Source organism: Amia ocellicauda, chromosome 4 (genome assembly GCF_036373705.1).
Source record: "Amia ocellicauda isolate fAmiCal2 chromosome 4, fAmiCal2.hap1, whole genome shotgun sequence".
NCBI lineage: Eukaryota > Metazoa > Chordata > Actinopteri > Amiiformes > Amiidae > Amia > Amia ocellicauda.
The window spans coordinates 23,777,055-23,921,233 of NC_089853.1; the positions used below are offsets into that span (position 1 = coordinate 23,777,055).

The window sequence follows — 144,179 nt, forward strand, 5'->3', positions numbered from 1 at the left end:
ATCCCTGTCTGAAACTAAGTTCATAAACTTTCACCTGTCTGCAAGTCTGCACTACCCTCTGCTGCCATGAAGGCATTACTGCAGTCATTACTACAGAAAAGTCCTGTGTGTGTGCATAAGAAAATTGTCAAGTTGTGTTACAATTAAAATGTAATCCAAAATAACAATCTATGATTCACAGTAGTTCAGTACACATAGACACAAAGGGAGATTAATTGATACTTTTCCTTACCAAGCCAATTCACACATTGAAAACAACAGTTGCTGCCATAGTGGGAAGGCTCTGTAGGCAGACTATATCTTCAGTGTGGTGCGCACCTAAACCGGCAGCATTTCAATGTGAACTATTCTTGCTGTGCTCCCTGTCTGAGTAGGGTGGCTGGAAAGTGAGGGATGTGCTCTGTGTGTGGAGGAGCCTTGACCTGTTACACGATGCAGAAAGGTGAAGGTGACTGTGCTCCACTGGTGTGTTGCCACTGTGAGCATGCTCAGATGAAGCAGGATGCTGGGTAGACTGCTGCTTCGTTCTGTCTGTTAAGGAAATGAGCCACACCTCTGCGAAAATAGGCAAAACATCCTCAGTAAACAGGCAACGGGGCAGAGCTGTTCAGCACCACTGCCCTGTGAAGGACCTGGTTCTAGGCAGTGCTCAAATGCATCTGGGCCCTCCCACTTTCACTGCTGTTTACAAGCTGGTATTATTTTTAAACAATAACACGCTCCCGTCTAATTCCCACCCATACCAGAGAGCACGCCTAGTCGAGCAATCTGTTCTCAGTCCCTCTCACCACTGCAGACAGCTTTTTCCTTTACGCAGTCCAGTGGGGTGAAGCTCAGTGCTCCAGAAGTGGTATATGATTGTCTTCTGTTTCATGGTTGTTCATTGTTTGTGTTTGTTAATATGAAATGGACTGACATTCTGAAGTTGTGCCAGTGGCATTGTGTCTGAAAATATAATTCTTTCTTGTACATTCAGTGCTATTCATTGTCCATTCAGAAGTCAATTGCTTTGGAGACGAAAGGAAGTCCACCAAACTAATTTTTTCCATTAGATGTCTTACTTCCAAAGAACACCTTGACCTTCTCTGAACTTAGTGAAAATATAGAAATAATATACACGGGATTTCATTTACTGCTAAGAGTCAAGGATAAGACTGCTACTTCACTGGGGCATTTAGTATGTTTTTACGTTTTTAATAATCATCCAGAGGGAAATCCAGGAGACCTGTAGAACAATGTGTTGTTCCTAATGACTAAAGAGTCTTACACTCAATCATGTAAATAGTTTCACACTAATAAAGAGATTGATCTGCCTTGGCCAATCTGTATTATTAATTATATGTGGCATCAGAGATCTTAGGCCTAAATTGTTTTTTTATTTTTTTATTTTATTTAATCAACTCAGCACGCACTGTTTAAAACTGAACAGAGCCTCACAGAGACATGGTTTCTAAACAATGACCATGTAACTATGAAATCTCACATTGTAAACAGCATGTCCTGGAATTCTAAACCCATAATGCCTGTTCTGGGCACAGCACAGGAGAAGTGACTATACTTAACACACATAATGTGTTATTGTTTGGCTTCATAAGGGTATGCTTTGTCTCAGTGTATTGTTTTGGTTAGAATTCCTAACAAGGCTTCATTATGTGTTACATAGTGTATGTGTATATGTATATACATATATACATACATATATATATATATATATAAAAGAGGCCTCCAACATAACTGAAGAAGATGACATCACAGAAAGAGAATGTTCCCAGAGAAGAATAAGTAACTGCTGTTTCATATTATTCTTCAAAGGGACGGTACAGTATATGGAATGTACACAACACATTTGGTGCCAAAATTTCAGGCTGATTTAAGACTAAGTGTTCCTGAGATTAGGCAGAGGGTTCAAGCTTTTCTGTCATTTTTCAACACTAAACTCAGAATCAGATTTGTACTTGTCACTTCCATAAAGGTGTCAGTACTTCTACAAAGCTGAATAAGAAAATGATAAGTGAAAATTATTTTGCAGTCTACATCAATTGGTCTGAATTTTCTAAAACTATTTCTTGGCACATATGTTTCAGACTGTTGATTCTTAATTAATATAACTTTATAGTCGGGGTGATTTGTTATTGTTATTTATTTACTTTAATTTATTTTATAATCAGTAGGGTATCATTAAAATGGTATGATTAATCATGTAAACAGTACCAAATCCTTTAATGTTATGCTACAGAAAGGGTATATTATTATACATTTTTAGAGTAGCAGGTTTCATCCCATAATTAATATTGTTTCAGGTGAATATATTTCTTTAGATACAAAAATATCACATGCACAGAAACATTTGGATACTAGGCATTTGGAGTTAGTAAAATGGTTGGAGTGAAAGGTGAATTAGTCAATTAGTGAGCTATCAAAGTGGCAGAACAACATGTGTTAAAATGTAGTCCTGGTAGGCAACTTATAAAATGGTCTCTGTGATGTAAGAAACTTTTTGTTGATTATTGAAATTGTCATTTATGTATGTAGTTAGGTCCATAAATATTTGGCCAAGGACACGACACAATTGTTATCATTTTGGCGCTGTACATCACCACAATGGATTTGAAAGGAAACAATGTGTTTCATCTTAACTTGAGTGTAGTTACATCCAAATTGGGTGAACGGTGTAGGAATTACACCCATTTTTAGATGTGGTTCCCCCAAATTTAGGGGCTCAAAAGTATTTAGACAAACTAACATAATCATGAATTAAATTGTGAGTTTCAATACTTGGTTGCAAATCCTTTGCAGTCAATTACTGCCTGAAGTCTGGAACCCATAGACATCACCAGATGCTGGGTTTCTTCCCTGGTGATGCTCTGCCAGGCCTGCACTGCAGCTGACTTTAGTTCCTGCTTGTTCCTGGGGCGTTTTGCCTTCAGTTTTGCCTTAGAAATCAAAACAAACCAAGGGGAGAGATAGCAATAACATAAGGTGTGGCCAAATCAACTTTGGTTCATTTTTAAAAAGAAAGAACGCACTTGTGAGCTCAGGAACACCAAAAGGCGCGGAAGACCATGGAAAACAACTGTGGTGAATGACAGAAGAATTCTTTCTCTGGTGAAGAAAAACCCCTTCACAACAGCTGGCAAGATCAAGAACACCCTCCAGGAGGTAGGCGTATCTGTGTCAAAGTCAACAATCAAGAGAAGACTTCACCAGAGTAAATACAGAGGGTTTACCATAAGATGGAAACAGGAAACAGGAAGACCAGATTAGAGTTTGCCAAAAACATCTAAAGAACCCTGTACAGTTCTACATCCTATGGACAGATGAGCGAAAGATCAACTTGTACCAGAATGATGGGCAGAGAAGCGTATGGAGAAGGGAAGGACCTGCTCATGATCTGAATCATACCACCTCATCTGTGAAGCATGTTATGGCATGGGCATGTAGGGCTGCCAAGGGAACTGTTTCCCTTGTATTTATTGATGATGTAACTGCTGACAAAAGCAGCAGGATAAATTCTGAAGTGTTTAGGGCGATATTATCTGCTCAGATTCAGCTAAATGCTTCACAGTGCAGATGGACAATGACCCGAAGCATACTGTGAAAGCATCCTAAGACTTTTTTAAGGCGAAGAACTGGAATGTTCTGCAATGTCCAAGTCAACCTGAACTGAATCCAATTGAGCAGCATTTCACTTGCTGAAGACAAAACTGAAGGCAAAATGCCCCAAGAACAAGCAGGAACTAAAGACAGCTGCAGTACAGACCTGGCAGAGCATCACCAGGGAAGAAACCCAGCATCTGGTGATGTCTATGGGTTCCAGACTTCAGGTAGTCATTGTCTACAAAGGATTAGCAACCAAGTATTGAAACTCACAATTCATGATTATGTAAGTTTGTCCAAATACTTTTGAACGCCTAAAATTGGGAGGACCACATAAAAATGGGTGTAATTCCTACACTATTCAGCCAATTTGGATGTAACTACCCTCAAATCACCCGATCCTCACAATTCTACATGCATCGAAGCACCTAGTAGAAGAACATTTTATGCAATCGAGGCAAGTGGGGATGCCCCTGTAGCTCCCGGAGACAAAGGCATATGCATTGATCCTTCACGATATAGTCCCCCATTGTAGTCTATGGAACAACTACCGCAGTTCCCCACCAGTGGCATAAAAACGCTGCTTTATCCTATAGCTTTCCCGGCCCCCCAGAAGCTGGCATTCACTTGCTTCAGCCTTAAATCTTGCAGCTTACAGGTGCTGCACACGGCATGCTTTAGCCCACCGGCTCTGCACCCACAGAAGCCGCTCTTCACTTGCTTTATCCTTATTCTCTCAGTTCCGTATACAGCGCTGCATTTGTCGCCTTTCATTTGATGCCATGCAGACGCAAAATGATAGGCTACCTTTTAAACGTGATGTCTTGAAGGATTTATACATGTGTGTATTTATTTCTGTATGTATATGTAGTGTATTTAAGACATTGTAATAGAATGAGGACAGGTTCATGTGCTCTGTATGGAAACTAGGTACCGCCTCCAGAAGCCGCAATACACCTGCATCAGCCTTATTCCTCTCAGCTCCCAGGGGCCACACACTGCATGTTTTAACCCTGCAGCTCGGCGCCTCCAGAAGCCCATATTGCTTTAGCCTCACTGGTCTCAGTTTTGTCTCTTACAGACCCCATTTTATGTGATCCTATTGAAGGGAAACATTGATAGTCTACATTTTAAACGTGTTGTGTTTTGAAGGTGCCTTTATGTATCATATATGTGTATATATTTATTTTAATAACCAAGACCACGCTGTGCAGAGACTCAAACAGGGGGGGTTAGACTACAGGGCTGTGGATGAATTGTCGGGCGGATCAGCAGCGGCTAGTAACGGCCCTGCCCTCCCCTCTGTACGTCCCTGTTTTCCATCCAAATTCTACCATCGATGCCCTATTGTGTCTTTTGAGAGGATGTCAGTAATACTGTAATCATGCCAGACCAATATTCTCACTGACTGACGCGACAGGCATTGTTTCCATGACAGCAGCCTGGGTTTTGGGTCGGAACCAGAACAGCCTTGCGCTTTGATTGGGCTGCATCTGTCTTCTTAGCTTCAGTCTTCAAAAAAAGAATATATATATGTGTGTGTGTGTCTGTGTGTATATATATATATATATATAAAACCAACTTCATTGTGATTGTTCTGCAAAATCCAAGACAATACTAAAATCATACAATATTACCTGTAATTGGATTTGCCTATGAAATAAACTTACTACCTGAAAGCAGTAAGTAATTACCTTCATTTTAATATAGAGTGGTGAAACAACACATGTTCAGTCATACAGACACTTTTGTGAAGTTACATTGTACTTTCTTTTCATAAAGCCATATATATGGTGGCAATGTGCCCCCCTCAGGATTAGGAGAGTTTGTAAGATGAAATGACTTACTGTAGGTTGTATTACCTTACAAATGTGTTTGATCTTATATGTCATATAAAAAGAGGCATACAATTAGTGAGCTTTATTTAATTCACATAGCAAGACTGCATCTGAAAGACTACAGCCCCCACAATGCCTTGCTTTCTCTCCTCTATAAGTTTTGCTGAGCTGTGTTGCTCCAATTATGTATGGGAGCTGTAGTTCTTGAACCAAATTCAGACAGAAACATACACACACAGTACAACGATTAACATCACCATCATCAGAGGGGAGGGGGCGAATTGTCCATGACAGTGGTGTTGGGGGGGTGGACGAATCAGCAGCAGCTTTACAACGGACTCTGGAAGGGGCACAATCGCAACAAGGGCGTATATATATATATATATATATATATATATATATATATATATATATATATACACTCACCTAAAGGATTATTAGGAACACCTGTTCAATTTCTCATTAATGCAATTATCTAACCAACCAATCACATGGCAGTTGCTTCAATGCATTTAGGGGTGTGGTCCTGGTCAAGACAATCTCCTGAACTCCAAACTGAATGGGAAAGAAAGGTGATTTAAGCAATTTTGAGCGTGGCATGGTTGTTGGTGCCAGACGGGCCGGTCTGAGTATTTCACAATCTGCTCAGTTACTGGGATTTTCATGCACAACCATTTCTAGGGTTTACAAAGAATGGTGTGAAAAGGGAAAAACATCCAGTATGCGGCAGTCCTGTGGGCGAAAATGCCTTGTTGATGCTAGAGGTCAGAGGAGAATGGGCCGACTGATTCAAGCTGATAGAAGAGCAACTTTGACTGAAATAACCACTCGTTACAACCGAGGTATGCAGCAAAGCATTTGTGAAGCCACAACACGTACAACCTTGAGGCGGATGGGCTACAACAGCAGAAGACCCCACCGGGTACCACTCATCTCCACTACACATAGGAAAAAGAGGCTACAATTTGCACAAGCTCACCAAAATTGGACAGTTGAAGACTGGAAAAATGTTGCCTGGTCTGATGAGTCTCGATTTCTGTTGAGACATTCAGATGGTAGAGTCAGAATTTGGCGTAAACAGAATGAGAACATGGATCCATCATGCCTTGTTACCACTGTGCAGGCTGGTGGTGGTGGTGTAATGGTGTGGGGGATGTTTTCTTGGCACACTTTAGGCCCCTTAGTGCCAATTGGGCATCGTTTAAATGCCACGGCCTACCTGAGCATTGTTTCTGACCATGTCCATCCCTTTATGACCACCATGTACCCATCCTCTGATGGCTACTTCCAGCAGGATAATGCACCATGTCACAAAGGTCGAATCATTTCAAATTGGTTTCTTGAACATGACAATGAGTTCACTGTACTAAACTGGCCCCCACAGTCACCAGATCTCAACCCAATAGAGCATCTTTGGGATGTGGTGGAACGGGAGCTTCATGCCCTGGATGTGCATCCCACAAATCTCCATCAACTGCAAGATGCTATCCTATCAATATGGGCCAACATTTCTAAAGAATGCTTTCAGCACCTTGTTGAATCAATGCCACGTAGAATTAAGGCAGAGCACATGAACCTGTCCTCATTATATTACAATGTCTTAAACACACTACATATACATACAGAAATAAATACACACATGTATAAATCCTTCAAGACATCACGTTTGAAAGGTAGCCTATCATTTTGCGTCTGCATGGCATCAAATGAAAGGTGACAAATGCAGCACTGTATACGGAACTGAGAGAATAAGGATAAAGCAAGTGAAGAGCGGCTTCTGTGGGTGCAGAGCCGGTGGGCTAAAGCATGCCGTGTGCAGCACCTGGGAGCTGCGAGATGTGCTGAACATTTGCTTTTTCCCTTGTAACACTGTCTGGCATTTTTAACCAGAAACAAATGACCTCCACAGAATATTCACATTGTTGTGCTCAATGAAGCCATATACAGTTGGCATGAGCTGTGTTCCCTAGAGAGTACAGTGTGCGCAGGCAAGGGAACACGACACCCTTACTGTCGAGGGCCTGATAGCAGAAGTCATTCACGTGTGCTGCGGTTAAGTGAATGAACCTGTTAGACATATGCAGCACATTAGACAGTGCTGTCTGAGATACCGGTGTTGCTGGGAATCACTTTGTTCCCACAGTTAATTAGATGATGGTATTAAACGAAGTGCAATCCTGGGAATTTCTTTATTGTCAGGCTGCAGATGGTGGGCTTTTTTAATGCTGTTTATTTAAAACAGTAGGTCCAAAGGTGGAGAGAAATATAGCAATGATCCATCTTGTCCAAGCCCTAATTAGTCTTAGATACAATAAAGGCTAGGTGGGGTTGCTCTGAGCGCAGTTTGTCCTGAGACCGGGGCAATGGGAAGGGTGGGAACACGCTCTGCTCTGCAATTCCTCTGAGGGTCCTGTCAAAACACCCTGACCCCGGTGATTGTGGCTCGCAGGCTCGTGCAGGCGGCGGGTGGAGCTGAACTGACACAAAGAAGCTACTGTCCGGCAAGTGCAAGTGTGTTCTTGTAAAATGAACTGTCCCTTGATACGTACAGATCTGGGTCATAGAAGCTAAAGGGTCAAATGTGTTAAGGTTCCACACCCCCACCCCACACACACACACTGTGAAAATGTGCCAAAAGGAAAAGGCAAAAATGTACAAATGTACTTGGGTAAATTCCATATTTCCATGAATATCTGCTGTGGAGTTCTAATACAGGTTGCTGTAAACACTGAAAGCAGATGTTGGGACTTATAACAACAGCAGCAAGGGACAAAAGCACCTGCAAACACTGCAGACAGCCACTGCACATAATTTATCAGGGTTTTGTCCCTAAAGAGAGTTTAAATGAGATGGGACTGAAGCATAGGCCAAAAGTGTGCAGCATGTCCTTGTTTTGTTTAGTCAGTCATTTATTTCAGTCAAAAGTAAAATGAATTATCTCTAGGCCTCTGTTGTTAAAAAAACATATTTATTTTGTGCATATCTATGAGTATCTGCATTAATCCCAGTGCTGCTGCTATGCTGTCGTTATTACTGACTCCTCCCCAGGGCAACGTACAGTTATAGTTTCCTCAAGACAGCAAGAATCGTGTTGATATTTTGAAGATCAGCTATGCTTTACTGCCCAACTTCAGAACATGATTAATCAATCAGAAGCATTGAGATGTACATATTCATTTTTTCAGTGCCGTACTATTATAATAAAGAATGCTTTTTCAGTGTTACAATGGCACCATCATGTAGCTAGCTATTAGCTCTGTGCCTTTATCAACCTTTGTCCTAAGCTCCCACATTTGTGTGTCTAGATTGTCATTCGGTGAAACGACCCTTAAGAATGTAACACAGGCCTCACGTTCAGTTATTTACGAGGGTCTATTATTAGCACAGAGACATATGTAACATATTTAACAGCTATGGAAGTATCGTGTCTCACAAGACATACATTCATCTTGGGAGAATGGATATCAAGACAGTTTGGTGTTTTGCTGTGAAGAGAACAGCTGCTATATTACCATATTGATCATGTTTTTTTAATGAGCAGCTTTCCAAGATACACCAAAAATGAATCACAGAAAGACTATTCTGTTGCAAAGGAAAGCCTTTAGGAGCAGTGCAAATGTTCAGCTTGTCAAATTAAACCTTCTGTGTGAGGCAGTGTACCAAATGCAGTGGGCAGCTCTTTCTATATTTAAACTGTCTGCTGTTTTTATACTGTTTGTCAAGGATCAGCCCCTTTTCCAATTGATAGATATAAATAGAGTGCAGCAAGCTGCCCTCACTGGATGACTCTTCGAAATGCACAGGTGATCATGACTTGAGTCTTTTTTAATGTAGTTGCAAAAGTATCTAATATTGAAAACATTTTGGAGCATATATCCCTATATACTTATTTTCTGAGCATTGAGAGCTGAATACAAGGGATATCAGTTGATTATTTTTTCTGTGTTGAGTATAATAGGAAACTACACCGCCGTAATTAGTGTATATACAATGTCACATATCTGATACAGAGTTATTAGAAATACAACCTCTCCCAAATTAATTATCAGGATGAATTACCCTCCTGGAAATCCTAGTCATCCGATCAGCCATGTTTATAAATAATGAATAAGGGATGTAATTTGCATGGTTGTTATTACAGTGTCCTTTTACATTCAGCAAAATAAAAATATATATACTTTTTTGGAGCTGACTGCAGCTTTTAAATATTGTATGTTATGCAACTTTATAAATAGTAAGACTATTTACATCACAGTTGCACTTTAAACCAAACTAAGCTCTGATGTGATATAATGTGTTTTTTTTTTAATGTCCCCAAGGAGCAATCCACCAGCCTTATCTTCACTGACTGAACGGTGAAACGTCATCGTCATCGTCAAGAACTCTTCCCACAATAAAAAAATAAGTAAATGGCTTGGCCAACGTTTGTTATCTATGTTATATTTTGTATCAGTTTAACATGTTTCCAGTAAAAGGAGACCAAATTATTTTTCTACTGAAGTTTAAAATTTTCCAGTGGGAAAATTGATATCTCAGTCACCTCAAATCCCTGCCTCTGATTAAGTCCTAACTTTGACCAACCTGCTGATCACAAATTACACACAGAGTATCAGTACTTGCATCAGATACATCAAACCTATTGAAATTAAAATAATGGATTTGTAATTTGTGATGTGGGGAATCTGTGATTTAATTTGTCTAACATTTGCATTCTCTTCCGCTACCTTGATGCTTGTGGTGACCACTGTGTGATTCACAGACTGCATTTCTGCCCTGGTCTCAAACTGCGATTGACTGGTGTTCTTTCACTTGTGGAAGAGACACGTGTTTACAGTAACAACACAACTCTGAAAAAGGATATTGGATAAGGGCTGTTTGGGGAAACTAGGCCTTTCTCCCTAAAGGAGAAAACATTACATCACAGAAGGGATGGGAACTAGAAGCTCCGAGGGATTGGGATAGGCAAATTTTCCTCCTTTAGCAGGAAATGGGCGAAACCTTGCTTGAAATTATTACTCAGACATTTTGTGCTCTGAAGGAAATGTCTCTTGATAGCACAAGCTATTAGTTTCCTGTTGTGAACTAACAGTTTGGGCATTACCAGGAATGGGCAGGAAGGGCAGATGATCCAGGGTAACTAAAAGATCCATGTTTAAACTAAAGGTTCAGTTGAAGCTTTGTGAAGTTATACTTTGTATACATTAGGTGAGTGGGTTGTTTGTTTGTGTTTGGTTTATTTTTCTGTTTCTGTTTTGGTTCTCCAAAAAATAAATGTAATTGTTTTTCAGTGATCAACAACTTGATTATTCACAAACTCTAATTAAAATCTGTAGGTTGGGTTTATATGATAGAGGGAGGGAACAAAATAGGACTTTCCTGTCAATCATTACTTATATCTTATGGCTAGATTTTGCATGCAGGGACAAAAACACGTTCTATTGATTTACACCAGTGAATATCAATTAAAATAAACCCCTGAGCGTCTTTGTCATTAATTGAGTTTTCATCCTAAATTTGCAAGTCTTATTAGGCATCAAATCCTCTGAAAGTAATTTATGCACAGAAAATCCCAGCTTGCTTTACCATATAATAGTCAGTGTTTGAAAATGGCAGACAACTCATTTAAAAAATGAAAGGAGCAGAACCTAATCAAAGAGAGGAATAAAGCTAAATAGGTAAAATTAAATAACTGATAGATTGATATGTTCAGAACAAGGAGCCATAGCATTTATAACAAAATCTGATGTATTTCAAAGCAGCTGAAATGGTATCAGCTCAGCTTTAAGCCATAGACATTATTAAGCTGACACAGATTGCTCTACAAAATCCTGTGGCAAACCACATAAAGAAGATTATGGATTTATCCATGTTATGATGTTGTTTTGAAGTTAGCTTTATTAGAAAAGGCAATCCTGTGACAGCATAAACAAAGTATTTAGAAGTGTGAAATTCCAACCGTACAAACTGTTAATTGCCCCTTTAGGCCATGAGTTACAGGTGAATGCCTTCTGGAAAGTCCAGGCCTTTCCTTTTCACTTAAGTTTGGTAATGAGATCATTTCAATGCTAACTCATGTAATGTCTTCCCAAGATAGTAATTTCAAAAAACAAAATGACTTAATTACAAAATGTATTTCAATTTTCTACACCAAGGTTAATACATGTACTGCAGGTGTTCAAATTATTATGTATGAATTTATTGCATATTCATATATGTAGGAGGAGGTCTTGCACTTTTCTGAGGATGACCTTGTGCAAATATTGCCATGACATGTGTGCAACATTACTATGGTTCCCCAAATGATTACTCCATGGTTTGTAGTACCCATTGTAGTTATTTGGGCTTTAATCTTCAGTCAGCAAATAATCTAAGCAAAGAACAACAATAGAAAATCCCTAAAACCTCATAACAGGAAACGAGACAAGAAACAAAAAACCACCAGGAAAGCAAATGACACAAGTTATTCTTTAAAATTGTTGACATTGTTCCTTAATCTATAAATACAGAACATCCCACAAGTTCCCAACACTATAATTGGAAGTTATAGTCAGAATAACAACATTTACATTAGTGACATCTAATGTATTGCTTTTTAGGTATGCCACTCATAAGATGATTTAAAAAAAGGCAATCATGCCATCCCTTGCAAATCTATTGATAGAGCAATTAAATCACACAAACCTCAAAAATGGCCAGTCCTTAAAACATTTGAGTCTTTAAGCTAAACTGATTTTGGAGACATTTAAGACACCATTAAACAAAGGGGTAACTATGATGGCAGAGAAACCTGAAATGGCATGACATGTGCAGCTTTACCCACCACAAAGCTTCACATTTACAGTAACAAAGACCAGGATACAGGCCCATCATACAATTTAGAACCTGGAAACATCAAAACATGACTACATCATCTAATTTAATTTAAGAAAGAACTAGACATGTTTTGATTTGACCAGTAACCTAGAAACAGTGGCATTGTTTTTAAAGGATCTGTCAGATGGGCTGTTGGCCTTTATAATATTGAGAAGATCCATTGTAACAGTGAGATAGGGACTGTAGACATCAAAGGGGAACAGGGGTGGACGCGGAAGCTGTGTAGGGTTTATCGGAGCCCAAGATAACAAATGGAACACATCAGTGTCTAAGGTTGGGTAGCAGCTTTGAGCCTTCTTCAAAGGCAGTATGTTAAGCATAATAAAATTGGCTTAACCTAGGTATTCTAGAAGCATGTCACAAAGCTGAGATTAAGGTACTACTATGTGAAAAAAGTTCCCTTTCCAAGAATGAGTGAGATACTGGAATTTAAGATTTACTTTTAAAGTTTGGAAAGTTGCTTGTGTTGCTAATTCAGATGATTATCTTGAACAGTTTTTTAACACTGCATGTTGCATTGCAGTATTGTATCTGAACATTTTCAGTGAACATAGAAAAATTAAAATGAATTGTAGCCCACTACTATCTTCAATGGTTAATACCAACAGAACTGATATGTAAATATGACATGAAGATTTAGTGTGTGGGTTTTTATTATTCAAATTAGACTATTGTACAGTTTCTATTGTGAGGTAAGAATATAATCACTAATCTATATATAGATATACTAAACAAGCATGAACAAACCTGACCTTTTTCATTCTGAAAAAGCTTAGCTACTCCCTATCCTCTCTTACAATACTGCAATTCATGTTTTCCTCTGCTGTGTTTATACAATAAAATAGCACAAAGTGCTATATATAAACTACAATAGCTAGTTGGTACAGTGCCTTTAAAAGCTGAAGTTTAGGGTGTGGGTTTGCTGTAATATTTCACTCAACCATCATGACATTAGTTTAGCTCTTGTTTTACTTATGTACAAGTTCATTTTCATAGTGTGATCCCCCCTAGAAACATTTGATCAAAGATGGCTACAAAAACACATTGGAGAACATCTCATGTAATTCCTTTTGTAGCTTATTCCTTTTTGTAATCAGTAATCAAGTCAGGTAGAAAACATTTAATATTCAGATTTGGGCTGAAGTATTTTTTAGTATTTATACAAACACTTGCAAAGATGACGCATCATTTTGTTCCATTGTATTATATTTGTAAAACAGATAGGAGATCAAAGTGAACTAGCTAGCAATCTAAACCCATAAATCAGGTTCATGTGGCCGACCTTCAAAGGATTTCATTTCACATGGAAGCAATACAGTAAAACACTTAATTATCCTCACCCTTTCACCAGTTTAAAGCAAATTACATGCTATACAGTAGTGCACTACTTAGTATGTGCCTAGGAACAGTTATCAGCCATAAAAGATGCTCTAATTAAATAAACCTAGTTATATATGCAATACAAAATGCTCTGTGACTATTAACGTCTGACATTGGACAGATACCTTCTTTTTCATAATTGTTCTTTATTCCTGTACTGGGCTGAGTTCCTGAGTCACAAAGACTCTCACACCTTGCTCTCATCTTTGGGAGTGCAATATCCCTGAATATATACAGATATACTACAGAGCAGAATACATCAAAAACACATTTATAAGTCAATATGTTATACATAATTTTTTTGTAATTTGCCAAATTATTGTTAAATTATGTAGGATTATAATTTTTGTACAATACACTACTGTATCACATTTGAAATATTAATTATGGTGTACTATGGAGCAGTGCTATAAATTATACAAAATGCATCACATAACTTGTACATTGATAACTTAAAATTGAACTACTGCGAATACCTGGAAGTTAGTAAGAATTTACCATATTTTGGTTCTTTCTGTCCAATTATAGTTATTGTCTTTTGACTACTTTGCCACGTACTACTAGCGTGAAATCTTTTACACACATCCTAAAGAGAACAGTCAACATAGCTTTGAAATGATGCAGTTGTGATTCATAACATCTGCAAGGGGCTAACATTCTTTTGAGAAAAAAAAAGAAAGTTAGCACAGCAAAACCCCAGTCCCGTGAAGCTGTTCTATCTCATTCATAAATACAGAATAAACAGCTTTTTGTCACTTCTAATATTAATCCAGAGTACTGGGAGATTAAACAATATATCCCATTGTCGTAAGATGACTTTTTGATCAAATACAGTTTGAAAATTCAAATCCGTTTTTTATTCCAGAAAAAGACACTTCAACTTCTGGTGAATACAACATTAAAAGCACACAGTCTGAATACAAAAAAAAAAAAAAATGTTTTTGTTCCTCTGCCCACTGTCACATGAGGACACGCATTCATCCCAGGGAAGACACATTCCCATATTTAGAGATCATTTAAAAGTGAGCTCCACGCCGTGAAAAGGCATGCAGTCAAAACAGGTAGAAACTGACACATAAGAATCATTTTGTTTTATTTCTTATGTGTCCATGAAAACCTTCGATGAGGCTTACACGATGTCATGGTTCAATGCATTAAAGATGTGTTTATCACAAAGCATGTATTATTGAATGTTTCTGTCAAGAGGATTTAAGCAATTAATATATTTGACAACATAAAAAGGTCTTATCCTTGTTTTCCCAACAGCTGAGACTCCTAAGTTTAAATTCATACTTAATTCCAATTTCACATTAACATTACAAAGACTGGTTTAAATTTAACTTGCATAGTCTCTGCTGTACTTTGATAAAAGCAGCCTTCTGACTTGTCCCTACCTATTCCATATGACAATGTGTTACATCCAAATGTTAGTTTGTTTAGAAGTGATATGTACAATACCACCACCTATACTTGCTGTTCATTTCACTGTTCATGTCCAACAACATAAAGACTGTATTAAACCTTCAGCTTTAAACCATTTAATATCCTATTCGTCTGTTGTATAATACAAACTGTAGTAGTATTCTCTATCTCTCGGCTGTAATTCCAAAAAGGGAAAAGGTACTCCATATCATCATCTGGGTATTTTGTGAAATGTGCTGTATGCATTAAACAAATAAATAAGTTATCCTCTGCAGACTAATAAGCACAGACTAAACTGACAGCAAAAAGTATGAGAAACAACATTTTAATAGTTGAAATAAATACTCCAGTACATGCATGATCAAAACACAATAAAAATACTAGTAAGTCTGGTAAATAGTGTAAAATCTCTAGTACACACTCACAGCAGCTTTTACCCTTTCACACATGGAAAACAAACATAACTGCCACTCTTCCCACTTTTACACAGCTGATTTTCTTCTATAGAACAAGATTTCATAGGTCAAAACAAGTGAAGCTACATCCATCATTTCATATGTTGTTTTCAAATGTCTGAAAACTGAGGTAAACTTTATAAAATTCATTATTTACTTACAAAGATGGGGCTAATGGTGAAAGTTAAAAGCAATTTAGTTTTTCATTTTCTTTTCTTTTTTGTGGAAGTAAAGAGGCTTCAATCACATCCAGCGCGACAAAAAGCACTCATCTTATCATTTCAAATTATGTAGTAAACTCAGACCAGCTCCCATCACCAATAGCCTTCCACATTGCTTTTGCATTCTCTTATATGGTTAAAAAGGGTAAATCCAATAAAACTCTTTGGTATATAAAATTGTGATTAGGTGGTTACGTTTAATTATTGTAAAAGGTTTTAATTCACAGAATGGGAGTTAACTGGCGGTAAAGTCCTGGGTGAAGATCTTTCCCTCAGTGCCTGAGACAGCAAGTTGCATCCATCAGAGACAGCACAGGCCGAGTTCCGTAATCGCTCCCTGTAGTCAGGCATCTTGGTGCTATTTTCTGGATGTTGGGCTATATCCCTGAGGCCTTGAGTCAGGAGAACACAAGCTGAAACGACACTCATTGCCCCACCAAGAACAGCAGTTTGCACTGCCTTCCCGTCAGGATTGATGGTGGCAGCTTTGCCCAAAAACTGAGGCTCAGTAGCAAAGCCCACCAAGGCATGTACAGACTGCACTAGAGGTCCGCTGAATAGCACACACCTGTTCCTTGTCAGTTCACTAGGAGAGGTTTTCACCTCCTTCACACAGGCCAAGAGGGCAGTTGCACTAGTACTCATGCACTTCACGCTAAGTTTGAACTGCTCCTTGCCAAACTTGTCCTTGGATTTATCACTGGCCAGTATGCATGCATCCGTCAGGGTCTTCAGGTTTTTGGAGATGTTCTGGGACACCTCGAGAAGGAGCTGGGGGGTCAGGTCTGCTAAAGGGGTGATTCTCAGAATGCTGCAGCTCTGCTCCACCTCGTGCCGGCACCGGGTCACTTTGTATCGATCCACTAGGCCAGGCAGAGCAGGCTGGGATCCCGGGGTCTCGACAGCAGCCAGGTAAGCAGCATGTGCTGAACACTCAGTCAGAGAGACCACCAGGTCCCCCATTTCTAGCAGCCTGTCCCCCACTTCTGTGAACTTGCCCATGTTGAGCTGGCTCTGGATATCATGAGTCAGGATGGACAGTTCCTTGGTCCTGGCAATGACAGTGTCCCTGCATTTCTCAAATGTCTCAGCTGCCGAAAGGCCTTCAGTACTGACGACTGGTCTCGTCTCACTGGACAACAGAAGCAAATCTGCAACCAGCTGCATCTTACTCTTGCAAGTGTCACAAATGGAGGAGAGTTTTTTCCTCTGCTGCGAGCTGCTGCTCAGAATGCTGGAAGAACCCTCGATAGTCGATTTGCCCGAGCCACTACTAGCCATAGTAGGGTGGTCAAGCTGATTCGCAGGGCTGTACAGAACAGTTTAAATAACACACTCCATCATTTTGGATTTTTAACTTAAGACATTTTTCACACACAAAAAAAGTCTTGACTTAGTTTAGAAACGCAGTTGTAACATTAAAGTGGCAAAGCAGTCTTCCTTATTTTCCTTCAGATATTTATTATATGTATTATAAAGCTAGTAAATATTCATTTTAATTATTTATAATTTTTATTTTTAAAAATGCAAAGTTTTGAAAAAATAGAGGGCACTGAGTTTTAAAGGTATATATAGTCATTTAAAATGTAGACTTGTTAGATTTTAGCTAAACTGAGTAAATATATCCAGTCCCACTATAATATTTTAGCTTCCTCACACTTTTTTGTGGAAAGGTGAGAATAGGGTATCAGCCTATTTTTGCTGCACGTCTAAATTAGTGAAATAATTTTAATTTAAATCGTAGGGCATGACACAGCCTATCTTTCTGGATAAACAAAACGATAAATGTTTACAAAATGCCAATAGGAAACAATAGTACAGAATCTTTCATTTAAAGATAGATACTGTTTTTCTTTTCAAGAAAATAAGTGTTGTAATTTGCAGATTGGCTCCAACTAAATTTCCCTTCTGTTGAGATTATCAGAAGAACACACTGTTTATCAAAACTCAGCTCAAAAACAAAAAACAAATTGTCAAATGTTATGCTGGTTAATGCCCTTTACCAAAATGTGCAACCCATGACCTTACCGCAGATGTCAACCCTAAATATTTGGATCACTATAATAGTCACAGGTTGTATTTTGTTGTATTAATCCATGAATTAACAAACCACGTCAATTTTCAGTACATTATGATGATCCAACAAAATAAAACAAAAGGACATAACAATTAAAAAGAAAAGAACAAATGAAGACTGCAGTGCCACTGGGAAGCCTTCTGTATAGGCAAAGTGCAGACTGTAGGTACTCTAAAATAAAGGTTACAAATTAGATATATGTATACACACACAGTAATTAAATATAAATATGTAAGAAAATACCAATATAAGTAGCTAAAGTCTATTGAATGGCTGTATTGACGCCAATAACAACGTGTCCTTTCGTCTACTTTGAATCTAGCAGATTGTCATTTAAGAGACCTGCTTGCACAAGAGCAGCAGGGTGTCTTTGCACCGTGCAGAAGGATCTGATCGAGCCCAGTCTGGCCGCCCTACAGTGCCTGGGAGGCGCCTGCATGCCTCGGACAATGCGACCACCACCAGAGCAGTTCCGACTGACCTCACCGGGATCGCCGGGCTTGTCCTGCACCATCATGCCATTAATCTGCCAAAATAAAAGCCTCCAATAAGAGAGCCAGCGAGCCCACTGCGGCGGTCCCTTTCTCGGCTTTTAATCTTTTCTTTTTCATACAAAACCCAGTGATGTAAACTAGTTCTGTCTGCAGGTCCAGTCCCCTATGCATGTCTATTGTCCAAACGCCCTCCTTAGGAAAAAGCGGAGCATGATTTACTCCTCGTCCGGCGTTGGCTTTCGGTTTTGATGTCCATTTCAGAGGCGTCTTCCACTCGAAACATGGCCTGTTCTGGACTCCACCCCGCAACTTTTCCCACTCGTGTTTGACTTGCAAACTCCCTCTCGGAGAACTGGTCGTGATTGGGAATTGGAAGTGGGTTTCCAGGCTCCCGCTACATCTCCTGCACTATCAGGAAGCACAGGAGGGTGTGGCCGCACTTGGGGCTGCTGCTAGATTGTAACCCAGCCAGGCAACTGTAACTCACCCAAATACGGCAACTTTCAGATGGCTTGCAATCCCACTGATCGCGGTGAAATGAACGAATAGCACCATAAACGTGTATTTTGTTTACGTGTGGGCGCAGTTCGCAGTTTGTTGGCCTTGGTGTTTATATTGTCCGCATTTCAAGGCACAGTGATCTCTCTGCCACAAGCCATCCCTTTCCGAGGCCCCGACGTGGGTGCATCCGACTACCGGCGTGGGGACAAAGTTACAGTCTTCCTCCTAATGAAGTCGCCTTCCCCAGCAGGACCGATCGCCCCGCTTCCATCCTCTTTACTGGCTCTTCTGATCCCTTTTGGCTTTTTTTTAAATCGACAAGTTACCTATGAATCATGCCGCTGACGTTTAAAAAAAGCACTTTCTGCACATACTGTCACTGAAACACAGCTTTGCGATCTTAGTAAGCAGTGCCTTTGCTGTAACCCCAGTTAAACCAAAAAAAAAGATGTTGTTGTGCGTTGACGCCTTAGTCCAAAAAAAAAAAAAAATGCTACTGTACTGTGATTATGCTTCATATACTAATAGTATTATGTTTCTGTTCTTCTTTAAAAATGCAGATACTAAGACACTAAAGGTATTAATAGCATTCTTATCTTATTTAGATAATTGTTCATTCATTCATTTGTATTAGTTTCTTTGTAGGCAATTGTATCTTCATATTTTATGTTATTACTTTGAAGATTATATTTCGAAACCATTGTATACAATCAACATTTTAAAGTGTATGGAAGGAAAACTGAAACACTGAAAACTATAGTAATAGTAATATAGTAATACAGCAGCAACAAAAACAATATAATTATTATTAATAATAATAATAATAATAATAATACAAATAAATGCGTATTGCACATTTTATTGCGACAGAACTATGTACATTTGCTATGGGGGTTAATGTAGGGAAAGTACAAAATAATTACTCCCTACCACACGTACTTTTTTCATGACTAATCTATAAAACGCATGAAAGCACTGGGCGGTGTAATTCGACTCTCTGCTGTCCTTGATATTATGACGTCGCTGGTCGAGTTCGCTCTAACACAGCCTTAAAAGAACGCTGGGGATGTGAACTGACCAATCCCGGGGCCGGGGGAGGGCTTTTCCTTTATCGATACGCCTTCTGTGGGCGTGTGTGAGAAGTGTGAGAGTTTTCTGTTAAACTGGGATGGTTGAATGGGGTTCGTCATTCTTTCAGTGGTTGAAAAGTGAAAGAAAAAAAAACAGTACGTTAGACCATTACCATGTGTGAACTTTGGACCACGTAATGTTATGCCATTACGTTTTTCTTGTTATCATTTAAATCCTGTGCATAACTAAAAGAACCAACCAGTTCGAATTATCAATTTGATTTATACTTTTGTACATTTGTATACAAATCATCTGCCTTTTTATCAATCTACTGCTGGATGAAGGCCTCCCCAACATGTTTCCATTTCGTTCAATATACATACAGTACTGTGCAAAAGTTTTAGGGAGGTGTGAAAAAATGCTGTAAAGTAAGAATGCTTTCAAAAATAGACATGTTAATAGATTATATTTATCAATTAACTAAATGCAAAGTGAGTGAACAGAAGAAAAATCTAAATCAAATCCATATTTGGTGTGTCCACCCTTTGCCTTCAAAACAGCATCAATTCTTCTAGGTACACTTGCACATAATTATAGTCAGGTGTATCATTAAACAGTTATATCAAACAGGTGCTAATGATATCAATTCAATATGTAGGTTGAAACTGAAACAGAATCAGCTGTGTAGGAGGAATGAAACTGGGTGAGGAACAGCCAAACTCAGCTAACAAGGTGAGGTTGAGGAAGACAGTTTACTGTCAAAAGTCATACACCATGGCAAGACTGAGCACAGCAACAAGACACGAGTTAGTTAAGTGTACCTAGACTAATTGATGCTGTTTTGAAGGCAAAGGGTGGTCACACCAAATATTGATTTGATGTAGATTTTTCTTCTGTTCACTCACTTTGCATTTTGTTAATTGATAAATATAATCTATTAACATGTCTATTTTTGAAAGCATTCTTACTTTACAGCATTTTTTTCCACACCTGCCTAAAACATTTGCACAGTACTGTGTGTGTGTGTGTATAATTTTTCAGCAGTCTGTTTTTTATGCTAAACTTCATACATTTGTAAGATGTGAAGCAGTGTTAGTATAATAATGGGATACAGGTTAAAACTGTTCTGTATATTTATAAATTAAGTGTCACTGTATTTAAACCACTGTAGGTCAGACAATTTTCACTAGTTCTCACTCAGCAGTCTGATACAATTTCCTCCCAAATAACACCAGTCTAACTTGTATGCAAATAAACAACTCCTAGGCCCATCTACTTTTGTAACATACAGTTAGTCTAAAGAGTTGCAGCTCAAATAATTTTTAGTTGCATTAATTTCCAAAACCTTTCATAACTACCAAGTACCATATATATTTCCACCTACACCCCATATCTCTGGATGTATTCATCAATCTCTTATCCAATTGATTTCCATAATAAATGGCTTGCTAATGCATTTGTTTTTGAGTTGCATAAACATTTTGTTAAAGCATAATGTACTTGTTGACCTTGAACTTTATCTTGTTAAATAGATGAGCAGCCCATATAGAATAACTATTGTCAATTAATGTAATGATTAGAAGTGGAATTGTAAACACCTATGAAGGTTAGTTTCGTAGCTGCTTTACACATGTAACCCATAAACTTAAAAGTGTGTCAAGTCTTTAGCCTCAGACATTACTTCTTTGAAAATGCTGTCTGAATGTTACAAAGACGGAGATCATATACAATACCGGTACTTAAACAGCAGTTTACAAACCAATGAACCTGTATGACACATTAACAGCTAACATGATTTTAAAGTCCACTTTAACACTGTGAAAGATTGGGAGTCTGCAGCCACTGCTCTGGCCACAACAGTTCTGCATTGTCAGTGCTGCAGCTGTACAGGGCACCGTGCCATTGGGTGGAGTGTCCTGAGAGGAAACTGCTCTGTTTCTGTTGACTGAGTGGCTCACTATATTGCACTCTGTGTGTATCTGTACATTAATGGCTTTAAGTTTTCCCATAAAAGAGAATTTGGGTGAAAAACCAAAGAAGACAAGTTTCAAAAATATTTCACCCTGTTATGTCTGTCATATTTTCACTTACTTATTGTGGAATTAACTAAATAGAAAACTGTTGACAAATAAGTTCTGTTGAATTTACTGTTTTGTTGTTGTTTGTTTTGTTTGCTAAAGTCACTTAAAAGCAAATCTAAAATTGGGTGTACGAGCATTTACCATACTTTAAAGATTTTGTGAAAAAAAAAAAAAAATATATATATATATATATATATATATATATATATATATATATATATATATAATCATAAGGATTTAATCACAAATACATTCACAACTCTGTTATGAAATGGAGATTTCCTCAATAGCTTAGCCGTACGTTACATGGCATGTGAAGGCAGTCATGCACCTGGCTTCGTTGAACAGAATCTGGATCATAGTTTATGCAGAGAGACTCCTTGGATGTATTCCCATTGGCTAGAAAAATAATCCAGGAGTTAAATTGTCTCCTTACTCTGCCAATGACCCCAACTGAATTGGTGTCTGCTGAGGCCAGTCAGAATCTAGTTCATATTTTTACTGTGTAGAAAAAGAATCATTCTTGTTGATAAGATTGAAGGAAACTCACTCTCACTGATATTGTGCCCTTCACAATGCCTTGTGGCAGCTGCAGCAGAGGAGTGATAAGATATTTCTTAGCTGTCCAAAAAAGGGAGCATTAAATGAATAATGTGCATTGAAAAGTTTTTAATTATATACTTCCTAATTGTGGTGTCCTTTCTCTTATTTTTGTGATGAAATTAAAAAGTACCAGTATGCATTTCAATTCAAATTTGGTGTACTTTTATTACTGTGGGGCAGAATAATTTTTTAAAAAGTATGTAAAACTGCCATGTTTCCAGGTTGCATTTCTGGGAATAATAATAATAATAATAATATTAATAAAAAAAAAATACAATGCTAAACAAATGTTTTTCTTCACAGGCTCAAACACAATCACATCACCGTCTTCTTTTTATTATCCAGAATTAGAAATGTCGGCATCTAGTTTTGGAAAGCAACACAATGGAAGGGAAGTCTTATTCCCTTTGACACCCAATGAGGACACAAGTTCATGTCTCTTTCTGGACTGGATATCGTCCAGAACACAAGAGTTCAGCCCACTGACGATTGTACAATGTCCCCTGACGGAATACTGCAATCCCACCCACACCAAGAGGTCTTGCATTTTAAAAGTTTGCAAACTGTGACTTTCACACTGACTCACTAAAATTAATCAAAATTACTGTGTCAGCTTAAACTGCAATTCTATATTGATATGGAAATAATGAATTCAATAAAGACATTTACACACAAACAAAATTGTGAATACATATATATGTGTTTGTTTGTATCAATCTTGGGGAAGCTTTCATCCAACAGTGGATCAATATAGACTGCTGATGCTGATGATATACACTCACCTAAAGGATTATTAGGAACACCTGTTCAATTTCTCATTAATGCAATTATCTAACCAACCAATCACATGGCAGTTGCTTCAATGCATTTAGGGGTGTGGTCCTGGTCAAGACAATCTCCTGAACTCCAAACTGAATGTCTGAATGGGAAAGAAAGGTGATTTAAGCAATTTTGAGCGTGGCATGGTTGTTGGTGCCAGACGGGCCGGTCTGAGTATTTCACAATCTGCTCAGTTACTGGGATTTTCACGCACAACCATTTCTAGGGTTTACAAAGAATGGTGTGAAAAGGGAAAAACATCCAGTATGCGGCAGTCCTGTGGGCGAAAATGCCTGGTTGATGCTAGAGGTCAGAGGAGAATGGGCCGACTGATTCAAGCTGATAGAAGAGCAACTTTGACTGAAATAACCACTCGTTACAACTGAGGTATGCAGCAAAGCATTTGTGAAGCCACAACACGTACAACCTTGAGGCGGATGGGCTACAACAGCAGAAGACCCCACCGGGTACCACTCATCTCCACTACAAATAGGAAAAAGAGGCTACAATTTGCACAAGCTCACCAAAATTGGACAGTTGAAGACTGGAAAAATGTTGCCTGGTCTGATGAGTCTCGATTTCTGTTGAGACATTCAGATGGTAGAGTCAGAATTTGGCGTAAACAGAATGAGAACATGGATCCATCATGCCTTGTTACCACTGTGCAGGCTGGTGGTGGTGGTGTAATGGTGTGGGGGATGTTTTCTTGGCACACTTTAGGCCCCTTAGTGCCAATTGGGCATCGTTTAAATGCCACGGCCTACCTGAGCATTGTTTCTGACCATGTCCATCCCTTTATGACCACCATGTACCCATCCTCTGATGGCTACTTCCAGCAGGATAATGCACCATGTCACAAAGGTCGAATCATTTCAAATTGGTTTCTTGAACATGACAATGAGTTCACTGTACTAAACTGGCCCCCACAGTCACCAGATCTCAACCCAATAGAGCATCTTTGGGATGTGGTGGAACGGGAGCTTCGTGCCCTGGATGTGCATCCCACAAATCTCCATCAACTGCAAGATGCTATCCTATCAATATGGGCCAACATTTCTAAAGAATGCTTTCAGCACCTTGTTGAATCAATGCCACGTAGAATTAAGGCAGTTCTGAAGGCGAAAGGGGGTCAAACACAGTATTAGTATGGTGTTCCTAATAATCCTTTAGGTGAGTGTATATATAATAGAGAATTTAGGAAACTGAAAATATTTGTTATTCCTTCTATTTTTCACAAATTAACTACATGTTTTGTGTTCTTTAAGGGTGAAACAGCTTCTGCTGGGATATGTTCACAATACAGACACTTTTATTGGTAACAGATTCACCCTTGTTATCTGTGCAGAGTTTTTTTAACAGACCACAGAATCAATTGATGGGAAATGGGAAACTGTTTCTCTTGTTGTTTTTAAGAGGATATGTTTAGAAAATGATTATCCAGCAAAGCAAAAGAGAAACATTATATTCACATACAGGAATTATTATGATAGTACAACATTTACATGTATTCTTGTTGTATTATTTAAATACATTTTGAGAAAAGCTTTAGATCAGCATAACCGCATACATGATCTTCAGCAACCAAACGTGGGCGCTTTTATTTAGCCACGCCCTTCGACAGGCTGACGTAGAAGAAGCTGCTCAGCCAATCAGATTGCAACAGCTGTAAAAGATGGCGTCCCCCAGCAAGCGGAGCTGTGTGCTGCTGGTACTGTGTTTGGCTTTAATATGCATTGTGGCTGCCGATGATATTAAAAACAAAAAACCCAAAAAGAAAAAAGACATCCGTGATTACAATGACGCAGATATGGCCAGGCTGTTGGAGGAATGGGAGGTACGAGTTGTTTTTGATTGATACGAATGTACTGACTCATAGGATGATTACACTGTCGACATTTACACATTTCCTAACATTTATTTGAACTTTTGGGATGCATGATACAATTCCAGTAAGTATATATAAGAAAAACGAATAGTGCTGTTCTATCAAAAAGCCAACAAACTACTGCGTAATTCCTCAGTTAGGTTAGTTATTGATACTAGATTGATTGGGATTCATAATTATGAATGTTTGATCAGATCGGACGTTTAATTCCGCATTTGCATCAGGAAGGAAACCTCAGCTTAACTCAATATACATTGTTCTCATCTGACCTCTGGGAAATTTGAACTAATGAGACTTAAGAGAGCCATCACGTTTTTTCGCCACCTGTCCCCTTGATATTCCTAATCGATAAACTCCTGAAGGAAAAAACATGACACTGGAACATTATTACTAGACATTATTAGACACACGTGGTGGCTGCATTACAAAAATGTCTGCCTGAAATGAAAGTTAACGTGTTTCTTCACCCTTACACTAGTTGAAGAGGAGGAAACAAAAAGCTTGTGGAGGCAAAAATGTGAACGTTGACCTCTTCGAAATTACACATCAACCAAAAACCATTAACATCCTGTAAAAAGTTACTGATTGTTCTAACTATCTGTATAATAGAAATGGACGCAGAGGTTTATTGTCCACAGATTGGGGATTCTAGACTGCTAAACTTTACAATTGTTTGGAGAGTGAGAGAGGAAAATAAGATGGTAGTGCCAGTCTTTAACTAACCCAAAGCCCTCTTTGCTTTTTGGCCTCCTGCAGAAGGATGATGAGATTGAAGAGGGTGACCTACCAGAGCACAAAAGAACCCCCCCACAGGTCGATTTCTCTAAAATAGATCCATCAAAGCCGGAAGAGCTCCTCAAATTGACCAAGAAAGGGAAGACACTCATGGTGTTTGCAACTGTGTCAGGAGAGCCGACTGAGAAGGAGACAGAGGAGATCACCAGCCTGTGGCAGGGCAGCCTGTTCAATGCCAATTACGACATTCAGAGGTAGGACACGTCAGCCTCACCTGTACATATGTTTGTAACCAGTAACCTTAAAGCAAACCTACAGGATTCTGGTTGAATAACAATTTATTGTATTATAGATTTTTTTTTTAGAGAAGAGGAATGTAAGCTAAGACTTACATTTGGTGCAGAGCAACATGAAATACTAGAATATGTTTTGACATCCTGAACATCTTTAGGTGTCTCCTGGTTTCTCTGTAAATGAGCTCAGAGTTCCTTATTTGACACCTTATGCTTAACCAGACCTTTTGGTAAATGTATTTCCATCTGAAAATTATGCAGGTCTGATTGAGTACATGATTACTTCAATTAAAGTGTCAATTGGGCAATAGTGTGTGTGGTGGGAATTAAATACTGAAAGCTACAATGAAGTCCAATGCTGTTGGCTGTTCAAATAATGGGATCTGTTTTACTTTTACAATCTATTCAGAGTAAAGTTAAACATATTGTCCTGTTATATTTAGTTGTTTGGAGTGACTCACATACAGTTAAATCATCAAGGCAACTGTTGTTAATGTGAGATGCAGTTGTATTGTTTTAAAGGCAATGGTCTTTGCACAGGAAGGTGTGAAGCATGCACTGCCTTAGGAAGTGGATAGGTCCTGGTGTCATGAATCACTATTTTTTTAAATAATTGTGTAAATCTTGAGTGTGATTTTTGTATTTTGTATTTATAACATGCAAGTGACCTAGGTTTAAATGTTATTTTCAAAGTATACTTTTAATTTAGATCATCAGTCCAGCTGTATTTAATTTTATGACTCCTTTGCTGAAATGGCATGCACATTTTCCAGAAATAATCAGTGAAAGTTATATCACAAAACTACTGTCAAAGGCAGCGGTTAATGTACATTAATTGAATTGCTTTAAAGTGAACCTTCTCAGGCATTTTTGCAATTTAGTAAATCTTTCCATACTGTTTTGTTTAATCATGAAGATAATATATCAAAATGTAATATTTACATATGAATAAATAAATCTCAATCCTAACATCTGCTTAGAACCTAGTATTTTTTTCCAGGCAGAACACATGGCCCCCTGGAGGCAAGGCTGAGGTATAGCAGGGTGAGGGCCAGATGTTACTTACAGGAGATCAGTGTGTTTATTGAAAAGTGATTTAAAATGCATAACAATGGACTTCTTGGCTCCTTGTAGGTTTGTCGTCGGCTCTAACCGTGCCATCTTTATGCTACGTGACGGGAGCTTTGCTTGGGAGGTCAAAGACTTCCTTGTGAACCAGGAACGCTGTGCAGATGTGACAGTGGAGGGGCAAGTGTACCCTGGGAAAGCAGCAAAGAAGGATGGGAAAGGGAAAGAAAAGGACCTTAATGACATAAACCCAGAGAAAAAGAAGAAAAAAGAAGACAAGAAACCTGCTAAAGAAAACAACAAGTCCAATAAAAACAAGATAGAGCTGTGATCCTTCCTCCTGTTGGATTGTTGGAGGCATGTCTTTTCTGGGTTTATTGCATTGCCATACAGAAATAACAGGCAGGACAGAGCACGTCTCTTTGAACACAGTTGGCTTTAATCATTGTTGGTGTATAGAGTGATGGTTTACTTTTGAGGAGGACACTTAAAGTCGATTTAAGGTAAATGAACATGGATTAGTTAGCCCTTTTGAAGATTCGCAGAGATCACATCAGTCCTGATTTTGTAAATACTAGAACTTTGTCATGGGATGAGAAAATGGTACAAGTAATCTGAAGTTTACAGCTGGTGTTAAGTGTTATGTATGTTACAGTGTTCATCGATGTTCAGTTATTCCTCACAATTTTCTTAAAATTGTTCCAGATTTTACAATTTTGTCTGGTTGTAAGTCTGTCAGTGCTTGATAGGCTCTTGTTTTTCATCTGTTGGAAAATAGTGTTTATACTTAGTGAAAAATTGGCAAATGAAAACAAATTGTAGTTACTAAATTATGTGGGGAATTTTATTATTGGGAAATATCAGCACATGATTCTGTGGATAGCTTGTCAAATGAGGCCATATCTCCTATACCCCACCCCTTTTTCTTTTTTTATTGTATTAATTACTTTTGTTTGCCACAAAATGTATTTTTGTATAAAAATTACTGCTATTAATCTATATCACAAAAAAGCAACAGCAATGCATAGTTGCAGGTATAAAAATGTTGTTTTTGTACTTCTGTGAATTGCACAGCAGCTTTCAAAAAAGGCACCCGGTTCCCATAGCAATGGCAATTTTGAAGATAATGCAGTGCTGATGCATTATATCGTTCAATTATTCAAGTGCATTTAATGACTAAATTGTTTTGATTTTTTTATAATGCATTGCATCTACTTATTAGGTTCATAATGTTTTTAATCATTGGGTCTGTGGTCCTGCAATGCCCATTTTGTGTATTCTCTTATATGAGATTGTACAATAAAGATTTTTCTCCTATATGTATGTTCCTGTGTTTTTCTAAGTCAAGACAGAGCATGTACACAAAACTGAAATCTACAACTGCTTTTCAGTTACACATTTCACTGAAAGCTACTATGTCTGCAGCAAGTTATTTTTTGCGTTATAAGGTTTTGTAATTTGTCAATGGTTCTGATTTCATCCAAGCTGTAGGCTTTTTCAAGTGTTTCAGTAAAACGGGAAGAATATTTTTGAAAAGTTAAGTAGGTATCATTCAGTTGGACAGGATATTCAGGATATGCCTACTTTTTGTCACAGGGTCATCTTTCACAGTGGCCTTCCTTTTCTGTGTTAGGTTGGAGGAAAAAAACAAAAAACAAAAAAACTTCCCTGTAAACTGTTTGTCCCCTAACATATACATTTACACAATATATCCTATTGACATTGATCATGTTAAGTTTAGTATTTACACGCTGGGTATTGATATTGTTTCTTTCTGTTAATGGCAAAAGGAAGCCTGTCATGGATTTAAACATTTCAGCATGGATCCCTGCCATAGGAGGTGTCAGAGCAAGTGTTAATTGTGAGTATATATGTATATATTATATTAAGTAAGGATATATGGTTCTACAATATCTGCATATGACATTTTGCAACCAGATGTTACAGGCTGTATTTGTGAAGGTAATGGTCAAAAAACTTGATCTATAATTTTTGAACAATTGGTGCAGAATTATATAAATGATCTCTCCAGTGACCTGGGATCTCATTGTTATAAATTAGTCTCTCCAGAGAGTCTCACGGATGGGAGAACATTGGAACATTTTCAAAAAAACACTTGTGGATAGGAAAGACATGACCCCCTGAAAAAAAGCATTAATGATGTAAACCCCATATGGCTGAATGAACCGTACTGCCTGGCTCTTTTACCTTATAAGACAATGTAAAGGGTCTGTCTTCCTAATAAACTGTGTACATGCATATAGTTTTTATTTCTCAGATATGGAAGGTTTCATCAAGCATGTTCCCAGCAGATATTTAAATTAAATAGTGCATATACAGTACTGTGCAAAAAAAATGTTAAAGTAAGAATGCTCTCAAAAATAGACGTTAATAGATTATATTTATCAATTAACTAAATGCAAAGTGAGTGAACAGAAGATAAATCTACATCAAATCAATATTTGGTGTGACCACCCTTTGCCTTCAAAACAGCATCAGTTCTTCTAGGTACACTTGCACACAGTTTTTGAAGGACCTCGGCAGGTAGGTCGGCCCAAACATCTTGGAGAACTAACCACAGTTCTTCTGTGGATTTAGGCAGCCTCAGTTGCTTCTCTCTCTTCATGTAATCCCAGACAGACTCGATGATGTTGAGATCAGGGTTCTGTGGGGGCCATACCATCACTTCCAGGACTCCTTGTTCTTCTGAAGATATTTATTTATGACTTTCGCTGTATGTTTGGGGTCGTAGTTATGCTGCAGAATAAATTTGGGGCCAATCAGATGCCTCCCTGATGGTATTGCATGATGGATAAGTATCTGCCTGTACTTCTCAGCATTGAGGAGACCATTCATTCTGACCAAATCTCCAACTCCATTAGCAGAAATGCAGCCCCAAACTTGCAAGGAACCTCCACCATGCTTCACTGTTGCCTGCAGACACTCATTCGTGTACCGCTCTCCAGCCCTTCGGTGAACAAACTGCCTTCTGCAAATTTTGACTCATCAGTCCAGAGCACCTGCTGCCATTTTTCTGCACCCCAGTTCCTGTGTTTTCGTGCATAGTTGAGTCGCTTGGCCTTGTTGCCACGTTGGAGGTATGGCTTTTTGGCCACAAGTCTTCCATAAGGCCACTTCTGACCAGACTTTTCCGGACAGTAGATGGGTGTACCAGGGTCCCACTGTTTTCTGCCAATTCTGAGCTGATGGCACTGCTGGACATCTTCTGATTGCGAAGGGAAGTAAGCATGATGTGTCTTTCATCTGCTGCAGTAAGTTTCCTTGGCCGACCACTGCATCTATGGTCCTCAACGTTGCTCGTTTCTTTGTGTTTCTTCAAAAGAGCTTGGACAGCACATCTGGAAACCCCTGTCTGCCTTGAAATGTCTGCCTGGGAGAGACCTTGCTGATGCAGTATAACTACCTTGTGTCTTGTTGCTGTGCTCAGTCTTGCCATGGTGTATGACTTTTGACAGTAAACTGTCTTCCGCAACCTCACCTTGTTAGCTAAGTCTGGCTGTTCCTCACCCAGTTTTATTCCTCCTACACAGCTGATTCTGTTTCAGTTAATGATTGTGTTTCAACCTACATATTGAATTGATGATCATTAGCACCTGTTTAGTGTAATTGTTTAATCATACACCTGACTATATGCCTAAAAAATCCCTGACTTCTTGCAAGTGTACCTGGAAGAATTGATGCTGTTTTGAAGGCAAAGGGTGGTCACATCAAATATGGATTTGATTTAGAGTTTTCTTCAGTTCACTCACTTTGCATTTAGTTAATTGATAAATATAATCTATTAACATGTCTATTGTTGAAAACATTCTTATTTTACAGCATTTGTTCACACCTGCCTAAAACGTTTGCACAGTACTGTATATAATCATTTATACACACACACACACACACACACACACATATGTATGTAGATTATTTATATATATATATATATATATATATATATATATATATATATATATATATATATAGAGAGAGAGAGAGAGAGAGAGAGAGAGAGAGAGAGAGAGAGAGAGAGAGATGGATAGATATAGTGAGTGGTCACTTAAAAGTGCATATGTAACCAAATTTAACATGTTTACAAATTTTACATTAACTCTGTTGAATTGCCTGATATTTTGTATTCACTTTATCATACTATGAAATATTCATGAGCCATTCAAAGTTATTCATGATTCACTGTCTTTTTCAGGGGATGGTCATTTCAACATTTATTAAAATTCTTGAACAGTTCTTGAACATTTTAAAAGATGAACTATGGAATCCTATTTTAGATTTTCCCATTCTACATGCACTCTTGCTTCATGAATTATTAATGACCGGGCATTACATTTTTTTAATCGAAATTCACAGGAGCACCATTAAACTGCAGAATAGTGCGATATATCGTTATTTCTGACTTGCAAAATCAGTTTTGAAAGATTTAATGAAATTTCTAGCCCAAAACTCAAAGGAGCACTGAGAAGAAATTTGACTGCTGGAGTCTTCACATTTCATCACCCTCTGGAGAAGAACCAACACATTTGTCATGTTCAATCTCACCTTCACCTTAAAATCATCAATCAAAAATAGATTTGCACCAAGCAAAGAAACGCATTTGGAGCTGTTTGTCTGAGCTGTCTGTAGCACAGTGAGGAATCATTACAAAATGTCTCCCTAAAATATTCTAGTTGTATTTCTCAAGCATTCTCCTTCAGAGGGATTTTTCCCTTTTTTTCTGGAATGATCCCTGGTGTAACTGGTTTATTGTGGTGTAACATAATGCTAGGTTTACAACAGAACTTTTCCAAGTAGAATTAGCTATAAAACCCATTGAATTGACTATAATGGTCTTGCTAATGAATGTAAACAAATACTTGAACAGACAGGAGCATGAGCATGATTCACTTGTTTCTAAGCAACATCGTGCTGAAAGAAGTGAACATTAGCCCTGTGTAATTGTTCTTTAAAAACAGGCATTTGAATAAGTTACTAATTTACCAAGAAGCTTTTCTTCTGCTTATTAAGAACATGTTTTTGCAATTAGATTTTCCATCATTCATTTAAGTTCTGATTTCATTAGTGATGTACTTAGTTACTGTACCTTTCCAGGGCTATATCTTATTGACCTGGAAAAAAACAACCTTTATGAATTCTTAGAATTTTTAAGTCACCCTTTTTTTATTTTCTCAGCATGTGTGTTTGAACAAAAAACATTCCACGATGATTTATAATAAATGAAAACACCCACAGCAGCCCTGTGAAGCTCAGGACCAACTGGATTTGTGTTTGTGTGATATGTTACAAAGAGTAAAAGTATATATGAATCCTAATAATTTTTTCCCCCTCTCAGGCATAAGCATTCAAATACAAGTCATGAGTTCATTTTATGATTCTGGTGAAGCTGGCCATAATAAAATATATTTATAAACTATAAATATTTTTTTAATTATAGCTTAATAAAATAAAGGAAACCATGAAAATACAGCAATACAATCAAGGACAGCTGAAACACTTTATTTAGAGCACTGTACATACATAGTATTACCAAAAAAAGGAAAAGCTACATCTTTTTTTATATATATATACAAAAGTTGATTTGGTAGACCTTCTAACTAGAATGTCCATGTCCACTTTACATTTATTACATATCCATCCAAGGTTCTGAATTAAACAACAATAATTATGCATATTCATTATACACTAGTCTGACTAGAAGTACTTCCTAATATGTAAGCTTTTTTTTTTTCAGCTAGGACAGTAATACAGCAAATACATTACAACTCAAAGATGTCCCTTCTAAATTTGTTCAATTCTGCCTGTACAATAAATAAGTATAAAATATATATCTGTAGTCAATCTGAAGTATTTTAGAAACACATTTAACATACAAAACACTAACAACTACAATCTCCGAAAAAAGACCAGCTATTTCGGCAATAGGAAAATGAGTCGCCTGTTTGATATCTAATTAAGAAATTGGCCCGTGCCATATTGATTAAAATCTGAATAGCATTACTCAGTTCAATATGAATTAGGTTTATTGAACAGAAGCAGTGTAGCATAGTAGCCAATAGACTAGTTTCATGGCTTTAAAAAAACTGAAGGAATTTAGTTAATTGCTGTTTCAATTTCTTGCTGGTACATTTAAAACAATTAGAAATGGACCAAAAAAATCTTATCAAATAAGTGTGTGAAAAACGTGACGGTTCACCATTGAAAAATAGAGAAAAACCTACTGGATAAAAGGTATATTTATACTGGAATGCAACTGAGGTTAACGCCACTCAGTTTGACAAAGGAGGAATGATTTTTTTGTTTTTTATGTTTTCTTTAAGTCAAGTATATTCAACACACACTACAATCGAATCACTTACGGAAACATTGTCACATACGACAAGACCAGCTGGTTAGATGGCGAGGCAGTATTAACGCATGCTCTCAGAAGTCAGTAGTCCTCTCTGTGTATCCTTCAGGCTCTCACCGTTTTTTGGGGCAGTGCGAACAGCAGAATCTCAATCTCGCTTCCCACCCCATCCTCATAGTTTCATTTTTTTCACCACAGGTATTGGCAGGACTTGGTGAATTTTAGCTGCTTCATCATCTGTGACTAACTTCACCCAGTCCGGCCTGAAGGATCCTTTGAAGCCAACAAACACCATCTTGTCTAAAACAAACACAAAACAATAACTCCACGGATCACCATTCACCGGAACTCTGGCTTTTATAACATTCTTTACGAATAATATGCGCACATCAATACATTCAAGCTCACAGATTCATTCATAGGGCTTTTAACTAAGCCAGTGGAACGTAACTAAAGAACTGTGGAATTAAAAGATTTAAGTATAAATGCAGCACAATTCTGGTGTGGAACAGAATTGTAATCTAGTCACACAACTACTATGATATGGAATCTGGAGATTGTTCCCCTAAGAAGAAATATATTTTTGACCCTTTCCTTGGCCATAATAGGGTTTAACAAAGGTTAGCCAGATCTTTGTGCATCTTACTTCATTTTTTGTATTATCAATAATTCTGTTATCTAATTATAGATAATTAACTATATGTGTTGCATTGCCTTTGCTGCATGGATAGATGTACATATATATTTCTATTATCAAAATATAGGATGCAACAGTGCCACCTGGTGTTAAATTAAATATTAAAGTGCAATATACTCCTATTATTGATAAACATACAGTATACATTTTAGCCAAATATCCATTAAGTGTGCTACATATAGGTCAAGCAGGAAACCAATTTAAATCCTGCAGGGCAAACATTTAAAACTACAGCACAGTGGCTACCAATCAGCAGCAGAACTCTTGACATTTGACCTCGACATTTCTTCAGTGAGAAATCCACAGCTGTAGTGGAAAAGAAAGTGATATGGCAGGATTCAGTGAAAAATTACCTTTCAATTTCACATTTCTGTCTGCTCCAAGCCTTTCAAGTATTTTAGTCCAAGGTCCCCTGGAAACAAGATGTCCTTTGGAGGTCATCATCACGATGGAGCTAAAAACATGAGATGTAAATGATGAGCTGAGTTGGTAGAGAGTCCAAGGTATCTAGAATTAAGTGATAGCCTGAAAATATGTTCTCTGACTAAAAGGCATGCGGTTTCTTCTAGGTTCATTTCAAGCCACGGATCTAAAAACTATCAGTGCTATTTCATATTAAAATAAACAAATACATACAAAAATGTTATACAAATTGGGATGGTATAGTGTTTAAAACTTGTAATCTGTTTTTGTTAATTATTCAAGATGCAATCCTCACAATAAATTAATGACATTAAAGGATTCTTAACTAAAAGGAAGATTAAATAAATTGAATTAAACTACTTATCATCATTAACGGGAGGATTTACTGTATGTGTGTATATATGAATGTATGTTTGAATGGATTCTTCCTTAGAGATACTAAATATTATGCACATTTTGTGAGAAAAGTATAGAAGCAATCTTGGATACCACACCACATAAAGCAAATCAGCTTTGTATGTAGTAGAAAGGAGAACATTGAAGCAATATGGTTTTCAGACACTTACTCGTCTTTGAGGTTTGCTACATAATTCTCAATTTGGGCTGGGATTCCCAGAAGAATAGAGTTTCTAAACCCTTTACTGTCCACCACCTTCCCATAGTGGCCATCGATCACTGTCAGCTGGATGCCATCGTCAGGCTGGTAAATCTTCTTGCCGTTAATCTGTTGACAGATGTCATGTGCCAATGAATAGGATGCTGCTTAGTTATCTCATAAGAATATGCCAAAATACAGAATGTCGATATTTGTAAGAAAAAGTGAGCAGGGGTAATTGTCAATACAAAGTATCTTAAAAGCAGGTTAAATTAAAACTTTTTTTTTGTTTTGTTTTTTTTAGAGAATTTGCTTTCTGTGACTCTCACTGATGATTAAATACATCATATTTGAATACAAAAATACTTCAGTGTGAATGGTGTGTTGAATCAATAAGAGAGGTCTGTACCAGCTGAACATGTCTTAGACATGAAGACATTACCCTTCAGAAAATTGTATTCTCTATGTGCATTCGATAACATAAAGCCTTATGCCTACTTGCGAAAGAATTTAATAGCACAATCTTATGCATGCACAATCTCTGTACAGAACCAGAGAGCCGGGGCTGCCAGAATCACAGGAGCTTACTTATCAGAAATGGTTTCTCAAATAATGAATCAGGAGAAAATGCGAAGCCTACCTCTGCATAAGCAAAATCATCCTTGATGTGGAAGAAACGGGTATTGTACGATTGCAGCTTCGCTTCCAGGAAGTGTTCTTTGGTGCGCTGTTAAAAACAGAGAAGGGGCACTTTTCATCTAGAGCAACAGGCATGGTCATGAGTTAACCTTGGTCATGTACAGAAAAAAATACAGTATTTCACAGAGAAAGAGTTCAATGTAGCAGTAACCCTGCCTATTCTATGAGGTTTTGCTTCATCAGGGGATTCACATAAAATGGCTGCAAAACAAGTTAGTGCCTACCAGCTTGCTGACAGGTAGCTTTTTTGGCATCGGGACATCTACGATGGGCATCTCTGAGTATTTGGGGTAAGCCTTGGCAGTACAGTCACTTGGGCCACTTCCTTTTGGGATCTCAGCTTTGATTTTGATTCTCTCACAACCCTTCATTGAACAGAAAGCCAGATTTTCCTTTTCATTCTGTGCTTTGACCTTCAAGAAGAGAAGCCTTGAGGAAGAAAGAAAACAGAAGTCGTGCTTTAAAACAGAAGACATAGAGGACAGCTTGTGAAGACAAAATACATATGCTGTGCCTAGGTGCAATTGGAAATACTTAGTTACTAACTAATGCTTTCAGTGTCTTTCATGTTTGCTGATGTTTACAGTGCTATTCATCAATAAAAAAAGGTAAATTTCACACCTGTCGGAAAGACATATATGTCACAGCCTGATGTTGATATAAATAATAATTAAATACTCATTCCTATTCACTCAGTGAACAGATTCTTACAGTTCAGATTGGAATAAATCTTGGATATGTGATTTACAGCTGTATCAGCATACATAGCTCATTACATCCAAATATTAAACTGCTAGTCATTTTTAATGTTCAGACTTTCACAGATTGATAGAGAGGTTAGTGTTTTTACCCAGTGTCCTCTTCCCAGTAATAGTAGCCTCTCCCTGGGTGGATGTGCTCTATCTTATCTCTCTGGAAGGTTTTCAGGAACACACCGGTCTTGTGAGTTTGTTTGGTGAGACGGTTGTGAATGTCTGAGATGACTGTGAAGGTAGTGCCTTTAGGATAGCAAAATCCCACCTTGATCCAGTCATTCCTGTATATGAACCAAAAACAAATCAAATCAATAAATTGCATTTCCATTGAGAATGATTTTTAGGTTGACTTTAAATGAAGTCCAAGGTAATTCAACAGCACAAACACTAGATGGCACCATGTTACAGGTAGAATATCACAAAGGAATGCCTGGTACAATTGCTGAAAGAGGATGTATTTCTGGATGAACAAACCAATAACATGTTTGATAAACGGCTCTCGTATTTTTTATTACTGCACATAAATTAAGCAACATATTTCCATTACAAAGTTGGCAACCACTGAAATAAAGAAAGAACAGCTGAAAGTTCATGTCACTATTTTGTCCTTGATCTAATGAAATTACATCAGGTGTATGCAGCATCTATTTAAAGGGAGCTTATTGCTTCTGGGGACCTAAATAATGTCAAGTCACATTTGTGCATTCCATGTTATTAGCCCTTCTGCATACTTATAAGAGGTGACATCTCAGGTCCCCAGAATAGAGATGTCAGGAAAAAAAAAAAGGAAAAAGGGGAGAGTTCAGACAAAGGTGCCGCTTTCAATTTACACACTCTTCATTCACACTCTTCTTTTCTGGTCAGGCAAACACTTTAAAAGGCCAGTGTCTATGGTAAATGTAAGTAAAGTTATAAACATCTAAGACTTTTAGATGTTTTTAAATATATTTTCTATCAATTTAATACATGCATTTTACACTATCATATAGGAACAACTACAGGTAAAAAAAATTGCATGTTTTATATTGCTTTTTAATGAGTGTGGTCAATTCAGGATTATGTGATTTAGAGAAGCACAAATAAATGAGGCAAAAACAAATCTCACAGACATGAAGTCACTGAAATTCCACATGAAATTAACAGCAGGATACCAAATAGCTAGCAAGTATGAATTCAAGATAAAGCAAGCAGTGGAAGGAGGGAGAGACTCACGAACATGTACCACACAGTGGCTGGCTGTATCGACTAATGAAAGTGTGTAAATTGTTCAAAAACAAAAATCTGGACATAAAATGTAACCCATTTCCTGAATGTGTAAAAATACCCAGAATGTGAAATAAGAGTCAGCGGCCCCTGACCTGTTGAAGTTGATGAGCCACACAATGATTTCTGCGGGGGCGGCTTTGTCCCAGTGGACAGTGTAGGTCTTGGATAGAGTCACGACCGGTTGGTATTGCTGGTAGTGGTTCTTCTTGCCCAGGGCGCCGACCAAAGACAGAGGCTGGTCAGGATATTCATCTTTCACAATCTTCATATCCAGGTTCGCAGGGTTACGAGCCTGAATGTATATCTGTTTTTAAACACATAAAATAAACGGAGTAAGCAATAAATGCATAGCTACATTGAATTGCATGTCACACGTGTGTGGTAGAACCTGTAGTGGAAAAGCACAATCGCACAATGCATGACCCACAGTGCCATGTCTCCTTATCATCCTTGTGTGTTCTCTCTATGCAAAGCAGCCAAGGGGTGCGTCTTTAGGATCCCCTTACCTGACCGTAATGGCCGCTGCAGATGGCTGCCCTCCAATCTGGGACATCAATGCAGTCTGGGTGCCTCAGGAGCCAGTTATCCTCCTTCACCAGGTAGGCCCCCGGGTACTCGCTCACTGTGCCGTCGATATCATGGAACACGGTCGTCTTGTCCCCGTCCATCTGCATCTTGTTGAACCAGGGGCCTGGTTCTCCGAAAAACACCCGAGATGTGATCTGATTCGTTGGAACAAAAGAAGAAACGGAAGAAATGAAAAACGTCGTAACAAGCACGCTGCATTGTAGTGGCAATGTCTTACCTCGATCAGACACTTCCTTGCAGGAGATACGGAGAATTATGTCTTACGCTAATAACATAACATAACATATTTGTCAAATAAGGCTCAATCAAATGTTTTGCACACACACTGAAATAAAAATGTGAAAGGTCATGTGCAGTAGCTATTTGAGAGAAAATCTGTATATTTTGTTTTATTATAATTATATTTATCTATATAATAAAAATTAACCCAGATCTAAAAATGCAGTACTGTATAAAAATGTAGTTCTGTATAAGACTTACAGGGACATCCTCGAATGTAATGTCAGTGACGTTGTTATTGGGGCAGCTCTGCCAGGAGTTGTTAAGCCTGAAGCCGAAAGCGCTGGTGTGACGTCCATCGAGAGCGATGAATTTGCGGAAAGTGCAGTTTTGGACGTTGATTGGTCCATCATATATCTGCATTCCCCGTATGGGAAAATTCCTGAAAAACAGAAAAATAAAATAAAGTTCACTTCACAAAAGTCTGGTTATTGTTATCATTCTCACTATACAGGTAAAATAAAAACCCATTGATGTAACTGTCTTAAATCAATTCATGAAATATTATTATTAACTAAAATGATTTCAGAGGTTCTAGAAATATTTTTTTCTGTCTCTTGTATCTTGACTTTGATGGCTGTTAACTTACACTCCTCTGGGTAGTGTTCGCCCATTGAGGTCCGGGCCCCCGGGTCCCCAGATGCGATTGTCAGGCATTGACATCCCCCTGTTCTCACTCTCCCCCACAAACAGGGAGTTCTTCACCTCCTGCTTGGAGCCGTCATCGTCAGGGAAAGTCCCTCCGCTGCAGAGGGTTCAGAGATCAGGAACAGCATTAAACGCCTCTGTCAGCTCTTCCAGCAGTAATTACTGTAGAGCTCCCAGTTTTACGGAATTAGGTTGCTTTCAGACATCTAATGATGTTATTTCTACACTTCGTTCCCCTAGGCAGTTAAGAGACAACATAGTCACAGCAGATTTAGTGTTTTTAATTTTATCCATGGCAGCATGATGTTTTCATTACATTGAACAATAAATTGGAACATTATATTCTTTAGGGATATTTATGAAAAATACAGAAAACCTCAGAAGAGCTCACTTACCTCGCCAGAGTGAGGCCAATTCCATTATCTGCAAATCTAAAAGAGATAAAAAAAAATTTATAGATTTAAATTAGAGGAGAATACTATAATTTAAATGTCAGCTGTGGTGGTAATTAAGGTATAAAAACAGTATCTAGATAAAAAGCAGGACTTGCTCTTTGTGAACAAAGCAAAAGGACAACACTGAGATAGAAATATTAAACAATAATCACATCAGCCCGATAACATCACCTCTCTGTTTAGCATAGTAACCTTCATTGTGTTCAATGTAATAATTGACACTTAGTTAATTCTATTAATTTCTATCATGAAAATATCACATCTAATCTGTTTTTTGTTTGTTTTCCTGCACTATACATGGCCTCAAATAAAAAAAAAGCATAATTTCCTTTTCATGGCAACCTGGTATCGCAGGAAGTCTGAGCCAGTGAATTACACGGAGTACGGTTGAGGAAGTCTCACAATGCTCCCATGCCTGTATACAAAAAAGCTTTGCCTTGATCTGAGCATCTGTGTCAGGTCCTGCAGGAAGGAGGCCAAGTTAGCCGATAACGTCTATGTTTGTGTCTGCGGCATTCTGTGCTTGGTGCTCTGTCACAAACATTATCTGTATGCCAAGGCTGCCCAGTGCACTATGGCAGGTGTCTGTTTATGGCATCACTGTAATTGTATACCATTCTACATACCCTGCTAAATGCTTGTTTACTCTCAGACTGAGGTGGCAGAACACAGACTTACTGGCAGTCGTCCAGCCACACGTCTCCTCCTCGCAGCCAAGCTCCGTGGTCCTGGTTCTTGTAGGCGATGAAGTGATGGATCAGAGCTGGCACTCTGGGCTTGAAGGGGTCTGCATCCTTATGTGGGCTGTACCTATTGACCCAAGAGAGAAAGGGGAGCCTGGTCACTGTCCTGCACTGACTTTGTTTTGGAAATGGGCCATGCACTGTGCATTTTCACTCTGACAAGATGGTTGTGTGGAAAATAGGAAGACCTCACCTGGCACCAATGAGGGACAAGAAGGGTCTTTTGTCCTTTGCGTTGGCTCCTGTGGTCTTCACACCATTGTCCAGAATCATGCCCGCCTGAAACATTGCATAATCACAACTCAGGCAACATGTAACTGAGTAGACTAAAGCAGCAAACAGAGTCAAATGAAATGTGTAAACACTGATAATGTGAGATTAATATTCAGGTTAGTTATAAGATTTTGATATTAGTCTTTCTTTTTGTGTAACTATAATTACCTCCACATCATTCATAAAAGAAACCAATCGATAAACTATGCTCCTTCTTCTTATGTATATTAGCTGTAAGCTGCTCTGTTGTATGCTGTTGCTGCCCTAAGCAGCAGTACAACTATCTGTATTAAAATCCAAGGCCTTCACAGTATTTAGTCCTTTTCATACAGAAAAACATTGTTATGCTCTGTTTTTTTTATATTTAGTTCATGTCATGGAAATGGCAAGAAACACGTCAATATACAACGCTCATCTTTTACATTTTATTTTAGTATAATGACTTAAAAAACAAAAAAGGAAATAGGCCAAAAAACAACATAAAAACACATTTATTCATTAACCTTGTCAATTACTAATATAAATATAATTCCATGCGGCTAAAATATGTTCTACAAGAGAAAGTAAGGTCTATTATCCCTGTGGATTATTTTACCATGAGAGGAGCTAATGTGAACTCTACTTTCTGCCACCTGATCCCCTGTGCTGACTCACCCTGTAGTTGGAGTGAGCACGGTTGTTGATGAACTGTCCCATTGGAGTGTGTTCAGTGTGTCCCGGGGAATACATTCCCTCAGATGGGCCGGTGGCCACATGGTGGAAAATGAACCAAAACCCTGTCTCCTATAGAGGCAAAACAAATGAGATACTGAGATATTTATATTTATAAGCTTTTTTTTTTTTTTTCTTTAAAGCACGAGTGATGCATGTATTTGTTAAGGAGCCTATCACTCATTTAAAAATAAGAAATTATTACTTCTTATGTTGTAACTGAGAGTGGAGAGGTACTGTCAGCACTTCAGTTTAGAAGAAAAAGAAACTGCATACTCGGCAAACATTCCTGTCTGTTTCAATTTGTCTTAATAAACAAGCTTTGAATCTGGAAGTCTCTGCGGGTATGTCTATTTGTTTTCGTTTTTTGCGGGGGGGCTGTACATTTGTAATTGTATTATTTTGTATGCACCTTTGGAACACTTTGCTTTTGATTTTCATTGCTCTTTGTTTTGAACTTGGGCCAAAAGAATTTCTAATCTCCACAGTTTAAAGACTTCCTTCCTGGACTCTGAATGAATCTGTTTAACCGAGCTTTGAACGGTAGTCAGTATATTTAACTAATTTTTTTTTTTTTTTTATTATAAACCCCTTGCGAAATAAAACCGAAAAGCATTTGGACATTGTTGAAAGGGGGTGCTATATTTGGAAACAAACTGACAAACCATAAAATGAAATATTATACTCTATTCTTAAATATATATAAAAATTTAACTGGACATTTTATGCATGAACCAATACACTTATGATAGTGCAAGTTACAGAAATATATATTAAAACATGCACATAAAGAACGAAAAATTACAGTGCAAATAACTGAATGTATATGGAAACCTTTCTATAATTATGTCTGCATGTAGAGACTTTTTTCTGGAAAAATAACAGTACAAATTGACATTTTCGAGCCTTTAGCCTCATGCCTGAATCAAATTAATCATGTTCAGTTTGGTAACGAGCCTCGGAAGACGCAGACTATCTCCTGGACGTAAACAGATGGAGAACGATTTTACTCACTTCAGAGCCTGCAGCTGCACAGTTGATGAGGTTGTTATTGGGGTTAGCCATCCAGAAAGTGGATGTAGCACTGCAAAGAGAAACAAAGCCACTGATTTGATTCAATTCTCTTTCTTTCTATCCCCCCCGTTAAAATTCTGATAAATCTCATGCCTCGTAACGAATACGTCTGATAACCGGGGTGAATTCAATCACCTAATAACCCACTGTTCAAATGACCTATTAGAAAATGAAGTGTTGAGCCCTTCTAATGTCCCTTATCTCCATCCACAAATAACAGATACAGGTGTAGAGCAAGCAACAGTGTGTACTTATACACCATTGCCAAAGGTAGTGCGATAGGCTATTTACTTTGGAAAAAAAACAATGATATGGTGTCTCATTCATTCGATACCATGGCTACAGGTTGTGATAGAAGCGTAGGGTGTTCAATCTCTTTGTCCAATCATGCTAGTATAGTGTTGAGGCTATAATGAAATGTCTCTGCAACACAGAAAGCTGGAAACTGAAAATCTGCAGTGGGTTTGCGATCCCAAGAATGCCTCCAGAGAGGGATACTGGCCTCTCAGGGCATCTGCAATCTGCACCACTGCAGGTGTTTAGTAAAAGCATGCAAGAAGGTCTGCTGACCAAGAGCATTACCAGGAACATACTTTTTACACTAAAAGTAATCCTGTTTGCTTTTCCAATTATCCAGTACAAATGCATATACATTTTACAAAGAAGAAATTATGAATGTTGTCTCTTCTTGGAAAATACCACAGGTGGGAGTCATGGCCCTTAAATGGGAGAGAGAACAGCTGCACAAAGCACTGATGTTACAATGACAGCAGTTAGTTCACAATCAGAATCAGAATGGAAATCCTTGAATGGTAATGGTGTTATAGTGGCATTTAGCTTCTGTAATAAAGAGTTGTAATATGTAGCCACCAGCAAAACAGACTTCCACCTTAACTCCCAAAAACATAATATCAAATTAAAAGGTACAGGGGGAAAACATCCAATTGTTAATTGCTTTTAGCTTCTCTAACGAGTTGTAATAAAACATTAAAATGACTAAGGAACTTTTACTGCCTCACTCCAATTCTAGAATGCCAATTATTCAAGGCCTCACTGTGAACTAAACTAGAAAGTAAGAAAAAAGAAAAAAGGAATTGGAAAGTAGAATGTGGCGTCTTCTGACATTCTGGTGCAGTGAAAGAATATAAATGATTTTCTAAGGAACAGGAGCAGAGTTCAGCGAAATCCTATAATGGGAATGGTACCTTACACAGAAACTGAAAAGTAATTTTCATTCAGCTAATGGCTTCGCTTTCAGGTTTAACATTGTGTTCAAATATACATTAATAATAATTTTGTGAGGAGAAATTGTCCTCAATTCCATACTAATATCCGATACCAATGGAAAGGCTGTCAATATCTTCAGGCAATTTATGGTGATGAGGAAATTCTGTGGTACCTGAACTTCATTTCATTACATTACTGTCTAATTGGCATAGTTGTCTGTTAACTCAATCTAGGCTTCCATACTGCATTCACTGCAATATAACTATAATGTGCAAAAGGACATTTGAAAAGGAAGGTCATACAATTAATGTTTACATAATTAAAAAGGTAACACTGGTAATTCAATGGCACTATAACCAAGCTATCTACACTGAAAACCTTTACAAACACTGTATACAAAATATTTTACATTTTTGTATATGTTTGGATTAGACATTCACCTTTCCTAAACTGCCACAGGTTTACATTAAAAACACGCCTGATGTCTATTTGTTTAATATCTGCTTGACACATTACACAGCTTAATAAAAAAAGGTGTTAAGTGACACCCTTCTTGAACTGTAGCCAATGGGTCAATACATTAATTGTTATGGGAAGTCCAGATGGACAATAAATTGAACGCCATTAAACTTCAACCTTAGCTTTCACAAGAACTGCGGCCATTGAAGTACTTCACTTCCATGTGTTTTTAGATTTAAAACCACAGCATGAAAGGGACTGAAACACCCAAACATGTTTCTACCTATTCTTTTAAATAAAAATAAAAAATCAAAGGTAAATCTTCCACTAGAGTGTAAATGTTATTCAGGTGGATGCAAATCATCCTCTTGCACTTTGTGAAAATGTCACCAACGTGTGAAAGTAATTTCAGATCTTCTGCTGATAGTACACCACAGTAATTATGGAACTGCAGGTTTGACAGACAGCATGTTCCATCACGGCAGCTAACTGCTCTAAAGGCTGCTGGCGGTCAAAGAGAGATGTTCTAATAATTTTATATTGAAAGTCTGCACGCATATTTCTGCAGTTAGCTGCTGAAAAGAATCCCCATCGTCTGACACTATTTTTTTTGTAAAACATGCATATAAATGCAGGTCAAAGCAAATGAGTTAACAATATCAGTATGAGTCCTGTGATTTAAGTTTCATTAGTGCATACATGCAGTATGTGGTAAGAGTAGCCAGACCATCAGCATTACTTAGAGGCAATTATAAATGTAAGTATCTGGCATGCGGAAACATTTTCTATTTAAAAATTAACAAACGTTTACTAGGAATCATTAATTATGTAATTTTAGACACTGTATCCCCTGCATTCATTTCTGGATTAATAGTATATACATATAAAGTAATCTTAATACCTTTCAATTTCAGTTATTTTGTTGGTTGGCTAAATATGAAAATGAAACGTATCTGTTGCCAGCAATAAAAGTCAAATGCTGAGGGAACTATTGCCAATCCTAACCAGGGCTGGTTTATTACGTGATGACATTTTTACTGGGTAACATTATACAGAAAAGATTTCAAAAAAGTAATTTGAAAGCTATGCCAATATAATAAAATGTGTCTGTCACTAGAAGAACATGCTGTGCAGTAACACTATTATTACAAGACAGTTCTTAACACTACACAACTGATTAAATTTACAAAAATATATCATTTTATATTTACACATACTGTAAATTAACTGAACAAACTGTGGGTTGTTTTCACAGACCTAGTAACACTAGTCTTGGAATAGTCATTGTTATTTTTATTTAAGATAGGGTAATCGAATACTAGTACTCATCAAGGTCTGTTTACCAGCTGTAGATACATTTAAGTGCATCAAGAATTTGTTGTGCATGTGAAGTCTCAATGGCCAAACATTCAAATTTTGTAACAAAGGCAAAACTAATTCTCTTTTCTATTGTGCTGTGTCATCAAACTCACAAAGCAACACTATTTCCTCAAGCAAGCAGATAAATAAAATAAGCTTAATTTTCAAGACTATAAGCTCAAACCCGATAATAATATGTAATCCTTTTATACTGTGATTGACCAAATGCCCACTTGAGAAATCCTGCAGGATTCACTGAAAGATACGTGATCCAATTTTTATGTAAACTTCATGACTTTTCAGATTAGATACAATTGAGTGATAAGTCAGGGTTTGAAAGTGGTGTGCCAGGCCTATATGCTGGGAGGTATCCAAATTTTAATCTTACCTGCAGTCCTGCCTTGGATTGGCCACATAGCCAGGGAAGGCCCCGTCAGTAATGTCACGGCACATTTTACTGTCTCTGTCAGAGGGTAAAAGAGTCCCTGCCTTCACAAGCAGTCCCAGGCAGTGGTCAAATGTGTTTCTTTCTTCAGGACCATCCTCCGTGAAGAAGCAATGCCCCAGAGCGTCGTAGCCAACAACATCCTTAACCTGCATGGCAACAAAGTCCATTATTTCCCTTCATATTCCCGACCAGGGGTTGCACTATTCAAACATCTGTTAAGGCTGCTGGATTGTTAAAATATTTTATTGTTTGTTGTGTTATTGGACCACAAGTAGGTGAGCGTGAAAATACATCTAACAAAGATAATACATTACAGGGCAAGCAGTTACACTTTATTAATCACATTATAGGAATAGCTAATCAGAAAGTCATAGATGTCAGAACAAAACCTCTTCCACTTGAGAGTTTCAAATCGCTTTTGAAGAACCAACATTAAGCCTAATGGATAATTTAAGGTGATCATTGATGTGACATTTGAAACAAAGACGTCTCTATTCTCCGCTTAGCCCATTTGAAGAACTCAAAACTGAATAAAATAACTACTGATGTTATCTCCTGTCCCTTTAGGATACTTTCACTAGATCACAAATTACTGAGCCGACTTCATTAACTACACAGAAGCAACAGATGGCTGCAGTTGTATAATCACGGTAAGTATAACAACACAAAATGCATACCCAGAATGCTCATTTACGAACACAAAGAAAAGCATTGTCTGAGAATGGCAAAGACAGAGAATCTTAAACTTTATTAACTCTGCAACTTTTGAGGTGTCTCCTGTGCTGCTTGTCTCTAGGAGAATACCTCGGCTGTCAGGCAATATAAGTGATAAGTGATGGAAGAGATGTCATGAGTCATAAAATAAGCAGATGTGCATCTTTTTCTTAATTTACACTGTCCTGGAGCTTCCTACACATTTATAAATCATGCCATATTCAGATATCGAATTTAGATTTTTAATCATGTCGATTAGACTTATCATTAGCTGCGATAAGCATTTGCTGGAATTCAAAAAGCTTCGATCTCCATTTTTGTGGCTTGTCACCTTAAGGAAATGGAATACATCACTACAGATATCATTTACCGATCTATCTGTTCGAGAAGAATAGCTGGTGCCTTCATATGGAGTGGTTAATGCCTTTATTACAGGCCATTCCTCAATCATTAATCACTGTCTCGACTTACCAGCAGGCCATTGGATCCGTGTATGGTGACACAGCGGGAGAACGTGTGATGAATTGAGACTCCTTGGACGTAGGTGGGAGGGCTGTATCCTCCTCTCTCATCCACATCCCCGTTCATATGAAAGTGAATGGGGTAGTGGCCCATCGACTGCTGCCCCATGTGTTTCAGCTCTACTCCTTCGATGTGTGCTGCCTTGAACCCATGTTCTACCTAGGGGGCGATAAGGAAAACTTGTTTTAGAATAGCAGTGTGGAGATATGAATGATAATGATTTCTGAAATGCCATATCCAAAGTTATTTATACACCATGTTCCTCTGAATTGAATACTCATTGAAACAAATGCTTTAGAATCTGTGTGTGCTTAGATTAGCGCTGTTTCGAGGTCAGTGAACCCATAATGTACGGCGACAAATGTATGTGAGTTTAAGTAACGCATTTCAATAAAATATACTTAATATATATATTTAAACCCTTAAATCTCTAAACTACTGTACTCCTGGGGATGTTGCTCTTCCAGAAAGTAAGACCTCAAAAGTAGCCTATTATAATTAGCAACCCCCTTCACAGTGATATCTGACTTTGACACGAATGTTATGTTGGCATGGATGTTGAGATGTCTGCAGCTGCTGAAGGAGGATGCTCACCTTTACATGACCGCCAAAAGTGTCAAAATCAAAGAACTTGCAGGCCTCATTGCCATAACACTTGGCTTCCATATCCCCCATTAAGAGGATGTTCCTTGTCAGCATTCCCACCTCAGCACGCATGTCGACTCCGTCCACCTCCTCCCCGATGTGGAGGAACGCCGCTTTCCCTGTGAGGAATAAACTTTTGTGTTCAAGGGTTTCTGAGAAGTGTAACTTGTCAAGCATTAATGTGAGTCTATTGACTTCCCAGGGCTGGGGTTCACACAATATTCTAAACATTCAGCGAGATTGCCTTTACTGCACTGCTGTGCATGGCAAAGGAGTTAAGAAAAACTGCAATCAATGGGAGTTTTCATAGAGGCATGCCTTACAGACTGAGGGATGGTAACTATCATCCAGCACTGCTACACAGTCATGCTTCCAGTCACCAAATCTGAGTAATGGCTGGTAGGAGTTCAAAGTGCCAGGCTGAATGACCTAAATACTGAAACTTGATGAAGTAGTGTAGTAGTGTAGTGCAGCATTCGCTTTTTCCATTGCATCTAGCATAGAAATATTTCTGTTCAGTCAAACAACAGAGTTAAAGGCTTACATGATATGAAATTATGTTTTTTTGTTTTTTGTTTTTTTGCCAAACAACTATAAGTAATTCCTAACTATGATACAAGCTTTGGCCAACTTAATGAAATACATAACGTTTAACCGACAGCATCTGCTATAGGTCTGCAATTTATTCTGAAAAACGCAGTAATATAATAAATAATAATTGTTTTCCAAACATCGCTTCCAAATACACTTGGGAAAGCTGTATTATTTTAGTTGTTTCCTCTACATTTTTGTGAAAGATATCCCTAAGTCTGGTTTGCATCTGTAGTGTGTTAGCTGGCACTTTCTGTTGATATGTGCTACACTTAGAGTTTATACAAAAGGTTGAGAAGAACATTGATGCTCAGGTCGATTGTGTTTTAAATTGGTACCGTTATTGATTTTATTCACATTCACATTCACATTATATTTTCTCCATAAGGCAGGTGATTATGCAGGTCATTATTGGCTGAAGGCATCAAGCAACAACTGCGCAAATTTTGTTATCCATGTTTGAGCATATGTGTTCACTAGAGATCGCACACCAGACAGATGGACCCTATTAAATTCAATACGACTTCATAAGCAACATTGATCACACAGAGCAGGACTGAGGCAAAATAAGATGCATGTAATTAAAGGCCGCTCTTTCAGGATCGATAATTCAAAAACAGTGTTATTCATTTCACTTTTTGTGAGATTTTGTCAGTTCAGGTCAGTACATTCAAGGAAAAAGTGCATGAGGCATAATATCAGTATGTAAATAATCATACTCAAAAAGCAGAATCAAGTACGCTTCAAACTAAATTCATGCATTAATGGAAAGTTATCAGTACTGGCCCAGCTTCAATGAGATCATGGAAATAAAGGGATTCTCTAAATGCCCGTGTGTTCTGTCCCCCAAACACGTGCTTCTTGCATTTGTTTCCACTGTCATATAGAAAAGAACTTGCAAGACATCAAAACAAAAAAATGTCACAGTGCGATTGCTCTTGACCCACCTCCATCCATTTCTTTTTAGCTATATAAATGACAAAACATTTCCCATCTTGCAGAAGCAAACACTTCTGCTCAGATGCCACTAGCTACCGTGACATCACTCTAGATGACGGCTATATTTAGACATGGCTGGGCTGTCTCCAGAGAAAGTCTGTTACCTGCTTAACGTGTGAAATACAGCATGCTCCTTCACCACTACCTTACAGCTTTACATCATTCCTTATAAATCACAGAGATTATATCTGCAGCAGTAACCTCTGAGGATGTCTTCTGTGATGAAGAGGAATCCTATTTTAGTGTATTCTTTTGGAGACTCTGCACACATGTATCTCTATTACCCCACTTTTCAACTCATGAAATCCCTTCCAAGAAGAAATCCATGGCAAATGAATAGCCTGTGCAAAAATAGCAACACATTTCTAAATTTCTTACAGTACGTCCTCTGATAGGTGTTTCTTTTGTGGAGGTTTGGTGTGGTGTTTGCCCCCGAGAGAGAAATAAATGAATCAAAATAAAATCTATATTATTCTTTGGAAGCAAGCAGGATGTTTTGAAAAGTTTATTTCTGACAGATATTCAGATGAGAAAATAAAATCTTGCGCGGGTTCCAGACAAGATTATTGTGCTGTACAAGTGGTGCTTTGTAACGTACATGCAAAACACTGTTCTTCATGAAGCTGGCTAATCCCCATTATTCTGATTGATAACAGGTTTGGGTTCTAAGTTTTGAACTGCAATAAACACGCAAATCTGTGAAACATCAGGGCTGCAGGAATGTTCCAGTAAGTGTCAGTGCTGCAGGCACTCAGTTCACAATTTCAGAACTGAGCATCACATTTATTACACAGTTTTATGATTAACTTAAAATTTCTGTAAATTCTCCTCTAACTGTGATTTAAATCCACACACAACTGAGGGGTTAACAACAAGCAAGCTCTGTTGTTCTGCATACACACATCTCAGCTGATGTCAGTAGCGGTTTCATGGCTCATTAATAAGCCTCAGCATAGGTAGAGCATAAGTAGCCCTTAAGAAACACAAATAACCACAGGCGGTTTAATATCTTCAATGACGCTCTCTAAACAGGCAAGGCCAACAAGTGTTCCTAATTGTATATCACTGCAGGCCAGACTTGAACGTTATTGCATGCTAATCAGAATAATAATAATAATAATACAAATTCAGAGCAGGAATTGGCGATTAATTAAATGTGATGAAATATGTTCAGAAGAATTAAAAGAAGACAGAGCTCAACCATGTAGAAACATGTCACATGAAATTAAAAGCATATTTGACATGGAAAAAATGTGCTGTATTTTGGAGTTGGAAACCAACAACAAAAAGTTTCCAACCTGGGTCACAGAGGGCAAAATATTGTACTTTACCACTGTAAACTTTTCCATAGCAGTATATGTGTTTGAGCTGTGTTAGAATAGAACTGTAAAATCAGTAATTAATTGCCTATTGGGTTATTGCTTTTCAAATTATTTTGAAAAAAGATAGGTTAAAGAAAACAGAATTCTGAATCAACAACTAGTAGCAAATAACAATCAGATTAAAATTAGGTCTGTGACTGAACCAAGCTACCCTTTCTGCTGTATGCTGAATGAAAGGAAAACAAATGATAACCATTTCTGGGCTCAGTGGCGATTGAGTGACAGGCTGAATTGCATTCTCGTTTCTAACTGAAGAACGTCCAGCCCTTCCCACTTCCTCTGGGTCCTAATCTCTGACAGGCCCTGACTCGAATTTTCCAATAGCTAAAGTGCCTTTCCAGTGGCCAACACAAATGTTTTAAAGTATAAATACTGCTGCCATGTTTAATTTCATTAACTAATTATTGAAAACTCCAGTGTTTTTTACTTTTTTATTAATTTTGGCTAAAGTAATGTCTGTCTCAAATTTGCCTAGAAATACATTTATAAAAAAAATTGTATCCCGTTCCCAGATGTCACATGCTTGTGTTTTGTACGGTATTTTATTTTTTCTGACACAATGTCAATGTAAGAACTGTAATGGAGGTAAATACATTTGGAGACAGGAAGTATTGCTGTTTTTCTTCAGAGTTAGGTATGCATCAAAAGCAAAAAGTCAATCATATCCATAGACATTCATCTTTCAAGTAAATTACTAGGATTGTAGGGACAAAGACCCTAATACTATGCTGAGCCACTGTCTTTTTTCCTTTTTGTATGTAAACCACCGTGAATGGCACGCTACTGGTAACAAACAAAACCGTGTATATGACCAGGCCAAACCTTTCTGTAGCTTCACTACATCAGCCTAAATAATCTGGACTTAAAAGAATCTGAAAATATCCCTCCAAAGTGTTCTTGATTGAAAGCACAGAACACGAAGGTCGAAGATTTCTATGTAGGTCAATATTTTAATATGAACTCTTTAAATATTAGCACAGTCTACTCTTATATGAGAGTGATGCTGACAAAATGGCCTTATTTAACATCATAGCTTGTTCCCCCTTCTCAATATGAATAATATCCATTTTGTAAGAGAGTGGGGGAAAAAAACGAATTAAGCAAAAAGTAACTAATTGCAACTGTCAGGAACTGTTAGGTTTCATATTTTAGGTTCCATTTCGTACTGTCAGTAACTCACAGGCAGGATCCATCCTAGTTGGTATGTATAAACCTATATTAGTATTTATTTATTTATTTTCACATCCCCTAATATGTGTTACCAGTGGTTTAAAATTAATTGTAAGATAAGTCATCAAGTCATGCTATGTGTCAACACTTCCGACTGAAGGAAAACATGGCTCAGGCAATTAAAATACGAAAGTCTAGATGAAAGCGATGCACATTCATCTGTTATAATTTGCAGCTTGCTTAAGTGTAAAGGGAAACAGAAGCTCTACCTTTTGAAGATGATTATTTGAATGTATGGCAGGTAAAATGAGGGTCATATTTAATTGATTAATTACCTGCATTACTTAAACTCCCAATTTCATAAACGGTTTTGGCATGAATGAGAAATGCTTTGAAAATGATGGAATAGTCATGTTTATTTGAAAGATTATTTAACCTTTACTTATTTTAAGAATTCAATTTTAATTTGAAAGCTTAGAGCTGAGCAGATGGGCAGCTTTTTCAGTAAAGCAGATGTAGCATTCATATATATGAAGAGATACATTCCTGTTCTGCTATGTAAAGTTATGCCAAAAATAATGCCAACTTAGGTTTCTCCCTTTTTGATATTTTGTTATCCTTCTTAAAGGAGCATATTCTGCTTCACTGCAAATATGCTGTAGAACAATTTCAGGTATTTGTTCAACACTTGACTTCTCCCTAACCCCTACACCCCCATACAGTGTCTGTCATTTTCCTCACATGATATTATCAACAAAACTGAACGGTGACCCTTCAGACAGACACTAATTCCCTATAAACAATATGTTTTACTCATTGAAGTTCAAAAACATGTAATTCCTATGGGCCAGCAAAGCTACAAGCCACTTTCCCCTATGAGGCAGAAGTGGGAAACCTAGACAACCCAAGATCTATCTTTTGTCCTTTGCTAACACAACAACTGTATTCTCAGGCTTGGTCTAGGCCCTGGAGACAACAGGCCACCCTTAGGTCATCATTTTCCACTGAAAGATCCAGGAAGAGCAATCAATGCAATGGATATGGCTATAGAAGACTGTTTAAATAATAATAATTATTATAACATACACACATATAATGGTATAAATATGCTGATATCTAACTAAATTGCTGGTTGATATAATTATGGCTTTTTTCACATTACCAACCTATGTGGAATGTCTGTAATGCGATGTTGTCTAAAAGAGCAGTAACACCAGGAAACACGTGGCCAAATGGAAACATAGGCTAAGATAATTATATACAATATGACACTTTGATTTAACTACTTCACTAAACAATCACTAAAAGCCTGGATATTGGTTTACCTTTTTATTCTTGTAATCAACAAGGAATCAATTGTATGTCTATTTAAGCCACTCCTCCAGGAATGCAAAACCAAGGGCAAAATGAAAAAAAAAAATCAGTTCAGCTTTACAATTATGGTGCTAAAGACTTTTTCCACATCCACTTTTATGCGGGCTTGCGGTATTTTTCTAATTATGCACTGTTGTGAGTCTTCATTATTCCCGAATAGCAGCACTAAAAATAAACGAGTATATATGATATTCCCCTTGAAAATTACAGATTTCAAAAGACTCGTCTCACAGTACATTTGTGTGCCCTAAACATAAGTGTTAGCTTTACTTATTCTACTAGTGTAACTAACACCATTGCTGCTAGGAATAAGAAAGCACAGTGCCTTACCTTCCACTTTAATCTGATTTGATGCACAGGCTGGGCAGGGGATTAATTTGAACTCCTCAGCCTGGTACATGGAGTAGTCAGTGCTGGCGACCACAATGGTGTCTCCTGCCATCCAGGACCCGCTGTCATCTGCCAGCTCCATGATGGTAGTGTTGGAATGGGTGTCAATTGTAATGGATGCCTGGGGCCTCACTGAAATTTCAATTCAGTAATATGAATTCATACATATACCAAAATAAAATAAAAATAAAAGCCTGTTTGTGTGTCTGTTTTAAATTATTTTTTTCATGCATTTAACTCAATGATAAGAGAAAAAAATAATAAGAAGAAAGGTAATGGTGTAAATGTATCCTTGGTGTTTAGAGCCATAATCGCATGAAATTATAATTAATATCTGGAAGACACAAATTGACCAGTACATCCTTTGTGTTGCTAGAAAATACATATTTTTTTCCAATAAGTCATTCATCTTGGGAGGTGAGTTTAATCATCTGCAACATGTAAGAACATACTATACATAGGCCAGTGTAAGTACAAACCGTATCATGGAATATTCAATTTTGTAGTTCAACAAAATAATGGCACTGCTTTCCTAAAATAATGTTAGGAACTGTTAGAGATCCTCTCCTTTCAGTGGACCAACCTTGGTCCTGTAATGCTCAAAACCGGTTTAAACTGCTTTTATATGTGTATACATTCGGTGGCTAAAGAACGTATAATTGTGGTTAACTAGGGCAACAACAAACAGACCTATTCTATTTAGCTCTGATCTATGAAGGACACCATTTAATTTATTCAGTCTGAACTTTTGACTACCTGCACCACTGTCCCTGGAGCACAGAATGTATTTTTACTCAAGAGAGCCAAGTAGTGATACATACTGTGCTGTATGACATGCAATTCCGCAAGCAGAGACGGTACCCCATGCCAAGTCTCTAAGTCCCCACTCTACGCTTCTCTGTTGACATGCAGTGTCTGATTGCATTTAGCACATTAAGTCACTATGCTGGCTGCGAGTTCCCTATTACGTGACAAGTCTACATCTTGGGAGCTAACATTCCATACATACCAAGTTTTCCACAGAGAAAGCGCACTTTATAGTTGTGGCACATGCCATCTGGCTGATCTTTATTGAGACACACAAAGCCGTAGCTCTTGTCGTTTTGATAGAAAATCTCATTTGTTAAATTGGAAGGGACCCCATCATCAGTGACTGCCTGAAGAGGAGAAAACATCAACAATCTGCATTGAGGGGCTGTTTGCCAAGCAGTTTCCAATGCCCTGGGCGAATAAAGTCCTCTAGAAATATATTTCATGGAATGTTATAGCATGCTGATTTGAATTCTTGTTAATTAATCATAGTCCATATTGCAGGTATGGTGCCACAAATATTGTTTTTTAAATATACCCATTAAGAAAATGTTCTTCAGGAGTATTAAAAAAATATATACTTCCACAGTCTCCCTAATGTCAGATGGATTTAAGTCAGATTGAGTCAGATCTCTGCTCTTTTGAAATACTGCCTTTTCAGTTGAAATGGCATAGGCACTTTCTCTTCTAGTATTATAGTGTAAAGCAGGTTTCTTTGTTTTTAACACAGAGGCCCCTGTTTATCTTGGCTGCCAAAATAAAAGCTCAAGCTACCTGAATGTCAAGTGGATTGGTACAAAGTTTGTCTGGAAAAGCGGTTCGGAGGTCAGACAGCTTTTCCCAATCTCCTGACCCTCTCTCATCGTCTCGATCAAACCACTCGGTCCATTCAGCCTCTGGAAAACAGGCAACATTTAAAGAGATTTAATGTGGAGAGAGCACCCATGATGTTGAAGACCCAGATGAAACACAAATATCAATACACAAGGTGCAGGACTTGCTTTTTACATCCTCAATCCTAACTTCACAAGTGTTGATTCCATTGATTGTGTAGATAGATATGATTTTTACTTATACATAGGTGAAACAATTTCATCTGCTTTTTAAAATTCTATTATCATTTTCCAAAGGACTTTAGTAGAACTTAACAGTGTGCTGTATGTATCACACTATGTTCTGTATTATACAAAATAATAACTTCACCTACAGGGGACTTTTTTCCATAGTAAATGTTAATTAATTACTTATTTAAGTCATTACCTAATGCAGAAATTACTGCTTCACATGTAACACAAAAATACAATTTCTGTTATTAATTATAATATATATATATATATAATAAAACTGCCATGACAAGACTATCACCAAGGACGTTATATAGAAATTTAAATTAATAGTTTTTTCTGACAACTATAGATGAAAACTCGAGTCATCCTAAAAGCGACAGAGTTAAAGAATTAAATGACTAACAAACTACAGCCCTTGTCTCAAATTCCATGAAGTGTACAGGCATATATGAGTGTCCCTAATATTATTCCTGTGAAAACCTTTCTGAATATGCAGAGAATAACCGATGATTAGCTTGCTTGACATTTCCCATAACCCACTGAAATTGTATGCATTACCTTGAACCCACTGGCTGGTTGTGGTGACTGTGAAGTGCTCTCCATACCCTGACTGGAAAACTTTGGAAGACTTTGCTTCAGATGAGGCTTTGGTACCTGTGTTGGAAAAAAAGGCAGAATGCTATGTTAGAAATGCACCAACTAACCTGTTCACATTCTGAACTGGGTGAGGTAAGAAAACAATCACCTTGGTAGGTTGCATGATCCTCCACAGACGAGGAAACATCTCCCTTCACTGTGATAAAACTCCAAGGGTGTCTGCAGGACCAAAGGGAAGGAGAGATGACTATGTTATCAAGAGCGATAAACATATGGACACAAGTTTCCTCAAGTCAATATACCATCGTGAATGGTCAGCTGTAGAATGCAGAGAAATCCAGATAAGAGTAATTACTGTAGTTTCCCACCAGCAGGGAAAGGGTGTGTGCTACCACAGGCTGAAGCTGAGCCTGAATTAAAGTTGAGGACGTTTTAACATTTTCGGTTTAAACAATTTGTCATGCAGCAGATTAAACAGGATCAAGATAAAAAGTATTACGATTTATTACGATATATATATATATATATATATATATATATACAGTGAGGGAAATAAGTATTTGATCCCCTATTATTCAGCAAGATTTCTGGCTCCCAGGTGTCTTTTATACAGGTAACAAGCTGAGATTAGGAGGACTCTCTTAAAGGGGGTGCTCCTAATCTCAGCTCGTTACCTGTATAAAAGACACCTGTCCACAGAAGCAATCAATCAGATTCCAAACTCTCCACCATGGCTAAGACCAAAGAGCTGTCCAAGGATGTCAGGGACAAGATTGTAGACCTACACAAGGCTGGAATGGGCTACAAGACCATCGCCAAGCAGCTTGGTGCGATTATTTGCAAATGGAAGAAACACAAAATAACTGTCAGAAATCCTGCAGCGCCCGCAAGTTCCCCCTGCTCAAGAAAGCACATGTACAGGGCCGTCTGAAGTTTGCCAATGAACATCTGAATGATGGTCAGATGAAACCAAAATCAAGCTCTTTGGCATGTTGCCATGTTGCCATGTTTGGAGGAGGAGAATGACCCCAAGAACACCATCCCCACAGCCAAACATGGAGGTGGAAACTTGGGGGTGTTTTTCTGCTAAGGGGACAGGACAACTGCACCACATCAAAGGGACAATGGACAGGGCCATGTTATTATTATTATTTTTGTCATTTAGCAGATGTTCTTATCCAGGGCAACTTACATTTGTACCCATTTATACAGCTGGGCATTTTACTGGAGTAATCTAAGTGAAGTACCTTGCTCAAGGGTAGAACAGCACTGCCCCACCCGGGATTTGAACCCACAACCTTCCAGTCATGAGTCCAGAGCCACTACTAACCACTACTCCACAGTGCATGTCATGCTGCAGAATAAATTTGGGGCCAATCAGTGGTGCCGTCAAATCTTGGGTGAGAACCTCCTTCCCTCAGCCAGGGCATTGAAAATGGGTCGTGGATGGGTATTCCAGCATGACAATGACCCAAAACACACAGCCAAGGCAACAAAGGAGTGGCTCAAGAAGAAGCACATTAAGGTCCTGGAGTGGCCTAGCCAGTCTCCAGACCTTAATCCCATAGAAAATCTGTGGAGGGAGCTGAAGGTTCGAGTTGCCAAACGTCAGCCTCGAAACCTTAATGACTTGGAGAGGATCTGCAAAGAGGAGTGGGACAAAATCCCTCCTGAGATGTGTGCAAACCTGGTGGCCAAATACAAGAAATGTCTGACCTCTGTGATTGCCAACAAGGGTTTTGCCACCAAGTACTAAGCCGAAGGGGTCAAATACTTATTTCCCTCATTAACATGCAAATCAATTTATAACTTTTTTGAAATGCGTTTTTCTGGATTTGTTTGTTGTTATTCTGTCTCTCACTGTTAAAATACACCTACCATTCAAATTATAGACTGATCATTTCTTTGTCAGTGGGCAAACGTACAAAATCAGCAGGGGATCAAATACTTTTTTCCCTCACTGTATATATATATATATTTATTTTACACAACAAGTGTGTTTATTAAGGCTTTCTTGGCAGGCCAAAGCATTCCCCCTTATTTTTATGACTTGGCGAGTCAGCGAGAACAGAAGACGGCATGGAACAACTTATTTTCCTTTAATGCACTAAGCTTTCATGTGGAAATATTTAAACAGGGATATTTATAAAGTGTTATGCCACTGATCAGAGTGTTTCCCATGGCCCATCTAGCCTGTTTTGGACTTCCTTCTTACTCTTTCATTACCTAATTGGTGTGATAATGGTGCCAAGCGTTCTGTGTTCAGTGAAGTTGTATTGATAATATACCAAAATAAAACAATATTATAGTAATAAGTCTTTAACAAAGATTTAATCCTGTTCAGAAAACTAAGGAATAATTACATGTTTAAACCAATCTTATGCTATACGTATTCATCATGTCTTTATATTATGCAAAAATTATGTATTTACTAGAACTTCTCTAAAATTGTGCTTATTTAGGATATTGTACACTACAAGTCACAGCCTTTACTATCACTATCATTATCATGTATCCAAGGCACCTTCGTGTATGCAACAACAGAAACCACCCCCATGCTGGAAAGATAACACCAGATCTGCTTCAGTGAACTTCATATCATGTACATCAGAAGGGAATTTAGGAACATGACAAGGGTAAGATTCTGCCTGGATTTCAACATCTCATAACTCATGTCTGAATCAATGACATGCTGCCTGATGGAACCAGCAGAGATCTCAAAGGGTAATCATCTGCTACGTCTATCGAGATTGTTCTGCTATGCATGATTACTACTCGTCCTTGCAGTTACTCCAAAAATAAAAACAAAGCCAAATACAAATAAAATATAAAGAGGACACACCGGAATCCAAGCCGATGGAAGAATCTGCTGCCCAACTTTGTCAGAGATTTCTTAGCCAGATCTTCCAGGTTATTGGACCCCTCATCATTCACCACCATGGCTAGAACCATTCCATCTTCCACCACGTCTACATACTGGGCTAGACGTCTGCTCTCATCCTTGCTTTTATATGTGTCGAACCTGAAATGTCACAAGAGCTGAAGTAAAAAATTGCAAACTATACATATTTGTAAAACCAACTTATTTTGCAAGAATTCAATTAAGAGAATAAGAAAAATACTTTTTATTGAGGGGGAAATAAAAAAATCTGCAACAACATAATTGATTGCAGTTTCCATATATAAACACAATTGCAGATTTATTTTTTAAAGATGTGAGCTGCCTTTGACTCTAAATCCAACAGAATGTCATTTCCTTAAGTCTGCCAAATTGGATGAAAATGCTGTTGTTTTTGTTTTTTATGGATCTTTGAATTCCTGAGTTTAAAAAGTGGTCATGGAACTGCAGCAGATATTCCAGCCCAGACATCCTGGGCAGAAATGAAAATCCATATGCGTAAGTCTTAAAGCTGAGCTGACCTGTCTGAGTGGAGCACTGCTCCTGTCTTGGGGTCTATGACATGGACAATAATGCCACGGTTTCCCCAGCCTCTTTCAAAGTGATAGCTGTCCTTGTTTGTCTCTCCGGGGTGCAGGGTTTTGTTCAGAAATGTCCAAGCCATTTTTTTCATTCCATGAATCTCCAACGTGCCCCCTGTTCCGATGCCAATATACTTTCTCCCAAAGTAGCTATGTTCTGTATCTGTGTCATCTGATCTGTACAACACAAATTTGAGAGAACAGTGATAAATTGGATGATTTGTTACCACTGCGTTCGCTTCACTCCCTCGTGACACATGCCATTGTCTTAACACATCTTAAAGTCTGATTTTTTAACATGACAATTTCAATTACTGGCAATATAGTCTATAACTATAGTTCCTACCTTCCATACAGGACAATGGTAAGGTTGCCTTTAAAAGGGCAGTCAGCACTGCCAATATGAAGCTCCCCATTGTTCCCAATTAGGATGTGTTTAGTGCGTAGCACAATTGGCTGACTGGCATCAGCAATCACAAGTTTTCCTGTAAAACAAATAAACAATGTCTGCATATACTGCACAATATAGAATACAAAGAGTATTTGCACCCTTCATCTGAGTGTTAGTCAGAGATACATTTAGTTTAATACATAGTGTTGGTAAAACTATGCTGGTATATCAATGCTATCTTGCTACCCCTGAATTTTCTAAAACCTGTCTAACCACTAAATATGCAGAGCTACAGCACAGCACCGTGGCTCTCAGTGTTGACGTGGAATGATCTGAATGAAGGGATTAAACTAATATTATCCATAGTTATAGGACAGGGGATCGAGTGCAATTGCTCTGGCTATTAAATGCTCTCTGACAGGAGACCTGCAGTGTGATCATGTGGCAGGGTACCTCCGTCAGAGATCCTGATGGAGTGGACGGTAGCAGAGGAGGTGAGCAGGAGCTTCATGCCGTAACCAATGGAGACGTGGTGGGCTTCATTATGAGCCGGGTTCCATGGCTGCAGATCAGCATCCTTGTCTGGACAAGCTGCAATTACATTGCCAATGATTACTGACAAACAGACGATGTAGAAAAAAATCATTGGTTGTATGAGGCTAGTTTTTAAATATACATTTATCAGAGTTTTTTTTTTAATTAAAGCAATAAAGGCCAAGAAAAAAAACTGACAGACTCCTACACAACAGGGAGAGAGGTCAGTAGTTCAGAGCTCTGCAGTGTTTAATGTATGTCTGCCTTTAAGATTTCGCAATGAACTAAAATGAGCACATTGTTGTGTTATGGCCCTGTACTTTTTCAGCATAATAACAGGGTGGATTCAGGATATAAACTCTCTCTCTGTCTCACACTCACACACACACACATATATATATATATATATATATATATATATATATATATATATATATATATATATATATATATATATATATGACAACATAATAGTCAGCATGTTTCATGTTCTCATAAGTTATTTAGCTGCTATGGCATACTGGCAGATTAACGCTTTGGGCCTTCTCTATTGTGCAGTCCTGTCCATTTAATTGCTGGGGGCATTTTTTTCCTTATTAATGAAGATTGTTGGCCTATAAAGGCTGCACCAGGATATACCTTTCTGATACTTAATGATTCCTTGAACTTTCTGAGTATACATTTACACACACAAACACACAGACACACTCACATATATATTATGACATTGTTCTTGCAGATGCACTCAACAAGAGCCATCATAAATAATAACACCCCCCTCCGACCTCTACTTTTTGTAAACCTGAACAGGTCTGAGAAGAATAGAATTTATTGCCAGACTGTTAATATTCAGGTTGCCAAAACAAATTTACAAAAGTATATGAACACACTTTACGTAAAACTCAAAAGGAATATATTGCCAACCCTGGAACTTAACTACATATGAAACTAAATGTTCACAACACAGTATGCTGGTTTCATTAACAATGATTACCAAACACCAATTTCAATTACAAAAAGGCCCCTGATGTTGCTTTCACATTGATTTTTGGTCATATCAAGTGCCCGTGTGCGTGCTCATGGTTTAGTGATGTTTGTAATTATATAGAACAGCCTAATGTTCTGTATTACTTCTGTTTGCAATTACAATAAAATGTTTTCAGATTATTTTTTTTATATCTCTATACTTAGTACCATTTAATCGTTGGTGTCCAAGATCTGTCTTTACTTACATATACCAAGAAAATAAATAAACAAAAATAGGACAGACTGGATTACTAGCTCTCATGCTATGCCCAACAACTGGCATATTTAATATACTTCTCTTTCTTTCTGGCTTCTACATCACAGAACAACAATGGTCAGCATGGTTTTGTTTTCTTCCCCAGCCCATTCTCCTGCAGAAGCAGTGACTCTTTACACTGGATGTCAATATTTATTTTTCCATGCTCTGCAAATGCCAGCTGTGCATGTTCTGAGCATGATCACAGGATGCTGAAAACAAGAAAACTAACTGAGGTAGCCTACAGTTAGTCAGACTGATTTAAACTCTGGCAGGTATTTGAACCCACACTTCCTATGTGAGTGCTTGTACTTAAACCACAAAGCCAGCCAAATTGTTCCATAGAGTCTGACTGCAAAGATTAAAGGAATCAGAAAGAAAACAACAGCTGTTTTCCTTTCCTCTTTTCTTCTTCTTCCATGGAATCTCTAAGGCAACACAAAGAATTACATTAAGATGAAAATGTATCTGTGTGCCCTTCACGTGGTTATGCTTTGTTTGAAGTTGACCTACATAATGAACGTGACTTATACAATCGCAACCCTGCGTTAACCCAATCTGAACCACATTTGTACCACTAGACCTACATTATACAAAACCTTGCATGTATCAGATGCATAACAATACATTAAGATCTGTGTAGTCTTTTGAATATGGGCTTTGAAAGACAAGTAGCGGAGGTCCCAGTATTTGACCTGGCACTGTAATTAGGTTGGCACTGCTCAAACTAGCAAGCTCTTCCTTGTACTTACCAGCTTTAATACTAGGGAGGAGAACTGCAACAAGTAATCCAAGACAGATCTTCATTTTCTCGCACAGCCAAATGTGATCTTGCACAGAAAAGGGATTGAGGGTTTGTGTTGTGTTTCAAGGCACCTGAAAAGAAATACGTTTTTGTGAAATGCTGGCCTGTGAAACCTGAGTAAAAGCTATGGTCATCAAATAAGTCTGTTAAACTAAACATTTTTAAAAAGCATGGTAAACATTAAACAACCAAAACAAAGCGAATAAATGTGCATTGTAGACAGATTCTAAATTTACATTTACAGTAACAGGAACAATTAGATCAGTTGAAAGTATTTTCTTATCACGTGAAGTACTTATGTTTTAAGCATCTGATTATTATTTTTTGCATTGGTTGATCTTCAAAGAGATTATGAGAGCATATTCTGTATATTCTTTCAAGATCAAAGACCTTCTGAAACTAAAAGCAGCTTTAATAACACTAATAATCTTGCACTTGTTTTACCACAGTTACATAAAACATTACATAACTTACATGTTATCATGTCGAAGTAAAGAAACAAGAAATTCAATAATAATGCTGTGGATGACCTTAAGACAATGTATCCAGCACCAGTCTCTGGTGACCAAAAAGTCCAAGATTGTATTTAAGTAGGAGGTCTTAAAGTTTGGTTATATAAATAAATTAAAAACATAAATCATGTCTACTTGAGCTAAAATAACTACCACAGACAACAAACTAAAAGTATCACCATATTTTTGGTTTCTTAATTGAAAACAGCTAAAACAAACATCTGGAGAGTTAAAGGGCACCAGGACCTGGACTAAAGACCCACAGCTTAAGAGCACAGACATCACAGCATTATGTGTGTTGTTGTCGAGACCACCACAGAGCATGCAAACCCCCTTATGCCACAGAGTGACAGTCTGCTGTAATACTAAATAAAAACAGTCAAACTGTAATACTCTGTCACATAGGCATATTCATTCAAACAAGTTTCAATTAAACAAGCTGCCCTTTTTCTATTATGGAACTACCGCATAGATAACATACAACCATTACATTCCAGCAACAATTTTGAAGACATTTCTAATAAATCAAACCCACCAGATTTTTGACTTAAACTACAGTGCAAATGTGGATACAATTGGTAGCTGTAAGAATAGGTTAAAGCTTTAGGATTGTTGAAGCAATTCAGTGACATTTAAGCAGTTAGTACACGTGGCTGGTTCAAAACAGTGCTGTTGTGTCCTCATTTAAACCATGGATTATCCAGTGAGGAGTCTGAGTTCACATTTGATCAACTCAACATCCATAAAACATAAAACACACAGCTATTTGTGAAGATATCCAAAAGATCTTGTTATTACTGGGCTTGGAGTTAGTATATTTTGCTTCGGCAGATCAAAACTCAGTATTGACCGAAAGCTCTTGTAAAATGTATTTAAAACAGGCCAAGACACCAAAAACCAGGCATATGAAAAGCAGAGACATTTCTCCAGCTTTGCTTCTTGTTACATTTCCATTGGGGGAGTCCTTAGGCCTTTGACACTACTGCGGTCTGTTTTATTTGGACACAGCTCACATTCTGGGATTGCGGCTGCAGCAAATTCCCTCCAACACAATCACAGCTGCTCAGAATGATTAGAAGGGGAATGTTATATGGGAACGATAAGAAAACAAGTGAAATCAACACTCACTGTCTAGTTAGCTGCAACTGCAGGTGTCAGGAACAATTACAAATAACAAACCAGGGCAGGTCTGTCCAACCCTATTAGAAACGTCAACCTATCAGCTACAAGTTAGCCATCGAGCTAATGCGAGAGCTTATAGTGTAAAAATCATACAACACATTTAACTGGATTTTACTCAAAATAAAATGTAGTATGGTGAGAAATATATATACCCTGGGGAGTGACATTCTCTTTTAAATAAATTGTTGTTTAATGGCACTGATCTATTTAAAGATTAGTTTTGATTTTTTAAATAGAAGTGGCAAACATTTACATTGGTAGGTGCAAGTCATAAACTGTTGTCTTGAAATGACACATTCAAAGGATTTACAGCATTCCACATTACTTTAGAAAGAATACATTTCTTTATTATGTCTCATTAAATACAGAAGTAAGGATACTATTGACAAAAGAAAGAAATAAACATATTAATGTCTTTATCCCTCCACACTGGTTTCACCATGGTTCTGCTGTAACCCTTTTAAGAGCTTTTCCTCCTTCCGGTACTCTTTTCCCAGACCAGGGCACTTATATTGCCTCAGTCTCAAAGGAACATAATGCTGAAGGGAGGCAGCCTCTCTGCCTGAAGATCGATTTACTATTTTAATCCAGGATGGCTTGGGTTGGCCTCTATAACCCAAAAAGGCAAAGCTTCCTGTTAAGGAAAAAAAGGGAGAGAAATGATTTAAGTAGCTTTCTAAAGTGCACAGCAGTTTAGTCTCAGAAATTGGCTGGGACTTTTAATGTCAGTTCCCTAAGGCCAAGACCCATATATTTGCATTCCAGCTCTCAAACATTGTTGAACCTGCTTTATTTCAGATGATGGACTACACTTAATAGAAAATGACCAGTGATTTCTTTAGTTAACAATAACATTAAAGGCTCATTTAAAACTTGTGAGTAGGCCTCACAACACAATGTCATAGTTAAACCAACTGCTTCTGTTCCCTCACTTCTATTTGAGATGAGCGTGTAAGTGCAGATAAACACTTGCTTGACCTATTCCTTTTCTGGCCTCGTTTACTTTTCCTTTGTCTCCACACATTGTTCAAATGAAATGAAAACTGTTATAAAATGTTATTGTTTTATAGCCATACAAAGGAATAATGAAACCTGTGGCAGTAGACCTAAGCAACGTGTGGATGCAATACAATTATAAATGAAAAGTACAATAATAAATGGACTCATAAATAAAAAAGTTCACTACATTCATAATTCTTTATATCAGCCTATTTCCTGCCTCTCCTTCAGTTCTATATACTGTAGACATCATTAATAAAGGTACATTATACATTTTGATGTAGTTTTTGTAGTGTTTGAAAAGCGCAGAACCACTTTCACTGTCCTTCAACTTGGCAGTATAAAAAAAATCTGCATTTACAGCCAAAACAAGATGGGTTTCTATAACTACCGTTTAATATCTGGTGTTCTACATGTTTTTCTGAACATCAAAGGAATACCAGATGAGAGACATGATTACAGTTGCATAATTAATGAATGATATTCGTAGATCCTTTGTTTGTAATTGAAAGCTTTCTCTTTTTTTTAAGCTTGTACCCTTTTCAAGTAAACCATGAATGTTTCTGGCTGTGCACAGATATCCAGCTTTCTTTCACAAGGTTTTTTTTAAAGAGTTCCCTCAGACTTAGTCACAACATTCTCATTGTAGTCAGAGTGAGGCTGGTCTTGTTGAAAATGCACAGTCAGGATCTTAACTCTGTCAGTGAAAGAGAAAGCTGATAGAAGCTTCCTTGCATCATTACATCACCTTTCCTGAAGAGGCCAATGGGCTTTGAAGACCCTAGTTTGATAAAGGCAGAAATCCCAGAGTCTCTAGGCAGATCCTTGATATCTCTTGAACACACTAGAACTATTGACCTACAAAAGCACACACAAGGCAGGATTAAAACAAGGCAAAACAATAATATATAAACACCATCCTTCCTCAGAAATAAATGTTACGAAGAAAAGTCTAAGTCTGGTAATAAAGAGTAGTAGTACACAGAGGATTACATTGTGCTTAATTTGACAAATTCTTGGAGGTACCCACATTTTGAGCATCATAACATTGAACAATAAGTCCCTCTTCCAGATTTCAACACTGAATTTATAGGATTTCTTCACTGCATTTCTTTTTAGCTGTACCAGTTACATAAAATGTAGATTTTATGATCTCTCTGGGCCTGTTATGATTTAAGTAACTTTTCTCAAACTAATCTGCTGTTACAAAAAGACAACTCCATGGAGGAATATTAAACTGAGTTTTTTTTATTATTTTTTTAAGGCCAATAACTGATTTGTCATCTGACCTTTCTTTGACAGTAGAGATGATGTAGGAGTCAATGGCACTGGTTGCTTGAGGAACAGTCAGCGTTTCAATGTGCCGTCTGCTTTTAATTTCTCCAGTGCATGCATCAAGAACCACAAACAACATTCCCTGCTTCCTATAGAGGAATATTTCATCGTTCACCTGTAAGAAAAAGGCAACAACTAATGGTAACTTGTTAAAAATGAAAAAAATATTTCCTTTGAAGCCCTGCATAGACTTGAAATGTATATCTTTGGCGTTTAGTACATCCACTGGCTATTATCAAAGTAATGTTCTCTTGTTTAAATCCTTATGTCACCAGAAAACTCATGAAAATGCATTCTGGCATGTGTAATGTCCTCATGCATCCACACAATAGCTATTAAGGTAATTGCAATGAAATGTGCTTTTTCCACATAGAAATCAAAATAAATATCACCTGGTCTTCCTGACACGAACAGAATAACTAAAGGTAAACGTTAATAGCTTGTACAAAATGGTAATATTCTCTATCATTTTGATTCAGACCATCACTCTTCACTTTGTGTTTTATTATTTCGCCTGCTATCAACAATACAATGCGAGTCAGAGAGAGAATGCTACTATAAGAGAAATCATAGGCGCTCCCAACAGATGATTAATTTAGAGCCTCAAAGAGTTAATACAATGCTCTGTATTGCTGCTTGTTTATGAGTCGAGGGCCAGGTTAAGGATCTATGTTTAGAATACATTTGGAAATTTGACCTTAACCCATCATCGAGAACAATCATTGTGTTGAAACATTGTTATCTTTGCATCCACACTATAAGCAAATGAACCCTTATTAACACCCTTCACAGCTCTGACAGTGCCACCTACTGCACTGCACCAATTTACACCGATGTTGAACTCTGAACCAGACACCGGTTTCTTTGAAGTATCATGAAGTGCTGTTCTGCAGAAATGCATATTTCAGGCTATTAACATCAATATTTCACATTAGCTTAAGGTTCATGTAGTGGATTGTTACAGGACTTAAAATGTAGGGTTTACACCTTATATCCTTTAAACTAACCTGAACAAATTGGTCACTCAGGTGACCTTGTATGTTTTTTCTGCTCTTCGTTATTTGCAGATCACCTAGTCATTCTTTTTATATGTATAATACAACAATATTGAATACCTACCTTAATAAAAGCAGACTGTAAGCCATTTTGTATGTGTGCTCTGCTGAGAGAGAGAACCTGTACCCTCACATACTGCATGTAAGGCTCACTGGAGATAGCAACCTGGTCAGGCATACAAAAATGTTAAATAAATAAACAAACAAACTCAATCAATAAACACCAAAGCACAAACAGAAACAGAAAGGATGTTTACCTGCCATTAGAGGCTGGTGAATTTTAAAATGTACATTTTAGATTAGGAGATATGCCAACTGCACACATTTTGTACTATCAATTGAGGTTTTCTTCTAGGATCTGACATGACCTTCCCCCTTAGCCAAGCTGATCCAAATACATGTGGAATTAACAAGCAGACATCTAATACAGAAAAACAACTCTAAAACAAACAGCCCAGGTTGAGTGAGAAACATTTTAAAATGCATTCTGGGAAGTAGTCCAAGCAAGAGAGAAGGCAGATACTGGTGATACTGATACACTTTTCAGCAAAGAATACACCTGACCCCCCGACAGCCTGGGCCAGTGCCAGCCTCAGTGAAGCCACGATACCTGAGGGGCGCCACACAGGCTGCAGGGAGTGGCCACACGCCGAGACACCCACAGCCGCTCGGCTGGAACCCTGCGGCTCTTCGCTGGAAAGGGATTAGTCAGGCAGGCCACGGTCGCTGTGGAAACTGAACGCGCTACGACCTTCACTCTCTCGCAGCCCTGTTTGGAGCAGTAGCTGTGACCCTTACGTGGGTGGTTAGCTTGCAGGTGCAGAAAGAGGTACCTAGACGATGGGAGACAAGGAGGTGAAGGATAACAATTAGACAGAAAAATAAATATATGCAGACATGCAGTACAGTACAGTACAGTACATGTCCCACTCCAATTCTGAAACCAAACCTATGCCACTGCACATACATACATAAATCCAAAGTCGGAAAACTGATACAATTTGACAACATATTAACACAAATGCCTAAATGTCTGCTGTTTAAGGAAACTTGCACAAACATTATCTGTATTCGTAGCTCTATGAACAGGCCATCAGAATGCACAGGGTAACACTTCTTCAGCTTTATTGTGGTATTTGTTCTTCCCACACTATTGAAGGATGAAAATAAACAATTTTCTCTACATTCTGTAGAAATGAGACTCCATCCTAACCTTTGCTATGGGAAAGGGCATGAGTATCATGTGGATTTTCATTTCAAATAATACAATCCAGTGCCAGAAAGAGCCAGAAATCCAGACTAGCTAAATTATGCAAGTCCACTGACCACAACGTGAGGGTCCCAATTAACGAAATGATTCAGTGAAAGAGCGAAGACAGAGATTACGAAACAAAAATGTGAGAGATGATGAAATTGAAGATTGTGACCGTACCCTGAATGTTTCTGTAATTAAAACCAAAGGGCAGTGGAGCCTGACTGAAGAAAATGACCCATTTAATGGGAAATCTACTTATAATTCACATGTAAGAACTGAGCCAAGAAGAGACGACCGCCTGTCTGCCTGCTGTTGTCTTGAGATCCGTTGCTAAAGCCTGTATAACAGGCATCAGACTAAACTCTGCCTCGCATTACATTTTTTTGTCCTCAAACTGAGATTATTAAAACAATAGACGGCATCAATATGATGTATTCAGCTATACTTTTAACAATATAGTCAGTATAACTGCAGATTAACAGTAATATCTTTTACTTCATTTCACTTCTCCCAGATGGAGTGTATTTGGGGAAATTGTGAAATACATCTAGAATATGAAACTTCAATCAAATCATTTAATACAGGGAAAGCAGAAATGAAGAAAGATAATTTTCTATTGTCTCTGGCAAATGAATGCAGCACAGTTGCAGGACAATCTACCGTGTAATGCAAGCAGGCTCTCCACTGGACACGGGCGCCGCCACGGGCACAGCCACTCACCCCGACTGGCTGTCAAAGTAATAGAGCCTCTTCTCAGGGTTCCCCAGCACTGCTTCCACAGAGGAGGCAGAGGAGTAGTGCTCCACGCTGTGCACCTTCCCCGTCTGGCGCTGGTTTATGTCCGATATGATTTTGAACGTCGTTCCTTGGGGATAACAGAGAGCCACTTGGATCCAGTTGCCTCTGTGAAACAAAATGTCATCAGACAAGGGGCCGAATGTGACACTTTTTTTATTTGTATTTGTACATTTACTTTGTCCTCCCACAATATTAACTGTACCCTGTACGACAATAAGAACTAGTTTACTCTACTGCAATCTACTGCATAGACCACCATGACTATTTAACTCAAATGATTATTATTCATTATTCAAACGAAAAAAGTGATTCTGCATATAACACCCAGACATGCAACATAATGAAAGACCTTATTAGAGTGTCTAGTTGATATAAATTCCTAACATACCAACATGTTTTTTCCTTGAATATAAATTTAGTAATAAAATTAGTATACTAATTATTTTAAAACAGCTCAATATATAATAACTGCAGCAGCCAGTGGGTCATTTCAGTTCACACCATCTGTGGACAGTCATATCACAAAGATAGAAAAGACTGGTAAGTATCCCCTCCACATCTGTTCCCATCCGCTTTAGAATTAAAAAAAAGATAACATTTCTAACAATTCAAAGAGATTAAAAATGTCAAAATACATGAGGTATGTTACTTAGACGGTCTGACCTGACAAGGTTTTCTTGCACAGAGAGAGAGGAGAGATATTAGGTAACTGTACAAGTTTAAAGTAATTTGGCTGACAACCAAAGAGACTTATTCAACAAGTGACGAAAGTGCTTCTCATTCCCTTGGGCATGCTTAGCATTGCTTTAACCCTTCTGTGTAATCTAGCATAGCGGCATACAAATGAGCAGCAGAAGTGAGGCGGAGAGCTGACTGTACATCTTAAATAGTGACAAACTTAGGCTAACACTAGGAGCCCCAACTGTTTGCATTGCTGCTACTCATTTTTAAGTATTCAAAGCACACGTGGTGAACACGCAGATGACAGAACAGACCTTCGGCACACAGACTGATATGTAGTCAGGGGCTTCACCATTGAACAAACAGCTCCCTTTTTCCAAAATCAATTTAACATAAAAAAGCAATGAAAGCGGTTTTATGTTTTTGTTAATGTGAAATCAATTGGATTTGCTTTTTCCTTTTTTCCAGCTGTCAGATAGATTGATGAGTCTGGCAATACTAAAAGGAAAGTTTTTTTTTTATGGTTTATTTACATTCTAAAACAAATCTTGATTTAATTTCTCATGAAAAAGGCTATATATATTTTTTTTATTTGATCAACCTAGCTAGGTCCTGCTTGGTCAATTATTCGAATGTTGGTGTTTATTTAGATTACAACATTATTTTTTTTAAATGTTTTCTTTCTTAGATGACTGCTTGTAGATGTAGCAATTGCTGCCTTTCTTAATTGTTTGAGTTATGGGTAAAAAATAAATATTTTCATTGTTAAAGGTCAACATGTATTTAACAGTGCATAAGGACAACAATGTAGCCGATGTAAGACTCAGTATATCTGTCATACATTTGGCATATGTCTTACAATTATTAAAATAACTATAGATGTTTGTACTTACAAACCAACTACAATAAGGACAACTTGACATCAGACTGGGAGTAATGTTTAGTACTGGGAGAACTTTGTCAGTGCTATGAAACTTGGATACATTCCCTCGAATTCCATGTGTGATATATTTCCAAGCCTTGCTAAGCCTTTTTTTATTTGCAATGTAAAAACTAAACAGTTGGTTATCTTCTTATCTGTCATCGCTCTGGAGATGGCAATAACATAGATTCCCATTTATCCAGTTCTGATCTTTCCATCCGAGTCATACGCTGATTTTAAAGCCTGTAAAACGCCTTTTCTCAAATGAGACACTCAGAATCGACGACATGTCATTGTGCTTAATTTGTTTACCAGTGAAATGAGTAATCCTGCACTGTGGAAGCAGAGACAGGACTTCATTTAATCATTCCCTTTCATGTGATGAGAATATTTTCTGTTCTGTGCAAGACCTCAGGTACATCAATTTCAGCATCGCCTCTCAGATAGTTAAATGTAACAACCACCCTTCTTTACAAATATGATAGTACAATGAAACATATTTAATGTCAGTGAGTCATATTGAGTTTTATGCTGAATGTACGTACAATAAATAGGAAATAGAAATGTGAGGTAATAGTGCTTTTTATGCGATACGTATAGACACCAACCTGTTTACAGACAGTGGCTTTAAAAAGAAACCTTTAGATTGTCTGTGTTGATACAGTACATCAAATGGTTTAGTCTTGGCTTATTAGTGCTATAAATTGTCCTAAAGCGTGGGTAGAAAAATTAGCTTTTGTGACTAAGTTGTCTTGGTAATGGAAGCCTTTAAAATACACACGGCTAGAACACAGCTGTAAGGGTTTTCCAAGCAGACACAGCAGGAAACTAAATTATTTTCTTTCAGAGCAATAAATATTGTCCACATATCTTCAATAACAGAACCTCACACCTGCCGGAAAAACTATTTTTGTTCCTATTAATGTTACACAATATTCCACATGCAATCTCAAGTTCCTGAATGCCCTTGGATTTTTTTTTTACTGTCCAGACAGAGATCAACAGACAAAAGTGTTAAGTTGTAAATTGAAGATTTAATTATAGTTCCAAAATGACAAATTTATACCGAAATGTTCTGACTTGCCTGTAGCTTGGGCTACATTTTTATTGGGTAATGGGTGGAGGGAGGCTGTTTTTAGTAATGAATAATCAGTGTTAACCATTTATTGATCATTTTTTCACTAAAACTAAAACCTCTTTAGATCAAAGAGCAATAATAAATAAATCCAGAGAACCTAGACAAAACAATCTTGTGATAACAAACTGCAACCCAGCACTCAGAAGTGACAGCCCAGAGCCTTTTTGGTGCAAAATGCAGGAAAGAGAAAGAGTATTATATATAAGTGGAATACAACTATGTATATCAAGTCCATTGAGATATAACTGCCAAGTCCTTTAAGTGTGTGGTGTAAACCCAGCCTGCAAAGTGTTTGGTATGTGGTCGAGATATTTTTTAGTTGAGTATTGTGGCTTGACCTATACATCAATTTTAAAGTATTTTAAAGATGTATTATTTTCTTTCAGATTGTCATTAAAGGCTTCAATTTCAGAAACAAGAAACCCCTACAACTGTTGGATAAAGAAAGATTTTTTTCTTTCCCCTGTCAATGTTTTTGTGTGCCGGCAAATTAAACAACAGGAGCCCTTCCCATTTCTCATTCACCTCGGATCATTTCCCTTTTGAGTCCACATGCTTTTCCTTGGCCAAGTTTGGGATTGCGATCAAAATAACAAAAGAAAAACTTAAGTTGTATGGGAATGTAATGCCTATGAATGACTTATCAGATGAATTACCAAGATTACAAAGGTCTCCTTTTCTTACATTTCTTAAGGTTTTCTTTTCCTTTTTTTATTGATTCAATTAAAATGTATGTACCAGTAGATCATAAAGGCCATTCAGGAGCATACAATGACACAGCACATGAGGGCTTATTTCCTTGTTTGTGTTAAAAGGTATCTTAAATTATGAACCATTCAGCTATTTATATTTAATGGAAACAATTGCTTTAGAATTGTGTTCTGCAAAATGTTATAATAATTTAAGGTGGATGTTTGTTAGTTTGTATATTATTGTTTTGTTTCCCAAGTAATGGGTATATCTGATATAATTTGATATAAATTTGATATTATTTGATAAAAAGCCAAACAACTAAATAATGTTCCTAAACTTAATTCACATGCCACTGCATTAAAAGGGACACATCAAGAAGTCCTGACACCATTCTATTATACCTAACACAGAATGTAACGGTTTATTCTGATTAAACCGAACACTTATATATCAAACACAAATATATGAAACTAAGAAGTTGCTAGTAACAGGACAAACCCAGTGAATCTTTCTACTTCAGCCATATTCTTATCAGTTGGTTTGCCAACACTTAGGGATTGTCATCGGTGTCTCCAGTGACAATCCCTTAGTGTTGGCAAACCAACTGTATGGATGTAAACCTAATAAATAACATTGTTCTGTAGTACAGTAACATTAGAGTTGTACGAGAGTAGAAGCATAGCCAAGCAAAGACGAAGTGCACACTGTAGAAGGTTCTGGTTTCAAATGTTAGTGAATATTTGTTTGTTTAGCTCAGCTTTTACTCGGGTGAACATAAGGCCATAGCAAAATGGGCGTTTTCTGCTTTTCATGTGGTTAGAGGAACTCTGCATTTATACAGGACAGGGCCCAAGCAGGATTGTGTAGGAAAACAAGAATTTGTTTTTTATCAAAGACAATTTGTTTAAAACGTTTGTCAGCAATTACGTTACTACTATACTGTCAACATGTCCCCAAAGCAGACTGTACATGCTTCATTTCATGTAATGCTCTCCTGCACTCTCACCCACTTATGTGGAAGAAATAATAACTTATAAACATAAATGTATATAGAGAGATAATTTTTGCAACTGGCTGTCTGATTCCCCGGGCTAGGGTCTTGGGTTTGTAAGTTTTAAATTCAGCTTTGCTGTAGTTCTGCGGTAAAACTGAAAATCAAATGTGACTTCCCACGCAGGCTTGTAATGAATATATATCAATTAACATGTTTGCTTCTAGTTTAATTTATAATTATCGTTTCAACATTTGATATCAATAAATCATATAATATATATATATATATATATATATATATATAAAAGATCTTGCTGTGTGGACCACATGGAAAATACATGTTTTGGTGGCATCTGGGGGAATGAAATCAACTTCTGCTCTGATCTATAATGAACTTTTCAAAGAACAGGGGAATTGTGGATAGAGGCAAAGTATTGTATGTATGGTATTTTCCAGTCTTTTATTTGGAAAACATAGCATCCAACTATGAGCCAGAAAATACAAGTTTGATCAACTGTAAGTTTTATAGATAGGTATCTAGAAACACAGTAACTATATAAACTCTGCTGATGCATAATCAGATAGAAGGCAATTGTAAAAGACTCAAATGTATCTTGTTGATAAGCCAGAAACAAGGGAAGATCCTATGAAAGCTGCCAAACCTCAAACAGTCATCACAAAAGGAAACGTAGATATGAAAAGCCCTGAAATAACCATTTAATGAAACCACATAGTTAGAAATATCTTTCTCTGGTGGTTGAAGGCTTAATTAGTTAAACGTGCATCAACCAGAGACGGATAACTACAGGGCTTGAGGGTCATCTGAATTCATTTTATTTCAGAACGGAATTACTTCTCATAATTGGTTAAAATGTCCAATTATCCATTTACTCAAGGTCTAAAGTAAGTGCCACTTAAAATATACCTCCTAAAACCTACAAGGACCCGGACCCTGGAGGACTGGGGTTGCCCCATAGCTGACATCAACAGTCACAGCAAGGAAAACAAGAAAAACAGTTACCTATTGAAGTTAATGGGGTAGAGTATGACCTCCTCGGGGGACCGCCCCTCCCACTGCACTATGTAGGCCTGCTGTAGCATCACCACCGGCTGGTACTGCTGGTATGGAGCTCCCCGATTTACGCCCTGCAGAGCCAGGGGCCGGCTGGAGTACATCTCCCTTGCAATAAGGAGCGTCACGTTCTCTGGGCGCCGGGCTTGGATGTACAGCTGAGGAGTAAAAAAAAAAAACACCTTCAAATTTCATACAGGCATTTTTAATTATAGCTTTGAAATGTTTAAATAGCTCCAGCTGTTCAAGACTCTATGATTTTGTCATTCCACTTACATCAGGTATTTTTTTGGCTAATGCAATTGTTTTCCTTTCTGGTACATTAGATTCAAAGACACATTTTAATTTAAGCATTTGCATCTTGTTCTGGAAGGACAAAGTTAAATGAGCCGACACAGACAAAAATTCTAAGCATTTTTAAGCTGGCGATAACCGGTACAGAGGTCATTGAAACTTAGCTACAATTTCAAAACTCAATTCTCAGTCCTGAAGAACAAAAATAGAACACATTTCCAAGCAAAGAGTGTCAGAAACAATTACTTCAACCATTGGCCTTAGAAGAGTCTCTACATTTCCTGAGTGTGTCAGTGTGTCATCTAACCTTTGTTGAACTAATGTTGTAAAATCATTCAATTATTGTATGTGTTTATTTAAAACAAGTACAATTTATTTAATAATGATTTAATACCTAGGTTTCCACATTTTGTCCTCTGAAGGAATAATGCATCAATAAAATTAAGACATCTGGATTTTTATTCCAAGAACAGGGAATTGCTCTGTCCCTTAATGTCTGTATTACTGGTTCAATTACATCTGCAGACATCCAAGATACAACAGTACTTGTTTAGAGACATAGTGCCAGAGTCTCTTATCTAAAAAGGCTGTCTTACAGCAATACTCTCATACAATTCCTGCCACATCGGCATCTAGTGCAAGTGACGCATACGGAATGTTTCCACAAGTCTGTCAAACATGCTCATGTGACAACGTATTTGGAATGTAAAAAATTGCATGAAAGCAAATACATGCACCATTTGCACGCACGACCTGTTCAGACAAAAGCATGTACAATCCATGCCAAGGAAACAATTAAACCAAGATGGAGCTACTTAAAAAAGTATTGCAGTGGTGTAAGATGTTTCCAAACTATTCCATAGCAAATATTTTGTTTTTCTTCTGCAGCCCACAAACAAATCAGATATAAACTAAAGGTTTATATCAGTATTTCCCCTTTATTATATTTTAAAGATTAGCTTCAACCCATAAATATGTTGTGTAGCCACTGTACATCTGCCAAAACAAGAAATTGGTGCATTACAGTGGCTGTACTCAAAGAACTAAGTATTTCACTTCATTTTCAAATGCTTTAAGTGGATCTCACTCAGGAAAGCCATGACATATCATTAATAAAGTTAAAATGGTACACGAGATGTTTTATACAGTTTGTATTTTTGGCTTCTTTGCCCTCTAATTTAATTTTAATAGAACTCTGTACAATTTTCCATCTGCCATTCTGGCATCACTGATTGCCTTGCGTCTTTTGAATCAGTCTTATTTACGTCTCAACACGGCATAAAAATAGAATACCTTCCCCATGAAAATGGATAGAGCTCTAACCACCTCTGTGTAACAAAAACAGTCTTGGTACAAGGTGTTGTGCTTCACTGTCCAAGATGACTCAACCTTGCCAAGCTTAAATAGCACACCATGCTTCCAATAACATTCTCTGTGCATTGAAACAAGAAACTGAAAAATATGATGATTATGGCGGCATTATTTAGTTCAAGATAATTCAATAAAATGTTCCTCTGATGATACTACCGCCACACTGCAAGATTCTCTATGCTGACTTATTTAGTTATTTGTCTCATTACTGCTCTGAAAGCGTACATGTACAGAGAAGATGTAGTCCTACCCAGATGTGTATACATCATAATAAAATAATGTATCATTTTATGGTCTGATAATTACACAGACAACACATTTTAATGTTGTTGCTAAACAGTGTTCTTACAAGAGTGATTGATTAAACAGAAATGAGACATGCAGGGCAAGCAAACAAAAAGACTGGATCAGAACTGGGTTTTTCCCCTTTTTACCACATCACAATTCCATAACTTGTTACCACTTGCCTAAGACCTTGGTAATAACAATATTTAAGTCTCAGTGATCCAGTGTTGACTTGTAAAGCACATTACATAATTGTTTAGTTTATAAAATAAAATCTCTTACAAACAGGCAGAGTCTTGAATTAAAAGGAGAAAAAAAAAGCCATACAGTTATGGCAATATAAAACAAATAGAGTTAAGCTGATATATTTGACATTATAAGTGTCGTGAGAAGCATGCAAGGTAATACTGTGCATTCCAGCCTCACTGCTGAAGGGGCTTCCAAAACTCATTTTTGTAAAGGTGGTATTTAGGAATTCAAAACAGTAGGAATCCCAGTAAAAGCTAAGGTTACGTGGATGGATTTACGGAGCTTATGGATTAAGATGGATCCCATTTACACTAGAGACACTCTGCAGCTTAAAGCAAAAAATAAGCATTGCACTATGTCCCGAAGTTCATAAAATATTGGCTTCTCAACAAGATCCACCCTGGCTGACCCAATTCTGGAGGCAAACTTGGAAACAATGAATTACCTTCAGTATTCCAAAAATGCATTTAACTGTCCCTGCTGTTTTCCCCTTGCAGAACAAACCAAATATAGGATTTATTTAGAAAAAGAGACAATTTGGAAACTTAAAATTAGATAAAGAGAACATGTTTACTATAAAATAAAACATACATAGGCTTGCCATACTTAAATGGGAAGCCTAAACAGAGAGATAAAAATGTATGAGACAACATCCAGCACAAAAAGCAAAGGATATAAACACAGAAAAATCTGACATCTTGACTTATGCATCACACAAGACAAATACTAATGCTGTAATTTATAAAATTAGTGTGCAGGTGTTACAGGGAAATCATTTAAATATGGCAAATTGTCTCAACAACCCAATGATAGTCTAATAAATGTACATGCACCACCATCCCTCAATGTGGGAGAGTAGGAGTTTGCATAAAGAAGAATGGGCAGCAATTTTCATTACATAGAATGTATCTGTTTACCTTTACAGAAATGTTAAAAGGTATTAATATCTGCAGTCAGCCTCAAAAACGGGGTATATATCAAGCATCTGGACAGGATAAAACAAACACATGGCAAGGGCCAACCTGACAAAAAAAAAACAGCTGAGCCAAGAAAAAAAAATAAAAGTAGACCGAGCATAAAAAGAATGTGGCTTAATCTCTGGCAGTTGGTGGACGAAATGTGAAAAACATATGGCACAGAAAAGCTCCTACTTGATCTGTGCAGCTTTGTAAAAACTTGGGGATATATTTACAAAGAAAAATTGTTTGATTGAAAATGGGAAATAGCTTAGGAAATAGTATAATATACTTCAGGTTCATTAAAAATGGAAATTCAGAGATTTCCAAAAGTCTTCAGGTCTACAGCAGAATTTTAGGCAAGGCTTTCACTTCCCAGCAATTCATAGTCTCTTTGGAAAGTGGAAGTAATGCACAAATGTTGTTTTCTCCCAGTATAGCTTACCCTTTGAGATGGTTTCCCTTTATCAGGCATTTCCTAACTTATGCAACTAATACTGGGGCATTTACATTGATGACAGCTCCTAGCTTCCGCATAAACCACTTCATAAACAAAGTTTAAGTGTTTACTGGCTTAATTTGAATGGGCCGATTTATTTTTCTACAATATGAAATCAGCTTCCCATCTTGCCCTTTCCTTCAATTTCATGCATTTTTTCCAAATATATGTCATCTAGTGTCAACCCCACTCCCTCTTCCTAGCACATCAGATTTTGTGCCAGATCTTGGAAAGACACCACACCTCTTGCTGTACAAAGTACACCAGGGACTTTGGATTAAAAGAAAAAAAGCAACAACACTCTCAAAAGAGGATGGATGTTAGAAAAGTTCTTAACATAAGAACTCCTAAGGATTTGTCAGCAACAATTATAGGCTTACTGCAACAGAATTACTCCATGGATTAGCTTATTACAAATGTGATGCAGTGCAGTATAGCACTGAAACTGCATACTATTAATATGGCATAAAGTACAACTGCAATATCAACACTCTTCGTTAAGAGTACTGGCATCAGACTTATATGGGCTGAGAACATTACCTGTGCGTACTGTCCATTGCATATAACACCATTCCATCTTGGCACAGTGAGGCAGCCGGGGTGATGGATAAGGTAGTTGTCCACTCGGGCTATGTAGGAGTCTGGGTATCCAGTCACTGAACCATCCAGGTCATGGAAAATTGAAGTTTTGTCCCCATCCATGTCATTGGAACCAAACCACTGTCCCGGCTTGCCAAAGAACACATTCAGTCCTACCTAGATGTGACATGAAAATGTCAGTGGTAAATACATAAGAAATGGAGGCTGATGGCAAGAGGCGCCAAGAGTTTTAAAATGACAAAAACAACAACAAAACAGTTGTTACAGCAGTGTGTGGTGGACTAGGCATCATCGCTACTGCAGGTAAATCCAGCCCGACAATGTTCCACAAAGTATATGGACATTGATTACTACACTTTATTATTATTATTATTTATTTATTGGCAGACGCCCTTATCCAGGGCGACTTACAAAATATAAGCACAATACATAGTGATACTTTAGTATGCAGCAGAAAAGAATCAATTTGTTCATAGAGAGCTAAAGAGCCAGAACAGTACAGGATGGTTGCCAGTTAAGAGCAGTTGCAAACAACAGCAAAGAGAGGTATTATTAACATTTGACCCATTCCATAACAGTTGGCACTTTGTTTAAGATAAAACCCTTTGTTTCTGCCATGTAAGCTGAAGACTCATAGCTGAATGTTGGCAAGACGCCCACATGGACAGGGAATATAATTGCTGAGATAATGGGAAATAGATCCCAACCTCAAAGGTGCCAGCAAATTCACAATAGACATGGGCACCACTGTGACTGAGGGGAATTCATATAAAAAGACTGTAAGCCTTACAGTCTGAAATGGCTGGCACATGCTTAACATGGATTACACTTCCGTGCCAAATGACTTCGCTTTAGTCATTATCTGCCAAGTAAAATCTGCAATTGTTGCACCTAAAGACTGATAATTAGTGCTTTGCCAATGGCAATGCGTTGACCAGCAGAGGATACAGTGAGGATACAGATAAAATAATGACTTTCTTCATAAGTGTAAGCAATTAGAACAATGGGTTTTGTCCGAGCACCGCCAGACGGGATAACAGAATGCTGGAGGCAATGAAATGAAGACATCACTATTAATATCCACAATGAGCTAAATAAAAGCTTACTAATTATGTTACACATGTAGTGCTTCCATTTTCAAAAGGGATCAGTTGTCTCCTGTATAATAAATGCTTGTTCATTGACCCATTTTTTATAACATAGTGCAGACAGAATGTAATCTAGCCTAGATTTATGGAAACAGACACCGGTGTTAAAATGCAAAGACACATTCTTGGACAGATAGCTCTGATTACAAACAATTAATTAGGTAAGTTATGCAAGGTGCTTTGTATCTGGCATTTTTACATTACAATACAGGGCTCTGTTAACAGTGCTCTACATTCTAGATGCATTTGCGATTGACAACTTGCAAACAAAAAGCAAGAAAAATCACCTATGCATTTGTTTTCAGATGTCTCTGAAACAGTACTCTGAAAGATGAACTCAGACGCCCCAATGAGAGCAGACACAGAGCTTCAATGGGCTCTTGTCTAAAGGAAAGAAGTGCAATTGTAGATCACCATAACCTCACTACTTATTCAACCCCATTAACAAAATAGGGAATTGTTGAAATATTTTCTTTGTCCACAGAGTTAATTTTTGGCAGCATTTACAATTACCTCACAAAAACTTAATAAACATACATTCTCAGATGTTCCACAAAGTAAGTGAATAAATGTCTTACTGTTCTTTCCATCTTGATGGAGGACACATTGTTTTGTGGGCTGACCTGCCAGGCATTCTTCATGAAGAACCCAATAGCACTGGAGTATCTGTCCACAGTTGGAGTAAACTTCTTGAAGGAGCACTTGGTCAACCTCACTGGGCCATCATAGATTTGGAAACCACGAATTGGAAAGGTCCTGCACAGCATAATATAAACAAATAATGATAATTAAAAACATAAATAATGATTGTGTTCTAAATGCAGACAGGATTAGTGTGTTACAAAAAAGATGTTTGTGCCACAAACAAATGTGTTTGTTTGTTTGTTTGTTTTACATCAATAGATGTTCTACCTGCCTGAAACATGGAAATCTACACTTCATACAGGGATAACAATATATATTATCAACAAAAAATATTATCAGAACCTTTATTCTGAACTGTGATACTATCTGTGATACTGGCCAAATATTCTAATTTCTATCTACATAGAAAGTATCTCACTTGTTTCTGGGAAGCGTCCTGTATTCTCTGTTTGCCCCCTCTCCCCAGTAGCTGTTTTGACCTCCATGACTTCCAACATTGCTGCTTTCGCCCACAAAAATGGAATCGGTCACTTCAAGACTGGAGCCTTCATCAGTTGGGAAAGTTCCATCACTGTACATAGAAGCATACAAAAAAAGTGTCTGCATAGGCTGTAGTAGGGATGGCTGCTGTTACATTATTTATCATTACATTATGCTGTGTAGTTAGCATTGCCTTTAAGGACAGTAAATAATGTCTGAAAAACACAGCTGGATACAGATGGAAAGTACACCCCACTTTAATTTCACTCTTTCACACATGGATTCTATGTGGTGAAATTAGAAAAAGTTTTTATCCAATGAAAGGGATATTAAATCGACAACTCTTCAGCACTGCTTGGTTCTGCAACTAACTGCATTGACAGGTTATGCTTATATATATATATATATATATATATATATGAGAGAGAGAGAGATACAACTCTTCATGACCTCAAATGGCATCAATGGAGTTGCTCATAATTACAACAGAACATTTTCCTTGGAAAGAGGCCATCTTGCTATTCCTTCAAAGTCAAATTCTAATACTGAATGATTAAGCCCTCTTCCAACGAATGAAAAAGGGTATTTTTCTGGCATGCATTGAGCAGGCAGAGATGTTCAAATTGAAAGAAAAAGTCAACAGGGAAAAGGAGTACTTGTGAAAGCTTTATGTGTATCACTTCCTTTCATACAGGATTAACAGTTGAACTGAAAATATTATTTTGCTCACACAATAACATTATTCATCAAGGCTGTTATTAACAAATATGAGAATTAACTTATGTAGAAGTTTAACAAAGTAAAAAAATTTTCAAATATATACAGTTTTGTTTGGACTCATTTTCGTACAAAATGTGTGGGCCTTTCTGGGAGTGCTGGTTAAGGATTTAAACAATCCCTACTAATCAAGCTCATTTTAATTGGATACTTTTCCAATGCACTTGTCCTTCACACTAATTGCCAGTAGTCGTTAAACTGCCTGAAGTGGGCAGAAAAGCAGGTTGTTTTCAATGAGTCAGTAGCCCATGGGGAGGTGTTTGCAGAGTGCACTGCTATGAATGTGAAAGCCAAAGCAGTTCAGACAGAATACTATACTGGACAACATGTTACATGACAGTACATTTTATGGGGTTGTCCAATAGGAGTGGTCCTGGAGATTCACTACAATTAGCTTTAAATGTCACCCTAATATCACCAATTAAAAAAAAACTGAGAACACAAGTTAGGTACTGGTCATTGAGGCATGTCCAGCAAGGGACCTCTTGTGTTGAGAGGCTGAGGATATTCAGACGATCACTCCAAATGGCTTCTTAATTACCGAATTTAGCAAAAACACATCAGATTGATATATTCTCAGTTGTTTTAGTAAATGGCTGCTATAAGGGTGACCTATATAAACTGCTGGAGAGGGGCTCCCCAGGACCAGGGCTGGAGACACCTGTCCTATAGTATGTTTTCATAATGTGGGTAGTAGCAGCCACCGCCACCTTCCATGATTTGGATTTAAAAATCAAACAATGCAATTTAAATCTGTGAGTTCAATTCCTGTTTATTACAATACCTGGCAAGAGTGAGGCCGATGCCATTGTCTGCAAACCTGAAAGAAAAGTGAATTTTAGCTAATTGTAATCAGTTTACACAAAATGTTCCATTTGGTAATGTTTTCTCACCACTTTACAGAGAGGAGTTGCCTGATGTATTATAACATTTCAAAGTTTTGAACAAAAGGTTTCAGCTGAAAACAACATTTTCATTCAGACATACTGCAGATTTCCTTTTCTTAAAAAATATGTTTCAAATAAAGCCATAAACAGTTTTCCGTGATTCAGGCACATGGTATGCTACACTGTAATTTATCATGGTTTTCTACTGTTTTTACCATGCTCCACCACATGCTCTTCTTCTTCTAAACTATAATTTCAGTCTTCATTACACACTGGCATTTGGTTTCCCCTGTGAAAAGTTTCCATGGGGTGAAAAAAATCTTTTGAAATGCTGTGCAATCTAAGAACTTAAAAAAGAATTATAAAATAGAAATTCAATGTTTTTTACCATAAACTACTATGAAAACATATAAATATATATATATATAAACAGTCCTATGGCTGAGAGGTCAAAATATGCATCAAGGGGAGACTTACCCACAGTTCTGGAAAATGACATCACCCCCTCTTGCCCATGCCCCATGGTCATTGTTTTTGAATGCTATTAGCCCATCGATGATGGCAGGGACACGTGGTTTTGTTGGGTCTGCATCTTGGTGAGGCCGGAACCTGTAACACCAAGAACACGCAACACCATCAGTCCTGTTGTCACATCAATATGCAACTCCCTCAGCTTAAGACAAGGTAACACCAGTCAATCAAAAGAATGTGTTCTCATAGAACGGACTTGGTACAATTATTGAAGCGTTTATGTTAATAAATACTAATATAGCCAAACAACAGCAGAGGGGTCTTAAATACAGAAATCGTTAAATGAATTGAGATTTACATGGATTGTGCCTGGAGATGAAGTAATGTAATTTAAAAGCACAGAGGTACTTCTGAGGTTGCACTGGAGATTTGTACATGACATCCAATTTTTGTTGCTCACTATGGGGTATTCACTATTCCAGGGAAGAAAATAAAAAGAAGCCTTCAAGCGAAAACACAACAGCATCCAAATGAGTTTATTTTTACTCTAATGAGTAGGAAACCTTTGCCTCAGCCAAAAGACAATTATCTTTCTAAACAGCATGTGAACTCCTTAAAAGCCGTTTTATGGATACAGATAGAAGCAGTTTTTCTTAAAAAAAAAAAAAAAGGAAAATGGAAAATTATTGCTATAAACAGATGATTAAAAACTCTCATATGGGCTGTTACATTTACATAATGCATTTCAGTTGAGGTTTTGTTTTGTTAGGTTTTGTAGACTGAGTGATTTACATACACTGGGGAATATAATACATATGCTAAATCTCTCTGAAGTGTGTACTATATACCTAACAAAATACCAGTCCGAATTAAAAACAAAATACAAATAAAACAAGGAAGCCTGGAAGATGCTTCAAGTTAGCCAAGTCCTCCCTTCAGCAGGTTTAGACCACAGTAATGAGTGTGGGAATGGTTCTGTAGTCAGTATTTAATTGATGTGGAACTAAAACTTAACATCAACATCGATTCCTGTTTTTGAAGTTCAGAAAGATTCATGAGAACATCAAGATGTTTGCTTAAGCTAAAGCCATACATGGTATTGGATCTGTCATGATTATGACAACTAATTAAGACTGTTTTTCATCTGTATTTTAAAATGTATTGCAATATAAGCCTAAAAAAAGGGGACTTAAATGACGGTGAGTCAATAGGGACAAGAAATTGACTATGTTACACCAGCTCTTGCTATGAACTAATGGTAAGGAACATTGTTTTTCTTTCCACACTGGATCCAAGGTAATATGCTTGCTGTTTTTGACACTATTACCAAATTCTGATATTCAACCAAGGACTGAATACAAGTTTCTACACTGAAACACCCCAGAGCAACAAATGTCTAAACAGCTCACTTACATAGAAACCTCAAGAGGAAAAGCACTGAGGCATGCAGGGAGGTGTACCTTGCGTTATCAATAGTCAGATATTCTCTGGGGTTTGCAGCGCTGGCAGTGGTTGTCTTCACTCCTTTTCCAACGAAGAGACCAGCCTGTAGTTCATTCAGACAAAGAATTACTTACAGCAACTGACAGCATAAAAAAAATAATCAAATTCATTGTTCAGTCGGTGACATGAGCTTCACACTTCAGTGACCTTTCTGCCTCTGCTCATGAACATGATCGACCATGAATTATGTACTTCCTGTTCTAAGCCTAAACAGAAACTGAATAACAATAACCTTATTAAAAGTTTAATTCTGAGGACTTGTGCACACAATATATAATAAAAATGTAATTCTAAAAACACATTCTTTAAGGTACTTCCGGAAATCCAGATTTCACAGCGTGTAAACATACCGTGTGATGAAAAACACCTGGCCTGTCCACAACTATTTCAGAATATTGTGTAAAATATATAGTTTGCTATGATTCGATTATACTAAAAGTATGTCTTCCTCTCTTTATTACAGCACTGTCAGAGGAATGCCTTCTATTTTCACAGTTTGACACTGCAATTTAGAGATAAACAGAATGTGTGAAAGGAAGGCTATCCACTTGGCTTTTAAGGCTTTATAATGAGGTGTTGCCTAACATAGGCAAAAGATTTAAATGATATCTATCTCAATATTTGTGTCTTATACTGACAGCTTTAAGAGAAAAAACATATTCACTAAACTTTTAATGGTAAATTCTCTTTTCAGGTAAGAATTTTACACTGCTGGAGTAGTGTGAAAGTAACATAATTAACTGTTACAATCAAAATAAATGCAAATATTGCAGGCTGCTCTTCATTAAAAAGGGATAAATACCAGAATGTATTCACTCAGTGTTCATTCTTAAGTCAGCTATGTTTTTAATTACTATTCCAAACTGATTAAAACAATTCAACATTTTGAAGTGTATAATTAGAAGAACATGCGATTTCAAACTTTGAAAAAAATGCAAAAACAAAAACATTACATTTTGTAACCATCTAATAACTACTATGAACTGCAGAAAGACTGTACGTACTTTAAAATTAGAGTGCACTCTGTTGTTGTAAAATATTCCCAGAGGTGTGAGCTCGGCCTTGCCCTCTGGGTACGAGCCTTCAGACAGTCCAGTAGGAACACGGTGAAAAATGTACCAGATTCCAACATCCTGAACAGAAGATTTGTGAGGAATTAGTGCTTTGCCTGCATACATTAGTCTTTCACAGGACAATAATTTTGAACTAAAGCAGATATATAAGTGATCAGAAGAGAAAAAGACATGAGAACATCCAATAGAAAGAGAGAAATTAGGTCATATCAGCGGTTGCTCGTAGTTACACTGATTTACTCTGTTTAAAAATATATATATGGCCGACTTATTGTTGTCTTTCTCTTCAGTCGTTCCAATATAGCATACCTGGGCCCCTGCAGCCGCATTGTTAATCAGATTATTATTGGGATTAGCAATCCAAAACGTGCTGACAGCCCTGGAGATAAAACAAAACAAACACAAGAAAAAAAAGAAAGAAAGTGTGAGTAATGCGATTTCAGAGACAACTTCATTTCTCTATAGATTACAATACTATATTTTAATAATTGGACAATCACAACAACTAGTTTCCTAGCTGTCTGCCAGAAACAAATAATTCCATGTAATAACTCAGTACATTTCCACCAACACCTCAGAAACAACTTTTTAACTACACTTGAAGCACAGCATCTGACTCACATGCAGTCAGTACTTGGCACTGGATTGTACTTTCCAAACACATTATTTCGGATCCGAAGACACATGGCCTCATCTCTGTCTGTGGGCAGAATTGTTCCAGGTTTGGTCAGGAGACCAAGGTTGTGATAGAAAGTGTTTCTCTGTTCCACACCGTCTTCAAGGAAGAAGCAGTGGCCTAAAGTGTCATAAGCAACCACATCTTTTACCTGTAAAAAACAAAACAAAAATTCCCCAATCTTGTCACTTCAATTAAACAGGTCAACTGACCTTACCTTATGTTTGAACACTAACATAAAAATGTTTTTATTGTATTGCTTTTGTGAAGTCAAGGACTGAAATATGTATTGATTATCATGCACATTTTAATAATCAAAGCATTACTTAGGAAACAATCAAGCTGTTTTTGGTTTTATAATTACACAAATGGTCCTGACCCCATTAAAAAAAATCACCTACCAGCAGCCCATGAGTGGCATGCACAGTCACACATCTGGAGAAGCAGTGATGGATTGACAAGTTGTCCAGGTAGGTTGGGGGGTGATACCCTCCCTTCTGATCCACATCTCCAGCCAGATGGAAATGAACTGGATAGCTCCCTAGATTCTGCTGGCCCAAAGCAGTCAACTCAACCCCCGACAGGTGAAAAGATCTGAAGCCCCTTTGGATCTACTGAGACAAATGCAAGGGAATTCAGTTTCTTCTCTTTTACATTTGTATTTTATAATGTTCTTTTGCATTTTTTAGCAGGGGCTGCTTTTTCTTACTGCTTAGTTTTGAGGCCATTATCAACCTCCCTGAAATTCCTCAAAACTGATTTATTTAAGCTGTTCAGCTCTTCGGTGCTATTCAGAGTTGATTCTGTTTTTCTTCTGTTTCATCTTTTTGTTCTTTCTCATAACTGGAATGTTTTGTATTCTGACTGTCATTCCCCCACTGCACTATTTGTCTTTTGAAGATGGTGTGCAATTGGTAATAAGGTAGTAAGCCTGGTTCTACCCCCTGTAAAATTTGGACTTCTTTCAACTGGAAGTATAGAACTAAATTAGATTTTTGTTTGGCTTTACCAATATACCAAAAGGGTCTTCTGTCAGTGACATGCTTTTTCAGTATCAGCAAAAAAAGAAATACTCATAAATACTAAATCATAATATAGGTTGCAGCTGAATACTTTGATGTCTTTGACAGTGTGTGAATTACATTGACTTTGATGGATGTCTAGACAATCTAACCTTATGTTTTTCCTTAGAGGGAAGACTGTTTTGTTTCTGTTTGTTTTTTAAACAAGACTGCTTCATCAGATCCAATTGCAGGTTTTTATTCTTGGGAAATTCTCTAAGAATGAAAGGATTCTGAATCCTCAGAAAAGGAAAGATGAAATACTCTTTGGATTGTGCACTGTTCCTACAATATTCTATTAAAGTAACTGAATAAATATTTGATTTCATAAGACATAATGCAATAATCTCATTTTTCAGCAAATAACTAATTTGAGAAAACAATACTGGAGCTTCAGAGGATTGTTACATCTTGTGACAGAGAGAGAAATAAGATAAATAAATAAAAATAAAAATAAATAAAATCAGAGTTGAAGAAAACCCAGCTTAATCTCTTTAAATATAAGTATTTTTTAAAACAGAACAAGCATAATTATTTTGATGACTGTTATAATTTTATTATTTACAGTACACTTACCTTAATATGTCCCCCAAATGTATCCTGGTTGAAAACTTCACAATGATTTTCACCATAGCAGGAGCTTTCCATTTCGCTTTTAACAATTATATTTCTACTTAGGAGCCCAACTTCTGCCCTCATATCAATGCCATCTACAATTTCTCCCATGTGAAGATAATGAGGTTTGCCTGTCAAAACATATAACTTGTCACATTAGAGGCAAATCTCAACAAATTGCCAGGATTTCTAACTGAACTGTACTCAACTTGTTACTAATTCAGCTTTACTTGTGGATCTCTCGTGCTACATCCCTGTAAAATCCCGAAGACGTTATTTTTGTAATGACTGGATTAGATTGTTCATGGTGATTGAAATGGTTAGTTAAAGTGATCAAATAGTCCACATAACAGGGAAATAAACATGTACGTTATTTTAGGACTCTTCAAGGTATTTTCAGAGATGTGTGCGTATTATCATCACATATTATCATAGCTTGGCTAAGAGGGGGTTAAAGCCTCGCCATCAAAAGCTGGAGAGGGGATCTCTGTAGGCTGTTATCTATGTCAGACCTGCCAGGGTGGTGATGGAGAAACATCAAAATGGACAGAAGAGCGATGGCAGGACTGTCCATGTTATTACATTCAGCTGTCAAACCAGGACCTTCACATCCATTCCAAATGCAGTTATTTTTCCTCCACCGCTAAATACTGTGATTGGACTACATATCAAGCATTTAAATATTGTGTCCGACCGGCCAAGGAATGGCTGAGGTTATAGCCATTTACATAGACTCTGCCGTCTTACTCTCAAACATGATTTCATTAACAGAGTAAGAAAAGGGGGTACATGCATACCATCGATTTTCACTTGGTTGCTTCTGCACTCCAGACATGGAAGAAGACTGAACTCCTCTGCTTGGTACATGGAGTAATCTGTGCTCGCAATAACTATTCTGTCTCCAGGTACCCAACTGGAGGCATCATCGTTCAAGTCTAATATAATGCCTTTCAGGGCTTCCACTTTAAAACCGATATGAGGTAAGCCTGAATCATCAGATAAGGACAAAGAAAAAAAATGAAGTGTAAAATATTAAAGACTTAGGTCAAATTTACATTGTAAAAGCAGTGCTCTCATTAATGGAAAAATTGCTGCCTCTAAGCTTTACTGGTTCACACACTCCATTTCAAACATGCATTAGCACTGGCATCACACTGCTTACTTATAGGCATGGACAGATACATCTAGCTCATTTCTTTCTTTCTTTCTTTTTGGAGATGTTGTAATGTGTTAATGTGCTTTTCTATGGCTCAGGTTTACGTTTTTTCCACTTGTAATGTTTTTTTTTTCCTCAATCAAGAATTAACAACTAACAGGAAGGATTAGACCTTAAAAAGTAGCTTTTGTGATAAAGCAGGGGAAAAAAGAAAAAAGAAAAGAAAAACATGCGCTGCTAATTTCGCTGACAAGCCAAGCAGACTTGAAAGTTACATATTCCCATAGAACAGTGACACTAAACCTTTTACCCATTCACTATAGGCAGTGACTGTGAAGCGAATCCCATCATACGTGTGAAATTCTCTCCTAGCTATTGCTGCGCCAGTGGTCCCACTCAGCATATAGGGCCTCCTGTTCTCGGTCGTGGACAATGTTTCTCCTCGAAGGGTACCTACAAGTGCCCAGGGCTGCCTAATGAAGAGATGTCAAATTTAGGGCTCTCTCCTTTAAATATATATCCAAGTATAATATTTTTTTTCCTTTTGCAAACCAAACCAATTGGCATCTTAATGACAGAGGCCTATAGAAATAGGGGCAGGCCTTAATAGTTAGACAGGCCATAATGGATGTGAAGAGGCATTATTTAACCATGCCTAAATACAGCTCTCTGGGAGGTATATCAAGAAACGTTAGAACCTGTACTTCTCTTCCTTAAATATATACCTGGTATTGATGACATCCTCCCGTTAAATATGCATTCTGTGGAAAACTAGATTGCCAGCGACGGGTAGAGCAGACAAGTCTGGCACACAGCTGGCAAAGGGCCATACTCATATAAAAGCAGCATGCCAGTAACTAAGGAATATGAAGGCTAGGACAAACAGTAGAGCCAGTACAGAAATACATCAGGTCAGCCCTGGCCCTCAAAAGATCAAGGCCACAGTAGAAAATAAAAATTATACTCTTTAGAAACTGGGCAGCTGTTTTACCAAGAGATAAATAAGATACAGCTCTATACTCTGAGATGAAGGAAACGTGAGAACATTGTGCCAGATAAAAAAACTAAAACATGAAGCCCTTTATATTTAATTCATGTTTTTTATTCTGTTCAAGAAGCTAGGAAATTCTCAGTAGATATGAGGATTAAGTCTGCTTTTGAACACATTTTGGGAAGTTGAGCGCGTATTGAAGGCAAACGGGTAAGGTTTAAATGGAGCTGTCCATGGTAAAGCAAATATAAACTGCTGTTGCAATACGGCTCTCACCCACCATGACCCATGGAGGAAATCCTTTCTATTGGTCTTATAAACTATTGATAAGATCTTTTAGTATCCTCCAAATCGACCCAAACACCACAGCACTCCCAAGAATACAAAATAATCTTAAAATGGAAAAACAACAAAGGAGTATTCAATGAAGTAGATCAAATGAATAATGCAGTTCTTACCTATATCCCAGATGTTTGATGAATTTGCTCCCCAGAACTTCAAGCATGTATTCTCTGGCCTCGATTGACAAGCTTTTGGCCGCCGAGTCTCCAACTGCCATAGCCACTATTGCTCCAGTGGGCTGGTGGCTCAAAAAGTCCTTCAGTCTCCTGCTTTCGTTAACCATCATGTGGGTATCGAAGCGTTCAGATGCCAAGACCTGGCCTGTTCCGTCGTCTACAATCCTGACATTGATTCCTCTGCTCCCCCAGTACCTCTCAAATTTGTAGGGTCCGTGTTGCAGGCCCATTGGGTACAATGTTCTGGACAATAAGGTCCAAGACAGTGGTTTCCTCCCGTGCATTTCCAATGTCCCCCCTTCATCAACACCAATAAACTTCCTACCGAAGCTGTCAACAGACGTTTCTTCTGTAGAGCTCCCATAGAGCGAGATTGTGGCAGAGCCGTTAAATTGACAGTTTTCTGAACCAATATGCAACTCCCCACCATTCCTAATGAGGATGTACCTGGTTCTCAGTACAATAGTTTTTTTCGGGTTGTCATCAAAGACCAATACCCCTTACAACATAAAATAGATGGATGGATGGATGGATGGATAGATAGATAGATAGATAGAAAAAAAGAAACATATTATACCAAGGACAATTTGTTTCTACACGTAATTATACAGTTGTAACTGTAACAGTAATACCATAAATAATTAAACTTAAAATATATTAAATTACAAATAAATGCAAACAAACTCCAACTGCAGTCTTACCTCCTCCTTCGATAACAATAGAGTGGACAGTAGCGGAAGATTGCAATCTGAGAAATAAACCTGATCCGATCACTATCTTCCTGCTCTCGTCGTGTCCAGGACTCCAGCTGAGCAGGTAGGGGTTCCTGTCGGGGCATCTGCCTGAAACAAACTCTCCTCGTTAATAGTATCCTTTGTCGTGCTTCCATAAATGAAAATGATTGTAAGTAAACGTAAAATACAAACCTGCTCACATTCACACTTCTGTGTTTTTCGTGCCATGGTGTCTGCTGCGCTTGTCAGTTGGCCTAGAGCCACGCACTTGATGCCCTAGGCTGGGCATTATTATAGCGGCGCGCCTGTACTATACCGGCTGACCGGCGCACGGAAATGCCCCCAGGGAGGCACGTCTACAAACGCACCCGTTAGAAAATACATCAAAAGTGTCCAAAACAAATAACTGAAAGGAACATAATACAATGTAACTGTACACCCAACACGCAAGTGCATTCTCAGAGCAATAGCGGTTTGTGACTTGCACCCGTTGCCACATAAGCCACACAGAGAGAACCTCACAATACACCTCCACTGAACAGCAACACTAGCTTTGCTGCAAGCATCTTCATATTTGCAAACCTTAAACTAGTTACATTGTTATTTTGTTTATCTGTTCTGCTGCTTTGATGCAACCACTTCCAATACAGACCATACCTGCATATTAGTACATTGAGAGTTAAAGAAGAATAAATGACAGACAGCAAACATTCACAGCAATTACACAGCCTGGAAGACAAAAAAAGAAAAGAAACGGCACAATAAAGTGTAAATTCACCTGTCAAAAGGACCATTCCTGGCCAGACACCAATACCAGACAAGCTTTTTTTATTGCTCTCTTACCGAGACTACGCAGCCTGCTCCCCAATATTGTCTTCAGCCAGCGGGATACAATATCAAAGCCTTAATATATATTTGTAGATTTAAACCAAATATACAATTAAAAAATATATAGCCTACACTTTTGGCTTTGGAAACCACTTGCACGGTCTACCCAAAAGCACACTGTCAGAGGAGGGATATCTCTGGAGTTGCTTAAGATCCAAAAGGGAGATGTCTCCACACAGCAACCTGTAGCATGGCTGTGAGAGCGCAGTGAGAGAGCTCAGTGGGCGCACATGTGCGGGTCTGCGGGTCTGCGGGTCTGCGGGCCGGGCGCTCCGGCGGCTCTGCGCTGCGCTGCGCGGCTCTGTGTTATTTATACCCATCTGCGCGCCTCGGCTTGGCACAGACTCACTGTTTACACCAGCTGAGAGGAGGCCCCGCCCCTGCACGCCCATTGGCCAGCTGCGCATCCCTCGTACACTCCAGCAAATTATCTCTGCCTTTGCCTGGGATTTCATTTAGTGTTATGACTGCTTTACTATCCTAGACAAGAGGTAGGGAAGAAGGAGCGAGTGTGTATCTGAGAATAAAAGGACTGGGGACCAAAGAAATGCACACTAGAAACAAAGCTGCATTTAAGGTACTGTTGCTGTATTTCCAACACACGCACACAACCCGCACAATGCGCAAACACACCATTCACTGAATAGCAGTGGAATATGCGGTATGGTGAATGCAGTCAAAAGAGTGCAAGAGTACTGTGACACCTACACTACACGGCCAATGCAATGCATCCTGCCTGTTAGGTTGGGTGAGTAGTGGTTGTATTTGTATAAACTACAATGTACTGACCTTCTGCAAAGCAAGATGACACCAATAGCCTAAGATTATGTCCTGCAGCACAGATCCGAACATTTTCATCCAAGTTGGGGTTATGACACATCACTAGTCCCTTTTTATTTATGTATTATTATTATTATTATTATTATTATTATTATTATTATTATTATTATTATTAAGATTTACAACCAACTAGTGATCAGAAAGAAGACGATATAATACCCCATTTTAAAGCTGTTTCTGTTCAGCTGATATATTTATATACATTTATCTAAAAGATATACAATGTTCAATCTTGAACTAATTCACACATTTTAAAGTCTGTGAAGGGGTTTTCAAATTGGAAACGCATCTGAGTATTGAATAAAAGTGCAAATATTATTCGAATACAAAATATGGAGATTTCTTTTATTTTCAGTATCTTTATTTGGATACAATCCATAAACTATACAGTGCCATGGCATTAACGATCATTTTCCGATTCAAGTACATTTTCATCTTCAAGCCTTGCATAGGTAACATAAAGAAAGTTATTATTATTATTATTATTATTATTATTATTATTATTATTATTATTATTATTATTAGGACAATATATTTTTCCAGTTGTTTTCTGGTTATTTCTGTTATTCAACGATTCCTGGCAGGACGGTTTTAGTGGACTAAAACTATGACAAGAAGGACCAGCTGTACATTTGCATTTTTCTAACTTATTTATGAGCAACCACTGTCTCCAAAGCCATATGGTTATATATATTAAGATTACATACATTGTTTGTATTATACCTACTTTAATATGTGTACACAATGATTTGTAATGTGATATGTATATAGTATATATTCTTTGTTGTATAACCCTTAATGTATAATCTGTGTATCTGTTATTTGCAACAACTTTTTACACAATTTGTTTTTTCATTTCAAGTCTGACCCATAGAGGTCGCCCTTCACATAAATGTAGATTCAATGTGAGAGTGTGCGTGTGTGTGGTTTTGAACGAGCTTTGTGGCAAGAGCTGAAGGAAATTGCACTGAGCAATCGTGATGTTTTGAATTGCTAAGGTATTTCATGTGGCATAATGCCATCCCATAAAACAGTGATCTTGACTCACATTTAAGACTCACGTTATTAAAGAATATCATGTTGCTTTTAATCCAAAAATGAGTTGTTTTGCACATAGGATTAACACAGAATTAACACATTCTCCTTTTTGACAATTTAATGTGTGGCACAGAAATTATTTTGGACTTCTAGGATCAGAGGGATTATCAGCACATAAAACCTGGGTTGAATAATTAGCCTTTTTTTTGAAGACACCATCCCTGTCAGCATCTTAAAAAAACATCTGAGGCATGCATGTTGTTAAAAAAAATAGCCAGGAAGGGGTGAGAGTCAGGTTGAAAATAAAGCCTAGTCAGACTTTAATGTAGAGTCGTACCTGGGAACACTATTTTTCTATGCAATTCATAATTTGTATCTGCACTGCACCATTTAACTATAATTATACGCTTTCGAAACTGAGTCTAATGTGTTTAAAAATATTCAGCATGTGACATTTATTTGCAATGATTTTCTTGCATTTTTTTCTTCCATTAATAGTAGACATTACTCAAAGAAAGTTCATTATTTACAATTGTCCATATAAAACAATGTGTAAAGACTAAGATTAAAATAGAATATTTTATTCACGACAAGGTCAAAAGATTCCTGAAGGCGTTGAAGGCTATCAGATCAAAGCCTTTTCCAATTAGTTCTATAATGCTGCTCATTCTGTGCAAGAATTCAATATACAAGCAACAGAATGCTTCATAAGCAATTTTAGCTCAAGGATAAAGTCTATAGTTTTTGAATACAAAAACATTATTGATACTACACCAATGTGAATTAATTTAGCATAAAATTATATTTGATCATCTGTGAGGCAATTTTGCGCTTGAGCTTTCTAACATCTATGAGGTTTCATTTTGAAGGCTAGCTAGCACTTTAGCAGAATTTGTCTTACAGCTATGAAGCATATTTAAATATAAATCCAGGAGTAAAATGAAGGCAATCTCAGAGTGAAATGTGTGGGTTGTAGCTTAACAATGGACACTGCATTTTGTGTCTGGGGAAACCGAGAGATCAATTTCATTCATAAAATTTAATTTGTTCAGTCACAGAATTCTGTGCATTGACATTTGCTGGAGTGCTGTGCTGATTGGAGAAGAGATGACACTGTGTAGGTTAGGTATAATGCACTATTAAAACCTGCCCTGCCAACTGTACATTGGGGAAGTGCTTTAATGACCAAGGGTAGGTCAGGAAATGTTTTTTTCACATGAAACGGTATCTTGAGGGAGTTCCTGTGACGGGTAATGACATGATACGAGAAATTAACAGCAATGAGCTAATCTTGAAGTCTGTTTTATGTGGGACAAAGGGCTGCCAATCAAGCTGATTGGTGGCACACTAGCTGTTCTCAGATCTGAGCCCGACAGGTATCATTGCTTGTTTAGGAGGAACAGCCCATTTGCCAAGATTTCTCCCCACCATTAAATACATTGGCCTTCATTTCTGAGGTAAGGGGGAACTTTTTCTTTTTTGTTTTGTTTAGTAAATAACATTTTATATTGAAATATAGGCAATATAGCATTTAAGGGAATGGCAAATCATTATTCTGCATTATTTCACCTTACACACCAATATGTGGGTGAGAACCAAGCTTCAGTAATCAAAGTAACATGCCTGATGTGTTCTGCCAACACTAAATGGTATAACACTCCAGTATAACACAACCCTCCCTGGAGTTGCAGACAAACAAGACTATAACTACCCTTTGACCTACACAGCTCTGTTCCCACCATTACGCTGTACCATTACCACCATTACTCTGTAATTAAATGCACCAGCACAGTAATGTGTACTTCCAAGAACAACTGTCATGTTACTGTATGCATTGGAGGTTTTGATAGTTTCTGTCTTCTATGATTAGGTCTGTGTGCAGCCCAAGTGCTGTTATTTCAGAATTTATTATGTACTCTTCCAGTGTCTGGTCACTTTGGCCTGCTGGGATGTGTGCCAGGTTTTAGACATGCTCTTGTTCTGACAGTCTTATTAATCCATCTGTATAAGGAGCTCTACTGGTTTGTTAAACACGAGTCCTATTTTATCTCACCTGGCAGACTATCTGACGGATTCTGTTAAGCCAATTCCTGTATTAATTAATTTTGGAGACATGGATTTCAGAAGTGCATCTTTTCTCATTTGGGAAATACTGTTGACCAATAACTTGCATGGTAAATGTCCTTCATGTCATGTTTCAACTAATTCATAAGAGAGGACATCACTGGTTCTGCTAATTAAAACCTGACTTTCTTTAAGAATGTGTAGTGATGCAACACCCTGAATCCAGTCCAGACTGGAGCCTCTGCTGGACTAGACATGCAGATTCTCGACCACTCAAGTTGCAAGCCTGAGCATATAAAAAAAAAACAACAACCTGCCTTTCTAGCCCAGTCCAAGCTCACAAACTCTCAGAAAAACATGTATGGCCAGTGAGATTTTGGATTGTGTTCATAGTTAAAGTGATTGGATCATAGGCATCATGCACGGTGACAGGATATATGTTTTAATACATAGTTTTATTTGTTCATGCAGGGAGCAGGTGAAACCAGCCTCTCTAGCCAATGTAGGCAAAGGCTGGGAGACAGTGATTTAGAGGAAATATGCTCTCCGGCCTCAGCCTTTGACCTTCACGAACAAGTTTCCAAAACGTATACAGGGTGAAACCAATGCGATGCTGTGCGTTTATTAAAACATAATAATAATGAGGACAATGAGATTCCAAAATAATAATAATAATTATAATAATAACAATTTACAATAATGGTACAAACATGGTTGAAATACTGAGTAAGATATTTGGAAAAATAAACTGTAAATAGAACTGAGAACTGTAGGCTTATTTAGTAGCGCTGGAAACTGGAGTCCACATTGTTTTTCCTGGACTGGGGCTATCCCAGCAGAAATCTTGGACTTTCTTTTTGTTGGCAGGTTACAGCAGGTAAACATCTCTCTTTTCTTTCCATGTCAGAAGGAGGATATTGAAATTCATTTTTTTTTTTTTTTTTTTTTTTTTACGCAGATTCTAGTTGCAAAGACGGTTTAGGTATAAACTTGTGTGCAAACGAGGGATGGTCAAATAGTTTTTCTGATTGAATTATTTAATTGCATTGTAAATATATTCAATATGCTTTAAATAAAAATCATAGCAAAGTATTTATTATTCAAATTGTAATCAATACCTACCATCAGTTTTAAAGACTGGTTTCCAAGGGGGTCTGTCCTGGAGTTGAACCATTTGTTTCTTCAGGAGAGAGAAGACTTTTGCTCGTTGGGCTTCAGGTAGTATTCCATTATTTCTCAGGAAGGTGCTCACCTGGTGGAGCACCCAGGGGTTGACGGACAGTTGAGCGAGCTGCAAAAGGTTGACTTGGCTGTGATTTGTTGAGACCTTCTCATCACATCTCGATGGTTGAAGCAAGTCTAGAGCCTGAGTTCTTCCAAAGACTTTCACCAAGATGTACCGTGAAAGGCGTAAGAGGGAATCGCAGGACAGGATCGTCAGCATTGTCCTTTCCGTCTCAGCGATAGCAACGAGAGGAGCCTCTTGCTGACTTCTGTTCAGAGAGTCATTCCTTCCAGTGTCTCTCCTGTGAAGCTCATGGCTAGCTGGCCTCTTAGTACCAGACACAGAGCCACTGGATTCAATTTCCCAGTCATCCTCTGTAAGACAATAACCAGACACACCACACCTTATGAAACACAAGATCATTGAAGAACTGTTGATTACACTTATACAATACCGAACTGGTATGCTGTCCTCTTAAAAACTTTACTGTTGATTCTGTTTCAGTTTTTTTAAGGCATTTCATAGATTTATTTAATCTCACTTTACCCCCATTTGAAAATTATTCAAAATTGAATAAAATTTTCATGCTGAAGAACACAATGAACCAATTTAATTTACATGAAATGAATTATCTTCCACCTATACAGATATGGAAAAGTTATACATGAAACAAAAGGGGGGGGGGGGGGAATCAAAGCAGTGTGAAACATTACTCCACAAACGTGCTCTAGCAAAATATAACCACCTATGGGTAGCAACAATTGTAACTTGGCTTGGCAAGTAATCCTTCCCTTTTCACCCTGGCTCGTTATTGCCAAGAAAGTCAGTCTTTTGCTGTAAATCCTCTGTTAGGTATTATTGCTTAAATACGTTTTACTAACCTGTGGGAATTGTAGCCTGGGCTCCTTGCCAACCCACTAAGCAGAGAATCAACAGTGCGTAGACCAGAACACTGGTACTGCTTGGTGCTTTACACACAGAGACCTTCTTATCCTTCACAAGACATTCTGACTTCTGGCTGCCACCACGAGAGTCGAGTTCATTGTTTGGGTCGCCATGTGGTGCAAACACTTGATCCAAAGTTTCCATGTTTAGGCCCTCAGAAAACCATCAAGGAGATGGATGAATGGACCTGCAGGGATTGCACAGGAAATTGGAGCTTTCTCTCGATTTATTTCATATGCTCCAGTTAATGCTGAAAACAAACAAGCAAACAAAAAGCATACCAGTACATAAATAAGATTAGATTATAAGCAATCAACTGCTATGCATACATTGAACTTTCAAAGCATTGTGCCAGATGCAAAATGTTACATATGAAGGGCTTTAGCAAATATTTATCCAGCCGTGAGTCTGTTGTGTTTTTTTAAACTGCTTTCCTTGTCAGTTACCCTTGTTTCTTTGGAACTGATGAAAAAAGAAAAGATAATCCCCTGCAGTATTCTGGAAATTATAAAACACATATACTGTTAGCCCTGCAAAAACAACAGCTAAAGAATATATTTAATGTGTTATTTTAAGAAGTAAGTCAACAGACTTTTTTGTTGAAATTCGCAATTACGTCTTGGTTTCCTTTTTTCTTTTTAACTCAGAAGAGGTCATTTCCAGCATTAGAGGAATATCTATGTTTAGTGTAGAAAAAACCCAAGCAGAGACAGAATATAGGTTTTCTCAAGGTTGCCCAGGAGAATGCCCCCTCTCAGCGTAATGCAATAAAAAAGTCAGTTTCAATCTTTTCTTTTAGTTGTAATGCCAATGTCAATATTGCAAAATGATATCCATTTATTTTCTTACTGTGAACCCAAATGCATGACAGATTATAAAACAGGTCAGGACTGTCTTGAATACACTACAATTCTTCTGGCATTTGCAGACATTGTTTTTCAGTCAAATCCAAAAATATATATATTTTTTCAATGAATTAATTTTCTTGCTCAAATGCCAAACTGGGTCAGTAATACTCTGGTTCGGTTGAACACATCGACTTCCCAGTACATATCTGTCCTTCAAATGGGAGGACTATAAGGTTTGTGTGAACTTGTTTAACATTGAACTACAGAAAAAATAAAAGCAAATGGGGGTGTATAATAATAACAGTTTAATCAACATTCTATTCTGAACCTGAAGGTTTACGAGTTAAACATCTGTTTAAATCCATTGGATCACATGATTGGAGACATGTGAGGTCTTGGGAGGCCTTCAGTAGTGCTGTTCTAGGTAGGCAGGAAGTATCAAGGCACATTCAAGCTTTCTGCACTCTGTCAATTGTGGATTAATCTCCTGGCCTCTGAAGTGACAATGGAAAAGGGCAGACCAAGATTATGGATGTAGCCCGAACTGAAAGTAAGATGCAAGCTTCAAAGAGACCTCTCCATGGGAATAAGAGCAAGAATGAGATGGATCCTCACAACTACCCAGGGACATTACATACTGTATGGTTGAAAGTTTTATTTTCTTTCAAGATCCGTGTTTTATTCATGCTATATATTCAGAACTTGGCATAGGTGCTTCATGCCTGCCCGTTTCTCCACTCATACATCTCAATACAACCTTTTCCATGCAGAAAGGAGATGTTTAGAAAGCCAAGAGACAACGTTCATGGTGTTAACTGCAGTGTTTTTTCCAGTTTAAATCTCATTACTGTACCTCCACTGCTGACAAGAAAAAAGATTGCTTTGAAGATAATCTATTGAATTGATTATAATTCAGTCTGAACAGTTTAAAGGGTCCATTTTTACAATTCAAATTATTAAGTGATTTATATGCTTACTTCCCTTCAATTATATTTCTATTCATATTTGACTTGGAACATGCTGTAAGTCGCTTTCCCCAAATACTGATTCTTCCTTTATAAGAAAACATTTAAAAAATACTAGGCAACATATCTGCTGTCAAACCATTTGTATAGTTTGAGAACTGGATACAGTGTTACAAAGAATCAGGTTGAATCCACATGCTTCCTTAACAGACAAAACTAATACAATTCAGTGGTGTGTGTGTGTAACACAGTTTGGCTGTGAAGAGAGACCATTTCAAACACATTCAGACACTTTGAACCTCACACTGAAAACAACCTTGTACTTCTTCTTATAATTAAGAATGGCTTAAGAGGGCAGGTGGGAGTTGGAACTTTGCATTCTGTAGCTGCATTAAACAGAGGCACGTCTAAAAAGTGCTGAGATGAAAACCATTAAAAAGAGGTTCACAAGAAACTGAATTCAACAGCTCAAGGACAAAATCAAGAACTAAACACGTACATTGCTCATCTCATCAATAAGCATTAGTAAGAACATATATTTACCTTTGGATCACAGGCAGAAGTGTTCATACTCACCCTTGTTGCTTGTAAATGGAGTAGAAGGTGCATCCATCGAATTGCATATTTATCAATGTTTACTCCTCCTTTTGTTCAAAAACCTGACTATATCCTTGCATTCATGTCTCCCTTTTCATGGAATAAAACTCGTGACATCTCATGCAGTGCCTGCCAACTCAAATCACATAGCCTTAAACAAACGCCCATTTCATTGGAAACAAATTTGTATGAGAAAATCTCACCCCAGAGTTTTGTGCATTACATGCATCCCTAATTTTCCTCCTGTGGATATTGCACATTTGACTCAGTCAAGGAAAGGTCTAAGTTCCCTCAGGCATCCTTCAAGAGAGGTATGTCCCTCCTCCTGGAAGCCAGTTCCTGTCTGGGATAATGACTGTATTTAAATCCATGTGGAACATATTCTAAGAGCAGTAGGAATTTGTGGTTTGAAGCACAGTCCATTTTTTCAACCACTGCATTAATAGATCAAGCAATCTTATACAGAATACACCACTTTCAGTATTGGATGGCCTTATATAGTTATTCAATGTTTTTGTCTACCCAAAGGTAAGGAATTCAAGTGATTAACTATGCAAAATGCAAGCTGTTGCACAGGCAAAGTGATATGTTTTTTAAAGCAGCTTGCTTTCAGCAGCAGGTTACTTACCGCGTGCCAACACTTTCAGAAGGAGAGGGAGAAATCACAGTGGCTCTATTTATACAGCAGCCTTTAACAGTTGAGCTTTTCAACTCTGAGATCCTGATGATCATATAGCCTCTGTTAACCATTGGGCCTTAAGAAACTGAGCCCAAATACTATACCAAGAGCTCTAAATTTAGATGCACAGAAAGCAAAGAAGCTTCAATTCAGCATTGCAGACATAAACATTAACTGGCTTGCACCCAAAGATTCACACAAAAACACTCTTCTGCTCCACGAAATCCCCTGGAAACTACACTGAGATTGATTGTTCTTCTTGTGCAAATAATTATTACTGTAGTTAATCTAATCTTCAGTAAAACAAAATATATATATATAAAAAAAAAACAATACAATCATTTTAATTATGTTTTATTTTTTCAATCACAGCAAAACCCTCCATAGATTATGTTACTAAACCCTCTATGGATGTTAATGTAATAATTGATTTACTTTGAACATAGATATTCAAAGGGGTGAAGCTAAAAATTATGAAAAAAAAATAAAGATCTAGAAGGGTACAAAAGGGATTTACAATGAAAATAAACAATAAACATTCCCAGTAAATTCTTACTTGTCAGGCTAAGCACACAGTGGTTCTTGAAGGGACACATGTGACTGTTCACACCGGCCCGCAGTTTCATGAGCTGCTCACACATGATAACATTTAACCATGTTTACAGCTTCACTTCATCTCTATTTCTAGTATGCCAGCTGTAACCCTGGCTTGATTTTACACAAACGGATATAAAGACCTAAAGTACATAAAGACTGTAAAGTACATTTACAGTCTGACAATTTAAAAAGCTGGCATTAATAACAAATATAATTGTCAGCAAAATATGATTTTAATTTTAAATAATTTACAATATTTATGTTTGATTTATTTTGTTGGACAAATTAATATAGATTTAATTAATATATAATAATTATTATAGATTTATCTTTGACAGGAAGAAAAAAATAAGTTATACTTTTTCTTTTTAATTGTCAGCAGTAAACTATAATGTGGTCTGTGTTTGCAGACAAAAGTTTTTATATATGTATATATACAGACAGGTGACAAATTAAAGGAAAAAACTACTTAAAGTGTCTCAGTAAGGTGTTAGAAAGAAGAACATAAGAAACCTTACAAACAAGAGGAGGCCATTCGACCCATCGTGCTCGTTTGGTGTCCATTAATAACTAAGTGATCCAAGGATCCTATCCAGTCTATTTTTAAATGTTCCCAAATTTTCAGCTTCAACCACATCGCTGGGGAGTTTGTTCAGATTGTGACGACTCTCTGTGTAAAGAAGTGTCTCCTGTTTTCTGTCTTGAATGCCTTGAAGCCCAATTTCCATTTGTGTTCCCGGGTGCGTGTCCCTGCTGATCTGGAAAAGTTCCTCTGATTTGATGTGGTCGATGCCTTTCATAATTTTGAAGACTTGAATCAAGTCCGCAGGTAGTCTCCTCTGATCCAGGGTGAAAAGTTTCAGTTCCTCAGTCTCTCAGTAGGACATTCCCTTCAGACCTGGAATAAGTCTGGTTGCTCTCCTCTGAACTGCCTCTAGAGCAGCGATATCTTTCTTGAAGTGTGGAGCCCAGAACTGTACACAGTATCCAGATGAGCTCTAACTAGTGCATTGTACAGTCTGAACATTACTGCCCTTGTTCTCAATTCTACACTTTTGACAATATACCCTAACCTTGTGTTTGCCTTTTTTATTGCTTCCCCACACTGTTTGGATGGAGAAAGTGAGGAGTCCACGTAGACTCCTAGGTCTTTCTCATGCGAGACTTCATCTAGTTCTATTACTCCCATAGTGTAATTATAGTGGACATTTTTATTATCTGCATGTAATACCTTGCACTTGTCCACATTGAATTTCATCTGCCAGGTGTCGGCCCACAACTGAATATGATCTAAGTCCCTTTGAATAGCCTGTGCTGCCAAGATTGTATCTGCTGAGCCACCTATTTTAGTATCATGTGCAAATTTGACAAGTTTGCTAACTACCCCAGAGTCCAGTTAATTAATATAGATTAGAAACAGCACAGACCCTAGTACTGATCCCTGTGGAACTCCACTTACAACCTCATTCCGGTTAGAAGCAACTCCTCTTATCGACACCCTCTGTTTCCAATACATCAACCAGTTCATAATCCATCTACTTACATTACCCTGAATGCCTGTGGAACCTTATCAAAAGCTTTTTGAAAATCTAAGTATATCATATCATATGCTTTCACATGATCTAAACCTGCAGTTGCATGTTCAAAAAATTCTAATAGATTAGTGAGACATGATCTGCCTCGTCTAAACCCATGTTGACTATCTCCAAGAATATGGTTTTCATTGAGATGCTCCTCTATTTTCTGTCTAATCATTTTTTCCAACATTTTACAGGTGATGCAGGTGAGACTGATTGGTCTGTAATTTCCTGGCTCAGTTTTGTCCCCTTTCTGGTGGATTGGTTTGACATTTGCCGTTCTCCAGTCAGTTGGCACATCTCCTGATCTAAGTGTCATTTGGAATATTTGAGTTAGCGGCCTATAGATAATTTGCCTAATTTCTTTAAGTACTGTTGGAAATATACCATCTGGCCCAGGTGATTTAAGAACATAAGAACATAAGAAAGTTTACAAACGAAAGGAGGACATTCGACCCATCGTGCTTGTTTGGTGTACATTAATAACTTAGTGATCCAAGGATCCTATCCAGGATCACTAAGGATAGGATCCGATCCTATTTGTTTGTTTTTAATTCTGCTAGTCCCTTTACTAGCTCCTCCTCATTTATCCTGATCTCTCTTAGGGTTTGATTGCACTGGTCGTTAACCTGTGGCATGTTATCTGTTTTTTCTTTTGTAAAAACCTCTGTGAAATACTCATTTAGAACATTTGCCACATCTTGTTCATTTTCCAAAATACTTCAATTTTTGCCCTTTATCTGTTTCACTTCCTCTTTTATTGACCTCTTGCTGTTGTAGTATTGAAAAAAGCTCTCCGCATTAATTTGAACTCTAAGAGCTGTTTCTATTTCGCTCTTTGCTTTCCTGATCCCTTTCTGAAAATCTTTTTGTAGTTCAACATATTCTTTGTATTTTGTTTAGTCCCTATCCCTTTTGTACGCACTATACAACATTTTCTTTCTCTTGATATTTTTCTGCATACTTCTATTAAACCATTTTGGCCCACGTTTTTTGGTCACAGGCGAAGAAGTGGAATGTTCTGCAATGGCCAAGTCAATCACCTGACCTGAATCCAATTGAGCAGCATTTCACTTGATGAAGGCAAAACTGAAGGCAGAACGCCCCAAGAACAAGCAGGAACTAAAGACAGCTGCAGTACAGGCCTGGCACTGGCATAACAATGGGTGTAATTCCTACACCGTTCACCCAATTTGGATGTAACTACCTTCAAGTTAAGATGAAAGTTTACATTTTATAAAAGTTTACATCTTGATTGTTTACTTTCAAATCCTTTGTGGTGGCATACAGAGCCAAAATTATGACAATTGTGTTGTGTCCTTGTCCAAATATTTATGGACCTAATTTGTTGGTACCCTTACAGCTCATTGAAATAATGATTCATTCCTCCTGAAAAGTGATGAAATTAAAAGCTATTGCATCATGTATACTTGCATGCCTTTGGTATGTCATAGAATAAAGCAAAGAAACTGTGAAAAGAGATGAATTAGTGCTCATTCTACAGATATTCTAAAATGGCCTGGACACATTTGTTGGTACCCCTTAGAAAAGATAATAAATCACTAATCTAATTTGTTTCTTTAATTAGTATCACCAATGTCTCCAATCTTGTAATCAGTCATTCAGCCTAGTTAAATGGAGGAAAGTAGTCACTGTGCCGTTTGGTATCATTGTGTGCACCACACTGAACATGGACCAGAGAAAGCAAAGGAGAGAGCTGTCTCAGGAGATCAGAAAGAAAATAATAGACTAGCATGGTAAAGGTAAAGGCTACAAGACCATCTCCAAGCAGCTTGATGTTCCTGTGACAACAGTTGCAAATATTATTAAGAAATTCAACGTCCATGGAACTGTAGCCAAACTCCCTGGGCACGGGTGCGAGAGGAAAATCAGATTGAACAGAAAAACATTAAAAAACCAGACTGGAATTTGCTAAAATGCATATTAACAAACCACATTCCTTACAGGAGAATATCCTTTAGACAGACGAGTCAAAACTGGAGCTTTTTGGCAAGTCACATCAGCTCTATGTTCACAGACGAAAAAATGAAGCTTTCAAAGAAAAGAACACCATACCTACAGTGAAACATGGAGGAGGCTCGGTTATGTTTTGGGGCTGCTTTGCCTGTCACAGGGTGCCTTGAATCTGTGCAATGAAATCAAGACTATCAAGGCATTCTGGAGTGAAACGTACTGCCAAGTGTCAGAAAGCTCTGTCTCAGTCGCAGGTCATGGGTCCTCCGACAGGATAATGACCCAAAACACACAGCTAAAAGCACCCAAGAATGGATAAGAACAAAACATTGGACTGTTCTGAAGTGGCCTTCTATGAGTCCTGATCTGAATCCTATCACACATCTATGGAAAGAGCTGAAACTTGCAGTCTGGAGAAGCACCCATCAAACCTGAGACAGCTGGAGCAGTTTGCTCAGGAAGAGTGGGCCAAAATACCTGTTAACATGTGCAGAAGTCTCACTGAGAGCTACAGGAAACATTTGATTGAAGTGATTGCCTCTAAAGGTTGTGCAACAAAATATTAGGTTGAGGGTCCCATCATTGTTGTCCATGCCATTTCCATTTTTTTTATTATTTACAATATTATGTTGAAAAACAATATCAAAAGCAAAGTCTGATTTCTATTAAATATGGAATAAACCATGGTGGATGCCAATTACTTTAGTCAGTTTCAAGATATTTCAGAGGAAATTGTGAATCCTTTGTTTTTTGTGGAGGGGTACCAACACATTTGAGCACACCTCTATATCATTGTACTTTCTCATGCTGTAAACAATAACTATATTCAATAAGGACATGAAAAACAACATTTTCTTTTCATAATTCCATGCATCCTTTATTCCATTACAACCATTATGTTGCCGTTAAGCAACTAAACATCAATTTCATCAGTTTTACATCAATCTCAGTCTTACAGTACATTTAAGGCTTTTTGATTTAAATAAAATCTACACTAGTAGTGTGTGTACCCTATAAGTGTTCTGCATTATATATGCATATTGTGATTCCAGTGTCAAAGTCAAGTAAGCTAAAATACCCTTAAATCATCTGTTTTTATGTATAGATATATATGTATAAAAAAAGTTCAGCATAACACAAATGTGTAAATTTATTAATAATTACTGAAAAAACCTTATACAAAATTTCGGTATAAAAAAAAAATGAGGGGACTAAAAACACAGCAAAGTTTGTCATTTCTAATAAAATAATAATAATAATAATAATAATAATAATAATAATAATAATAATAATAATAGGGCTTGATCAGTTTTCAAGCTACAGTTCACAGTTGATTATGGGGTTGATTAGAATGATTCACGGATATTCTTCATGTGAAAAGTCACAGAATTTAAAACAACTACATTCTAAGGGCGAACTGAAAGGCCTCCAGGCAAGTCACTTACTAGATGTTTTTATTGACTCAAATAAATTCCTAGGTGTGTAGAAGTCGGCTCAGGTTTTGTACAGTACAGATTGGGAACCAAGCAGATGCCTTACACTGAGATCAGGAAACTGGGACAATACATCATAATTTTTTTCCCCAAATCTAACAAAAAGTCTATGAATGAGATCGACAAACAGCATTCATGCATTTCAAAAACCTTCCAATTAATTGAGATTAAAAGACAACATGTGAACATGGTTCTCCCTACACATACATTGCCACAGTTCTTGAACCATGAAACATGACTATTTAAAAAATCTTTATCTTCACCACTATGTTGCTTTTTGTTTCAAATTCAGGGGCCCTTTTCCACTTTGGTAAAGTTGTAGAGGGTGGATTTTGAGCAAGAAGTATGAGAGGGTAAATTTAACAGAAAAACTCTCATTGCACATTAGCATCTTTGTATCACCGAAAGAAAACATTTCAGATAATGATTACTCATGATTGGAATTGAAGTCCTCCATCTGTAATCAATCAATCTAGTTAAGCAGAGTCTACTATAACAAGATAAACAGCCAGGAGCACCCGATATAATAAAAAGGGGGAACTAACTGATAAGGCCCTTTTCATAGTTTTCTTTCTATATTTTTTTAAACAGATAAATTTACACATTTAATGTTGGGTTATCCCAGTTACTTTAAAAGGAGATGCCAGCTGAACCCTTATTTCACTCGAGCACCAATTCTGCTGGAATTGGCTTCAGAAAGATCAAGCACCGTGCTTCAAAGTCTGCTTTGAAGGACAAAATAAAAATAAAATCACCTCCAATCCAACACTGAGAAAAATCCTGTTATGGAGGCTGGGATCCTTGTTTAAAATAAAACAAATAATTAGATAAAACTCATCACCACAACATTTTCCAGTTACAATACCACAGCTAGAAACTTCATACGCAAGGGTAGATTCCCAGAGCCTTAAAACCTGACGGGGTTACGGAGTCCAGAGTGAAAACCAGCCATGAAAGACTGGTGTAAGAACCAGCTTTTATTTTTTTATTTTTTTCCCCTTTAACTATAAAATAATAATACAATAAAAAAATAGGAATGCAAAAACAATTAAACAAAGACAAATAACCCATAGCCAAAGAACCTTCAAGTGATGTTACAAACACTTGCACTTGAAAAGTGCGTCAGTTGAGCAGTTATCCTTTAGTTATTTTAAAATTGGCAAGACAAGAGGAGGGAAAAAAAAAAAAAATTAATCAGCAATTGAATATTGAGGTGCAATTTTTTGTTGTTGATTTCTTCAGGTACAAAAGAATACAAAGTTATTATCACATTTAAACACACCCAAATCGTAGAGAGGGTGTTCTTCATAGTCCCCAGGCTATGAGAGGAATCCAGATAAAGCATGTGCAAATACAGGTCAGGTCTTCCCTCGGGTTAGGAGTAGTGTCGCCCGAGGGCCGTAAGTGCTGCTGCTTCTTCTTCGTCCGGTCCTCCACGGGCTTCAGGAGTTTGGAAGTTCGAAGGATATGAACTGTTTTAGTCTCTCCAGGTACTGGGCGTAAAGTTCAATGTCATTGTGTCCAGCCCCCTCCACCCACAGGGGCTCCACCGCCCGGGGACAGCGCTCATAGATGGCCAGGCCATGGGAGAAATCGATCACCTCGTCTTCAGTGCCATGGATCACCAGGACTGGGGAAGCTACCTTGGACACTTTATCAATGCTGTAACACAGAGAGGACATTTCAGCACACAGCACAAGACAGTAACACAACCAGTACGTGAGGGTGGGTGGAAGCAAGGAAAGGAGAGAGCAGGGACTCTGTTACTGCAGGCACATAAGAAGCAAGAAATTATGTGAGGAAGCTTTTAAATCCTGAAAGTAGGGCAATTTGTTTCGAATTAAACTGTGTGCTTCTGAATCGGCCTTGTGTTAGTCCGGCTTTATCGGTATGTCCCATAGATTCAAAAAGGGATTCTATAGGTTTCATTTTAATTTTGAGTAGACTGTAGAAAGTAGGTTGTGATTCATGCATGCATAGTTGCTTATCTCACAGTTATTACCAAGATATTCCAAAATCAGGCTTACCTGAAGAGCCAAGCATGTAATTACAATAAATTGATTTGGTTATAAAATGCCAAAACAAAAAGAATGGGCCGGGAAACAAATCTCCCAGAAAGCAAAAGGATTTTTATTTCCTAACACATGTTATGACAGTAAGCTCTCCTTGGGTATAGTTCTGCAGTATTACTGTCAAGTTCAAACCCCCAGAGATGGTGGTTAATATAATTGTTCTTAATGTTGCTATAGCTGAAAAATGACAGGGTTTATAAACACAGGATGTAAAAATGAAGAGTCTTTTGCACTTTGGTTACCTGTTGCTTTAGAAAGGTGTCCAAAAACCACAGAAATTACTTTTTTTTTTGTTCTGTACAGGTTTAAACCACAAACACACGATCACCCACAGTACACTTCAAAGGCCAGAACTTAATTTTCACTCTGCAGGTGTTTTGTGGGTGTTACTGATGTTCAAAGCAAAGTAAGAGTTCTCTTTTGGGGGGAGGGGGGAGGGGGGAGGGAGTACTACTGTGCGTAACAAATAAATACAAAAAAAAAACTGAAATAAAGTGAAGCTCCTAGAGAATGCAGAATAGGCTATTTTCTTCCTACGCATTATCCTCTGTGTTCAGACCAACTGGATAATTACCATCAAACTGAATCCTCTGTTTCAGATTATCAGACAAAATCATATTACTATGCATAATGCTTATGACATTGTGGCTATTTGCTTAAACAGATCACGTCTATTGTTATTGTGGTTAAATGGCACCAATTATATGAACTGGGTGAATTAATGAGAACAGTAACTGAACTGGGAAAGTGCTGGGGCAGGATACTGCTTCAGGTATTTTACAAAAAACACCTATACTGCGAGAGATTTAAATGTAGCTGCACCTAACCACTTCCTTTCGCCAGTCACCCAGACTTTGTCCAGACTGCTACAGGAAGCATTGCGCTGGCAACTCGGCGGCTGCCAATAGGACCCTACTGGCAAACTTCACATTAGACTCACTTAATATTCCAAACCACACTGCACTGCAGCCTGCAAATCTACAGAGACAGAAACCTCATTAAATTTTCATCGTCTCACTGTAAATGCCTCACAATGGCACTCTTCTAAACAAAATCCTATACATTACAGATCCGAGATATTTATTCTATTAAATGTAGGTACAACTTTCACGTTTAAGGAAAAAAACAGATCTAAAATACAGTACCGTACACTGGACTGAAGTCACATGCCCAGGGTTTAATAACTCCAGAATAAATCCACTATTCTTGTGGCTGGCGGCCCAATAGCACAAAGGTCCGTGAATAAAATTCTAAGTGAAACAATGGAGCCTGCAGAATCCTAAGCAGCGTGTATTAAGTTATTTGATCCCCCGACTAATCTTTCAAATGCAGGATGTTGACACAGATGATAATGGGGCAGAACAGCTGTAGGTTTAAAGAGTCATAGAACGATGGTATAAAGCCCCATTCTGAGAGAATAGCCTTTACTGGATACACAAGACTCGGCCGCCAGGTTCTCTTTTCATCTTTGACAGTTGTTGGCCATTATACAGTCTAATTCAAGGGCTCTGTAAAGTGAAGCTGCAATACCGAGAGGAACGTGCTCCCGCTCTTCATCAGTGGGAGGACAGAGTCCTGAAAAAAACATCACAAAAACTTTTATTAGCAGCCTGATACTGCCTGTGGCGATCATTAATTAGACTTTTCTTTAACATCCTCTCGGAAACAAAGCAAAGTTGTAGCAGAAAAGAATGGTCTCTTTGTGACCAGTTTTGAAGGCTTTGCTCTTCACAAAATGTCATCTGCAGTTAAAATTACATACTGCAATGTACATATAAAGAATAATGAAATTCCACATTGCTCATTCAGTCAAACTTAATCTTCCACATTATCTTCATTAACTTACCATCTGAATGGGAGCGATTAATTTAGTTCTAATTTTGAATTTCAGTTACTTACTGGATCAGGGCCGCTCTACATTGTTACGATTACAGTTACAGACTTTCATTAAGCATTGTTATTTGGCAAGTCAAGGGAACCACTTTTTAAAATCTCGAACATAGCACTATTATTAAAAGGATGTGAACAGATAGGCCTACATCTGCTTGCTATCAAGCATTTTGGTCTGATAAGGTGGAATGCATGTGCTTTTCTCAAACTACCCTACAGACACCAGCATACAGTTACCTCTTGCCATGGATTTGAAGCTCAAACAAGCTGGTCATTCACCTGGTAATTGTCAGTGAGGATATAGAGAGATTGACCACAAGTCGCTATTTTAACCCAAGGAAACCACAATGGAAATCGTCAAATGCAGGAAATGCAGTGTTGAGTCTTCAAAAGCCACAATCCTGCAGGTAATATAGTATTTGCAAACATTAAATATCAATAAGGCCCAGCGTTAAAAGGAGAAACAATATATAAATAATTACATCTCTCTATAAAAGATCCCTTTCTTACAGTCCTTTCACCCCTGACCGCACTCATTTTATATACCGATAGTAAAATCCAAATAACAGCTGTGAAAATGATTAATATTTTCTGTTTGATGATGATTCAACAGCTACGCAAGACGAGTGATTTAACCATACTACATCCCGGATTATAGAGATCAGGAAGCATGCATTTCCTCCTCTGGTCATAAATAAACATAAAAAAATAAATCTCCTATGTTTACTTCCAGGCTAGGATGTGTCTCTATTGTGTGAAACAGGAGTTGCATTATGTGCTCAAGCCAAGGGCGAGGTTTACAGTGAGGATTCTCACAGGTGAACAGGGGTAGATAGAATTGGGCTTTATTATTCATAGCAATAGGACAGAAATTACAGAAAGCAATTCAAAGAGATGTTTCCAAATGTAAAAGATTATGACAGCTGGCACTGAACATCCAGAAAAGCTTAAAGTTCCATGGAACAATGCTAGGGAAGATTTTCTATTGTTGCTTTAAATGGTCAAGAACAGGTGGCCATCTGTCCATATAAGGTCATGTTATAAATTTAGTGTGAAATAAACCAGGGGGTATCAAAAACAGAAAGGCACATTTAGGCAATATTGTAGATTTTCTTTGTTTAATCTTCCAGACATTCATGTTTTGTCTCTCTCTCTTTAGGGCGGGCCCCAAGACAATTCTGTTTTTTTTTTTTTATTCATCTTCTAAATCTACATTCCACTTTTTTCATTTTGCTAATGGGAAAAGAAGCTAGGATTAACTTTTTATATGCATTTATGTAAATAAAACATGTACTGTGATAATTACAAATTAATAAAGAGAGAAATGAAAGATGTGATCAGCATCTAAACCACCAATTGAATTTCTGTTATTGTCTGGGCAAAAAGATTGTATCTATTTGATCAAAAGCGCTTGGAGCACAGCCTGTTTGGTCAAACAGGAAGAAAGAAAAAAAAAATCAATGCAATATGTTCAATACCAGCACACCTTTATATTTTATGAAAACAAATGTATACAAGACAGGTGCCATTATTTTGCAGACAGTAGTTTAATTGACAGATGCACCATAGTTCAGACTTTGAACATTATAAATAATACCAGGTTCTACTTGTTTAATGTTGTTTAAAGATTAAAATATTACAGCAGTAGATCATACATTATAAATAGTTCTCATCATTTATCTTTAAAAACCCCAACCAACCCCAGACAGTATAGGCCTTAATTAAATTAATATATGAATACATATACTCTGGACAAGCTCGGGTTTCTCACTGAAAGCAATTTTTCTTTTACAGATTTAATGGGATGGACAGGCAGAAGAGGTTGGTATCCCGAACTAAATGATATGTTAGTTTACAGGAACTTAAAGGTAAGGAAATGCTGAACTTGGAAAGCATTATATCATGTTGACAAGCCACTGAAATGAGTCACAAAAAAGGACTTTACAGATTTATTAGGAGCTGATAATTACACTAAAGCCTCTTTCATAAACTATTATGAGAACAGAAATGAAATGGAAATTCTACAGCAAACAAATCATGAATCCTGCATTAACACATACATTCTTAAAATTGCCATGCAAATTACCAAATCAAATTAAACTGTCCACCCGCGAATGACAAAACTGTAGAAAGGATAACAAGAAAATAAAACTAAACCATGAGGTAATTTTGCTTATTTGCTGAAAAAAAAGCTGTATCGTGGGAGCTCTGAGGATGAGAAACTCTGTGCAGCAACTTAAATACTTTTAATGAAGCCTAAAAGATGGGCATACCACCGACACTTAACGACCGTAGCTTGAGGCAGTAAAAACATTTCCGGTCTAACTTAATATACAGCCCCCATTGCAGACATCAAGTAAATGTAATAAAAATTAATTAATTAAATAAATAAATAAAAGAATGCTGGTGGGAGACAGGGGGAGGGGGGTTGCTATTCCCACACTGATTGCATCATCAGATGGTCTTCATGCGTGTGCCGCCTGTTCAGTGGAGAGGAGGGAAAGAAAAGGACCTCCCCGTATGGATGGGATAGGCCGTTGGGTGCTGTGTGTACTGTATCGTACCCCTGCTACAGCGGTATACCGTAAAAAACATATACGGACCGGTTTGGACTTTTACTATACCTTCATATCGGTATTTTAAAGTTTTAAATTTACTATTTACTGTATCATTGAGTCATAGCATTCAGCTACCAATAAACTGGATTGTGTTTGTGCATCCCACAACTTGCTGCACGGCTGCTTGAGACTGCGCTCTCTGACATGAGACGCATCTAATCAAAGAACGCCGATAGTGTTCGTGTAATGCAAATTTCCACAGATCTTCGGCAGATCTGCACAGTTCCACCAATGGGATAGGTTGAATCCTGCAGATATGCACAGAACTGCACAAATCTGCGATACAAGAATGCGACCACCTTTCTTCACAAACCCTGTAGAAATCGATGTGATTGGATGATTTATTATTTTTATATTTTAGTTTTAATTTAAAAAAATAGAATTGCCAATTATTTAAGTAACAACTTAATTATTACTTAATTAATGCTGTTCACAGCTTCATTGTGTGATGAAAGTTGACATTCGCCTCTGCTAAAAAGGGGGCAGTATTAGTTTTCATTCAGCTGAACACGTCCCTCTTGATTTCTGCACAATCTTGTGTCTCACAGCCACAGCTCGCCTCCCGCAGCAGCTTCTCAGAGCTGCGCTGCGCTGTGCGATTCTGCACAGATTTCTGTGGGCGGGGCTTAGTGGCGTCAGGCAGAAACACTGCACTAACACGCATCTGTGAGTCTCTGCACAGATCTGCGCTTCTCAAATGCAACCCATGTTCTGGAATGAATGCACCTCGGCCAAATATCGACAATAAATTCCATGTGTATTGCGTGTTGACAAACAAACAAACGTGATCAATGCACAATGAATGAAGACAAGATGGAGGAGAGTAGTGTGGCTGAAACTTCACAGCAAAATGACCCCAGTGAATCTGTCCCGAAGAAAGGAGCGTCGTCGATAGTGTGGGCATGATTTGGTTTCAAGACAACTGACACAGAACAGGAAAACGTAATTCAATGTCAGTTGTGTCCTATTATTTTTGCTTTATGAACAGTATAAAATGGCCATTAAAAAATACTGTCATACCGTCAAAAATGTGAAAAATACCACGATACTCTATTTTGGTCATATCGCCCAGCCCTAATATGAAGTACTCAAGCCAACATTGTAACGCACCTTGGAAAGGCATCAAAGCAGTAGGTTTTCCTGGTGTCGGGGAAGGCCACTCGTAGTCCAGACATGAGAGGTGAATGGAGGATGACAGCTGCGCATTCGTAGCGGGCGGCAAGGTCCACTGTGGGTACTGTACCGATGCTTTGCCCATACAGGATTATGTTCTCGGGAGTCACTCCATACCTGAGCACACACAGACAAAAAGACGTGGCATGTTAAAGGCAGAAGGGTAATACAGATCTGCAACAGCTGCCCTGTGACTGACATGTATTAGCACATGGCTGTAGCGTGCATTGAGAGATTCATAAATAATCAGAGAAGCAGGGACACAAGGTAAGATGACAAACAAGACCAAATAGTTAGATCAATAGGAAAACTGATAGTATTTTCATTTTATCATAGTCACCATGACATCACAGCATGGAATAAAAGATATGTGAAGAGTTTGATACACTGTGAAGCTGGCTCTCCATAGATACAGTGAGGGAAAAAAGTATTTACGTTTGCCCACTGATAAAGAAAAGATCAGTCTATAATTGTAATGGTAGGTGTATTTTAACAGTGAGAGACAGAATAACAACAAAAAAAGTTATAAACTGATTTGCATGTTAATGAGGGAAATAAGTATTTGGATCCCTATCAATCAGCAAGATTTCTGGCTGCCAGGTGTCTTTTATACAGGTAACGAGCTGAGATTAGGAGCACTCTCTTAAAGGGAGTGCTCCTAATCTCAGCTCGTTACCTGTATAAAAGACACCTGTCCACAGAAGCAATCAATCAATCAGATTCCAAACTCTCCACCATGGCCAAGACCAAAGAGCTGTCCAAGGATGTCAGGGACAAGATTGTAGACCTACACAAGGCTGGAATGGGCTACAAGACCATCGCCAAGCAGCTTGGTGAGAAGGTGACAACAGTTGGTGTGATTATTCGCAAATGGAAGAAACACAAAATAACTGTCAGTCTCCCTCGGTCTGGGGCTCCATGCAAGATCTCACCTCGTGGAGTTTCAATGATCATGAGAACGGTGAGGAATCAGCCCAGAACTACACGGGAGGATCTTGTTAATGATCTCAAGGCAGCTGGGACCATAGTAACCAAGAAAACAATTGGTAACACACTACGCCGTGAAGGACTGAAATCCTGCAGCGCCCGCAAGGTCCCCCTGCTCAAGAAAGCACATGTACAGGCCCATCTGAAGTTTGCCAATGAACATCTGAAAGATTCAGAGGAGAACTGGGTGAAAGTGTTGTGGTCAGATGAGACCAAAATCGAGCTCTTTGGCATCAACTCAACTCACCATGTTTGGAGGAGGAATGACCCCAAGAACACCATCCCCACCGTCAAACATGGAGGTGGAAACATTATGCTTTGGGGGTGTTTTTCTGCTAAGGGGACAGGACAACTGCACCGCATCAAAGGGACGATGGATGGGGCCATGTACCGTCAAATCTTGGGTGAGAACCTCCTTCCCTCAGCCAGGGCATTGAAAATGGGTCGTGGATGGGTATTCCAGCATGACAATGACCCAAAACACACAGCCAAGGCAACAAAGGAGTGGCTCAAGAAGAAGCACATTAAGGTCCTGGAGTGGCCTAGCCAGTCTCCAGACCTTAATCCCATAGAAAATCTGTGGAGGGAGCTGAAGGTTCAAGCTGCCAAACGTCAGCCTCGAAACCTTAATGACTTGGAGAGGATCTGCAAACAGGAGTGGGACAAAATCCCTCCTGAGATGTGTGCAAACCTGGTGGCCAAATACAAGAAACGTCTGACCTCTGTGATTGCCTACAAGGGTTTTGCCACCAAGTACTAAGTCGAAGGGGTCAAATACTTATTTCCCTCATTAACATGCAAATCAATGTATAACTTTTTTGAAATGCATTTTTCTGGATTTTTTTGTTGTTATTCTGTCTCTCACTGTTAAAATACACCTACCATTACAATTATAGACTGATCATTTCTTTGTCAGTGGGTAAACGTACAAAATCAGCAGGGGATCAAATACTTTTTTCCCCCACTGTATAATGTACTTCACAGAAGGAAGACGACTCTGGACTGTTGCCTGTGTTATTCAATAAAAAGTAAGGTGTTTAACTAAATCCTGAGGCAAAAAGTGGTAGTTATATTGCAACTGGGTAGTCAACAGTGTAGATTACTCAAAGTTCAGCCCAGTCAGTACACTTAAAGATGATGAACAATCTAATTGATTTAATTGATCTATAGCTATTTATACATATGAAGATATAATCAGTGTTAGCAACATAACAAACACCTTAATGAGGAATGGCATTTAAAATATTTAATACAAATGTAATTGTACACTGTGGGCGTAATGACAAAGAATCGCCTGGGAGGTTAAGTGTTCATTTATTTCTTTTTAAAGACTTTTTACATGAAGAAAACTATTCAGTTATGGACCTCTTAGTGTGTGTTCTGTTACCTAAGCATTTGGATTTTGCAAGCGATACAAACATGGTAGGATGTGAATTTAATTGAAACACTTAGCTCACAATGTTGAAAACTGGTAGTCTTCCAGTATTGCCTGTTATTTCCTAGTACTTCCCAGAAAACAACTGACTATGCTTTGCAACATTGTAAATAATCTCAAAATGAGGGGAAGTAGTAAAACTGTGCACAGGACATACACAGTGCTTAAGTGACAGAGCTTTAATAAGGATATTCTGGGTTCATCCAAAATTGCATTACCGAAACCAGTAAAGTGCACAACTAATAGGCCTATTAATCCCAATGACAAGAAAGTTTAGAGTTGCGAGTAGATAGTATCCATTTTTATATTAAATAATAATATTAATTAAAAAAAAAAGTTAAATCAGTTAATTTCACGAAGAAATATTGTTTCACCAATATTTGGATAGTGAACGTCTCCCCATAACTCAGATGTACAGTCAGCTCACGCCATGAATGCTTTAACAATGTGAATTTCAGCCAAACCACATTTTCCATCCATAAACATCCAGTGATTTGGCTTCACCTCATGCATTGGGATTTAATTACGAGATATTTAAATTTCCCCCATAAATTAAAGGAGGAAAATATCAGCTCTAAGGATAGCAAGGAGCTGCTGTTCTATCTAGGAAATCATCATTGAAAACTAAATTATAGGTTGTAGAACCATACATTTTACTACACTGTACTATAGTATAGCACACGAGAGTAAGGCAGTACCATAGTATACTATATTACTGTAGGTTATAATGGTAAATGAAGCTCCACTACAGTAGAGGGTAATGCCATTTCACTTTAATGTAAGGAAGCAACTCAAATTTTCAGTAAGCCTATTTTCTTTTTAAAATAAACAAACATACATAACAATTTAAAATAAACGTTCTCTCCTCAGAAGAAAGTAAAAAGTGCTTGAGAAATGCATGAAAAAAGTGGAGTCTTTAAACTGGATTCCTTTTGTCAATAAAGATTTAGATTTTTAAAATGTTCTGTAGATGTATAATATCTAGTCTCTGTTGTTAAGAGAAGAGTGAAACAAGGACAGATAGATTTACATAATAAAACACTAAATATTAAGTAAAAGTGAACACTCTGTACACTAGGATCTTGTTTGCAAATGTGGATACGAATGTTTTCAATATTGCCAAGGAACGACATGTAACATGGAAAGGAAATACAGTTTATACACGGTAGTAGCTGATAAGTTGAAAAAACATTTTCCCAAAAAATAATAATTAAATGGTTGTCTTTTCAATGCCAACAAACCAAACTGTTTTATAACATCCTGCTAATCACAGAGGAAACCCAAAACCACCATTTGGAAAGTTTGCATTATTCGGAAAATAGCTGCCTTTATAATATTCACTTGTCAAAACAGGAACCCTGGATGGAAAGCTACAGAGAGCAGAGTACACAGCCGAAACTGGTGCCATGTTTCCATGTGCAGAGCCCAAACATGTCACACAGAATTCAGAAAAAGCTGTACTAAACACACTGTTAAAGTAAAAAATTAAATAATAAAATAAATATATATAAAAGAAGAATATATGATATGCATTCGTTTTAGGCAGGGAGGGAAGACAATTATCAATTCAAAGTAAGAGGCTATGTCTGTAAGCTTTCAATCCAAGACTGCAGTATACAGGAGCATGATTTATACAGCACTTCTTGTACGAAGTTGAAAACCTGCAGATGTTTCTTTGGCAACACTACTATCACGATAAAAGTTAGCAACCCAGCTCAGGGAAATTTCAAGCTAGATACAATTTTATTTGTAACAATATTTAACAATAGCTTTTTCCTACCCTTAATTGGCAAAAATTCTGGTTCAGTGGGTACCTGTAATTTATATTATTTATTTATTTATTACTAAAACAAAAGAGAATTATCAGAATCTGTCCAATTTAGGGAGTCTCATGTAGTCATTTGAACTACATGTGTTTGAAGGATTGTCTCTGATAATAAAATAAATTCCTTTGTGTTAAGGCATAAGAATCCTATCATGCGTGCATTAAAGGAATCAAGCACGTCTAGTATGGCAAACTTTCAGTACTTTCTTATTCCTGAAAAAGATGCACCATATGCCACTACAAATTTACAAAGAATGTTTCTTCAAGAACTAGGAGTGAGTCCTTATGTCAGCCATTCCCCTGGCTGCTTGAAGCATTTATTTGAAAAGAGACGACAACAACAAGAAAAACACTAAGTGAAAGCATGACAGTTCTCATCAGAAGCCACATGATGATGCACCAGCAGTGGAGTTCAAAGGTCTGTCAGAGTGATCTTCTCAAGGTACAGTAGAACTAGGCAAATGCTAGGGGACATGTGACAGCACTGCAGAACAGGAGGCCTTGAATTAGTGCTTCTTGGTGTCATCTTAACCTCATGTCTCATCATTTTTATAGAATATAAAAGTAAAATCCAAGTCAAGTCTGCTAGGTGATTACCCATTATCACATTTAAAATAGATCCTCACAAAGGCAAGTATCTTTTAATGTCTCAGGATACATCACATCCTTGATATGAGCAATATTTGTAAACAGGAAATGTGCACAACAAGGAAGCTTCAAGTTCCTCCAACAGGAAACCGACCAGAATAAATAAATAAATAAATACATACATACATACATACATACATACATACATACTCAAACATCCACGAGTGCATTTATGGAGTTAACATACCAATACTACACAGGGGGATTTGGTGGCCATACTGTACTGTACAGTACCAAGTCTAATGTTTCAGCTCTGTGGGTCTGCTTTCGAAACCAGCCGTTGATTTCAATTTAATCTCCTGTCGACAGGAATTCATTTCTGAAAGGTGACACGCAATGCGCTATGAGCTCACAGTCTTTCCCAGTGGGCAACAAGGACTATCACATAACTACGGTGCATGACAGTGGGAAAACTACAGTTACTATGGAATAGGGTCTGATGGTCAAATTATTTCATAATTAAATACTCTAAAAGAAACAAAAAATATATAAATAACATTAAACAAAAGGGAAAATAGAAGTCTGAAAAGATACAGTTTGAGCTCAAATTTTCAAATTCACACATTGTATGTACTATTTCTATAAGATTTTCAATTTTGGCTCATCAACGTCGTAGCTTTCATGACTATCTACAAAGAAAAAAGCAGTCCAAAAAAATGTGACCTGTATCAAAGCAGAATAACCTTTTTAGGTTATTCATGTTGCTCTTTTTATAAGGAGGCTGGGTCACCACTACACAAGTATGTAGGCATCTGAACTCCTGGCTCACAACAAGACACTAAAAATTATTAAGAGTTTAATAGAATTCATAAAATGGCAGTAACTTGCAGGTGACTTTACATTGTTTGTCTTTTCTTTTGTTACCACAGCTTCACTGCTGCGATGGATTAATACTGTGCTTATGCACATTCCTGCCTTTTTACTACTTTTACTTATGTGTGTAATGAATTAATCCCAGATTGATACAATTTAATGTTCATGAAGTGTTTATGGGCTCTAAGTGTAGGTGAAAAGGTCAGAGTCGGAGACAGAGACAGTGCAAGGGCAAAGGCAAGTTTTCCAGAAGAACCTACAGCGTGGGCGGTGAGACAATTTGGAGACCGACAGAATCAAGCTACATGCAGTCGGGGCTAATTCACAGTTCCTAATGACGGCACAGGCACTTTCAGTTGCACGCATTGTTGAAGTAGAGCACTGTGCACTTATATTTCTATGCAGCTGGATGTAATTCCGTTATCCTAAATAACAATTTTATCAACTCAGGCTTGACACCTTCTGTAGCAGTGAAGCTGACTGGGTGAAGGTGGGGGTTGGGTAACTGCAATCCATCAACAACATCGGCTATCTGAAAAACAGTACTGAGTCACATACAGGTTTGTCATGTGCTCATTCAAGAGTAGCTGCCACCACCACTGCAGTACCTCGGATCAGTCCATAAAATTGAAAGCTCAACTCCCCACTGAGTTTTCCCTGAACTAAGCGTGCTGTTAGCAATGGATTAATTGGAACAATCAAACAAACCAAGTTCTAGAATATCTCATCTTTAACACATTAGTTTCTCATGGCTAAAGAGTCACACCTGCCAGCATTAAAAAGTATACTTCAATGATGCCCCAGAATATAATTTTTGCACAGTTGAAATGCAGCTTGGTTTTACAGAAAAGTAACATGGTAAAAATGCTATTTGTAAATATTATTATATATTTCTTAGCAGACAACCTTGTCCAGGGCGACTTACAAAATAACATTTTAAAAACTACAAGGTCTGTGCCTACATTATACTGATTCTTTAAACATGGACATGCACAATTTGTACAGCACATGAAACATGAAAGTACACCATACACTTCATATCACATAAAATAAGGACTTTTTGATGGTTTATGATGCTTCTATTAAATACTGAAACTGAAGCACAAAGAAGAATTAAGTGAGTCACTCTGTGGTAGAAAAAATGATCATGAAATTTTCATTAAACTGTCATGATCACAGCATCCCTGCTATATCCATACCGAGGTGATGTAAAGACATAAAAACAGTTCTTGCTATTGGGCAAATGTCTTCTTTCAAATTACACTTACACTGTATGAGTACTGTGCATTGTGATTTTGTTCAAGCTCCACTCTATCAGAAACTAGCCCCATAATCCTTCAAATCACTACTGGAAAAATGCAACCAAGGGGATGTTGTTATACATGCCCACTACATGAAATGTAACCGTTAAAATAAACTTTTACTGTAATAAGGACAAAATTGAACTTTTGCTGGCCAATTCAGAAGACATCAGGCTCAAGTGGACAGTCAACAGCAATCTTGTCTCAGAGTATTTGTAAATTAAACCTCATCGTAGCTGAAGCATGAATATCATCTTGCCGAGTTTGTTAGGGGGGGAACTGGGAGCAAAGAGAAGAGAAAATAAAATCATAGGTAACTAAAAAGATTATTTTATTTACCTGGTTACAGATCTTGGGCATCAGATGTACCACATACAAAAAGGGCAGCTTTGGATTAATTAGGGATTCATTATCTTCATTAAATGGTTTGGGAAGGCAATGGTTTTCTTTTGCAGTTTTTTGTGTGCATTTTACTTTCCAGGAGGTTGCATCGAAGCAATCCCTGGCACGCAGCACACAATACATTGATCAAAACAAAGGCAATGTTAAGAACCTCTCTGACAGGGTTCCTCTGGTTACTGGTCGCCACCTGGAAGGCTCCACAGACACATTGTCCTACATCTGACCTCTATGGGAAAGGAAAGCTGTCACTTGCTGTCCACCAAACTCAAAGTGCCAGGAACACAGAGCCTTCGGCAAAAATGTAGCCAGGGAATTGTTGTGCCATTTACAAGCTGATCTAAAAAGCCACTTAAGTAAAAAATAAAAATGCATGGCAAATTGAAAAAGGGTGACAAACTGATGAGAAAACACTGAGAATGTCAGACGTACTGAAATGTGTCTACAAGTATGAGCACTGGGTGAGTTCTGCTGGTAGACACCAAGTTAGCAGTCATTTGTAGAAACATAACAGAGACTGTGCACTGTGCTTCAAAAAAACAGCAATTGTGATTAAGCCAATAATAGCACTACTTCAAAACTGAAGCATGCTTCAACAAAATGTGTTATTAAACAAGAATTAATTATAATATCTGATAAACTCTGAAGTTAAACAAAGCTGCTGTCGTTTACAGTAAATTAATTGGAATGCAAAATATGTTAGTGTTAGGATTTAGGGTTTAAGAAGCTTATGTTTCTTTTTATCTTCAGGATGACAGAACAGTACACAAAAACTTCAATGTATTTATTTTTTGCAGCACAATGCTACATTCTTATCAGTATTCCCATTGACGAACATTCAAGTGACGCTTGATCTTTTAAATATGGGTGTAAGGAAAGCAAATACTATGAAAACGAAAATATATATTTTTAATTTGTGTCATTTCATGTCTGCGTTAGGTAAGCTGACTTTTTGCGTTTCAGGTTACCATGACAACAGTAGGCATTTCAATTACTATATAGACCTTAGTGTGCCAGTAGAAGCTGTGACAAGAGAAAGATAACAAGGAAAATATACAAAAGCGTCAAATCCCAAGGGGAAAAACATCAGCTATTTTAAGTAATACAGTACAGTAACAATCCACAGTGTAAAAATGTAATTTACTGATAAATATAGGTTTTATACAGCTAAAGACACAGTGGCACCAATGCAATATTACACCTAATTTAACAAGTTGGGCTTTACTATTTAAACAAATATGGACATAGTTTTCCAAAACCCTAGAGCCACATATCAAGAGTCAAGGGACAATCCAAGGTCTTTACCAAGCAAATCAATGAGTAACAGGAAGTAGACAAAGAAATTAAAGATTTACACCTAAACAATCCCCAGTATTCTGTGCAATCATTAACACATAGGCTACTGATAACTAAACACATGCTAAAGTAAACAGGCAACTGCACATATCAAAGTTTTTTGTTCTAGGCAAACCTCAATGTGCATAGCAGAATCTGTCCTCAAAGCATGGTTTGGATGAGGTGTAGGCTAGCAAGTGTTTTTTTTTTTTTGTTTTTTTAATAATCACCTTTAAAGAAGCGAGGGCTTGTATCCTCTCTAAGATGCAATGGCTTTTAAACATTTTTCATCAGATTATTCGTTTCTTAATGTCAGTCAGACTGAGTTGTGTTCGAGGGAGGCTGATGAATTCTTAACGTAGCAGCCTATCTGACTTTCATTAAACTCCAACAGCAGTCTGGGAACACACCCATTCAATAAAGACCTAAAACAATAGTATAACATAAAAGAGGTTATTTTTAAGAGGCTTAAAAATGTCAGCGAACATGACAAGGGATTAGAGGAATATTATTTTTTATGTCCAGTGTACAGTACCTGGGGTGGAAATTTGAAATGCAATACAAGTGCCTTGAGCTTTGTCCAATCTAAATGTCAATTATAATGCACAAAACTGTAATTCATTATCGGCAGCGGTGGGACCACAGACAAATCAATAGGCTTTTTGATTAAATAACCTACAGGCACTCTCTAAATCACATCCCAGTTTACATAGCACCAGCCAAAATATACAACCCATTACCCGCTGTTGCCACTGAATGCTTACTGGTGGGAACTAAAAGCTTCTCAACACTGTTACAATACTGCAGCTGGTGAAATTTCAAAGAAGGTTAATAACCTTGAATGCTAAACAGCACTGTCAGAAAAGCATATTAACAAATGTGCTAAACTCCAGTTATGCCTTTCTAAAATTTAATTTAGCACCCTACACTCTTTATTAGATTTTAATGATTTTAAATACTTTCCCTAGGATTTTGCCTTTCTTCCCTGTTGGTAAAGTACATGATTCAAGTTGAAAGCCTTTTCCTGTTTGAAACCTGAACAGTTCACTGCGCAATAAACCAAAGATACAGGATTAACCACTCTAACAATGAACTGTGTTTCTATTATAATAATTAAGCCAACACAGTTGCCATTAAATTAAATCTGAAGGTTATTTTCTAATTACACCAAGGAAAGCCTACGCCAACCGCTGAACAGTACAGGGCAAATAATAAAAAGGTTTGCCTTTGAGGCACAGTGTAGTGTAAAGTGGATGCTTACAGTATTAGTAATATTTCAGGTTTGGTTTGTGTTGTTCTAAAAAAAGGATTTCTGGAAATTGTATTTACATAGGAAACCTGTTGTTATGTCTCATTTATAATTGAATTCAACTCAGTGAATACTGTAAACAGAAACCTTGTGACGTGTGGGTGACATTCTGCAGACTCTAGGGGAAAGAAAAGAACAAACCTGTTGAACCTGATATGGGCTGCACCTACTTCGACATACCTACCAGGGCTCTACAGTGCGAGTGTTTTACTCGCATTTCCGAGAAAAAATAATGTTGTGCGAATGTGAAATACATTTTGGGCGCAAAATGTGATTTTTTTTTTTTTTTTTTTAAGTCTATAAGGAAACACTACATTGACATGATTATGATAATGGTATTTTACACTAATCATTATTACAGTAGCAAATGTGGGAAATGTAGTTCGGTTGTGGATTGTCACAATTAACCGAGAAGGCAATGAAAACTACAAGTCCCACAAATTACATTTATGGCCCAGTGTTGCAGCGGTTCATTTGGTAGAATATCCAATCACCTACTAGCTGGCGGTAGCCGGCTCATCATTAAAACACACTTACAGATACAATAGTCAATAGGGCTGCAATTACTTCAAGGGAATGTCGATTTTTAAAATCTACAAAAATCTTAACATGTAATGAATGCCCCCCCCCCGGGAACAAACTGCCCCTTTTTTGGTTTGAGCCACTGCCCCCCCAACAAGACTCTACTGTACAGCACTGTATTTAAATGTATTGAACATTGTTGCATTTTTTAATTTTTTTTAGCATTAAATATGAACCATTTATGATGTGCAACTCATTGTTTTTTTTGTTTTGTTTTTTTCAGTGTGCCCTAACTTTTGGAGTATTCCCTTTCATTTTTCAATGTAGGGGCACAGTGCTCCTAAGGAAAAATGTAGAGCCCTGCCTACTGAAGTATCACCAGTGTAACCTGCAGACAAAACTAGTCTCATCCTTAAGAGATTTACCAAACACCACAGTTTTATAAAAAGTTATGGAAATTTTTCATCATAGGCTTTCTACATGCATGCATAATCCTAAACTGTAAAAATTAAATTATGTTGCTTGGGCAATATAAGTTAAAAATACAGGTAATTTAAATAAAGCTACTATTATTTGTTTGTCTCCTTTCTAAAACAAGAGCACACCACAAGAAATCAAACTAAAGTCCAGGCTGTTCAATGGAAGTTGGGGAAAAAAGAAAAAAGACACACAAGGCATGAAAGGACCCATTTTCAGTGCTACAGACAAGTGTGTTGAACATCTTTACAAGAAAGATTGTTCCAACAAGGGATACAATTGTAAATGAAAGAAGGATTGGATTAGACCATGTTCTGTCTCTGGACAAAGGGCCACAGAGCTTCTTGTTTCCGGACAATAAAAACAGATGGGCAGATTTTCAAAACCCATAAAATGCTATCTTTATTATTCAAATCCAAGACTTTGCCCCTACAATTCTGAATAAGCACGTACATCTTTCAAGATAGAAATAGATCTTTTCACATGCACAACTAGGCTATGTAAGTCCATTTGCTAAAATAATATGTTCTATCCTCCATGGCAATAGAATGAAAAGATGTTTCATGTCCTGGGCTACATTTACAAAACGGACAAAAATGAAAAAAGGATGAATAGGTCTATAATGTGGATATTGCTCACACATATGTAGTGACTTCTCGACAGTTTATATAAAAGTCAGTTGAGGAACAATGTATTAATTGATTATTGCCTGGTGACACATAATTTACTGTCAGTCTTGACATCATACAAGGCAACCCAGCACTGCTGAAGACGGAAGCAAAACCATGTTTTCCTGCTATATGGTGCCCGTGATCTCAGAGCATTATCAGAGCACAGTCCAACTTACTGAGACTAACAAGTCAACTGTATTGTTTTCAGCAGTCCTAAAACAAATACCTACACGGAGTTACATTTCTACATTTTAACACCTTAAAAGTCACAGTACACCTAGTTTACAGCATTGTTAGGACACTGTCCAAAATTAGCAGCATCGATACATCCCTTCACAAGCAAGCACAATTTGCTGCAGTCTCTCAGTGGCCAATTCCATCAGATGAATCAGCATGTTTGACTTGCACTCAGATACTAGTCTTCCCACACACATCTCCTTTGGGATACACAGCCATGTGACATATGCTGCCCTTCCCAAATTTTCACACGTCTCACTGAAAGCATGTACAACTGGTGATTTTTGGATGCCATTCTAATACTGTAATTCCCAGCATAGTCAATAAGTGTGCTACTCTTCAAGGAAACACTGTTTGAATAGTGCGGATATAAATTGTATCTAGTCCTTTTTATTACAATACCTCTCCATCACTCTAGTATCCATTCTTATATATATGGCAAGTGGAATACATATAGCTTTTTAATGCATAAGACCTATACAATAAAGACAGGTTTATATTAAGAATTCAAGTATTGCTTTGACTATTAAATGAAACCTTTCTGTTACTGTGTATGTGGTATGATTGGAAACTTCATACGAATACAGAGAGGTGGTTCACATTGGTAGGGTCTGTGGAAACTGCCAAATTGATATTTTGTTGGTTGTTTTTGCTGGAATTTCATAAAACTTGAATTGAATATGAAGACAATGCGCAGGGTAATAGAAGTAAGAAGAAAACAGGGTGGGCTTGCGTTGTTCAAATGCATACACAGTTTCAAAAGATGTAGGTGGTGAAGCAAGTTGTCAGTGGTAACCATGGAAATGTGTTAATGGGGGAAGGGAGGTCGTTGGAGGATATAATGTTTCCGATTCTCTCGATTGTAACACCATGGCTTTACTCACTCCTGTAGATGTCTATGCAGGGAACTGGAAGGAGATGCATTCATACTTACTTGGTCCTAAGAGCTTGCCAAGCCGCATCAATGTCTGCATACAGGTTCTTCTCCGAGGGCTTGCCAGAGCTGGCCCCATACCCGGAGTAGTCGTACGAGAAGATGTTGCAATTGATCCGAGAGCCCAGCCCGATGTAGAAGCTGCACATCTGGCCCAGGTCCACCGCGTTGCCGTGGGAAAAAAGCAAGGTGTAGCGACTATTCGGGGCGCACCGGACGAACATGCATCCGACCCGGTTTCCCCGGCTCGTCCGGGTATTGAACACCTCCACCGCGTCCAGCTCCCGCTGGGAGTACTGCCAGTCCGCTCGCTCGTTCAGATGCAGGCTGCTGGTCCCGTTCGCATCGTCGGTCTGCACCGAGTAAGTGGGCTCCGGGGGCAGGAAGGCCAGCTTGGCCGCGATGCGACTCGGGCAGGGCGGGCAGCAAAAGAGCCAGCATAGCTCGCCGAGGGAGAAACCGTTCATCCTAGGGCCTTGCTCGGGCATTGAGAATCGATGTCACCAAACTATAACCCCCTTCCTTACAATATAGCAAAGCAATGCAATAACTGTGATGAGCGCGAGTATGCAAAAGCGACCGAATTGCTTTTTTTAAATAGAGTAAATCACCGACGATAACATTGCTGAGGGAGAGCTCTCACACGATGATGTCCATTAAGGGCGCCTTTTACGTCAAAGAGTTTCTTTTTTAGATAAATGAAGCATTTAATAGCTATAGTGTAAGACCAACACAAAGCAGGCAGCCATAGCTCACACTCGACAGTAGCCGACCGAAGCACAACTTCCGGGTTAGACCGGATATCCTCGGGCAGCTGTCAAGTCACCACAGCGGTCGCGTCGATGTAGCGCAGATTCCCGCAGTTCTGCGCGGATCTGCGCTGCCCCACCAATGGGATCCGAGGAATTCTGCAGCTCTGCGTAAACAAGAACACAACCAGCAATGTATTGCACTAAGCACTTTGCACCACTTGCTACTCATTGTTGGGAATTTGCATATAGTTTACCACTAAGCAGATATAGCCCTACTTTGTCAATGTAATTGTCAGTACATTGAATATTTGAATATTTACTTTACTCTCCCGTTGACTTTGTTGTTTCACTACATTTGCATCGTAACCTCAGATTTCGGCCTCAGTTCTTACTGCTACACAAACAGTTTTAAGGTAGGCTTGTATTTCTGCGAAACGAAAGTTATTGAAAGTTGAAACGTGGATGCAAACAAAGTACAACTCACCTTTTCAAGTATTATGATATTCGATAGTATTTATTGTACACACTATTTTTATATTGATTTTTGGTTTTGAGATGGAAGCAGTTGAATTGAGCTATATTTTAAAATCCTGCTGCGTGTCTAGAGATTGTGCAATTAACCATACATATATGATTTTAATTTTCCTTAAATGTTATTATAAGCTAAAATGTTTTTATAATTATGTCTGCTCCATATGAATAATAAACACTTTGGATCCAAAGAGATACACCAGTTGAGTAATTTCGATTGACACATGGAATACATTATTTAGTTGTTTGTTCTGTGAGAAAGGGAGAAGGGAGTTTGGGGTTAGCAGTATACATCAATAGGGAGAAATGTACCATTACAGAAGTTCTGTAAATATCATTAATATATACAATCATATAGTGTAAACAATTAAACATCATAGAGATATCAAGTAATTATGAATTAAACCCAATCATTCTCCCTGTAGCTTCCTAAAGCTAGACTAAAATGTTCTGAGATGCGCATTACAAGGCTGTCTTTCTGTAACATTCAGATACAACTTTAAAAATCTGCAGTAGTACTTCATCAATGCTTTTAAATAAATGTGTGAACTATAGTAGTTTTTAAGCATCTGACTTACTGCAGCAGAGAGCACATTTTGCTAAAATTACTCTCAAGTTCTATTATTATGTAACATTTGATCATATTTCACAGTTTTTCGGTCTCTGGCTGCTATGGTTTATTTGCTGAAGGATCTATTGTGTGTACAGAAGGTCCAGGAGATTTATTTAAATTACTCCATTATATGCCTCTCCCTCAGGTTGAAATTCCACAGGAGTTTATACAGTGGGGATCATAAGAGACGGAAGGCTGTTGAAAACCTGCAGCTGTTTTTTGTGGGGAGAACAGTTCACTTTCCCTATCAAAGGTCTTGTTTTTCCAGACAGATGAAGTAGTTAAGAGGGAACATCAGTATGGGGTGGAAAAGGAGATATTTTTCTTAACCACATTATACTCAAAAAGCTGAAACAATATATTTATGTATATATAAATTTAAAAATATACCTTTTACAGCATTTATAGGTGTTCAACAAACACTGTCTCTCGGTAATGTAGAAATAAAATAGTCCCCAAATTATGACTCTGTTTTATCAACAGGATATACATTTTTTGGAAACAAAGGTATAATCATAAACCACCACATTACATGAATATCTAATGAAAAAATCAAGCTGTTTCCTGGAAAATTGCTTTTTTGTGGTTTCTTTCTGTATCTCTCAGATACAATGTCAGGTTTCAATGTTATTTCCTCCCCTTCACACACAAAAAAGAAGAAAGAAAAACTGAAAACATATGGTCCTCATTACATGTACCCAGACACATGTAAAGCTGAATTCATTTTGTAATGGAATTGTTGGAAATAAGGCATACTTTAGACTAATCTGCCACACGATGTTATAAATAAATCCCTGTAATGACATGCGTGTATTTTACACCAGTTGTGTGTATATGTGAATTTGATGTAATGGACAATGTATTTCCGAAAGTTGTGGTGTAAAGGACATTCTTTTGACACATGAATTAAATTTACCTCTTTACTCAACATGTTCTGTTGTAAGCTGTGTTGTGTCTTAACATTACAGGAGAGGATAGAGTGAAAAATTCAGATTGTATTCCAGTGTTTAGACATATTTCTGAATTAAGTGTTGTCTTGTTAATGAACATTTTGTTGATCAATACATAATGTAACATGACAAATAATCTGCTTTCCTACTTGCATTAATTTAATCATCCTAGAGATCAAAGCTTATTTTAAACAGTACCTTTTAAGAAAATCTATGGAAAACAGTTGGCTTTGCTCAGAATTTCCTTAATTCTCTACTTGCTGATATTTGATTCCCATTGTGTCAAATCCAGTCAAATTTTACGTCTCTGAATACTATTTTGGCACAAACTGCACTGAAAATGTTATCCCTAGGTCATTCAGATTATTTATTATGTATTAAAAACTGAATTAAAAGCAGTGCCAGGTTTCTGAAAAAATCTCTTGAGGAACACTCACATTGACTTTACATGTTTGTTTTTTTGTTTATGGTCTGCTATAAGACTCTATCAATACATGTTCTTAATTAAGACACATAATGTTTATGTAGCCTATTTGTTTGTTTGTTTGTTTTACCAGAAAAGGGACCAAAGAATGTATTTGGATGGTTACGTTCTCATATTATTATAAACATGCATTACATTCCTTCAAAGTATTCTTACAATGTATTCCTGGTCCTCTCTTAAAATCTTACGTTTTCAAAAACTGTGCAGTGCCCTATATAACTTGTTATTGAGTTCAGGTCCTCTGGGTGTAGAATTGCACAGTTATAAGAAAAGCATAGTTTATGACCTTTTAATGTATTGTGTTTAGTGTTGGTCATGGTTTGAAGTCTACACATTTCTTGGGTTCGCTTCACAGATGTAAACTAGAATGTTCAGATCACATTACATCAGAGACAGATTATTTAATTGATCTGGTTGACGCCTTCGATGCCAGATCCACAGCCTCCTAGTGCCAAGACATAAAAAAGATCTATGTTTTTATAATTGGCCGATGCTTCTTTGCTGATGTCACTGTTCTGCATCTGTGAATGCTACCCTGTTGCCTTGACAAACAAGCCACATTCTTATGGGCATACGGTTCATTCGTATTGTTTGTAGCACTCTGCACTTAATTTATTACTACTGCTTATGCAAGCATGAATTTCAGAAAAGAGACGCCACAATATCAACATCTTACTCCTTCTGGGTGAAGCCCTTTCTCTTGCTTTTTCCAGCTCATATTTTCAAAATAGCACATGGTAATACTTTATCTTTTGATGTGGAAACTGTGGCAGTTATCCAAAGATCATTTTTTATTCCTCGTCTTCTGTTGCAGTAGTTACCTTTTGTGCTCTTAGTCCTGGGTGTGTACTCTCTTAGGGAATATGTGTTTTCTAAAAGGGTGGTTGGAAGTGTAAAGTGCATTTTAGGCGTTTGCAAGAGGAGGTATTGCAGAGCACAGCAAGACAGGGCTGACCATTAGAGGAAGGCAACACTATCTGCATCAAAAGTAAAACTATTGTGATTCGGTCTGAAATATCATGTACATCAGTATATTTTGTTAAAAATGTTAAGATGACTGTCTACAACAAGCTTCTGTTTTTAGAAACCTGAATGAAAATATTCAAATTGCTTAACAGAAACCTTTTAAAATAAGCAGCTGAACCCGTTTAAGAACAGTGAACACCACGCCTGTTGAAGAACAGATATGTAACCTTAGGAAGGTGTTGTCATTATTGGCAGGAGAAACAATGCTATATTTATCTCAGTCATATAATCAAGTATTACAATCTAGCAACTTGTTTCCCCTTAATTTATTTAATTTAATTTTAATGAATTGTATTGTTAACCAGGGAGTTCATCATGTCTACTCATCAGAGCTTTATTATTGGATTATTGACAAGGAGATGTGAGTAATTCAAGCTGTGATTATGAAACAATAATTTGATTTGTGAGAGGATGGGATTTTGGCAAACGTCCCCTGGAGACTTTTTAACATTTGTGACTTTCACAGCAGAGAAAAGCTGGTTATAACTGGTGGTTAACCACAGGATATCTTAAAGAAAATTAAATATTTTGGTCAATTTCAATACATTTAAATAGTGAATGCTAAGAACAGGACGACAGTACTGATAACCATCATTTTATCTTAATTTCATTATATTTTCCAATTCTGAGAACAGAACTTTTCCACTTACTTCTACTCCCTGACTGCAGGGACCCTACTTCATTGAAATAATGCTACTGAAAAGTCTCAGACCACACTTGACAGACTTTTGTTAAGGGTGTCTAAGTTTAATCTTGGCTAACAGCCCAAGGTACATCAGTGCAACATGCTGAGCCAGACCCAATGAGTCGCACTCATCAATTGTCAGCAGTGGAGCTGTGTGCACAGTGGATTACAACTACACTTTGGGATCCGGCTCCTCATACCTTGAACAGCTGCATATTGCTTTGAAACTAGATGGCAGCCCCAGGGATGTCAAAGAGATGGTTCCCTACCATTAGAAACAAAACCAAAAAAATAAGGCATGCAATGTATATATATATATATATATATATATATATATATATATATATTTAATTCAAATGTATCATTATTATTGTATCATTATTATCTTAGCTAAACAGTGTTTTATTACCAAGATATCCTCTGGCCTGATAAAATCAAAACTTACTGTAGTAATGAAATAGATTCAGGAATCTATATTCAGAAAATTGTATTTGCTTTGTGGGGGTAACTTTTTTCAGTTGTGTTCCTGACCTTATCATTTTAATTTAGCAATACATATCAATTAAAGAAAAGGAAAAGACAATATTGCATACATTAATAAATAATTCTCACTCACCATCACTTTATACTACAGTCAAATTTGGCTGACAGATTAATCATCCTTTTTCTTGTAAAGCAACACAATGATTTCACATCATATTGCATAATTAAGAACAGCTGGACTGGAGTTTATATTAGGACATGAACATGTATGGAATGTATTTTCCTTCTGAAAATGGCTGGACTTCAAGTAATAGAATCTTGTGTGTGTGTGTGTGTGTGTGTGTGCGTGTGTGTGTGTGTGTGTGTGTGTGTGTGTGTGTGTGTGTGTGTGTGCGTGTGTGTGCGTGTGTGTGTGTGTGTGTGTGTGTGTGTGTGTGTTTTGACTCATGCAAGTGAAGAATCTGTAGACATTTATTGAAAATGAGGAAATTGCGGTCATATAGGAAATATATGCAGAGGGAATTCATGCAGAGACTAATAAACATATTGAACATAAACATATTGAGGCAAGATTCATCTGTATGTAGATTAAAAATTGGTGTAATAGACAATCTGGTGTGTTTATAGTAAAGAGAAGAGTGAAGTGGGATATGGAAACTGGACAAGAGGTTAGCCAAGGTAAAACAAGTAAGAACTGCTTGCTATCATTCATTCTTTTCTTGTCAGTTTAATTGCATGCTTCCAGGGAGCAAAAGAGTAGTTTGTTTCTGTTAGATAAGTTGAATTCATGGGTAATAACTTTTTCCCCTCTATTCTTTTGTTGTTTTGTTTTGTTTTATTGATATTTTGTCCCCTTGTTCCCCATAGCTGTCCTAAAAATTGTTAAATTACTCTCAAAACATGTGGAAACAGTCTTTTAAGTTATACATATCATCAGTTTCCATTTCAACTGTAAAATAATGTTCTTGGAGATCATTCATTTTGAAAGACCCATACACGGCTTATGGTAAAGAAATTGTAATTTTGTAGTTTTCATAATACCATTAACACTTCTCAGACAGGGGACTTGAAAACCATCAGAAAATTAATGAAGAGTGAACCTACATTCGCAGTCTGTTTCCCAAATGTACTACTTGTACTGATATGTATGTGACCATCCAGACACATTCTTTAAAGTATCTGATAATAAAAGAATTTGCTTTTTTTCTCTGTTCATCTTAGATGAGGAATTTGTTGAAGTAAACTGAAATGTTTTGAAATACAGATTAACACAGAACACACTGTACAGTTTACTAATCAAGGAAAAATAAAATTAGATACAGCACAGTGTGAATCAACAGCTGAGGAGAGACTGTATTCACATTTATCATCCATTTGAAAACAGGGTTAATTTGATGCCAGTGACTCTGATAATAATGACATTTAACATATAATTAGGTTAAAAAAATAGGTTTTTAATTTTGCTATGGATTCTTTTCAACGCCTGCTGAAATGTCAACCATTTACATATTCTACTTGGGTGCTGTAGCTGAACATTACAACTATAAGTATAAAGATAATGTGCTAAATGAATACTTCTTAGGAAACTTCACATAATTATCATCATCATAATTTATACATTTTCAAATCATCCTAATGATGTCCAATGGTAAAGTATTCTGCAAGTATCATTGTCATGCCCAGTGTTTTCTGTACCTGATTATATATATATATATATATATATATATATATATATATATATATATATATATATATATATATATTGATAACAGATGGCTTTAAGTTGCATTTTCTAATCTCCATAGCTCCAGCATTATCCTTCAAAAGAATTTTGAAAGTCTGAAGGAAGAAAATGTCAAAATAACCCTGCAGTCTCTCCCAAACATTCCTGCCATTCCCCATGGACAGTTTTGGTTAAGTTCCTGTGTTTAACATAAATATTTGAACGTATGTTAAATGATACAAAAGTACTTAGTCGTTTCAAGTTATTACAAGAGTTAGAATCAAAGGAGACGTCCGTTAATGTTTTCATACCTCTCCCTGTTTCAGAGACAGCTTATATATTAACTGCGAAATTACGCTGATATTAGTATGATTAGGAAAGCTAAAACTTTTATTTTCAATTCAAATAGAGGATCTTGCTCATTTTAGGATCTGATCAACTTATTAGAAAAAAACACATATGCAACTCTAAATTAAATGACACCATGTTATGGTGAGTCGGTTTCTGTCTGTCTAATCAGTCTAGCTATCTAACATGTCTGTCTACCTGTCATCAGATACTCAAATGAGTGCTCAGTTCAGGGAGAGGCTTGATTTGTCATGTCAGATACTTTTACCACTTTGAACAGATGAAGCAGAAAGTGCCCTTGTACTGTGGTTTCCCTGGGGCAGACCTTGGACATACAGATGTCTTATATTTCTGATACATTTCATCTCCATTTTTCCTCGGCATGGGCTTTATCGGCACAGCGGAGAAGAAACGCATTTAGGAAAGTGTGACAGTTGAGTGCTTGCATGTTAGACCCTTCTGTCTAATTTGTGGAATGCTGAAAATATGACCGCATGTGATCTCTGTTTCAGCACTTGGCACAAAACATGTCTCTGGACTTAACTGCTCTGGACTCTTAGACTCTTTTCACTGCATCAAGTAATCCATGTCCTAAAATGGGGTTAAACTTTTGGATATTCTCTTAAGTGTAGACTGTTTGCAGAAATCATAGCTGACAAGATGCACCCCTTAGAATAATGGGCTTCCAGGTGCTGTAGTTCCAAGAAAATAACTTTGCAGAGCACAATAAAGTTTAAATACAGCACATCGATATGTGTCTCTACATGAATGATGCACTTTTACAGGCAGCCATTCATTATGAGGTGACGTAGACATTAACGTCATTGAGAAGGCCCAGTAACTTTGAGTCCCTGGAAGTCTCATTAAGACAGACTCTTGACTTCTGTCTTTTCTTATGTAGCAACTGGCAACATATCCTGATGATTACTCAACATAACCCACTTGAAAGACTATGATAAACTACAGACTGCTTTGTATCTAGCAACCTTGTCACTGACATGATAACCTCTAAACCTAATAGTTGTCCACTGACAGAACAGCTCTTAAGTTGAAGGCACTGTCTGCAATTACAGAGCGTTTCACAAAGTACAATCTAAGGATACACTTAACAGACCCTCAGAGAGTGGTTATAAGAACTTTCTATTCAGTCTTTTCACATCAGCCAACAGTGGTCCAGTGAAAACACCGTTTAGCAAACCAAACAAACCCATGCTAAGAGCCAGTGCACCTCTGAAAATGACCACAGGAACACAGAGATAGGTGTCACTTTACTGAAATAATCTCATAAAGATCTATCATGTTTAACAGTTGTGATAAATCATAGACATAAATCACCAGGTCATAATTACCAAAGCATACCTGTATCTCTTCAAGCTGTTTACCAGACACCCATGAAAAGAGTCGCATTAACATTATTCAGTGAGGAATGTGATTGAAAAACAATACAATTTGTCTTGTCTTTAACCTCAGGCCTAACTTGGCCTAACTGTGATCTATTTGGGTAATGAAGTGAGAATCTCTGTATAATCCCAATTTAAACCACACAGAAAAGCAATAAAACTATTTCACTTAAAGTGGTTGCAAATGTTTTACTTGTGGGCAATATGAACCACCAAAGGAAATGCAAAGTTAATACGTTCCCCGGAGTGGGGTTACCCCCAATGGTTTTACTGACCACAGTGTTTTCTTAAAAGACCCAATTTGATGCAGGTAGCCTATATTTTAACTTTAAAAGGAAAAGTGCACAAGAGCAAGTTCCTAGAATTTGTCCTTGTCTGCAACCGAGGCCTGCTCACAGAGGCGGGTCTTCCTGTGGGAGCTGAAGCGTTTCATGTCAGTGTTTATAGTAATGCTTTTGCTTCAAGTATGGCTGTGATGTGTTTGGATGATCAAGGAGGTCTTTTCCTATCAAGGAGGGTTTAGGACTTCACCAGAGGAAAGTCACCACCCATGTTCTTTTAAATACTAGAATCCACCCAGCTGGGAGTGTTAGCTTAGCCTTAAATCACTGACAAGGAATCAAAAACAATTACCATTGTATTGTCTTAAATTTCTCTTACACAGGCCTTTTCCTGCCAACATCTCTGCAGTATGTCAAAAATGAAATAAGCTGCTTGTTTTGCCACCTTTCCTCAGCTAGCAATTAATTCTCTGATTAAATTCCTGCTCTTTTGTATTTGTTCACAATTCTTGAAAAAAATGTGCCCCTTTGCAGCCAGTATAATCAAAGCTAGTTAAAATAATCACTGAAAAGATGTATTTTTGCAAAGCAGAAGTAATTTATTTTCATAAAACAAAGTCCTAGTCCCCTTTGGAAAGGGTATTTTAGTTTCTGTACATACTGATAAAGCTGAAACACTAATCTACTGTCTTAAAAAAAAAAAAGTAATATTAGTCAATGGAGTGTTTAATGTTCAGAATGCAGAAATATTATATGAATATGGGAAAAAAAAAAAGCCTTTGTGAATTTGATTTGTTTTCAGTAGTACTACATAAGTCCTTAATGAATTCAGGAACACTGAAGACTGGATGGATGGATGAATGGATGGATGGATTACATTTTTTTACACTGAAGACACCCATATATTTTCTTTTAATTTAAAATTGGTTAGAGGAAAATATATATTATTGCTTACTGAATTTATTTTTATACATCCCAAAAATGACTTATTTGGGAAAAAAAAATAATAATAAAATACATATATATCTTTGTGTCTTGCCTAAAACTAGCAGTGTCCCATAAATTAGGTTAAATGTTTATCAGATGTTTAATAGACAGGATAGCAGAAGCGAGTACAGCCAAAGGATGTCATCTCTTCACCAAAACAGAATGGTACGTTTCCGATTTGATAAGGTCAGTGCATCACTCTTACCTCAAATGAGACATTTCCTTCATCTATTTTACAGGATTTAAACTAAAGCACTAAAGAACTAAAGCAACTAAATACATTTCCGGGTCTCGTATTGCATCCTACATTCAGGCCTGAGATTGTAAAACCCCTCGATGGCAATTTTCCCAGTCCTTGAATTAACATAATAAACCAATTGCTAGATCATTTAGCAGAAGCAATAAAAAGACTGTACGTAAAAGGTGTGTGTGTTGAGGGGGGTGAATCTTGCCTCACTGCCTGGAAGCAAAGAATTACAAACGTTGGAATCATCCAAGTTTCTGTTTTACAGGGCTGAGAGTACATTGCAGCAATAAAGAAGGTCAATTAAACATTGGGCTATACATTTTTAAGAAAATGGTGCCATTGTTGATTTTCTAATAAAATTAGGTTTTATGGAAACTGAAAATTACAAGAAACAATGTTGCCATTTAATTTATTTTAAATTAAATAGTTACGACTTTGTTTTCTAATCATATAACCCATGAATCTCAGTAAATCAAAATAATATTTATTGATCTGTTTTGTCATCAGAAGATTAATTCCTAAAGAAACTAAGAAGACCATATATATATATATATATATATATATATATATATATATATATATATATATATGAAAAAACAAACATTTTTTTAATAATAATATCAGCTATAATAGTTTACTTATATACACTACTGGTCAAAATAAATCATGAAATTGTTTTGTTTAACAAAATGTAACCCTTTAAGTTAACAAACCCCTCTGGTATCCATGTGCTTCTCTTTAATCCCATGTGTACTCTTCACTGTTGTGTTGTTTGCCAAGTGTTTGGTATCCCATGAAAGCTGATATACTCAGCTTTCTCCCGCCCCCCCTCTGCATTCTGAAATAGGGGGTGAGGGGACACTTGGTCTGAGTAGGAGTACAAAATCTCAGAAAATATTGACAATTATGACATATTCTGGAACCAGACAATCTACTGATCAAAACAAGACCTTTAACATTTTGGTAGAAGCAACACAGACCCGTAGAGAGCTCAAAATGTCAAGAGGGAAACTCTGTGTACAGTGTACGAATACACAACGATTTCACATAATTGGATCTGAACTTCTCTGTGTTTGATAGAACATCTGAATTGTTCTGAACAAAACAAGCCTATTTGCAAAGAGATCTGATCGAAACCGAGTGATCTATGACCGTCTGAATGACACTCCCCCCCAGAGCAGATTGCACGTTTACCCCAAAGGCTCTGAATGATGGCGGGCGACACGGAAACTGTAAATCGTATGTGTTTGAGAATGAAATGTGTTTGAAAAAGAATAAGCTTTCAAACAATGTGCGCATTGTAGGAATACAATGTAACTTCTATGCACAGGAGCTGTGTGTAACACTGCCAAATAAAGCTTAAGAGGGTGTAGTAACACAGTATATAACTCTGAAATGTACATTATATTTCAGTTTTTGGAAAAAAACTTTTTTTTTAACCTCTGGCTGTTTACCACTTATCTTTGTACCATTTCAGGTTATTCACTGGACTTGACCTGCTTAAATTTCAATAAAAACGGGAAAAATTGGGGGTGTTCTAAAACTTTTGAAGAGTAGTGTATATATATATATATATATATACACTACTCTTATTATATATATATATATATATGAAAGTAAACTTTATTAGCTCATATTATTAAACAGTTTTAAAATATGTTAGTTCCTGGTTATATACACTCACCTAAAGGATTATTAGGAACACCATACTAATACTGTGTTTGACCCCCTTTCGCCTTCAGAACTGCCTTAATTCTACGTGGCATTGATTCAACAAGGTGCTGAAAGCATTCTTTAGAAATGTTGGCCCATATTGATAGGATAGCATCTTGCAGTTGATGGAGATTTGTGGGATGCACATCCAGGGCACGAAGCTCCCGTTCCACCACATCCCAAAGATGCTCTATTGGGTTGAGATCTGGTGACTGTGGGGGCCAGTTTAGTACAGTGAACTCATTGTCATGTTCAAGAAACCAATTTGAAATGATTCGACCTTTGTGACATGGTGCATTATCCTGCTGGAAGTAGCCATCGGAGGATGGGTACATGGTGGTCATAAAGGGATGGACATGGTCAGAAACAATGCTCAGGTAGGCCGTGGCATTTAAACGATGCCCAATTGGCACTAAGGGGCCTAAAGTGTGCCAAGAAAACATCCCCCACACCATTACACCACCACCACCAGCCTGCACAGTGGTAACAAGGCATGATGGATCCATGTTCTCATTCTGTTTACGCCAAATTCTGACTCTACCATCTGAATGTCTCAACAGAAATCGAGACTCATCAGACCAGGCAACATTTTTCCAGTCTTCAACTGTCCAATTTTGGTGAGCTTGTGCAAATTGTAGCCTCTTTTTCCTATTTGTAGTGGAGATGAGTGGTACCCGGTGGGGTCTTCTGCTGTTGTAGCCCATCCGCCTCAAGGTTGTATGTGTTGTGGCTTCACAAATGCTTTGCTGCATACCTCGGTTGTAACGAGTGGTTATTTCAGTCAAAGTTGCTCTTCTATCAGCTTGAATCAGTCGGCCCATTCTCCTCTGACCTCTAGCATCAACAAGGCATTTTCGCCCACAGGACTGCCGCATACTGGATGTTTTTCCCTTTTCACACCATTCTTTGTAAACCCTAGAAATGGTTGTGCGTGAAAATCCCAGTAACTGAGCAGATTGTGAAATACTCAGACCGGCCCGTCTGGCACCAACAACCATGCCACGCTCAAAATTGCTTAAATCACCTTTCTTTCCCATTCAGACATTCAGTTTGGAGTTCAGGAGATTGTCTTGACCAGGACCACACCCCTAAATGCATTGAAGCAACTGTCATGTGATTGGTTGGTTAGATAATTGCATTAATGAGAAATTGAACAGGTATTCCTAATAATCCTTTAGGTGAGTGTATAAAACAGATGGTTTGGAGACTTAAATCAAAGACATGTCATTGGGTTTGCTCCATATGTTGACCAGTATGAAATTACTTTAGTCAAATACTTTACAAGCTGCTGAGGAAGTAATGATGATTATAACAGACAAGAATCCCTCACCCTGTGACCTTTAACCTGTGACATTTTCTACTCAAGATATCTCTACATCAAACAGGACTTTACCCCGGCCTAGCAAAAGCTACCCTTAAAATGTGTCTGTACCCTTATGTTACGGGAAAAGCTTGTTTGACACGGGTCTGACAATCAGTGCCGTGATGAAGTACTGTATAGGAATTGTGAGAATCCTGCAAGAATAAAGCACCCCAACCTTGACCTCACAACAACCTGACCACATGAAGTCAATGTTTATCGGAAAGTGTAATCCTAACCCTAGTTTCAACCACACCCTAACCATCATCTGAACCCTAAAATAAACTCTAATGCAAAATTGATCTGAATTCTAGTCCAATTCCTAATCCAAAACTGCACCCAGGAAATGGTTCACCTCTGATTACTTGATGTGCATCAGCAAATCTTGGTACATCACCTGACGTATCTACTTGACATACTGAACAAGTAACTTTCAGCTGTTGCAAATCGAGGAAAAGTACAGAAATTGTGATGAAATTATCCTTAGTGAAAACACGCAAAAGCAATGGGTCTGAACGTGAGGCTGTGCAATTCACCAGACGTGAAACTTCTCTCAATGCTGGAAATGGTCCCAAGAACTAGTATCACAGCTCAGAAATGTACAGACCACATTAGGAGTCTATAGAGATTAGTAGAAGCACTTCCAGGGTCTCAAATGAGTGGTGTTTTCCAAATGTAAATACTCTGCATGGTTTTGATCAGAACACTTGAAATGAAGACACAGATAACAAGCAGGAATGTTTTCTACATGTGCTTACAACATAATGGCCTGTCAGATAGGAATTATTTATTAGTCACATAATCTACAAATCAAGGTCAAACCCAGGTCATTTAGTCAGCAAGTTACTAAATCAGATAATAAATGCATAATTTATTTTACAATAATCATAAAAAAGCCTCCTAATACATGTTTTATTGTCATCTTAGAAGTCATATAAATAAATAAACAATGTTACATGCCTTTCTGGAAATATAGTACCTGGATTTCACCATGCTTTGAAAAGGTGGTGCCTGGAGCATTATTTTGAAACAACTGAGAAGAAAAAGCAGTTTTCTTTGTGAAGTTTTTTTTTTTTAAATGTCAAGCTTTCCAAGACGGGCATTGTCAGTCTGATCATTCAGCACAGGCTCCTGTCTGTTCGCTTAACTGAGCTTCAAATCTACAGTGCATGACCACACAATGTACACCAGCAGCATAAAATAATTCCTCTCGTGTGGCTCTGCCCGGACTGGACTGGACACTTCTTAAGAGTTTGCTACAATAGATACAAGCTGTAGCACTATATTCTTCACCGTTCAGTTAACTAATACAAAAGGTAACACATTTCGAGCCTGCATTTATGATCTCCCATGAGACATACGTA

General features: G+C 37.6%; 5 protein-coding genes and 1 long non-coding RNA gene across 8 annotated transcripts; 2 read left to right on the forward strand and 4 right to left on the reverse strand.

The window, feature by feature from the left end:
* Nucleotides 1-14,522: 14,522 nt before the first annotated feature.
* Nucleotides 14,523-19,289, reverse strand: tlnrd1 (talin rod domain containing 1). Its single transcript, XM_066701498.1, has one exon. The coding sequence runs from the start codon at nucleotides 17,065-17,067 to the stop codon at nucleotides 16,003-16,005; it is 1,065 nt and encodes a 354-aa protein (XP_066557595.1). The 5' UTR covers nucleotides 17,068-19,289; the 3' UTR covers nucleotides 14,523-16,002.
* A 5,801-nt stretch (nucleotides 19,290-25,090) lies between these two features.
* mesd (mesoderm development LRP chaperone) lies at nucleotides 25,091-28,730 on the forward strand. Its single transcript, XM_066701499.1, has 3 exons — nucleotides 25,091-25,266; nucleotides 26,074-26,306; nucleotides 27,480-28,730. Exons 1-3 carry the CDS (start codon nucleotides 25,105-25,107, stop codon nucleotides 27,742-27,744), a joined length of 660 nt encoding a protein of 219 aa, XP_066557596.1. The 5' UTR covers nucleotides 25,091-25,104; the 3' UTR covers nucleotides 27,745-28,730.
* Nucleotides 28,731-32,914: 4,184 nt separating this feature from the next.
* cemip (cell migration inducing hyaluronidase 1) lies at nucleotides 32,915-94,033 on the reverse strand. Of its 3 annotated transcripts, none has more exons than XM_066701502.1 (29): nucleotides 93,817-94,033; nucleotides 63,180-63,303; nucleotides 61,065-61,202; nucleotides 60,567-60,705; nucleotides 60,161-60,397; nucleotides 59,583-59,762; nucleotides 56,889-56,959; nucleotides 56,702-56,797; nucleotides 55,851-55,972; nucleotides 55,276-55,423; nucleotides 54,207-54,398; nucleotides 48,310-48,479; nucleotides 47,665-47,874; nucleotides 46,420-46,625; nucleotides 42,927-42,996; nucleotides 41,856-41,984; nucleotides 41,122-41,207; nucleotides 40,864-40,995; nucleotides 40,126-40,161; nucleotides 39,672-39,827; nucleotides 39,284-39,464; nucleotides 38,722-38,937; nucleotides 38,308-38,519; nucleotides 37,045-37,230; nucleotides 36,419-36,623; nucleotides 36,136-36,222; nucleotides 35,467-35,624; nucleotides 34,831-34,931; nucleotides 32,915-34,080 (listed from the first exon to the last, which is right to left on the reverse strand). In XM_066701502.1, the coding sequence occupies exons 2-29, from the start codon at nucleotides 63,232-63,234 to the stop codon at nucleotides 33,953-33,955; spliced, it is 4,047 nt and encodes a 1,348-aa protein (XP_066557599.1). In that variant the 5' UTR covers nucleotides 63,235-63,303; nucleotides 93,817-94,033; the 3' UTR covers nucleotides 32,915-33,952. The 3 variants fall into 3 exon arrangements, with proteins under 3 accessions (XP_066557599.1, XP_066557597.1, XP_066557598.1); XM_066701500.1 differs by having other exon boundaries at nucleotides 93,700-94,033; XM_066701501.1 differs by having other exon boundaries at nucleotides 93,635-94,033.
* Nucleotides 65,248-94,151, reverse strand: LOC136748793 (inactive cell surface hyaluronidase CEMIP2). The gene is made up of 23 exons (XM_066702838.1): nucleotides 93,851-94,151; nucleotides 92,824-92,979; nucleotides 92,063-92,621; nucleotides 90,917-91,086; nucleotides 90,255-90,443; nucleotides 89,419-89,588; nucleotides 88,183-88,392; nucleotides 87,727-87,932; nucleotides 87,415-87,484; nucleotides 87,037-87,165; nucleotides 85,990-86,075; nucleotides 84,536-84,667; nucleotides 83,956-83,991; nucleotides 82,333-82,485; nucleotides 81,848-82,025; nucleotides 80,062-80,277; nucleotides 75,817-76,025; nucleotides 70,291-70,473; nucleotides 68,926-69,148; nucleotides 68,380-68,481; nucleotides 67,215-67,375; nucleotides 66,674-66,783; nucleotides 65,248-65,560 (listed from the first exon to the last, which is right to left on the reverse strand). The coding sequence occupies exons 1-23, from the start codon at nucleotides 94,149-94,151 to the stop codon at nucleotides 65,343-65,345; spliced, it is 4,167 nt and encodes a 1,388-aa protein (XP_066558935.1). The 3' UTR covers nucleotides 65,248-65,342.
* A 13,792-nt stretch (nucleotides 94,152-107,943) lies between these two features.
* Nucleotides 107,944-130,029, reverse strand: abhd17c (abhydrolase domain containing 17C, depalmitoylase). Its single transcript, XM_066701504.1, has 3 exons — nucleotides 129,233-130,029; nucleotides 116,277-116,456; nucleotides 107,944-110,248 (listed from the first exon to the last, which is right to left on the reverse strand). Exons 1-3 carry the CDS (start codon nucleotides 129,718-129,720, stop codon nucleotides 110,029-110,031), a joined length of 888 nt encoding a protein of 295 aa, XP_066557601.1. The 5' UTR covers nucleotides 129,721-130,029; the 3' UTR covers nucleotides 107,944-110,028.
* A 197-nt stretch (nucleotides 130,030-130,226) lies between these two features.
* Nucleotides 130,227-132,056, forward strand: LOC136748878 (uncharacterized). Its single transcript, XR_010816642.1, has 2 exons — nucleotides 130,227-130,397; nucleotides 131,274-132,056. It is a non-coding gene; the product is annotated as an uncharacterized LOC136748878 (long non-coding RNA).
* The last annotated feature ends 12,123 nt before the right edge of the window (nucleotides 132,057-144,179 follow it).

Coding starts and splice junctions, on each gene's coding strand:
- tlnrd1 (XM_066701498.1), bottom strand. CDS start 17,067: ATGGCTAGTAGTGGCTCGGGCAAATCGACTATCGAGGGTTCTTCCAGC.
- mesd (XM_066701499.1), top strand. CDS start 25,105: ATGGCGTCCCCCAGCAAGCGGAGCTGTGTGCTGCTGGTACTGTGTTTG. Junction 25,267..26,073: donor GGCTGTTGGAGGAATGGGAG/GTACGAGTTGTT, acceptor GGCCTCCTGCAG/AAGGATGATGAGATTGAAGA. Junction 26,307..27,479: donor GCCAATTACGACATTCAGAG/GTAGGACACGTC, acceptor GGCTCCTTGTAG/GTTTGTCGTCGGCTCTAACC.
- cemip (XM_066701502.1), bottom strand. CDS start 63,234: ATGAAGATCTGTCTTGGATTACTTGTTGCAGTTCTCCTCCCTAGTATT. Junction 37,231..38,307: donor TGGCTCATCAACTTCAACAG/GTCAGGGGCCGC, acceptor GTTCATATACAG/GAATGACTGGATCAAGGTGG. Junction 35,625..36,135: donor ATGATTTTGCTTATGCAGAG/GTAGGCTTCGCA, acceptor ATCTGTCAACAG/ATTAACGGCAAGAAGATTTA.
- LOC136748793 (XM_066702838.1), bottom strand. CDS start 94,151: ATGCGCAGCTGGCCAATGGGCGTGCAGGGGCGGGGCCTCCTCTCAGCT. Junction 89,589..90,254: donor CAACCAAGTGAAAATCGATG/GTATGCATGTAC, acceptor ATGTTTTGACAG/GCAAACCTCATTATCTTCAC. Junction 87,485..87,726: donor GTGCCAAGTACTGACTGCAT/GTGAGTCAGATG, acceptor TTTTATCTCCAG/GGCTGTCAGCACGTTTTGGA.
- abhd17c (XM_066701504.1), bottom strand. CDS start 129,720: ATGCCCGAGCAAGGCCCTAGGATGAACGGTTTCTCCCTCGGCGAGCTA. Junction 116,457..129,232: donor TGGCAAGCTCTTAGGACCAA/GTAAGTATGAAT, acceptor GTGTGTGCTCAG/GTATGGAGTGACTCCCGAGA. Junction 110,249..116,276: donor TGCTTTGATGCCTTTCCAAG/GTGCGTTACAAT, acceptor TCTGTGTTACAG/CATTGATAAAGTGTCCAAGG.